Below are 144,179 nucleotides of genomic sequence, written 5' to 3'. Positions count from 1 at the left end.
ATAATTGTCCAGAGCCCTATGGGGCCCTGGTCGAAAGTAGTGTGCACTATGTAGGGAATAAGGTGTCATTTGGAATGCATCCCTACAGATGCACTAATATCACTCTTTTACCTAGTCTAAGATACAGTCCACCCCAGTCCTTTTCTATACCAACTGTAGGAAGGAGAGGTCGCGGCAACACAAGTGGCACAGTTCAGAGATGGGAGACCTTGAATGGAATATAGCAGATAGAAAATGATCATGTTTACATTCATATCTCACTTATGTGAGGTGAGTCATGGATGTATGTTTTCTCTCTCTCGCTCTTTCTCCTCTCCTCTCTTTCTTTCATACCACTTTCTCTCTTTATTTTTTTCTCCTCTCTCTATCCCCCATCCTTCCCCTCTCTCTCTCTCTCTCTCTCTCTCTCTCTCTCTCTCTCTCTCTCTCTCTCTCTCTCTCTCTCTCTCTCTCTCTCTCTCTCTCTCTCTCTCTCTCTCTCTCTCTCTCTCTCTCTCTCTCTCTCTCTGTTTCTCCTCTCTCTCTGTTTCTCCTCTCTCTCTCTCTGTTTCTCCTCTCTCTCTCTGTTTCTCCCCTCTCTCTCTCTCTCTCTCTCTCTCTCTCTCTGTTTCTCCCCTCTCTCACTTTCTGTTTCCCCCTCTCTTTTTCTGTTTCTCCCCTGCCCTCTCTTTCTCACCCTCCTTTCTTCTGTCTCATCCCCTCTCTCTCTCCATCCCCTCTCTCTCTCTTTCTCCCCCCTTCTCTCTCTCTCTCTCTCTCTCCATTCTCCCCCTCTCTCTTTCTCCTCCACACTCTCTCTCTCTCTTTCCTCTCCCTCCCTCCCTCCCTCCTTCTCCCCCCACTCTCGCTCTCACTTTTTCTCTCCGTCAGGTACCCCAGAGAGTTTGGAGGAGAAGGAGCGGCAGCTGTCCACCATGATCGGTCAGCTTATCAGCCTGCGGGAGCAGCTCCTGGCAGCCCACGACGAGCAGAAGAAGATGGCTGCGTCACAGATGGAGAAACAGAGGCAGCAAATGGAGCTGGCCCGCCAGCAGCAGGACCAGGTGTGTGTGTGTGTGTGTGTGTGTGTGTGTGTGTGTGTGTGTGTGTGTATGTGTGTGTGTGTGTGTGTGTGTGTGTGTGTGTGTGTGTGTGTGTGTGTGTGTGTGTGTGTGTGTGTTGAGTCGAGTCTGAACATGTGTGTTGACAAATTATGTTTGGACAAGTTCTTTATTCCCATCACCCTATTATGAGACAACACATTCCATCACATCACAAAAGAAAAGTGAGCATGAGCAGTAGACGGACACATTCCAATATTAGCCTGCTATTTAGCTGTTCAGACATGATGGAATAATGACCTGTATTGACGCCACTGAGAAGGCATGCCTAAATGAATCCTGACACATGTTTGGGTGGGCGACGTACCGCAATGAACAGCCTGTAATTAAATACATCAAAATAAATATCAAAAAGCAGTTTGTATTCTATTTATTTCTCACTGAGTAGCTGGAGTAAACACACCACCTTTTGGAGTTTGACCTTGTGACCCAACCGTGTGGTTGGGCAATTCTAGCTGTCAGTCATTGTCCCTGATGACAGGTAGCCGAGGGGGAGTAAGGCTTGTGCCAGTCAGTCGTAAACATGTCAATCTCACTGTCGATAGCGTCTCTTGAACACTTGCTACTGCCAGTGTTACATAATCCACTATGTTCACTTTCGTCTCCCAATATATACATCTTTGTCTCATTTTTGACTCAGCCCTTTCCTTTCCCCTGATTTTCTCTTGTCCCTCCTGTTGCTGCCCTCTCTGTTCTATCACCTTAAATGTGAAAAATAAATATTTGTTTAAGCTCAAATTCCCTTCTTTCACGTCATCTCTTTGTTCTCCATTCTTTCACGTCATCTTGTCTTTAGTCGTTCTCTTATTTTATAATGTCTTGTTTTTGTCTCATTCTTTTCTCACTCTGTTCTGTCGGTCTTGTATCCTTAGCTTGCTATGTTCAAACTCAAAACTCAAACTTTAAAGAATGTTTGCATGGCATTCCCTTTGTTCTGTGGTTTGTCTTTTTCTCCTCAACATCTCACATCTCCTTTTCTCATTCGTGTCTCATTCTCTTCTCACTCCTGCCCTCTCAGATTGCGAGGCAACAGCAGCAGCTCATGCAGCAGCAGCACAAGATCAACGTTCTCCAGCAGCAGATACAGGTCAGTGCTGACTAACGTTCTCCAGCAGCAGATACAGGTCAGTGCTGACTAACGTTCTCCAGCAGCAGATACAGGTCAGTGCTGACTGCTCACTGTACCTATTCATTCTCTCTTATCTTAGTCATGTGTTCATACACACACGTCCACATGCACACACACGTGTATCAATCAAATCAAATTGTATTTGTCACATGCTTCGTAAACAACCGGTGTAGACGAACAGTGAAATGCTTACTTAAGGGACATCCCAACAATACAGAGAATTTTTTTTTTAAATAATAGAAAAATAATAACACGAAGAATAACTACACAATGAGTAACGATTACTTGGCCAATATACACAGGGTACCAGTACAGAGTCAATGTGCAGGGAGGGGTATGAGGTAATTGAGGTAGATATGTACATGTAGGTAGGGGTAAAGTGACTAGGCAACAGGATAGATAATAAATAGTAGCAGCAGCCTATGTGATGAGTCAAAAGAGTTAGTGCAAAAGGGGACAATGCAGATAGTCCGGGTAGCTATTTGGTTAGCTATTTAGCTGTCCATTTAGCAGTCTTATGTCTTGGGGGAAGAAGCTGTTCAGGGTGTTGTTGGTTCCAGACTTGGTGCATCGGTACCACTTGCCGTGCAGTAGCAGAGAGAACAGTCTATGATTTGGGTGGCTGGAGTCTTTGACAATTTTTAGGGCCTTCCTCTGACACCACCTGGTATAGAAGTCCTGGATGGCAGGGAGCTTGGCCCCAGTGATGTACTGGGCTTTATGCACTACCCTCTGTAGCGCCTTGGGGTCAGATGCCAAGCAGTTGCCATACCAAGCGGTGAAACAGCCGGTCTAGATGCTCTCAATGGTGCAACTATATAACTTTTTAAGGGTCTGAGGGACCATGCCAAATCTTTTCAGCCTCCTGAGGGGAAAGAGGCATTGTCGTGCCTACATCGCGACTGTGTTGGTGTATAAGTAAGTAGCCTTGCCTGGTGTGAGCCCGGAATGGAGGAGGAGCCTATCTCCTGTTTCTGTAGTGTGAGGCAGCTTGAGTATCCCCCTTGGACAGGACGCTAGTCTATCTCCTGTTTCTGTAGCGTGAGGCAGCTTGAGTACCCCCCTTGGACAGGACGCTAGTCTATCTCCTGTTTCTGTAGCGTGAGGCAGCTTGAGTACCCCCCCTTGGACAGGACGCTAGTCTATCTCCTGTTTCTGTAGTGTGAGGCAGCTTGAGTACCCCCCTTGGACAGGACGCTAGTCTATCTCCTGTTTCTGTAGCGTGAGGCAGCTTGAGTACCCCCCTTGGACAGGACGCTAGTCTATCTCCTGTTTCTGTAGTGTGAGGCAGCTTGAGTACCCCCCTTGGACAGGACCCTAGTCTATCTCCTGTTTCTGTAGTGTGAGGCAGCTTGAGTACCCCCCTTGGACAGGACGCTAGTCTATCTCCTGTTTCTGTAGTGTGAGGCAGCTTGAGTACCCCCCTTGGACAGGACGCTAGTCTATCGTAGGGCCTTACCTCCAATCTATCTCCTTAATGCTGAGTGCCTGGTCCCATTTTTATAGTTTTTGGTATGTCTCGGCCAGGGATGGAACTCACAACCTTCCACTCTCATGGCGGACACTCCTTAGTTAATTCCTTAGTGATGTGGACACTGAAGAACTTGAAGCTCTCGACCCGCTCCACTATAGCCCCATCGATGTGGATGGGGGTGTGCTCAGCCCTCAGTTTCCTGTAGTCCATGATCAGCTCCTTTGTCTCAACTGATGTTGAGGGAGAGGTTGTTGTCCTGGCACCACACTGCCAGGCCACGGATCTCTTCCCTATCTCATCATCGTCGGTGTTCAAGAAAGCACTCACAAATATCTACACACACACACACACACACACACACACACACACACACACACACACACACACACACACACACACACACACACACACACACACACACACACACACACACACACACACACACACACACACACACACACACACACACACTAATCGCTGTAATTGACCTGTTTATAGGGGCTTCATTTGCTGGGTCATGTCTTGATTAATACACTATTGTATCCCTACTATGAGCTTCTCTCTATTACCTCTTCTATTTATCAACCCCGTCTCCTTCCTTTCTCCACACGTTTACTCCTCTAGTTCACTCAATCATACTGTTCATCTATTTTCCTCTCGCTACAGTACTTGCTACTTCCCCCCCCGCCACTCCATTTCTCACACTCTTTCACACTCACCTACGAATATCCCCCGCTTGTCTCTTTTATTCTCGTTTCTTCTACCGTAAACTGTTGCAGAGTTTTCTCTCATTCTCCCTCTTCACAAAACTAACTTTTCCAACTGATCCGTCTTCACCACTGGTGCTTACTGGTTGTAAAGACACTGACCCAGAGAGTCAGCTCACTGTGGCTGGGGAAGGCAGTGAGCAAGGGCCCCTTGTTCTCTGGCGCTCTGGAGGTGTTGTGCTTTTAACAGGGCTTTCTTTTACAATGCCCCACTCTGCTTTTAATAAACCACAGATCTGAGTTCATTAGGACCGGGCCTCAGGGGGAGGGAGGGTGTGTGTGTGTGAGACAGTAAAAATACTAGTCTCTATGATCACACTGCTGCTTTACGGTGTGTTTTAATGTTGTTGAGAGAAGTTTGGTGTTGGCACGTCTGCAGCTGTCAAGAAGTGCAAACATAATCGGCATACAGGAGACCTGGGTTCAAATACTATTTGAAATCTTTCAAATACTTTGAGCGTTTCCTTTAGCCTCCCTGGAGTGTCAGGTGGGCGGGGTTCTACACTTTTCAGACTTCAGACTCTATTTTCTCTATTGTTACAGGCAAGCTCAATCGAGCACAGATTAAGTATTTGAAATAGTTTCAAATAGTATTTTCAACCAGGTGTCATACAGTGCCTGTCAATGCATTGTAAATGCTCTTAAACATGCTAAGTCATTTGAAAGAGCTATGTAAACTTTGATTGCATTGAACAATGCCATTGAGCACACATCAACTCCATCATCCCAGGCACGCCCCCATCCACATCGACGGGTCTGTAGTGAGAGCTTCAAGTTCCTCTGTGTACAAATCACGTTGAGGATTATAATAAATACCGTTTTGATGTCATACAAGCAAACAAGAGAAAACTGAAGCCATTTACAGTATGAACTTTTATGATCACTATGTTGATGTTCAGTTACAAGATGGCACATGTTATACTCTGGGTTGTCCTGAACACAATGTTTCTCTTATTTTGAAGAAAATGAGCTGCGTAACACAAACTTGAATGCATTCACACACTTGAATGGACTGTGTTCCAAACAAAACCCCTGCAGTTGTACTTGCTTCTGTTCCTCGATGGCAACGCTAGGAGAGCTCAAAACGGCCCCTTACGGTTGGATCTTTCCTTGACTCATAAAAGTGCATTGAAATAACTTTGACACTAGATGTTGTGCAGAAGAGACACCAGTTAAACCTCTCACTCAAACCGTTGTACAAGTTTCTTTCCTATCTTGCACCTATTCCAAAATGTCAGTGAATTTTCTTATTATGTTACCGAATGTATCCAGAGTATTTTCAGATTTTGTTATCAACCAAAGTGGCGAAAAGTACAGTAAATATAAAATTGGAATCGCTTTAGGCCCATTTCCAGCAGTGTAAAGGGTTAAACACACTGGCAGCGCAGCAGCACGAGAACAGACAGTCTGCTATACTTATCACCTCCAGGCCTACTTATTCTAGGGCCCAATGCTCTAAGGGACTGACCAAGGCCTACTGTTTGGGGTTCATACCCTGGGCTGTGTCACAAATGGCACCCTATTCCCTACATTTTGCACTACTTTGGAAAAAGAAAGAAAACGTAGTGCACTACATAGGGAATAGGGTGCCATTTGGGATTCAGACGTGGCATGTACTGTACCTCGGGGCCATCCAGATGACATCAACATGATCCTGTGTTAAATTCTGTACCCCCGTTCAGATCTTTACTTCCCAGAAGTAAATTGTTAAACAGATTAAAGATGAATTGAGGCATTTACTGTAAGTCCTTCATTCATAGCAATTTGGATGAATGGAAATGACCAAACTTTTCCCTTTTTATGAATCCAAAAGTACAACCGTTTACGTAGAATATGTTGTTTTCTTTCTCTGGGTGTAATGAGTGTTTGTCAGTCTTGTGTTTTATTGTGAGGGAGTGCCCAGTTCAAAGTGTCACCGGTTTCCTGTCATGTGGTTTTAAATGTTCTGTAGAAACAGTAGGGAACTTCCAAGGGTTAAAAGAAAGCTTCCGACAGCCTCCCGGTTACACACACACGCCACACGCCACACACACGCCACACACCACACACACGCACACATTTCCTCAGGGCCACAAAGGCAGGCCCAAACCCCAGAGGCCGGGCCAAGCTACCCGGACTAATTAATGACCGCAAACCCACACTCCTCCTCTTTTCATCGCTTCATTCTGTCCTCTCTCTGTTCTTCACCTACCTCCTCTGGCATTTTCCCTCACTTTTTTTTGTACTCTTCATCCCTCCCTTGTTCTTCACCTCCTCTTGGAAGACATGTATCTGCTCCTCCTCTTCCCTTCGCGTTGCTTTTTCTCATCTCTTTTTGTTCCCCTTCTTGATATTTTTAATTAGCATATTTTTTATTCCTCGCCTCCCTATTCTAACATCCAGCCCCTCTCTTCTCTCTCCCTCTCATCAGTCTTTTCAAATGTTTTCATCTTCACCTTGTATTTTCTATTTTATTTCCTCATGTAGAATAGTTTTATTCTCTTTCCGCCCTTAAACCTGACCTTGTCCATTCTACCCAGTAGGTAATGTTGTCGCTCCTTACCAATCAGGTGTAAAATGAAGTAAGCTCTCTTGTCAATAGCCAGTATAAGAATTGCTGCTGTGAGGTGAAGTCTGTGCTGTTAGTCCACTAAAGCCACATTGAGACCTAATAGTGCACACAAATGACCAATAGATGCCATCTCAGCAACCAGTACTGGACACAATGGCCCGTAAAGCCGTTGGGCCAACTGCAGTGTTGAAACAAATTCAGCAACTATGGAAAATGACAAGAATGGTGTGAACCATTATGGTAATTGGCTTGTAAGGGATTTGTCTAGAGCTAATGCTGCTGTCAATGCACACGGTGACAGAGGATATGTAAATCAGGTGTGTTAGTGCTAGGGCAAAAACTAAAATGTGCGCCCCTTTGGGTCCCCAGGACCAGGATTGGGAAACACTGGCTTAGTGTATTATGATTTAAAAGATGATGATAATCTGTGGGTTGAAAGCATACAAACTGTAGCTCTGCCTACCTAGCCCCAGAAAAAAAATGGGGACGGACAGGAATCTCTCTATTTCTCCCACTATCTCTCTCTCTCTCTCTCTCTCTCTCTCTCTCTCTCTCTCTCTCTCTCTCTCTCTCTCTCTCTCTCTCTCTCTCTCTCTCTCTCTCTCTCTCTCTCTCTCTCTCTCTCTCTCTCTCTCTCTCTCTCTCTCTCTCTCTGTCTCTCTCTGTCTCTCTCTCTGTCTCTCTCTGTCTCTCTGTCTCTGTCTCTCTCTCTCTGTCTGTCCCTCTCTCTCTCTCTGTCCCTCTCTCTCTCTCTCTCTCTCTGTCCCCCTCTCTCTCTGCCCCCCCCCCCTCTCTCTCTCTGTCCCCCTATCTCTGCCCCCCCCCTCTCTCTCTCTCTCTCTCTGTACCCCTCTCTCTCTGCCCCCCCTCTCTCTCTGTCCCCCCCCCTCTCTCTCTCTCATCCACAGCCGTTACTGTGGCCACCACACCACAGTCTTTACACAGTAGGACCATTAATACCGTGTGCACACTTGTGTGTGCCTAAATGCATCTGTGTGTCTGCGTATGTGTGTGTCTGGTGGGTAGTTGGGGAAGGGGGCTCTATGTTTTCTTAGGGCTGGGGGAGAGCAGGCCAGTCCATTCATCCCTCTCCTCTAGGAGAAGGCCTGTGCTTTGTTTTTGGTGGAGGGAAGGTATTCCCAGAGGAACACAATGAATGGAGCATTCTCCCCCCCTCCGCTTGGACACACAGACTTTTTTTCTCTCCCTTCATTCTTGCCCTAGTCTCTCGGTGGTGTCACAAGACGTGTGTGTGTGTGTCTGGGCCTCCCGTGTGTGTGTGTGTGAACCTTATAGAACCTCCAGGATCTCGATTCAAAGTGTTCAGTGGAATCTGATGGTGACTGTGTTCTTAGAAAAACATTATCTCTCTCTCTCTCTCTCTCTCTCTCTCTCTCTCTCTCTCTCTCTCTCTCTCTCTCTCTCTCTCTCTCTCTCTCTCTCTCTCTCACACACATGTAGAAATATGAGAGAACAAGTTTTTCCCTTTCCAGGCGATGGCAATCAAGAAAAAGTATTTGAAAGAAGCATACCGTAAAACTTAAATTAAACGCTGAGTTTCAAATAGCCGCCTGTCCCTTTTAATAGCCGGGCAACAGCACACTGTTTGGGAAATAAACCCCTGTTTCAAATAAATGCTGTGTCTAAATGAATTGTTTACGAGGTTAACATGAATTGTTTGAGGTTTAATGTTTGCTTTGTTACATTAAGTTATTCTGTAATGACAAAAAAAAATGATGGCATTGCCAGTAAGAAACTTTTATTGTCAGTAAGAAACTGCTAACAGCTGAGAACTGCTGCACAACAAGTCAACAACTTTGGGAGAAGAGACCCCCAGAAATTGTCCGATCGCCGAAAATGAACATTCGAAGAAGAGAAGACCTAATCTGTCAAGGAAAAGTTAAAAAAAATGTTTTTATGGAAGCATACGAAGACAAAATAAACGTAACACAGTGTATAAATGATAATGCATTAGTGCAGGAAATTAAGACTGATGGAAGTGAATGCTGGAATTAAACAAATAACTATGCAAATGCATAAAAGCTGTGTGCATTTTAAATAGACGCCTGGCTCAAATAGAAGCTTGTCTCTGATAAGCGCCTGTTGAGTTCAGCAATTGAAGCAAATCAACTCCTGGGTTATTAATTGAAGTTTTACGGTACGGAAGGCTGGGATGTTTGTGTGTCCTCTCTGCGCTCCTCTCTGCGCTCCTCTCTGCGCTCCTCTCTGCGCTCCTCTTTACCCATGCTCTTTCACACTCTAGAGACACGACTCATTTAACTGCGCTCACACATATTCCCCTCGGAGTCTCAACTTCTACTGCTATCTGACCTGACCACCATGTTACCTTCTTTTCCACTGAATATTTAGTTAAATAGTTAAGATCAGATAATCAAAGTACACTTATTATGATGACTAGATGAGGAAGAGTAAACAAGTCAGGATAAGGAGAGATGGGGGCAAAAAGAGAGCGTAAAGAGAGAGGGGAGACAGGGAAAGAAAGAGGGAAATAGGAAGCGACCGAGATGCAGTGGTTCAGCTTTCATTTGAGAGAGAGACTTCATCGCTTTAACTACTCAGCTGTTAACTTTTAGAGCTTCCAGAAATAATAATATAGGCTTTGTTGAAACCATACACATGGTAGGTGTGTGTGTGTGTGTGTGTGTGTGTGTGTGTGTGTGTGTGTGTGTGTGTGTGTGTGTGTGTGTGTGTGTGTGTGTGTGTGTGTGTGTGTGTGTGTGTGTGTGTGTGTGTGTGTGTGTGTGTGTGTGTGTGTGTGTGTGTGTGTGTGTGTGTGCGTGTGTGCATGTGCACGCATGTGTGTCTACTCTCTTACCGCTCTCTCTCATCTCTCTGGAAGACATGTGCATTGTGGGCGATATATAGAGCTGTTTTGATGTGATGATAGTTAGATAGTTCCACAGGATATAAATCTAATTTTGCCTCTGGGGCTGCATTCGGTCTTCAACGAGGTCCAGAGGGCCGCACTGAAAATGTGTTATTTCCTCGCTGTAAACATTTGCAAAAGATAGTCCTCTTTCCATCGTTTTCTTTTTGACATTTTCGATACTCCCTGACTGTCTAGCTTTAATTTCAGTGATTATTAGAAACGATTATTAGAAACGGTATAAATGTACGTCCATTATAATTTCTACACTGTTTCGGTTAGGTTTTAGTCATTTTAAAGTATATTTAGTTTTTTTTAAACTTAAACTGTATGTTTGACACCCCTGATCTAAATTCTCTCTCTCTCTCTCTCTCTCTCTCTCTCTCTCTCTCTCTCTCTCTCTCTCTCTCTCTCTCTCTCTCTCTCTCTCTCTCTCTCTCTCTCTCTCTCTCTCTCTCTCTCTCTCTCTCTCTCTCTCTCTCTCTCTCTCTCTCTCATTTAAATGCTTTATTGGCATAATAAATCATTATTGTATTGACAATACAGACAATGTTGAACAATTCAAGGTCACACTTTATTTGGATAGTCCGGATAGTCCAGCTGTAGATGTTCTACACATGGTCATACTATCAACAAACTATTGATAAGCAACAGCTTGCTAAGGTTACAGTCAGGTTTAGAATAAGGGTTAGGGTAAGGATAAAGGGCTAGGGTTAGTAGACCAGGGATCATCAACTATATTCAGCCGTGGGACGATTTTCTCTTGAGCGGATGGTCAGGTGGCTGGAACATAATTACATATAATTTGTAGACTGCAAATTGACCGCAAGAAGCCCAGACAGATATAACATTTGACTAAAACATGATAATTTCAAACCTTGCTTACATTTTATATGATCGTATACTGTGCCTTCGGAAAGTATTCAGACCCCTTGACTTTTCCACATTTTGTTACGTTACAGCCTTATTCTAAAATGGATTAAATAAATTACAATCCTTGAAAAACTACACACAATACTCCCATAATGACATCACAATACTCCCATAATGACATCACAATACTCCCATAATGACAAAGCGAAAACAGGGTATTATTATTTTGGGAAAATGTATTGAAATAAAAAACAGAAATACCTTATTTACATAAGTATTCAGAGCCTTTCATCATCCTTGAGATGTTTCTACAACTTGATTGGAGTCCACCTGAGGTAAATTCAATTGATTGGACATGATTTGGAAAGGCACACACCTGTCTATATAAGGTCCCACAGTTGACAGTGCATGTCAGAGCAAAAACCAAGCCATGAGGTTGAAGGAATTGTACGTAGAGCTCCGAGACAGGATTGTGTCGAGGCACAGATCTGGGGAAGGGTAGAAAAAAATATCTGCAGCATTGAAGGTCCCCAAGAACACAGTGGCCTCCGTCTTAAATGGAAGAAGTTTGGAACCACCAAGACTCTTCCTAGAGCTGACCGCCTGGCCAAACTGAGCAATCAGGGGGAGAAGGACCTTGGTCGGGGAGGTGACCAAGAACCCTATGGTCACTCTGACAGAGCTCTAGAATTCCTCTGTGGAGATGGGAGAACCTTCCAGGAGGACAACCATCTCTGCAGCACTCCACCAATCAGGCCTTTATGGTAGAGTGGCCAGACGGAAGCATTATTATGTCATTATTGTATGTAGGTTGATGAGGGGAAAAAACTATTAGTTCAATTTTAGAATAAGGCTGTAAAGTAATAATGTGTAAAAAGTCAAGGGGTCTGAATAGTTTCCGAATGCAGCGTATCTCTCTATTGTGCGTGGTGATACACTTGGGAACAGATTTCCTAAATTAAATTCACTCAGATTTCCTAAATCACAGTCTTTTATGTCCAACAATAAAGATTTAATGGAAATAATAATATATATATATATATTTTTTTTTATCACGGGTCGCCAGTTGGGGAACCCTGCCATAGAGCATCTACAGATGGACTATCTAAATGAAGTGTTACATAAATACACTAAGAATCATTAATTAGAAACAGAATGAACAAACTGAAAAGAAGAAAAAAAACATTTAGAAATATTCATCAGAAAATGTACAAGTATAACAACTATTGAACTCTGTCTCTCTCAGGTGCAGGGTCACATGCCTCCTCTGATGATCCCAGTGTTTCCTCACGACCAGCGATCTCTGGCTGCTGCCGCCGCTGCTGCACAGCAGGGCTTCCTCTTCCCACACAACATGTCCTACAAACCAGGTACACACACACACTCTCTGTCTCCCTCTCTGCAGTATTTCACTCTCTCTCTTTCCTTTCTCTGTATCGTGCTTCTCTTGCAGAAGCCTCCATATCTATTGTCACTGTGCTGTGTCAAACAAATTCCTGACAGGATTCCCCACGTTCACTTCATACCCTGAACAGCCCAGGATGTGAACCAAATGGCACCCTAGTCCCTTTATAGTGCACTACTTTTGACCAGGGTCCATACATGCTCAGAAGAAAAGGGTACGGTTAGGGTACAATATTGTTCCCAGGGGTCCAAAAATACACATAATATACCTTCAGAGGTACATACAGTTGAAGTCGGAAGTTTACATACAACATAGCCATATCATTTTAAACTCAGTTTCTCACAATTCCTGACATTTAATCCAAGTAAAAATTCCCTGTTTTAGGTCAGTTAGGATCACCACTTTATTTTAAGAATGTGAAATGTCAGAATAATAGTAGAGCGAATTATTTATTTCAGCTTTTATTTCTTTCATCACATTCCCAGTTGGTCAGAAGTTTACGTACACTCAATTAGTATTTGGTAGCATTGCCTTTAAATTGTTTAACTTGGGTCAAACTTTTCGGGTAGCTTTCCACAAGCTTCCCACAATAAGTTGGGGGAATGTTCACCCATTCCTCCTGACAGAGCTGGTGTAACTGAGTCAGGTTTGTAGGCCTCCTTGCTCGCACACGGTTTTTCAGTTCTGCCCACATATTTTCCATAAGATTGAGGTCAAGGCTTTGTGATGACCACTCCAATACCTTGACTTTGTTGTCCTTAAGCCATTTTGCCACAACTTTGGAAGTATGCTTGGGATCATTGTCCATTTGGAAGACCCATTTGCGACCAGACTGATGTCTTGAGATGTTGCTTCAATATATCCACATAATTTTCCGTCCTCATAATGCCATCTATTTTGTGAAGTGCACCAGTCCCTCCTGCAGCAAAGCACCTCCACAACATGAACAGATGAACGCGGTATATTCAGGCTTTTGGAAATTGCTCCCAATGATGAGCCAGAATTGTGGAGGTCTACCGTTTTTTTTCTTAAGTCTTGGCTGATTTCTTTTGATTTTCCCATGATGTCAAGCAAAGAGGCACTGAGTTTGAAGGTAGGCCTTGAAATACATCCACAGGTACACCTCCAATTGACTCAAATGATGTCAATTAGACTATCAGAAGCTTCTAAAGCCATGACATCATTTTCTGGAATTTTCCAAGCTGTTTAAAGGCACAGTCAACTTAGTGTATGAAAATTTCTGACCCACTGGAATTGTGATACAGTTAATTATAAGTGAAAGTATCTGTCTGTAAACAATTTTGGGAAAAAATGACTTGTGTCATGCACAAAGTAGATGTCCTAACCGACTTGCCAAAACTATAGTTTGTTAACAAGAAATTTGTGGAGTGGTTGAAAAACGAGTTTTAATGACTCCAACCTAAGTGTATGTTATCTTCCGACTTTAATTGTATAACCTCACATGGTACTGTTCGATATCTTTAGGGTATTTGTGCGAATATTCTAGTATAATGGTACATTTCTTTGCCAATTTTTGAATATAAAGGTACAATCATCACACTCTCTAAAACAATCATTATCATATTTCCCAGCATGCTCTATTGCAATTCTTTGAACTGTTTGTTTCAGTGTATGTTTTTGCATGCAAATTGTTTGATTGGTCTTATGGTACACAACGGTAAATAACATATATAAATTTTTCTAAACTTAATCCATTTTGTTAGTAGTTAGAATTATTGCACCCGTTACTGAGCTGGTTGTTCCAGTTTCAATGCTTTCGGTAGTCTCATTTAGCTAGTGTCCCTACCTTGGCAGTCGTTCTAAATGCAGGTTGTTCCAGTTTCAATGCTTTCGGTAGTCTCATTTAGCTAGTGTCCCTACCTTGGCAGTCGTTCTAAATGCTGGTTGTTCCAGTTTCAATGCTTTCGGTAGTCTCATTTAGCTAGTGTCCCTACCTTGGCAGTCGTTCTAAATGCTGGTTGTTCCAGTTTCAATGCTTTCGGTAGTCTCATTTAGCTAGTGTCCCTACCTTGGCAGTCGTTCTAAATGCAGGTTGTTCCAGTTTCAATGCTTTCGGTAGTCTCATTTAGCTAGTGTCCCTACCTTGGCAGTCGTTCTAAATGCTGGTTGTTCCAGTTTCAATGCTTTCGGTAGTCTCATTTAGCTAGTGTCCCTACCTTGGCAGTCGTTCTAAATGCAGGTTGTTCCAGTTTCAATGCTTTCGGTAGTCTCATTTAGCTAGTGTCCCTACCTTTGCAGTCGTTCTAAATGCAGGTTGTTCCAGTTTCAATGCTTTCGGTAGTCTCATTTAGCTAGTGTCCCTACCTTGGCAGTCGTTCTAAATGCAGGTTGTTCCAGTTTCAATGCTTTCGGTAGTCTCATTTAGCTAGTGTCCCTACCTTGGCAGTCGTTCTAAATGCAGGTTGTTCCAGTTTCAATGCTTTCGGTAGTCTCATTTAGCTAGTGTCTCTACCTTGGCAGTCGTTCTAAATGCAGGTTGTTCCAGTTTCAATGCTTTCGGTAGTCTCATTTAGCTAGTGTCCCTACCTTGGCAGTCGTTCTAAATGCAGGTTGTTCCAGTTTCAATGCTTTCGGTAGTCTCATTTAGCTAGTGTCCCTACCTTGGCAGTCGTTCTAAATGCAGGTTGCGGCTGATTAAAATCACATTTTAAATATATCTCAACTCTGACTGGATTCCAATAGGAATTACGTATCACTCTGCAAACCAGCATAATGTGACTTGTCCAATGTGGCCTGCAAACCATGAGTTTTAGACCTCTGTGTTGGGATTTAACTAGGCTGCGAAAGTATGGCCTTATGATATATGTAATGTATGGTCATAAAGAGTTTGTCTATGATAAAATATTCACTTAGGCAATTAGTTGGTGACGGCTACAGGATTGAAACTCATTTAATGCAACAGTCATGGGTGGTACTGGTAACTCTAAAATTCACTTGAAAGGCGCTCTGGGAAATATGCAAATAAGGCTTTACACCCTACAGTGTTAAACAACACACAAAACCTTTTTATAGGTACATTTTTTTGCCACATAAAAAGAACAAACTACTTTGTCACTGTGTTGGTACCCTAAAAGCCAAATGTGAACCTTTTCCAAAGGTATACTTTTGTACCTGTACCATCTTGTCCCCCAAGGTACACTATTGGCTCTTTTAAGGTATGAACTGCAAGGGTACAAATATGTACCTAAATATAACAGTGGAGGCTGCTGAGGGGAGGACTGCTCATAATAATGTCTGGAATGGAGCTAATAGAATGGCATCATGGAAACCATGGAAACCATGTGTTTGATGTTGTTGATACATTTCCACTTATTCCGTTCCAGCCATTACCACGTGCCCATCCTCCCCAAGTATGGTGCCACCAACCTCCTGTGACCTACAGTATAACTAAAGATACAAAGAATAAACCTTCACAGGTTTTAAAAACAATTCTAAAGTGGAGGGCTCTGGTCAAAAGTAGTGCACTACAATAGGGAATAGGGGGTCTTTCATATTTTAGGACACAACAGTGTTGCAGTCATTTTTTTATTTCACCTTTATTTAACCAGGTAGGCTAGTTGAGAACAAGTTCTCATTTACAACTGCGACCTGGCCAAGATAAAGCACAGCAGTTCGACACATACAACAACACTAAGTTACACATGGGATTAACAAACATACAGTCAATAATACAGTAGAAAAAAGAAAAATCTATATACAGTGAGTGCAAATGAGGTATGATAAGGGAGGTAAGGCAATAAATAGGCCATGGTGGCGAAGTAATTACAATATAGTAATTAGACACTGGAATGGTAGATGTGCAGAAGATTAATGTGCAAGTAGAGACACTGGGGTGCAAAGGAGCAAGATAAATAAATAAATACAGTATGGGGATGAGGTAGTTGGATGGGCTGCTTACAGATGGGCTCTGTACAGGTGCAGTGATCTGTGAGCTGCTCAGTCAGCTGGTGCTTAAAGCTAGTGAGGGAGATATGGGTCTCCAGCTTCAGTGATTTTTGCAGTTCGTTCCAGTCATTGGCAGCAGAGAACTAGAAGGAAAGGCGGCCAAAGGAGGAATTGGCTTTTGGGGGTGACCAGTGAGATATACCTGCTGTAGCGCTTGCTACGAGTGGGTGCTGCTATGGTGACCAGTGAGCTGAGATAAGGCGGGGCTTTACCTAGCAGAGACTTGTAGATAACCTGTAGCCAGTGGGTTAGGCGGCGAGTATGAAGCGAGGGCCAGCCAACGAGAGCGTAAAGGTCGCAGTGGTGGGTAATATTTGGGGCTTTGGTGACAAAACGGATGGCACTATGATAGACTGCATCCAATTTGATCATTCTTGTCTACGTTATGAATTGTGTCAAATTGAGAATGTTGGAGGTTTCATATATACTGCGGTCAAAATGATTCACAAACAAATAATGTGTCGTAGAAATGAGTTTGTTTGTGAATCATTATTAGTTAATTTACAACATTGTGACATAGTTTCAACCAAGAAATGTTAACTTCCTGGTTGGTCATTTAAGGAACACTAGATAACTAACGGTGGGATGTTGCTGTTTGTGATGTGCTGAAAGCATTTCAGTTACACATCACATCTGCAACATGGAACTTCACTCTTTCACACATTTGCTCAGACACACACACACGCACTTTTTCATATATGTACATACTTATGCATGTACTGTATGTACACAAACGTTATGCACAGACACACACACAGACACACACACAGACACACACAGACTCCCTTTCTAGGCACTAATTATAATCACCACCTGCTCTATCTTTTCTCCTCTTTTCCCACACTGCACTACTTTTTGACCAGAGCACTATTCCCTACATAGTGCACTACTTTTGACCAGAGCCCTATGTAGGGAATAGGGCTCTGGTCAAAAGGAATGCACAAGTCCTTGTTTTTGAGCAAGAACATAAGATATCTGAATTTTTTTCCCCAAAACAAATTTTACTCTAAAAAAATAAAACGATAAAATAGAGTAATAAAGTTATCCCTCCAAGAAGTATGGCTGTGGTAATGGTTATAACTTTTCTTTTTATTTACAGTATTTTAATTTTAACATTGAGGCGGACATGGAAAGCCTTTTAGTACAAACAGTGGGGTTTCTGCAGAACATTCTGGTGCTAGATTGTTAAAAGCCTGCTGGATTCATGAGTGCATCGCAATCAGGAATCTTACTGTTAGAAGTTAGAAGTCGTACTGCTCGGAGAGAGCAGTGGTGCATCGACTCTACTGGGTTCCATGAGTACAGACAACACATTAGTAACCTTTGACAAACGCTCACGCCACAATTCATTATAGGCCTGGACGGGTTCGTCGAGAGGCTAGTAGGCTCTGGGTTTTTGTGTGGAGGAAATAGACACGAGGAATACATCTACCGTAACTTGTGGGTGAGAAAAACAGAGTTAGAGAGTGTGGGGGACAGAGCGAGAGAACCAGAGAGGGATAAACAGGCAGAGAGAGTGGAATCAGAGAGGGGTAAACAGACAGAGAGACTGGAATCAGAGAGGGGTAAACAGACAGAGAGACTGGAATCAGAGAGGGGTAAACAGACAGAGAGACTGGAATCAGAGAGGGGTAAACAGTCAGAGAGACTGGAATCAGAGAGTGATAAACAGTCAGAGAGACTGGAATCAGAGAGGGGTAAACAGACAGAGAGACTGGAATCAGAGAGGGGTAAACAGACAGAGAGACTGGAATCAGAGAGGGGTAAACAGACAGAGAGACTGGAATCAGAGATGGGTAAACAGACAGAGAGACTGGAATCAGAGAGGGGTAAACAGACAGAGAGACTGGAATCAGAGGGGTAAACAGACAGAGAGACTGGAATCAGAGAGGGGTAAACAGACAGAGAGACTGGAATCAGAGAGGGGTAAACAGACAGAGAGACTGGAATCAGAGAGGGGTAAAAAGACAGAGAGACTGGAATCAGAGAGTGATAAACAGTCAGAGAGACTAGAACCGGGCGAGAGTGAGACAGAAAGAGCAAGAGTGAGCAAACAAGTATCGGGAGGGGAGGGGAGGGGGGCAGGTTTGCTCTTGGCATGGTAAACTCCCTCATCTCAGCCTGGGCTGTATGTTTCTTTTGTCTCTCTCCTCCTGATAGGTGATAACTATACCTCATGTCTCTCTCTCCTCCTGATAGGTGATAACTATACCTCATGTCTCTCTCTCCTCCTGATAGGTGATAACTATACCTCATGTCTCTCTCTCCTCCTGATAGGTGATAACTATACCCCATGTCTCTCTCTCCTCCTGATAGGTGATAACTATACCCCATGTCTCTCTCGCCTCCTGATAGGTGATAACTATACCTCATGTGTCTCTCTCCTGATACCCCATGCAGTTCATTGTATGTTTTGTTGTCTCTCTCCTCCTGATAGGTGATAACTACCCCATGCAGTTCATTCCATCCACAATGGCAGCTGCAGCCGCGTCAGGACTGAGCCCGCTACAACTACAGGTAGGCCCATGTGCTTCTTCAGTGAAACATTTCCCCTAGCGACACATCTAGGATCAGCTTCCCCACCCCAATCCTAACCTAAACCATTAGAATTGGAAATGCAAAACTGACCCAAGATCAGCATCTAGAGGCCACTTCACCCTACATCCCCATGTGCTGCTCCACAAAGGAAAGGCACTGACATGCTAACAAGCATTTACAGTACCAGATTTAGGCCTACTAAGTATCTGCACCAAACTTGGAACCAGTTTAGTTTTTTATTTGTTTTTCCAGAGGGCATTTCGTCTTGAGGGTAGATCCCAATTAGACAAACGTATTTATCAGAAATATCCTGCATAAGAGTTGTTAAACAGCCTAACCACAAAATACTAGCCCGGCATTAGCAACAATGCTAACTAACCAAGCCCCCTATAGACTCCCATGTTTACCAAGCCTATAGACTCCCATGTTTACCAAGCCTATAGACTCTATACCCTAGATATTGAACCCACCACTTCCCTTATCTGAAATATGTTGGCTGAGTCAAACAACGGCCAATATGATAAATCACTTTGGTATTCCAACCCACCAGCATAACACCTGGCCTAGGCAATGTATCATATTTTTATTGGTGCTTGACACCTATGGTTAGCGATTTCACAACATGGTCGTCCACCCCTCCTACAGCATATTGGAAAATAACAGAACGTCTCAAATTGTTATATTCATAGGTAAACAATATCGCTTTCCGGCGTCAATCATTATTTCTGGTATGGTTGCAGTCAGCTGTTAAACATAACAGCTTTGCCTCAGGTTATTCGGGCTGTAATATGGCTTCCCCTAGCAAAGCTCTCATTAAATGTTATTGACCTAACAAAGCACTGTGTGGTGTAGTTGGGAAACGGAACCTGCTGTTCAGTTAGACAGAATATCCCCACGTGTGCCTTTGAAATGATCAAAGCATTTGTACCTCGCAGTGGCGTTGTGTGTGCGTGTTCATTTGTGAGGTAGAATGAAGAGGATGAATGAATCGTGACATGTGTAATCATTTATATTTAAACATCTCAGAGATGGAGAGAAGGAAAACCTGAATGAAAGAGGAAGATGCTCATTATACCGCTTGTTTAGAACAAAAACAAAGTGAAGGGGAGTGGTTGAGATTTATAGACAGATAGGGTAAGCGTCATTGAAGGAAAGAGAAGGCTCCGAATGCTGGAAAAATGATACAAAATCATTTTCTTAGTTTGTAATAGTTTGACATAAGAGTTCAGTAGAATGACATACGTCTAACCTCATGTAAAGATTAAGCGTGTAGTGCCAATGTATGTGGAGGAGAGGTACTGTTTTTAAACCTTGTGGTCTGTGTGTGGCTATATGGGTTATCGTGATACAGTACACAGTCTCCAGTTTGTCTTGACAAAAATAACGTCATCATATAGTAAAGTAGTGGCATGATATATGTCTACGTCTCAATGAGCATCATGGTATCCTGGCCTTATGCAGTATTATTTAACATCTCGTCTGTGTGTGGCCATTGGATGTACGCTGTAGTGCTTTAGAAGTTCTCCCTCTCTCAGGTCAGGCTCTGCTTCATATGTACTGTAGACGAGTCAGAGTGAGACACACGGTGAGACACCCCACAAATGCTTCAGGTGTGAGATGATTTTCACACAAGATGAAGATAAGGTGGAACTGGAAAATGGACAGGCATTTGTCTGCCCTAAATGCACCACCATCAAGCATGTTAGGGAAGAGATCCTCCGTCTGTTAGCTCGAATGCGAGAAAAGGAAAACCTGCTTTCTAAGCACACCGACCTTGCTGTAACACAGGCAAACCCAAACTCAACAGCAAAGCCACCCATCTATCCGAGAAGATCTGATCCAGCTATCAAACAGCTTTTCCCCGCTTGAGACAGACCTACCAGCACCGGTAGTCAGCACGGAACCTGGGTGTGGCCACCCAGTGGCACCCTCCCCCACGGCCACCACAGTTCAGCAGGTCGTTTCCCCATCGGATTCCATCACTACCATCATCATTGTGGGAAGCTCGAGATCATGGCCTGCCTATGGTTTGTGGACCGACCAAGGTCCACTGTCACCCAGGAGCCCATGTCCATGACGTCAACTCTCTCTTGCCCACAGTTCTGGCCAACTACTTCAATATTGACACCATCGTCACTCACGTAGGTTTTAACGACCTTCGTTTTAGGAGATCTGAGGGAGGACTACAGCATGTTTTTAAAGACCCTCGCTAGCACAGGAAATAGAATTATCTCTGGCCCCTCCCATGCTACCGAAGGGGTTCGGAATGTTTCAGCCGACCCTTTGCCCTGAATGAAATACCTGAAGAAACTTTGCAACGACAGAAATGTCTCTTTTTGTGACAACTTTGAAATGCTGTGGGAGCAACCAGCACTTTTTAAAAGAGACGGGATTCATCCTAAATGCAGGGTTTCCAGGATTTTTTCCAGCAACATGGCAAACTGTTTTAGACTGACAGACAGGGTCTGGTAGTGCTCCAGTCCCAGCAACATCAAACTGTTTTAGACTGACAGACAGGGTCTGGTAGTGCTCCAGTCCCAGCAACATCAAACTGTTTTAGACTGACAGACAGGGTCTGGTAGTGCTCCAGTCCCAGCAACATCAAACTGTTTTAGAGACTGACAGACAGGGTCTGGTAGTGCTCCAGTCCCAGCAACATCAAACTGTTTTAGAGACTGACAGGGTCTGGTAGTGCTCCAGTCCCATCAACATCAAACTGTTTTAGAGACTGACAGACAGGGTCTGGTAGTGCTCCAGTCCCAGCAACATCAAACTGTTTTAGAGACTGACAGACAGGGTCTGGTAGTGCTCCAGTCCCAGCAACATCAAACTGTTTTAGAGACTGACGGACAGGGTCTGGTAGTACTCCAGTCCCAGCAACATCAAACTGTTTTAGAGACTGACAGACAGGGTCTGGTAGTGCTCCAGTCCCAGCAACATCAAACTGTTTTAGACTGACAGACAGGGTCTGGTAGTGCTCCAGTCCCAGCAACATCAAACTGTTTTAGAGACTGACAGACAGGGTCTGGTAGTGCTCCAGTCCCAGCAACATCAAACTGTTTTAGAGACTGACAGACAGGGTCTGGTAGTGCTCCAGTCCCAGCAACATCAAACTGTTTTAGAGACTGACGGACAGGGTCTGGTAGTGCTCCAGTCCCAGCAACATCAAACTGTTTTAGACTGACAGACAGGGTCTGGTAGTGCTCCAGTCCCAGCAACATCAAACTGTTTTAGAGACTGACAGACAGGGTCTGGTAGTGCTCCAGTCCCAGCAACATTAAACTGTTTTAGAGACTGACGGACAGGGCCTGGTAGTGCTCCAGGCCCAGCAACATCAAACTGTTTTAGAGACTGACAGACAGGGTCTGGTAGTGCTCCAGTTCTCCCTTGCCATTGGCCTAATACACAATATTATGCCCAGCCTTTGGAACTTTGGTTTTCCTAGATATCGCTACTATATTGTGATCACTACAGCCAATGGATTTGGATACTGCTTTAAAGCACATTTCTGCAGCATTAGTAAAGATGTGATCAATACATGTTGATGATTTCATTGCTGTGCTCTTTGTAACTACCCTGGTAGGTTGACTGAACCAGGTTGCAGGCACTGGTTATAGTTTGAAGCTTTTTCTTGAGTGGGCAGCTTGATGAAAGCCAGTCAATACTTAAATCCCCCAGAAAATATGGCTCTGTTGATATCACATACATTATCAAGCATTTCACACGTGATCCAGATACTGACTGTTAGCACTTGGTGGTCTATAGCAGCTTCCCACCAGAATGGGCTTTCGGTGAGGTAGATGTAGCCATATTACTTCAACAGTATTTAACATGAGATCCTGTCTAAGCTTTACAGGAATGTGGTTCTGAATATAAACAGACACACCTCCACCATTGGCGTTTCTGTCTTTTCTGTAGATGTTATAGCCATGTATTGCTACCACTGTATCATCAAAGGCATTATCTAAGTGAGTTTCAGAGATTTGCCAGAATATGAATGTCATCTGTTACTAGCAAATGATGTATTTCATGAACCTTGTTTCTTAAACCATATATGTTAACTTGGGCTATTTGTAGCACTTTTCTGGGACGCTTGATTATTTTTATTGCTTTACTGTGAAGCTTAGCAGAAGTAGACATGCTCATGTTATTTATGTTAGTGCAAGGTGAGCTACACACCTTGGACCTCCTACTAGGGCACACCGACTCAGTGCTAACAGTATAACTCTGGTTCACAGGCACATGATTACTGCATATAATAGCTGTAGGATCAGCAGAGGCATTCAAGGCAGTTAGAGGGACATAAATTAGGTTACTTACATTGTGTCTTCCAACGCCGCTGGGATAATGTACATTTGCTGAAGCATTATGACAACTCAGTGACACAATGGTAGGGATTAACTGAGTTGGGCTTGGGTCATTGATAAGTCATTGTCTCAACGTAGCCTTATAATGCTGTGAAAGGGTCCAGGAACCCAAATGATTTGGGTGGATCCCATCCTCCTTATAAAATGAGTGTTGTTTCCAGAAGGTACCAAATTGTCAATAAATGTTACACCCGCAGAGCGGTAATAGTCACATAGCCAGTTATGGAAGGCTAAAAGTCTGCTGAAACGTTCAATGTCACGATTTAGGGAGGTCACAGGGCCAGATATTATGGGGCGTTTTGTTGATGTCAAGCAGAGACCCAATCAGTTCTTTAAAATCCATATTCAGCTGTTCTGAGCTGCCCTTCACAATGTAATTGAATCCCTACATGAACTATGATAGACTCAATTTCCTGATGTAGGTTTAAAATGTTTGGGAGCAGCTTATTGATGTCCTGTAATCGTGCTCCTGGATAGCACAACGTTTTTGCTCCAGGGACTGAGACATTTCTCACCATTGAACTACCCAATACAACGGCATGAGAAGGGAATGGACAAATTTGCCCATTCCTAACCCTCACAGAATTTGTGGAACATTTCACGGGCCCACGAAAAGCAGGATAGTGTACGCCTGCAGCTCCCGACGATAGGTCCAGACCTCCCACAGCAGGCAGAGCCCAATCAGAGCCAGAGAGAGAGAAAGGAGCCGAGCTCGACGACAAAGCCTCTGTTGGAGTCAGCGTAGTTGGAGTTAGCACAGCTGTGCTTAGACACAGGCAGTCCCAGCGATGAAGGCGCAGGCAGATCCTGCACCAAGGCGGCGACGCTATTCTTCATGTTGATCTACTCAAGAGAGATATAGTAATTGAGATTAGAGAGATAGAAATGAGGGGAGTGAATAATGGAGAGTAGAGCAATTGAGCGATAGTAATGAGAGGATAGAGAGATAGTAATAGGAGAGCGATAGGAAGGGAGTGGAGAGAGAGTAATAGAGTACAGAGATTGAGAGATATTAATGGAGAGGAGAGACATTGAGAGATAATGGAGAGGAGCGAGATAGTTATGGATAGTAGAGAGAGAGAGACAGTAATGGAGAGCCGATAGATTAAAAGGGAGCGGAGAGAGAGAGTAATGGAGAGAAGTGAGATTGAGAGATAGTAATGGAGAGGAGAGAGGTAGTAATGGAGAGGAGAGAGATTGACAGATACTAATGGAGAGGAGAGAATTGAGAGATAGTAATGGAGAGATAGATAGTAATGGAGAGGAGACTGGGATTGGGACTGCCATTGGGACTGTGTCTCAATGGCACCGGCTCACATCAAAACTAGTGCACTATAAAGAGAATAGAATGCCATTTGGGACTTACCACTGTGGGAACTTCATCAGGCAATTGTTTCCAGTCCTTATGGCCGGTGCCTGGCATCTGCAGTTCAGTTCAATTGAAGAATTACCCCCTTTGTGTCTCGTTCACAGCTGAGTGCAATACAGTTACTTAGCAGACATTCTTGTTGTCATCACAAGACGTTGCTCACTCTTTTCCTCTCCGGCTCAATTAGCTATTTCTGTTTCATAGCTCTAAAGGTGAGGAATTGACGCAACACTGATATGCGGAGAATCAAGGGTTTTCCCTACTTTGCTAAATATAGGGCTTTGCAGATTTGTTTTGCCCTGTGTGATTTCATTCATTGCTGGACATTTGTGTGACTTCCGAGTTTAACAGGAGAATCAAATCAAAATGTTTTGGGGCAGACGTGAAGGAGCATACATCTGACCCTTTGAAGAGATTAGAGCATAGGCACAACTTGAGGACTAGTGATGGACGTGTTCTCAATGAGACTCAGCTGTGAATCTATTAGAGGGCATTCTTATGCTATATACAGTTGAAGTCGGAAGTTAACATACACTTAGGTTGGAGTCATTAAAACTTGTTTTTCAACCACTCCACACATTTTTTGTTAACAAACTATAGTTTTGGCAAGTCGGTTAGGACATCTACTTTGTGCATGACACAAGTAATTTTTGCAACAATTGTTTACATATTATTTCACTTATAATTCATTGTATCACAATTGCAGTGGGTCAGAAGTTTACATACACTAAGTTGACTGTGCCTTTAAACAGCTTGGAAAATTCCAGAAAATGATGTCATGGCTTTAGAAGCTTCTGATAGGCTAAATGGTATCATTTGAGTCAATTGGAGGTGTACTTGTGGATGTATTTCAAGGCCTACCTTCAAACTCAGTGCCTCTTTGTTTGACATCATGGGAAAATCAAAAGAAATCAGCCAAGACTTCAGAAAAAAAAGTGTAGACCTCCACAAGTCTGGTTCATCCTTGGGAGCAATTTCCAAACGATAGTACGCAAGTATAAACACCATGGGACCATGCAGCCGTCATAGCGCTCAGGAAGGAGACGCATTCTGTCTCCTAGAGATGAATGTACTTTGATGCGAAAAGTGCAAATCAATCCCAGAACAACAGCAAAGGACCTTGTGAAGATGCTGGAGGAAACAGGTACAAAAGTATCTATATCCACAGTAAAACGAGTCCTATATCGACATAACCTGAAAGGCCGCTCAGCAAGGAAGAAGCCACTGCTCCAAAATCGACATAAAAATGCCAGACTATGGTTTGCAACTGCACATGGGGACAAAGATCGTACTTTTTGGAGAAATGTCCTCTGGTCTGATGAAACAAAAATAGAACTGTTTGGCCATAATTAACATGTTTGGAAAAGGGGGAGGAAAAAGGGGGAGGCTTGCAAGCAGAAGAACACCATCTCAACCGTGAAGCACAGGGGTGGCAGCATCATGTTGTGGGGGTGCTTTGCAGCTGGAGGGACTGGTGCACTTCACAAAATAGATGCCATCATGAGGACAGAAAATTATGTGGATACATTGAAGCAACATCTCAAGACATCAGTCAGGTAGTTAAAGCTTGGTCGTAAATGGGTCTTAAGCACAACAAAGTCAAGGCATCGGAGTGGCCATCACAAAGCCCTGACCTCAATCTCATAGAAAATGTGTGGGCAGAACTGAAAAAGTGTGTGCGAGCAAGGAGGCCTACAAACCTGACGCAGTTACACCAGCTCTGTCAGGAGCAATGGGTGTAAATTCACCCAAATTATTGTGGGAAGCTTGTGGAAGGCTACACGAAACATTTGACCCAAGTTAAACAATTTAAAGCCAATGCTATCAAATACTAGTTGAGTGTATGTAAACGTCTGACCCACTGGGAATGTGATGAAAGAAATAAAAGCTGAAATAAATCATTCTCTCTACTATTATTCTGAAATTTCACATTCTTAAAATAAAGTGGTGATCCTAACTGACCTAAAACAGGGAATTTTTACTTGGATTAAATGTCAGGAATTGTGAGAAACTGAGTTTAAATGTATTTGGCTAAGGTGTATGTAAACTTCAGACTTCAACTGTATATGTACAGTCATGGCCAAAAGTTTTGAGAATGAGACAAATATGAATTTTCACAAAGCTGCCTCAGTTTGTATGGTGGCAATTTGCATATACAGTAATCCCTCGTTTATCGCGGGGGTTACGTTCCGAAAATGACCCGCGATAAGTGAAATCCGCGAAATAGAAAACTTTTTTTTTTTTTACAATTAGCAACTATTACATGTATACAAATACAGTGACTCACGTGTAGGCCGTTTCGTCGACATTATGGGTTTAGGAGATGTTCGAAATTACAAGATAATTTGGCCAACTTAATGTAAATTTGCCAAGCTGTTTTATGTACGTACACATAACTGCACGAGACGACAAAATGATAGCACAATTCGTAGCATGTTTTGATACAAGAAGCGGGAGTGAGTTTTTAGCGAATCAGAATGCAGAGCACAATGCACCAAAAAAAAAAAAAAAATGCATTATGAAAATCCGCGAAATAGCGAATCCGCGATAAGTGAACCGCGAAGTGGCGAGGGATCACTGTACTCCAGAATCTTATGAAGAGTGATCAGATGAATTGCAATTAATTGCAAAGTCCCTCTTTGCCATGCAAATTAACTGAATCCCAAAATAACATTTCCACTGCATTTCAGCCCTGCCACAAAAGGACCAGCTGACATCATGTCAGTGATTTTCTCGTTAACACAGGTGTGAGTGTTGACGAGGACAAGGCTGGAGATCACTCTGTCATGCTGCTTGAGTTCGAATAACAGACTGGAAGCTTCAAAAGGAGGGTGGTGCTTGGAATCATTGTTCGTCCTCTGTCAACCATGGTTACCTGCAAGGAAACACATGCCGTCATCATTGCTTTGCACAAAAAAAGGCTTCACAGGCAAGGATATTGCTGCCAGTAAGATTGCACCTACATCAACCATTTATCGGATCATCAAGAACTTCAAGGAGAGCGGTTAAAATGTTGTGAAGAAGGCTTCAGGGCTCCCAAGAAAGTCCAGCAAGCGCCAGGACCGTCTCCTAAAGTTGATTCAGCTGCGGGATCGGGGCACCACCAGTACAGAGCTTGCTCAGGAATGGCAACAAGCAGGTGTGAGTGCATCTGCACGCACAGTGAGGCGAAGACTTTTGGAGGATGGCCTGGTGTCGAGAAGGGCAGCAAAGAAACTCTGATGAATCCCCTTTCCGATTGTTTGGGGCATCCGGAAAAAATCTTGTCCGGAGAAGACAAGGTGAGCGCTAGCATCAGTCCTGTGTCATGCCAACAGTAAAGCATCCTGGGACCAATCATGTGTGGGGTTGCTTCTCAGCCAATGGAGTGGCCCAGAAGTTAATTGACAGCATGCCAGGGCGGATTGCAGAGGTCTTGAAAAAGAAGGGTCAACACTGCAAATATTGACTCTTTGCATCAACTTCATGTAATTGTCAATAAAAGCCTTTGACACTTATGAAATGCTTATAATTATACTTCAGTATTCCATAGTAACATCTGACAAAAATATCTAAAGACACTGAGGCAGCAAACTTTGTGAAAATTTATATTTGTGTCATTCAAAACTTTTGGCCACGACTGTATATATAAACTCGGCAAAAAAAGAAACGTCCCTTTTTCAGGACCCTGTCTTTCAAAGATAATTCGTAAAAATCCAAATAGCTTCACAAATCTTCATTGTAAAGTGTTTATACACTGTTTCCCATGCTTGTTCAATGAACCATAAGCAATTAATGAACATGCACCTGTGGAATGGTCGTTAAGACACTAACAGCCGGTAGGCAATTAAGGTCACAGTTATGAAAACTTACTACTGACTCTGAAAAACACCAAAAGAAAGATGCCCATCTGCGTGAACATACCTTAAGTATGCTGCAAGGAGGCATGTGGACTGCAGATGTGGCCAGGGCAATACATTGCAATGTTCGTACTGTGAGATGCCTAAGACAGCACTACAGGGAGACATGACGGACAGCTGATCGTCCTCGCAGTGGCAGACCACGTGTAACAACACCTGCACAGGATCGGTACATCCGAACATCACACCTGCGGGACAGTTACAGGATGGCAACAACAATTGCCCGAGTTACACCAGGAACGCACAATCCCTCCATCAGTGCTCAGACTGTCCGCAATAGGCTGAGAGAGGCTGGACTGAGGGCTTGTAGGCCTGTTGTAAGGCAGGTCACTCACCAGACATCACCGGCAACAACATCGCCTATTGGCACAAACCCACTGTCGCTGGACCAGACAGGACTGGCAAAAAGTGCTCTTCACTGACGAGTCGCGGTATTGTCTCACCAGGGGTGATGGTCGGATTTGCGTTTATCGTCGAAGGAATGAGCGTTACACCGAGGCCTGTAATCTGGAGCGGGATCGATTTGGAGGTGGAGGGTCCATCATGGTTTTTGGCGGTGTGTCACAGCATCATCGGACTGCGCTTGTTGTCATTGCATGCAATCTCAACGCTGTGCGTTACAGGGAAGACATCCTCCTCCCTCATGTGGTACTCTTCCTGCAGGCTCATCCTGACATGACCCTCCAGCATGACAATGCCACCAGCCATACTGCTCGTTCTGTGCGTGATTTCCTGCAAGACAGGAATGTCAGTGTTCTGCCATGTACAGCAAAGAGCTCGGATCTCAATCCCATTGAGCACGTCTGGGACCTGTTGGATCGGAGGGTAAGGGCTAGGGCCATTCCCCCCAGAAATGTCTGGGAACTTGCAGGTGCCTTGGTGGAAGAGTGGGGTAACATCTCACAGCAAGAACTGGCAAATCTGGTGCAGTCCATGAGGAGGAGATGCACTGCAGTACTTAATGCAGCTGGTGGGCACACCAGATACTGACTGTTACTTTTGATTTTGACCCCCCCCTTTGTTCAGGGACACATTATTAAATTTTTGTTAGTCACATGTCTGCAGAACTTATTCAGTTTGTCTCAGTTGTTGAATCTTATGTTCATACTGTCACGTTCATCGTAGGGAGACTAAGGCGCAGCGTGATTTGAATACATTCTTCTTTTATTAACGAAGAACACTTAAACAAACTAACGTGACGCTAATCAAACGAGTGCTGACATGCAACTACACATAGACAATAACCCACAAAACCTGAATGGAAAATGGCAACCTAAATAGGATCCCCAATCAGAGACAACAATAAACAGCTGCCTCTGATTGGGAACCAATTCAGGCCACCATAGACCTACAATAACCTAGACTTACAAAAAACCCATAGATCTACAAAAAACCCTAGACAACACAAAACACGCATACCCACCCTCGTCACACCCTGACCTGACCAAAAGAATACAGAAAACATAGATAACTAAGGTCAGGGCGTGACACATACAAATATTTACACATGTTAAGTTTGCTGAAAATAAACGCTGTTGACAGTGAGAGGACGTTTCTTTTTTTTGCTGAGTTTATATATATAGACACGCTTACTGTGACGTTTACACATATGTACGTTTACACACGCACACGTACTTATGTGAGGACGCATGACGCACGCACACAAACACAAGAATACACACACACACACCAGAAGTTGTTAATTTAGCCTTTTCGTGGTAAGCGTCAGGCAGTCAGTCCCCTTTTCTCCTTTCTCTCCCTGCTAACCTGCTGAAAAATTCCAACCCCCATGTGTTTTCCCTATACTGAGATCAATAGAAAGCCAAAGCTAAAAGAAGCTAGCCAAGGGGATTGTACCAGTCCCGCTAGGGGCAGGTATAGAATCCGTGTTAACTTATTTATTATGATCTTAAATCCCATAATGATCCTAGATCAGCACTCCTACTCAGCCCCCGATAAAGCACATCAAACCTTTCTCTTAGCATATTATTGTGCTAACATGGCTATCAAAACCAGCACTGATGGAGGAAAATTACAGACTAATCATTTAGTTTCAGTCAAATTAGCACTAACAGCCAGAGCCCCCGTCCAATAGCGAGTTACGTTTTTAAAGACTGTTTGTCAATTTGTAATTTAAAAAAATCACTGCATTGTCTTCCCTCAGGGTTTACTGAACAGCGAGAGGTCCGTTTGCTGTTGTTTACGTTGCACATTGGCTTCTAGCCAGCCATCGATCCCTCAGGTTTTTTTGGGGAAAAGGGAGAAAAAGGCCTATCTTTAATGCTTTTGTTTGTTTGACTTTAAACAGCATTATGCCAGTTGGCAAGGACAGGGTCAATGTCAAGTAAACAATAATGAAATTATACATTTACAAGGCTCAATGTGGCTAAAAATGACTGTGGCAATCTTTTACTAGGTTACTAGAAAAGTGCACCGTTTGACTCCCTATTTATGTTCGACTGGTCGCTTTTTGTCAGCTCTCTGTGCAAAGCTCTTGTCTGATGTTGTTTTGGCAGCCATATTGAAAGGGGGGGGGGCTATCTCTGTTTTAGTTTGTGTGGGGGTATGAATGTGAATGTTTGTGTGTTTTAAGTTTGTGTGAGTGTGCTTGGGTATAGGGGCCCATAGCTCAGTCTACCAGTGTCTAACTGTCTAACTCATTCCCATACATAATCCTTGCTCAGTAGAGAGAGACAGTGTGTGTGTTTGTACGTGTGCTTGGGCCTCGGAGACATTCAGGGTGTATACCTCAACCTCAGCTCTCCCCTTCTCCGCAGTTGTATGAACAACAGCCATCTCCACAGCGAGTTACTCTTGTGGTCGTGAATGATAGACGCGCGAGGCCCTAAAAGTCATTCAAAGCACATTCCTGAGCGGATCTCATATCGCCAGAGGTTGGCCCGGGCACTCCTCATACTCGCCAACGAAAATAAGCGACGTGACACCAGGGCTTTGTTTCATCGCGGCGAGGGCCCCTTCTGTTTGTGTTTAATATTGGCTCGAGAGAGGGCTGTCCAACTCGCTGCCTGAACCACAGAATGAGACGGCGCGGCAGTCCTCCCGTCTGCTCTGCTTCTCGTGTGTCTGCCACCCTCCTCCACGGACCTCAGAGTCCTCATGAGGCCTAGCGGTTTAGACTGAGAGGAAATCAGATCTCACAACACTGGGGCAATGATACAATGGGGAGAGAGGGAGAGGGGAAGAGGGGGGAAAGAGAGGAGAGGACAAGGGGAGAGAGAGCGGGAGGTAGGAGGAGAGGAGATGAGGGAGAGGAGAGAAGAGTGGAGAACGGTGAGAGAGGAGACAGAAGAGGAGAAGATAAAAGAAGAGTGTAGAAATAGAGATATTAGAGGAGAGGAGGAGGGAGAGAGGCAGGCCAAGTCTTACTGAACACAAGCCATGTCTGGGTGGTTTTCATGCAGGATTGGGGCTTTGATATGTTGTCAAGTCCTCAAACGGAGGTTGACAGTGGTTTCAGGCAGTGGTCAGAGCTTTGATTCAGACTGCTGGACCTCAGACAGAGACTGTTTCTCTTTTCTAGATTGGGTTGTTTAATATTTACTAAGTGTCTTGGAATGGCTGAAGCTTTGTAGGATTTCTCTGAAATTGAGGTTTATTCTCCATTATTAAGTCTTTGAAAGAGTAAAAAAAAAAGAATCTTTCTCTGAAACTTTACTCTGACATTTAACTTGATGCATTTCTCTGACTTGAAGTGTTGACAGACACTCCAAACCTCAAGCTGGATCCAAGCATTGATATCAATCGATGAGCAAGCCACTCTGAACACCACCATCTGTTGAATGAATCGGCATTGTAGATAGATTGGCGATGGTTTGAGTTGAATATGTTTTCTCTGGATCTGAACCTTGACAAACAAACACATGCCTCCAACAATGTTCATAGTTGTGGGTTTCTTTTTCATTTTAGCTTCAAGTCACAACCAGCTATAGACAGGGCCTCTGTGTTTTTTCTGTGCGTGTGGGCGTGTGACACACCGCGAGGGAGGCGGGAAGCAAGCCAGCTCTAGCGGCTGGCTGCTGATGTTAATAGCTTGTCAGTTTCCCTATTTCCTCTCATTGCAGCAGCTGTACGCCGCCCAGCTGGCCAGCATGCAGATCTCACCTGGAGCCAAAATGGCCTCACTTCCACAGCCTCCCAACTCCTCAGACCCCCTATCGCCCCCCAGCTTGAAGAGTGAGAAGAGAGTGTTGAGTCCTGTCACTCACATTAAGGTGAGCCTTCTCTTTATTCTTGACTTTGTGTGTTTTTGTTTTGGACCTTGCTTTACAGTATATAACTCACTGAATATATACTGAATCAATGATTCAAGTGAAAGGGAATGAACACACATGTGTGTACACACTCACACACACACACGCACACACACACACACACACATTGGCGCTGGCTGCTGTTTGGCATGGGCCCAGACCTCTTTACTGGAGTGAGCTCGAGAGCATACGCCTCATCTTGACTCGACGAGGCAATAATGGGAGCCATGTGTCTATGTAGGGTCGCTGCAACCAGCATCACAATAGACTGAAGTCAGAACTCACCACAGCTCCACAATACTACTCAACCAGCATCACAATAGACTGGAGTCAGAACTCACCACTGCTGCAACCAGCATCACAATAGACTGGAGTCAGAACTCACCACCGCTGCAACCATCATCACAATAGACTGGAGTCAGAACTCACCACCGCTGCAACCAGCATCACAATAGACTGGAGTCAGAACTCACCACCGCTGCAACCAGCATCACAATAGACTGGAATCAGAACTCACCACCGATGCAACCAGCATCACAATAGACTGGAGTCAGAACTCACCACCGCTGCAACCAGCATCACAATAGACTGGAGTCAGAACTCACCACCGCTGCAACCAGCATCACAATAGACTGGAGTCAGAACTCACCACCGCTGCAACCATCATCACAATAGACTGGAGTCAGAACTCACCACCGCTGCAACCAGCATCACAATAGACTGGAGTCAGAACTCACCACCGCTGCAACCATCATCACAATAGACTGGAGTCAGAACTTACCACCGCTGCAACCAGCATCACAATAGACTGGAGTCAGAACTCACCACCGCTGCAACCATCATCACAATAGACTGGAGTCAGAACTCACCACCGCTGCAACCAGCATCACAATAGACTGGAGTCAGAACTCACCACCGCTGCAACCATCATCACAATAGACTGGAGTCAGAACTCACCACCGCTGCAACCAGCATCACAATAGACTGGAGTCAGAACTCACCACCGCTGCAACCATCATCACAATAGACTGGAGTCAGAACTCACCACCGCTGCAACCAGCATCACAATAGACTGGAGTCAGAACTCACCACCGCTGCAACCAGCATCACAATAGACTGGAGTCAGAACTCACCACCGCTGCAACCATCATCACAATAGACTGGAGTCAGAACTCACCACCGCTGCAACCAGCATCACAATAGACTGGAGTCAGAACTCACCACCGCTGCAACCATCATCACAATAGACTGGAGTCAGAACTCACCACCGCTGCAACCATCATCACAATAGACTGGAGTCAGAACTCACCACCGCTGCAACCAGCATCACAATAGACTGGAGTCAGAACTCACCACCGCTGCAACCATCATCACAATAGACTGGAGTCAGAACTCACCACCGCTGCAACCAGCATCACAATAGACTGGAGTCAGAACTCACCACCGCTGCAACCATCATCACAATAGACTGGAGTCAGAACTCACCACCGCTGCAACCAGCATCACAATAGACTGGAGTCAGAACTCACCACCGCTGCAACCATCATCACAATAGACTGGAGTCAGAACTCACCACCGCTGCAACCAGCATCACAATAGACTGGAGTCAGAACTCACCACCGCTGCAACCATCATCACAATAGACTGGAGTCAGAACTCACCACCGCTGCAACCAGCATCACAATAGACTGGAGTCAGAACTCACCACCGCTGCAACCAGCATCACAATAGACTGGAGTCAGAACTCACCACCGCTGCAACCAGCATCACAATAGACTGGAGTCAGAACTCACCACCGCTGCAACCAGCATCACAATAGACTGGAGTCAGAACTCACCACAGCTCCACAATACTTCTCAACCATCATCAGAATAGACTGGAGTCAGAACTCAGTACCCTTCCCTTGAAAGTTCAAACTTCCACCCTGAAACTTACACATTCCCTAACCCCTTTCCACTCTCGCTACCCTCCACACTGGCATCCCAATGTCCTCCCAGCCTCCCAAATCACGTTCTTTCTCCTCTCCTCAAGACTGGTTTCAAATTAAATCCATGTTTGTTAGCGTTCCCTGTCACGACCCAGTCAGGTGGTGTTGACGGATTCTCTTCCAGTTTCTATCCCCTTCCAGGGATTCCTCACAAACTCAATGTGAGGCGATGTGGTCATGAACCTTTGATTAAGAAAGAGAGGAGGAGACGGGACGACAAAAGTTTTTGTTGATCAAATGTATTTATAAATGGCCACAACTTGAGAGCGGGATAATTGAGTGAATACATTTTTTAGGCAGCAATCTGATGGTCAAAGCCTTATTTTTCCCAGCTTCTGAATACCGGTCTCAACACGGTGCCCTGGGGAACACGACCAAAGTATTAAAGCAATATTGCACTCTCAAACACATCATTCACACTGGTCTACACTGAGTATAAACAAACACAACTTTTCTGTCTGCTTCAAATGTTTTTATTCTGTCAATCTGAACTCCCAGACAGACATGCTTCAACATAATTCAGAGGCTCAGTTGAATAGACGAGTCAGGTTGAATCAGGGCGACAGACTCTTCAGTCAGTTGGATAGAGAAATTATCCTCCTCAGCAGAACTTAGACCACGACAGCTACACTGAGTGTACAAAATATTAAGAACAACTGCTCTTTCCATGACATAGACTGACCAGGTGAATCCAGGTCTGAAAGCTGTGATCCCTTATTGATGTCACTTCTTAATCCACCTTAGTGTAGATGAAGGAAGAGGAGATGGGTTAAAGAAGGATTTTTAAGCCTTGAGACAATTGAGATTGTGCTTGTGTGCCATACAGAGGGTGAATGGGCAAGACACACGATTTAAGTGCCTTTGAACAGGGTATGGTAGTACACCGGTTTGTGTCAAGAACTGCAAAGCTGCTGGGTTTTTCATGCTCAACAATTTCCTGTGTGTATCAAGAATGGTCCACCACCAAAAGGACTTCCAGCCAACTTGACACCGCTGTGGGAAACATTGGGGTCAACGTGGGCCAGAATCCCTGCAGAACACATTCGACACCTTGTAGAGTCCATAACCCAATGAATTGAGGCTGTTCTGAGGGCAAAAGGGGGTGCAACTAAATATTAGGAAGATGTTCCGAATGTTTAGTACACTCAGTGTATACACACTTCAACTGACAACTACATTTTCACCAGGTCTTCACTTGAAGCAGTCTGTCATAATGCCATCATAACAACGTCAAAATAATTGTTTGCCCATGTAACAGGTCCATGGTGTGTTTTCAGCCTTTTCTTACCCCTGTGACCGCTCTTTCTCCTCGTCTTCCACAGGAGGAAGGGTCGACGCAGCCCCTGAACCTCTCAGCCCGATCCAAGACTGGCGAGCCCCACCGCTCCCCGTCCTCGCCATCACACACCCTGTTCCCCAGCAACAAGACCAGCCCCATCACCATGGGGAAGGGGCGCATCCCCAGCCCCCTCTCCAACATGGGCAGAGGCTCACTGGGTGGGTGCAATGAACACACACACATGCCTGCGCACACACTCACAGGTACAAATAAACAAAATGCACACAAACACCTTCACATTGCACACAAACATTCCTAGCATCCACCGCCAGTTCAAGTCAACCCCAAAGGAGACCTATTATTTTATTTTTTTTACGAGTGCCCAAAGCCCTGTATTTAGTACCAATGAAAACCCAGGCAGCGGAACCAGTGAAACCCAGCACACGTTATTTGGTTTAAAGAGACTTCCTCACATCATTGCCTGCCCTGGACCATAAACCTTAGTGCTCTACCTCTGCTATCTGTGATTAAGCCCAATCTAAAGCCTTGCATTACACCAAAACAATTTTGTTAGCTCCTCTATAGTGTCTTTGAGGACGCGCCACTTCACTTGTGTTCCTTCCTGTGTGCTATATTATGCCTTTTTTTTAACGGCCACCCAAGCATACAGTACTTCCTCTTCATCTGCTAATTAGACAAGGAAGGTAGCGGAAAGTTTGCAGTCCCGGAGGGGAACGTTGGGTGCTTGTAGAGAAACTGCCGTTGGAAAAATGTAATTTACAGATGAGTCTTTCATTGTCTAACCACAAATAAAGGCGTCACCCCTACCCCCTAGACACTTGTGTAGATCTCAGTGAGCTGGAGATCTACAAGCAATATGGTAACAGCTCCACCTTTTTTCTATGTTGCTTATACCTGACCAATCCTCTCGGCTCTACGTATGTCTAGAGAGGAGGAACCAATCCTCTCGGCTCTACGTATGTCTAGAGAGGAGGAACCAATCCTCTCAGCTCTACGTATGTCTAGAGAGGAGGAACCAATCCTCTCAGCTCTACGTATGTCTAGAGAGGAGGAACCAATCCTCTCAGCTCTACGTATGTCTAGAGAGGAGGAACCAATCCTCTCAGCTCTACGTATGTCTAGAGAGGAGGAACCAATCCTCTCAGCTCTACGTATGTCTAGAGAGGAGGAACCAATCCTCTCGGCTCTACGTATGTCTAGAGAGGAGGAACCAATCCTCTCGGCTCTACGTATGTCTAGAGAGGAGGAACCAATCCTCTCAGCTCTACGTATGTCTAGAGAGGAGGAACCAATCCTCTCAGCTCTACGTATGTCTAGAGAGGAGGAACCAATCCTCTCAGCTCTACGTATGTCTAGAGAGGAGGAACCAATCCTCTCGGCTCTACGTATGTCTAGAGAGGAGGAACCAATCCTCTCGGCTCTACGTATGTCTAGAGAGGAGGAACCAATCCTCTCGGCTTTACCTATGTCTGGAGAGGAGGAACCAATCCTCTCGGCTCTACGTATGTCTAGAGAGGAGGAACCAATCCTCTCGGCTCTACGTATGTCTAGAGAGGAGGAACCAATCCTCTCGGCTCTACGTGTGTCTAGAGAGGAGGAACCAATCCTCTCGGCTCTACGTATGTCTAGAGAGGAGGAACCAATCCTCTCGGCTCTACCTATGTCTAGAGAGGAGGAACCAATCCTCTCGGCTTTACCTATGTCTGGCGAGGAGGAACCAATCCTCTCGGCTCTACGTATGTCTAGAGAGGAGGAACCAATCCTCTCGGCTCTACGTATGTCTAGAGAGGAGGAACCAATCCTCTCGGCTCTACGTATGTCTAGAGAGGAGGAACCAATCCTCTCGGCTCTACGTATGTCTAGAGAGGAGGAACCAATCCTCTCGGCTCTACGTATGTCTAGAGAGGAGGAACCAATCCTCTCGGCTCTACGTATGTCTAGAGAGGAGGAACCAATCCTCTCGGCTCTACGTATGTCTAGAGAGGAGGAACCAATCCTCTCGGCTCTACGTATGTCTAGAGAGGAGGAACCAATCCTCTCGGCTCTACGTATGTCTAGAGAGGAGGAACCAATCCTCTCAGCTCTACGTATGTCTAGAGAGGAGGAACCAATCCTCTCAGCTCTACGTATGTCTAGAGAGGAGGAACCAATCCTCTCAGCTCTACGTATGTCTAGAGAGGAGGAACCAATCCTCTCAGCTCTACGTATGTCTAGAGAGGAGGAACCAATCCTCTCGGCTCTACGTATGTCTAGAGAGGAGGAACCAATCCTCTCAGCTCTACGTATGTCTAGAGAGGAGGAACCAATCCTCTCAGCTCTACGTATGTCTAGAGAGGAGGAACCAATCCTCTCTGCTCTACGTATGTCTAGAGAGGAGGAGCTAGTGGTCCATTTGGAATCAGTCATTTGTCAAGATCTTTTCCTGTGAGGTCACGTACAGCAACAATGCTGATTGGTCTGGTGTTGTGCCCGTCAACAGTCAGACACTGACGGCCGATGCTTTCTACCCACAGACATCCTATCCAGCCTGAACTCCACGGCGTTGTTTGGGGACCAGGACGCGGTAACGAAGGCCATCCAGGAGGCGAGGAAGATGAGGGAGCAGATCCAGAGAGAACAGCTTCATCACCAGCAGCAGCAAAGCCTGGAGGCCAAACTCACAGCCCTGAGCGGCATGAGCCTCAGCAATGGCAGCAAGGTGATAGTCACGGTGCACATAAAGACGCACCCACACACATGAACGCATGCACAAACTCGCACTCAAACACGTAGATGCATACGCACATATACACATGCACATGTGTGTTTACGCATCTAAAACTAAAAGCATTGTATATATATCTCTTCAGACACCCATACATACCCCACAAGACATGTCACCAGGGGTCTCTTCAGACACCCATACATACCCCACAAGACATGCCACCAGGGGTCTCTTCAGACACCCATACATACCCCACAAGACATGCCACCAGGGGTCTCTTCACAGTCCCCAAGTCCAAAATGAGTTCACGGCAACACAGTATTATACAGAGCCATGATCACATGGAACTCCCTTCCATCTACTATTACTCAAATAAACAGCAAACAGACAGACAGACAGACAGACAGACAGACAGACAGACAGACAGACAGACAGACAGACAGACAGACAGACAGACAGACAGACAGACAGACAGGCACGCAGACAGACACTCAGACACACACGCAGACACACACGCAGACAGACAGACACACACAGACAGACACACACAGACATACACACACAGACATATACACACACACACCACACACAGACATACACACACAGACATATACACACACACACCACACACAGACAGACACACACAGACACACACGCAGACATACACAGACAGACACGTGCAGACACGGAACTCCCTTCCATCTACTATTACTCAAATAAACAGCAAAATGACCTTGAAACAACGGATTAGACAAGAACTTGAGAACTGTGAGGACACACACACACAGACAGACACACACAGACAGACAGACACACACAGACAGACACACACAGGCAGACACACAGAGACACACAGACACAGACAGACAGACAGACAGAGACACACAGACAGACAAAGACACACAGACAGACAGACAGACAGACACACACGCACACACAGACACACACAGAGACACACACCTACAGACAGAGACACATACACAGGCAGACAGACACAAACAAACATACACACAAAGACACACACACAGAAAGACACACACACACAGACACACGCACACACAGACAGACACAGACAGACACAGACAGACACAGACAGACATACAGACAGACAGGCACGCAGACAGACACTCAGACACACACCGACATACACACACAGACATATACACACACACACCACACACAGACAGATGCAGACACAGACAGACACATACAGACACGCAGACATACACACACGCAGACATACACACACACACAGACACACACAGACAGACACAAACGCACAGACACACACACAGACACACACACAGACAGACAGACAGACAGACAGACAGACAGACAGACAGACAGACAGACAGACAGACAGACAGACAGACAGACAGACAGACACTCTAACACACACCCACTTCACACTCACACACATACACTTACAGACACACACTCACAGACACAGATACGCACGTACACACACGTACACACACACATACTTTTGTAGTTGTATGTTTTGTGTAATTGTTGTATTGTTTCTATATCGTTGTGTTTTACATTTGTGTGACTGTCCTTGTCTATCAGCGTATCAGTGTTTTGTGTGACTGTCCTTGTCTCTCAGCATATCAGTGTTTTGTGTGACTGTCCTTGTCTATCAGCGTATCAGTGTTTTGTGTGACTGTCCTTGTCTATCAGCGTATCAGTGTTTTGTGTGACTGTCCTTGTCTATCAGTGTATCAGTGTTTTGTGTGACTGTCCTTGTCTATCAGCGTATCAGTGTTTTGTGTGACTGTCCTTGTCTATCAGCGTATCAGTGTTTTGTGTGACTGTCCTTGTCTATCAGTGTATCAGTGTTTTGTGTGACTGTCCTTGTCTATCAGCGTATCAGTGTTTTGTGTGACTGTCCTTGTCTATCAGCGTATCAGTGTTTTGTGTGACTGTCTTTGTCTATCAGCGTATCAGTGTTTTGTGTGACTGTCCTTGTCTATCAGCGTATCAGTGTTTTGTGTGACTGTCCTTGTCTATCAGCGTATCAGTGTTTTGTGTGACTGTCCTTGTCTATCAGCGTATCAGTGTTTTGTGTGACTGTCCTTGTCTATCAGCGTATCAGTGTTTTGTGTGACTGTCCTTGTCTATCAGCGTATCAGTGTTTTGTGTGACTGTCCTTGTCTATCAGCGTATCAGTGTTTTGTGTGACTGTCCTTGTCTATCAGTGCTTTGATACATGTCATGTATTTTGTGGACCCCAGGAAGAGTAGCTGCTGCTTCTGCAAAAGCTACTGGGGATCCAAATAAACAAATAAACACCAATGAGCGCACACACACACGCTACATATTTTCAATGAGCACTATTAGACTCAACAGACAAGGTAGGAAAATGCAGACAGATGCCTGAACAATGTACACTTGCTCTAATTATATTCTCATTCTCAGATTGACACAGGGAAAGCCCAATTCTGTCACTTTCTCAATTCATACATGTACTGTTGAAGGGAAATAGTGGCGTCTGCTTTTTTCTCTGGAACCCTGGCCAGTGCTCTTGAGATCCTCTCTTCTTTCATATCCACGGCCACCCAGAAGTCGACTGCTTTGAACAGACAGCAGCTGGGTCTATGACAGTGATGGTTTTGGTGTATGTGTGTGTGTGTGCGTGTGTGCTTGTACATGTCTGAGTGTGTGTGTGTGTGTGTGTGTGAGAGACTTGGGGGTCTATACCCAATTAGAACCACAGTCTGGGAAGAGGGCCTTCAGACCCCCTGCCCCCCGGGTTGAAGAGAGGAGATGGGCCACTTTGTAGCAGGAGCTCCTATACCCACGGGGTCCCCCATGTTAAAAAAGATCTTCAAAATATAAATCAGATCAGTCAATCATGGATAGACTCAAGGGAAAATACGTTTTGAAAGGGAGGAAGGACGAAGTCAGAGGAATCATTAATATTTTAGTGATGAATACTTGAATGAATCGATGAATCCCCAATGAATCCCCTCTGCCACAGCTTCAACTAGAGGCCACAGCTTCAACTAGAGGCCACAGCTTCAACTAGAGGCCACAGTTCCAACTAGAGGCCACAGCTTCAACTAGAGGCCACGTTTCCTGTACATATTAAACATTACTTTCTGTTTTTGATTGGGAGTTGTTTAGCATAAAGTGGAGAAAAATATTCTGAGATTTATCAGTGTTTTGAATGTGTTTCTTTGTAGATGGTTTGACATGATCCTAATCAAAACGTCTAAATGTGTCAATGATTTTAAATTATCAAACGAAGCCTGGTATATTGTGAACAATAGGTTCTCACATGTACCAACACTATATTTTCCGACTTTATAAGGACAAACCGAGCAATGCAGCAATTTACTTTATGGCTCCTTTCCTCCTAATAAAAAGCTCATTTGGAAACTCTCAACGTTATTGTTTCCGGTTCTAGAACACCACAGACCACTGTTTGTTGTTCAGTGTTATTCGTTACCTAACAACGGTTCCTCAAACACGCTTTTCTTAGCTTTAAATCTATTATTTTTCTGTAGAAGGGAGTTTTTTTTGTTGCCACTCATAGGATTGTCTCTGTCCTAGTCAATTCATAGAGAAAGCTGACATGACTCACCACCTCCATTCTGCAGATAACTAATGTAACTAATCCAATCCAATGGAGATGCTACATTTTGTACTTTGTATTCATTATATTTGAGTCTGAGTGTCATGCTTTCATGAAAATCATTTTTTCTAACAATATTCATTGCTATTTTTGGGACATTCTTTAGAAATGCATTAGATTAGGCAGTATGAAACTACCGAAACACCTGATCCTAATCTGATCTCTGCTACAAGAGGTATCACACAGATGACTGTGTTCTAAGGATAGACCACGGGGTGAAGAGGGTGTGGGGTGTAACTTCATATGGAACTATGCTGATGGTCTGTGTGGGTGTGGTGTGTCTGTATGCATGCATATGTGTGTGTGTGTGTGCCTTAACCTTAGTCATCCTTCAATTTTAGCAAGATTCCCTTTGCTATAAGTTCTACTACTGACGGTGATCCAGGAGTCCTCTTTCTGCTGCCGTGTCCTGGCACTGGGCTGGCCTTGGCCATGTTAATGTCATTATAGCTCGCCTTGCGCACAGACGCTAGCTCTGGCCAGCAAGTGGCATTGTTGAGTATCGCGTTACGCTTACGCTGCTTCCAACAAGGCCCGCAGCTGCCAAGCAAGCACACTAAAATAGCCACAGACTGTGAGTGCGTGGGTGTTTGTCCTGTGTGACTGTGTGTGCCTGTGTGCGTGTGTGTGTTTGTGTGTGTCTACATGTATACTAGTGTGTGTGTGACTGTGTGTGTGTGGAGTAAGTTTATTCCCGTTTTGAGTGAGCTGGCCTTGCGTAGAGCATTCAGTGTGTCCTACTCAGCAGAGCACCGGTACTTTACTAGAACGTCCCTGTCACTAAGCCTACTTAACTCTGTCGGTAGTTGACATCAGCTGTCGGGACTACTCAACTATGTTACACCAGCTCTTTTGTGTGCCACACTGCAGGGAAAGGAGGGACCGTTGAGGAGAACATTAGCAATGTGGGTGACTTGAGTCAGCCAGGCCAGTCACCACACAGCAGTCTCTGTTGTCAGTCCTAACAGGAAATGTGTTGTGGTATTCACTGGCTGTTCTGGTGTGCATTCTCATTGCCAGTATGCACCTTATAGTTTTTGAGCAAAGTCATATACAAGTACTTTTGCGTCCAAATTCAAGGCCTTATAGATATAAATATGTATTATTGCTGCTACAACTGGATGAAACAGGGTGTGAGCTCCTTCACTTCCCATGGACAACAGGACAAGGCATCTGTATTGAGAGATGACAGGCACAGTGAAAGAAGGAAGGGGGTAGAGGAGGAGGAGTGAGGGACTTCATTGCTCCTGGAGGAGGCAGTAAATGTTGTGGGTCGGTTAGAGCAGGGTTTGCCTGTACACGTCGACGCAGTAATGAGCTGAACATGACGCTGATAAAACTGCTCGGTCGGTGCAGTGTTTATAGCGCTGCCATAGCAACCCGTTAAAATGTGTGCCCAGCCAACGGGTTCAGGAGAGCCCATGCAATAGAGGAGCTCTGTGTGTCTCTTTAAGTTCCGAAATATAGATTGAGTTGAATGTTGGACAAGCCCCAGTCCTGTAAAGTAATAATAGTATCTTTTAAGATGGTCTTTTATAGCTTTGAACTATGTAGCTAATGTTGATTAGTCATTGTTGTCATTTACAAGCGACCACATTGGACTGACTCTAGGCCTGCTGTCATACTGAGTCCTGTTACAGATTAAGTCCTAAATTAGTCTTCTGTTGGTCCAGTGTTAGTCATCTCTGTAAGTCCTCTGTTGGTCCAGTGTTAGTCATCTCTGTAAGTCCTCTATTGGTCCAGTGTTAGTCATCTCTGTAAGTCCTCTGTTGGTCCAGTGTTAGTCATCTCTGTAAGTCCTCTATTGGTCCAGTGTTAGTCATCTCTGTAAGTCCTCTGTTGGTCCAGTGTTAGTCCTCTATGTAAGTCCTCTATTGGTCCAGTGTTAGTCATCTCTGTAAGTCCTCTATTGGTCCAGTGTTAGTCATCTCTGTAAGTCCTCTATTGGTCCAGTGTTAGTCATCTCTGTAAGTCCTCTATTGGTCCAGTGTTAGTCATCTCTGTAAGTCCTCTGTTGGTCCAGTGTTAGTCATCTCTGTAAGTCCTCTGTTGGTCCAGTGTTAGTCATCTCTGTAAGTCCTCTGTTGGTCCAGTGTTAGTCATCTCTGTAAGTCCTCTATTGGTCCAGTGTTAGTCATCTCTGTAAGTCCTCTATTGGTCCAGTGTTAGTCATCTCTGTAAGTCCTCTGTTGGTCCAGTGTTAGTCATCTCTGTAAGTCCTCTATTGGTCCAGTGTTAGTCATCTCTGTAAGTCCTCTATTGGTCCAGTGTTAGTCATCTCTGTAAGTCCTTTGTTGGTCCAGTGTTAGTCATCTCTGTAAGTCCTTTGTTGGTCCAGTGTTAGTCATCTCTGTAAGTCCTCTATTGGTCCAGTGTTAGTCCTCTATGTAAGTCCTCTATTGGTCCAGTGTTAGTCATCTCTGTAAGTCCTCTATTGGTCCAGTGTTAGTCCTCTATGTAAGTCCTCTATTGGTCCAGTGTTAGTCATCTCTGTAAGTCCTCTATTGGTCCAGTGTTAGTCATCTCTGTAAGTCCTCTGTTGGTCCAGTGTTAGTCCTCTATGTAAGTCCTCTATTGGTCCAGTGTTAGTCATCTCTGTAAGTCCTCTATTGGTCCAGTGTTAGTCATCTCTGTAAGTCCTTTGTTGGTCCAGTGTTAGTCATCTCTGTAAGTCCTCTATTGGTCCAGTGTTAGTCATCTCTGTAAGTCCTCTGTTGGTCCAGTGTTAGTCCTCTATGTAAGTCCTCTATTGGTCCAGTGTTAGTCATCTCTGTAAGTCCTCTATTGGTCCAGTGTTAGTCCTCTATGTAAGTCCTCTATTGGTCCAGTGTTAGTCATCTCTGTAAGTCCTCTATTGGTCCAGTGTTAGTCATCTCTGTAAGTCCTCTGTTGGTCCAGTGTTAGTCACCTCTGTAAGTCCTCTGTTGGTCCAGTGTTAGTCATCTCTGTAAGTCCTCTATTGGTCCAGTGTTAGTTCTCAGTAGGTCGTCCAGTGTTAGTCCTCTCTCTTAGTTCTCTTTGAGCAGATTCTGTGGTGTGTGCAGCGCTGGCCAAGCACATGTTCTGTGGTGGCCTGATTACAGCCCTTAACGTCGTGCTGACATTGGCCCTCCCTGGCTCCCTACATATATATATATATATATATAAAAACAAAAGGCCCCAAGTTCCATCGGCGCTGCCAGCGTCTACCGCGGCATGACTTCATCCAGCAACCATTCCCTCCGTCAAACAAAATGCCTTTGTCACCAGAAAACGGGGAGAGGAGGAGGAGAGGTGGAGGAATGAGTGGATGTGTGGTGATTGTGGAGGCCCTTGTTTTCCACAGTTCGGGAGCGTGGCAGGGTAATTTTAGCTGGAGGGCTACAGACGGCATGCTGGACTCATTTGAGGGAGAGGGCGGGATGGCGGGCAGGCAGCGCAGAATAATCAGAGACAGTAGGCAGGATGGGTGGGGAGCACTGAGTCAGCTTACATGGAAGCGCTGGATAGATCTGGCGTATTGTCTCTTTTTGTGGCTAAACATACTTTTTGGGGGCCGCTCTCTCTCTTTTCCCTCCTATCTATCTATCTATCTATTGATCTCTCTCCCTTCATTTTTCTCCATTTACTCTCCTGTTCTCTTCTCTTCTACTTTCCTATCCCTTCTATCCCCCCTAAGCTGCAATGGCTGTCCTTCTATCTTTTGGGGGGCCGCTCTCTCTCTTTTCCCTTCTATCTATCTATCTATCTATCTATCTATCTATCTATCTATCTATCTATCTATCTATCTATCTATCTATCTGTCTGTCTGTCTGTCTGTCTGTCTGTCTGTCTGTCTGTCTGTCTGTCTGTCTGTCTGTCTGTCTGTCTGTGTGTCTGTGTCTGTGTCTGTGTCTGTGTCTGTGTCTGTGTCTGTGTCTGTGTCTGTGTCTGTGTCTGTCTATTACTATTAGGCAGACTCAGACTCAAACCGTACTCAACCCTGATTGACCTTTGACCTCTGTATTTTAGGAGCGGATGCACTTTGAGAGTTTGAGTCAGCACCTGGGCAACCTGGGAGAGGATGGAAAGATGGGCCACAGGGTCATTGACCTCACCAGACCTGAGGATCTTCATGGTGGGTTTCGTCTGTCTCTTTCTTTCTTTCTTTCTACATTTCTGATGTTCTTCTTCTAACTAACTCTTTCAGTGCTCAATACTTTTATGTAAGTGCATTCTGTTGATGTTTATGTGTGTATGCTTACAACCCGTATCTATATAGCTTGGTGCATAATAGTAGAACAGAGGAAAAGAGAAGAGAGAGGTCAAATGGATATATATATTACATTAGCATAGCCGCGGGAAGTAGGGGTGCTGAGGGTGTTGCAGCAGTCCCTGAATAATCATAATAATAGAAAAAATATATATATACAGTACTGTGCAAAAGTTTTAGGAATGTGTGAAAAAATGCTGTTAAGTAAGAATGCTTTCAAAAATAGTCATGTTAATAGTTTATATTTATCAACTAACAAAATGCAAAGTGAGTGAACAGAAGAAAAATCTACTTCAAATCAATATTTGTTGTGACCACCCTTTGCCTTCAAAACAGCATCAATTCATCTAGGTACACTTGCACACAGTTTTTGAAGGAACTCGACAGGTAGGTTGGCCCAAACATCTTGTAGAACTAACCACAGTTCCTCTGTGGATTTAGGCAGCCTCATGTGCTTCTCTCTCTTCATGTAATCCCAGACAGACTCGATAATGTTGTGATCAGGGCTCTGTGGGGGCCATACCATCACTTCCAGGACTCCTTGTTCTTCTTTACGCTGAAAATAGTTCTTAATGACGTTCACTGTATGTTTGGGGTTGTTGTCATGCTGCAGAATACATTTGGGGCCAATCAGATGCCTCCCTGATGGTATTGCATGATGGATAAGTATTTGCCTGTACTTCTCAGCATTGAGGAGACCATTCATTCTGACCAAATCCCCAACTCCATTTGCAGAAATGCAGCACCAAACTTGCAAGGAACCTCCATCATGCTTCACCATGCTTCGCCTTCGGCGAACAAACTGCCTTCTGCTACAGCCAAATATTTCAAATTTTGACTTGAGTCCAGAGCACCTGCTGCCATTTTTCTGCACCCCAGGGGCCTGATTCACAAAACTTTACTTACGAAAAAAATAGGAAGTTCATAACATAGTTCATAAATGCAATTCCTCAAAATGTTCTTAGGAACTTCGTAAATATCTTTCTTAAGAACTTTGTAAATATCTTATTTCTGTATTGACATTAGTGACGTGCTTGAAACCAATAAATAAACCTATGTGACAGGGATGATCGGATTTGGTTATTTCGTTATTTTTCATACATTATAACCATCAGACCAGCTATATCAAAATCAAAAATGGATAACCAAGAAAAGACATTGAGGTGATGGTGGAGGAAATAGCAGCCAGGAAAAGGTTGCTGTTGGGGAAACTTGATAACTGCGGGGTCACTGCAGAGACCAAAAAGAAAAGATGGGCGAGAGTGGCCGAGTCTGTCTCTGCTGTCGGGGCGTATGGCAAGGGACAGTGACGCCCTAAAAAAGAAGTGGTCCGACATCAAGTCGGCTGCTAAGATGAAGGGAGCTGAGAGACCATTCATCTGGACCAGCTGGAGGAGAAGGTGTCGTCCACCATAGAGGTGGTGGTAGAGGGACTGCGCGACCGGCAACTTAGTTAGCTACATTAGCTAGCTAATGTGTAAAGACATTATAGCCAAAATAGCTAACAACGTTAACGTTAGCTAAGTTAGCCAAGTTCTTCTCTACAAATTGACGACATAGCGCTAGCTATTTAACACTTCTAGAATATTGAAATATATTGTTAATTACTAGCTTTCTAGATTATGCGTGTTTCATTTGTATTCTTGCTGTATTTAAATGTCCGTTAGCCAACTGTGTCTGTGGCGTAAGAAAACGTGCATGGTTACAAAAGTATTCATTAATCTCAAGACAAGAGTTTAGCTGTCTTAAAGTTAAGTACATTACCAAGAAGAAATCCTAAAGCATTATTTTCAAGATTCCCATTTCTTCTTAACATTTTCTTAGGAAGAAACTTAGGAGAAACCTTAAGAACATTTCTAATAGCTTTATTGAGGAATAGTAATTTTGCTTAACTTTCTTCTTAAGTCTATAGTTAAGGAAAAAATGGCAGTTAAGAAGACATTTCTTCTTAAGGTTTTGTGAATCCGGCCCCAGTTCCTGTGTTTTCATGCATAGTTGAGTCGCTTGGCCTCGTTTCCACGTCGGAGGTAGGACTTTTTGGTCGCAAGTCTTCTGACCAGACTTCTCCGGACAGTAGATGGGTGTACCAGGGTCCCACTGTTTTCTGCCAATTCTGAGCTGATGGCACTGCTGGACATCTTCCGATTGCGAAGGGAAGTAAGCATGATGTGTCTTTCATCTGCTGAAGTAAGTTTCCTTGGCCGACCACTGAGTCTACGGTCCTCAACGTTGTCCGTTTCTTTGTGCTTCTTCAAAAGAGCTTGGACAGAAAATCTGGAAACCCCTGACTGCCTTGAAATTTCTGCGAGAGACCTTGCTGATGCAGTATAACTACCTTGTGCGTTGTTGCTGTGCTCAGTCTTGCCATGGTGTATGACTTTTGACAGTAAACGGTCTTCAGCAACCTCACCTTGTTAGCTGAGTTTGGCTGTTCCTCACCCAGTTTTATTCCTCCTGCACAGCTGTTTCTGTTTCAGTTAATGATTGTGTTTCAACCTACATATTGAATTGATGATCATTAGCACCTGTTTGGTATAAATGTTTAATCAAACACCTGACTATATGCCTACAAAATCCCTGACTCGAAGAATTGATGCTGTTTTGAAGGCAAAGGGTGGTCACACCAAATATTGATTTGATTTAGATTTTTCTTCAGTTCACTCACTTTGTATTTAGTTAGTTGATAAATATAAACTATTAACGTCTATTTTTGAAAGCATTCTTACTTTACAACATTTTTTCACACCTGCCTAAAACTTTTGCATGGTACTGGGTGTATATGTATGTATGTATGTATGTGTGTGTGTGTGTATTTTTCTTTCTTTATTTTATATATTTTTTTTCTTCACAAAACCAGTGGACTGGGCCTTTTAATAGTCCTGTATTAGCGGACCGATATAGCCGTCTGCAGCGCAGGCAAAGACCCCACCCCTTACAAAGAAAAAAATCGCAGCACCCCCACTCCAAAACTACATCCCGCAACTATGGACAGTAGAAGAAGTTAGGTTTGAGGTAAAAGTGGGCACATCCTGCTCAGGCTAAATGGATGCCAGTGACCCTTCACTTGGGGCCCTTGGTTTTTTATTTTATTTATTTTATTTCACCTTTATTTAACCAGGTAGGCTGGTTGAGAACAAGTTCTCATTTGCAACTGCGACCTGGCCAAGATAAAGCATAGCAATTCGACACATACAACAACACAGAGTTACACATGGAATAAACAAAACATACAGTCAATAATACAGTAGAAAAAAAGAAAACAACAAAGTCTATATACAGTAAGTGCAAATGAGGTAAGATAAGGGAGGTAAGGCAATAAATAGGCCATGGTGGCGAAGTAATTACAATATAGCAATTAAACACTGGAATGGTAGATGTGCAGATGATGAATGTGCAAGTAGAGATACTTGGGGTGCAAAGGAGCAAGATAAATAAATAAATACAGTATGGGGATGAGGTAGATAGATGGGCTGTTTACAGATGGGCTATGTACAGGTGCAGTGATCTGTGAGCTGCTCTGACAGCTGGTGCTTAAAGCTAGTGAGGGAGATATGAGTCTCCAGCTTCAGTGATTTTTGCAGTTCGTTCCAGTCATTGGCAGCAGAGAACTGGAAGGAAAGGCGACCAAAGGAGGAATTGGCTTTGGGGGTGACCAGTGAGATATACCTGCTGGAGCGCGTGCTACGAGTGGGTGCTGCTATGGTGACCAGTGAGCTGAGATAAGGCAGGGCTTTAACTAGCAGAGACTTGTAGATAACCTGTAGCCAGTGGGTTAGGCGACGAGTATGAAGCGAGGGCCAGCCAACGAGAGCATACAGGTCGCAGTGGTGGGTAGTGTATAGGGCTTTGGTGACAAAACGGATGGCACTGTGATAGACTGCATCCAATTTGTTGAGTAGAGTGTTGGAGGCTATTTTATAGATGACATCGCCGAAAGTCGAGGATTGGTAGGATGGTCAGTTTTACAAGGGTATGTTTGGCAGCATGAGTGAAGGAGGCTTTGTTGCGATATTCTAGATTTAATTTTGGATTGGAGATGCTTAATGTGAGTCTGGAAGGAGAGTTTACAGTCTAACCAGACACCTAGGTATTTGTAGTTGTCCACGTATTCTAAGTCAGAGCCGTCCAGAGTAATGATGCTGGACGGGCGGGCAGGTGCGGGCAGTGATCGATTGAATAGCATGCATTTAGTTTTACTTGCATTTAAGAGCAGTTGGAGGCCACGGAAGGAGAGTTGTATGGCATTGAAGCTCGTCTGGAGGTTAGTTAACACAGTGTCCAAATGGGGGCCAAAAGTATACAGAATGGTGTCGTCTGCGTAGAGGTGGATCAGAGAATCACCAGCAGCAAGAGCGACATCATTGATGTATACAGAGAAGAGAGTCGGCCCGAGAATTGAACCCTGTGGCACCCCCATAGAGACTGCCATAGGTCCGGACAACAGGCCCTCCGATTTGACACACTGAACTCTATCAGAGAAGTAGTTGGTAAACCAGGCGAGGCAATCATTTGAGAAACCAAGGCTGTCGAGTCTGCCAATAAGAATGTGGTGATTGACAGAGTCGAAAGCCTTGGCCAGGTCGATGAATACGGCTGCACAGTAATGTCTCTTATCGATGGCGGTTATGATGTCGTTTAGGACCTTGAGCGTGGCTGAGGTGCACCCATGACCAGCTCTGAAACCAGATTGCATAGCGGAGAAGGTACGGTGAGATTCGAAATGGTCGGTAATTTGTTTGTTAACAATTTTGAATTTTGATTTTGAAGACCTTAGAAAGACAGGGTAGGATAGATATAGGTCTGTTGCAGTTTGGGTCTAGAGTGTCACCCCCTTTGAAGAGGGGGATGACCGCGGCAGCTTTCCAATCTTTGGGAATCTCAGACGATACGAAAGAGAGGTTGAACAGGCTAGTAATAGGGGTTGCAACAATTTCGGCAGATCATTTTAGAAAGAGAGGGTCCAGATTGTCTAGCCCGGCTGATTTGTAGGGGTCCAGATTTTGCAGCTCTTTCAGAACATCAGCTATCTGGATTTGAGTGAAGGAGAAATGGTGGGGGCTTTGGCGGGTTGCTGTTTAGGGTGCCGGGCAGTTGACCGGGGTAGGGGTAGCCAGGTGGAAAGCATGGCCAGCCGTAGAGAAATGCTTATTGAAATTCTCAATTATAGTGGATTTATCAGTGGTAGCAGTGTTTCCTAGCCTCAGAGCAGTGGGCAGCTGGGAGAAGGTGTTCTTATTCACCATGGACTTTACAGTGTCCCAGAACTTTTTTGAGTTTGTACTACAGGATCCAAGTTTCTGTTTGAAAAAGCTAGCCTTAGCTTTCCTAACTGCCTGTGTATATTTGTTCCTAACTTCCCTGAAAAGTTGCATATCACGGGGGCTATTCGATGCTAATGCAGAATGCCACAGTATGTTTTTGTGCTGGTCAAGAGCAGACAGGTCTGGAGTGAACCAAGGACTATATCTATTCCTAGTTCTAAATTTTCTGAATGGGGCATGCTTATTTAAGATGGTGAGGAAGGCACTTTTAAAGAATAACCAGGCATCCTCTACTGACGGGATGAGGTCAATGTCATTCCAGGATACCCCGGCCAGATCGATTAGAAAGGCCTGCTCGCTGGTGTTTCAGGTAGCGTTTGACAGTGATGAGGGGTGGTTGTATGACCGCAGACCCATTACGGATGCAGGCAATGAGGCAGTGATCGCTGAGATCTTGATTGATAACAGCAGAGGTGTATTTGGAGGGCGAGTTAGTTAGGATGATATCTATGAGGGTGCCCGTGTTTACGGATTTGGGGTTGTACCTGGTAGGTTCCTTGATAATTTGTGTGAGATTGAGGGCATCAAGCTTAGATTGTAGGATGGCCGGGGTGTTAAGCATGTCCCAGTTTAGGTCACCTAGTAGCACGAGCTCAGCAGATAGATGGGGGGCAATCAATTCACATATGGTGTCGAGGGCACAGCTGGGGGCAGAGGGTGGTCTATAGCAAGCGGCAACAGTGAGAGACTTGTTTCTGGAAAGGTGAATTTTTAGAAGTAGAAGCTCGAATTGTTTGGGTACAGACCTGGATAGTATGACAGAACTCTGCGGGCTATCTTTGCAGTAGATTGCAACACCGTCCCCTTTGGCAGTTCTATCTTGGCGAAAAATGTTATAGATGGAGATTTCAGGGTTTTTGGTGGTTTTCCTAAGCCAGGATTCAGACACAGCTAAGACATCCGGGTTGGCAGAGTGTGCTAAAGCAGTGAGTAAAACAAACTTAGGGAGTAGGCTTCTAATGTTAACATGCATGAGGTGGCGCCACATTTTTTGGGCCTCTTTCAACTGTGTTCCCTATAGAATAGACACAGACAGAGAGTTTGCTCTGAACACAGGTATTCACCAGACACAAATATGTATTGTGTTCCTCTCGGAACGTCTCAGAAGTGGACACTTGACAGTCCAAGCAAATTGTTCTCCAAACAGATGCCTTGCACTTAAAGCGGCAATCAGCAGTTGAAACAATAACAAATCATAATCCCCACCACGGTTTCAGTAAAAAGAGAGAGCTATTGACGCAAGGACTGACCATCCATGTTATCAAAAGTATAGTTGTAACCATGTTTTGAGGCTATACAGTGTTTGTTTACATTTACTTTGTTTACAAACATTGGAGTTAAACAAGCTTATATTCTGGGATCTGATGGGGTATGACAGTTGAACTAAGCTCATGAGGCATTTATAAGTTATATTAGTCAAGAAACATTGGGTGCATATCACTCCAAAAAGTGATGCAGAAACTGCAGATTGCCCATTTCAAGGCCCACTCTGTGATATATACAGCTGTTTCTGATAATTTAAGGCCTAATGAGCTTTGTTCAATAACCCCATCACAATCCCTCAGCTAAATACAAATAAAGTGTCAGGGTTTCCGTTTTGTTGTTTTTCAAATGAAGGACTTACGTCTACGGGGACCTAGAAACGGTATTCTATATTCTCCCCCTCTTTCCAACCCACTAGCACTGTTTGTGTCTCAGACAATTCCACCCTGCCGAAGTATGCAAGCAGAAGGAAGGCAGTTAAAACAGATTGGGGACTTTTCTCTTTTCTGGCCCAGAAGCCCACCTGTTTTCCATAAACCCCCAGTGTTTACAGGCTACGGTGGATTGGGAAGCATTCATCACGCTATAGCTTGAAATCAGAGCTGTAAACACGGGAGAATAAATGGAGATCTTATCTGGCTGATAATCGGAGCGTCGTCCCAGCTCTTGGACATGCAGTGCAGTACATGTACTTGTGACATTTTGTGGCTTTTTTTGCACAAACGAGTGTGCAATTGAGTAAGTAATGCAATGTCCCTCCCATCCCACAGGTGGTGCCAGCACTACGGAAGCACGGGTCTTCAGGGAGGCCAGGGGCAGGAACAGTGCCGAGCCCCACATCAAGAGGCCCATGAATGCCTTCATGGTGTGGGCCAAGGACGAGAGGAGGAAGATCCTGCAGACCTTCCCCGACATGCATAACTCCAACATCAGCAAGATCCTGGGTAAGATGACCTATCTTGTGCAGAGCCGTGGTGTAGTGGTAATACTCCCTGGCATGTTTCAAATAAAACTCCCCACTGGAGACCAGGTTTCAATCCATGCGTCCATCCTTCTCACGCTTTCTCCCACTTGCCTGTCTCCCCCTCTAATTTCCTAGCGGTCTTTAAGGGATACTTCAGCATTTTAGCAATGAGGCCCTTTATCTACCTCCCCAGAGTCAGATGAACTCGTGGATATCAATTTTATGTCTCTGTTTCCAGTATGAAGGAATTTAGAGGTACTTTCATGAGCCAATGCTAACTAGCGTTAGCGCAATGACTGGAAGTCTATGGGTATATGCTAGCATGCTAGTTAGCAATTGTGGTAGTGCTAGTTAGCAACTTCCTTCAAACTGCACTCAGAGACATAAAAATGGTATCCACATGTTCATCTGACTCTGGAGAACTACATAAAGGGCCTCATTGCCAAAATAATGAAGTATCCCTTTAATTAAGTGTATAGAACTAACTAACAATATACAAATATATACTTTTAAAGATGGCCCCCATACACTGTGGCCTTGTTATGGTCATACAGGGCCTTTAATTTGCAAAAATTAAGCAGATTGATTTACCACAGACACCAATTTAGCGGTTTTGAGTGTGAAAACATACCAAATCATCCCCGACTGAGACACGGTCCGGTAGGGCTTCCGAGCAAGTGGTGTATAGTTAACAAATAAAAAAGCCTGCGACCCAATAGTCAGGGTTGGGTAGGTAACTTTTTCGTGATATCCAATTGCGATCCAATTACGATCTTGTCTCATCACTGCAACTCCCCAACGGGCTCAGGAGAGGCAAAGGTAGAGTCATGCGTCCTCCAAAACATGACCCGCCAAGCCGCGCTTCTTAACACCCACTCGCTTTACCTGGAAGCCAGCTGCACCAATGTGTCGGAGGAAACACCATTCAACTGACGACCGGAGGTCAGCCTGCAAGCACCCGGCCCGCCACAAGGAGTCACTAGAGTGCGATGAGCCAAGTTAAATCCCCCTCTGCCAAACCCTCCCCTAACCCGGATGATGCTGGTCCAATTGTGCTCCGTCTTATAGGACCCCTGTTCACGGCCCGTTGTTACACATCCTGGGGTAGCTTACATTCTAAATGTAATCCATTACTGTTACTAGTTACCTGACCAAAATTGTAATCAGTAACTTACCAAAACTCAGTAACGTAATCAGGTACTTTTAGATTACTCACCCCTTAAGAGGCGCAAATTAGTGTTTTTCATCATGAATCTTGTTGAGGCAGTTCTGCAGAGTGGTCACTAGCTGGCACAGCCACAAAGTACGATTTTAACCTTACCCCTAACCATAACCACACTGCTAACCCTAATGCCTAACTCTAACCTTAAATTAAGACCAAAAAGCACATTTTTGTTTTTGTTATCATTAATATGTACAACATAGCCAATTTTGCCTTTGCAGCTGGCCCATCTAGTGGAAATTTCTCAGTTCTGCCTCAGACAAGACTCGCCCCAATAAACGTCAACCTGCTTAAGAGGCATTAGAAGAAAACAAATTAATATTACCAATTGAACTACATCTATTGCAGGATAAATCAATGTTAGAGTTTTCATAGCTAAAAATAGATGTTATATACAGTGGGGAGAACAAGTATTTGATACACTGCCGATTTTGCAGGTTTTCCTACTTACAAAGCATGTAGAGGTCTGTAATTTTTATCATAGGTACACTTCAACTGTGAGAGACTGAATTTAAAACAAAAATCCAGAAAATCACATTGTATGATTTTTAAGTAATTAATTCGCATTTTATTGCATGACATAAGTATTTGATACATCAGAAAAGCAGAACTTAATATTTGGTACAGAAACCTTTGTTTGCAATTACAGAGATCATACGTTTCCTGTAGTTCTTGACTAGGTTTGCACACACTGCAGCAGGGATTTTGGCCCACTCCTCCCTACAGATCTTCTCCAGATCCTTCAGGTTTCTGGGCTGTCGCTGGGCAATACGGACTTTCAGCTCCCTCCAAAGATTTTCTATTGGGTTCAGGTCTGGAGACTGGCTAGGCCACTCCAGGACCTTGAGATGCTTCTTACGGAGCCACTCCTTAGTTGCCATGGCTGTGTGCTTCGTGTCGTTGTCATGCTGGAAGATCCAGCCACGACCCATCTTCAATGCTCTTACTGAGGGAAGGAGGTTGTTGGCCAAGATCTCGCGATACATGGCCCCATCCATCCTCCCCTCAATACGGTGCAGTCGTCCTGTCCCCTTTGCAGAAAAGCATCCCCAAAGAATGATGTTTCCACCTCCAAGCTTCACGGTTAGGATGGTGTTCTTGGGGTTGTACTAATCCTTCTTCTTCCTCCAAACACGGCGAGTGGAGTTTAGACCAAAAAGCTCTATTAATGTCTCATCAGACCACATGACCTTCTCCAATTCCTCCTCTGGATCATCCAGATGGTCATTGGCAAACTTCAGACGGGCCTGGACATGCGCTGGCTTGAGCAGGGGGACCTTGCGTGCGCTGCAGGATTTTAATCCATGACGGCGTAGTGTGTTACTAATGGTTTTCTTTGAGACTGTGGTCCCAGCTCTCTTCAGGTCATTAACTAGGTCCTGCCGTGTAGTTCTGGGCTGATCCCTCACCTTCCTCATGATCATTGATGCCCCACGAGGTGAGATCTTGCATGGAGCCCCAGACTGAGGGTGATTGACCGTCATCTTGAACTTCTTCCATTTTCTAATAATTGCGCCAACAGTTGTTTCCTTCTCACCAAGCTGCTTACCTATTGTCCTGTAGCCCATCCCAGCCTTGTGCAGGTCTACAATTTTATCCCTGATGTCCTTACACAGCTCTCTGGTCTTGGCCATTGTGGAGAGGTTGGAGTCTGTTTGATTGAGTGGATGGACAGGTGTCTTTTATACAGGTAACGAGTTCAAACAGGTGCAGTTAATACAGGTAATGAGTGGAGAACAGGAGGGCTTCTTAAAGAAAAACTAACAGGTCTGTGAGACTCGGAATTCTTACTGGTTGGTAGGTGATCAAATACTTATGTCATGCAATAAAATGCGAATTAATTACTTAAAAATCATACAATGTGATTTTCTGGATTTTTGTTTTAAATTCCGTCTCTCACAGTTGAAGTGTACCTATGATAAAAATTACAGACCTCTACATGCTTTGTAAGTAGGAAAACCTGCAAAATCGGCAGTGTATCAAATACTTGTTCTCCCCGCTGTATATATATTTCACCTTTATTTAACCAGGTAGGCTAGTTGAGAACAAGTTCTCATTTATAACTGCGACCTGGCCAAGATAAAGCAAAGCAGTTTGACACATACAACAACACAGAGTTACACATGGAATTAACAAACATACAGTCAATAATACAGTAGAAAAAGTCTATATACAGTGTGTGCAAATGAGGTAGGATAAGGGAGGTAAGGCAATAAATAGGCCATGGTGGCGAAGTAATTACAATATAGCAATAAAACACTGGAATGGTAGATGTGCAGAAGATGAATGTGCAAGTAGAGATACTGGGGTGCAAAGGAGCAAGATAAATAAATAAATACAGTATGGGGATGAGGTAGTTGGATGGGCTATTTACAGATGAGCTATGTATAGGTTCAGTGATCTGTGAGCTGCTCTGACAGCTGGTGCTTAAAGCTAGTGAGGGAGATATGAGTCTCCAGCTTCAGTGATTCTTGCAGTTTGTCCCAGTCATTGGCAGCAGAGAACTGGAAGGAAAGGTGGCCAAAGGAAGAATTGGCTTTGGGGGTGACCAGTGAGATATACCTGCTGGAGCGTGTGCTACGGGTGGGTGCTGCTATGGTGACCAGTGAGCTGAGATAAGGCGGGGCTTTACCTAGCAGAGACTTGTACATGACCTGGAGCCAGTGGGTTTGGCAGCGAGTATGAAGCGAGGTCCAGCCAACGAGAGCGTACTTTGTGTTGGTTCTGTATGTATGTTCTAACCCATTTCTACTACATATAATAATATGATTAAGCCATGATTAGGCTACATCTTTACATTTAAAAAAAACAACAGTCGGTCAGATTTCCAGTCATTCCAATTATTTAGTACCCCTTTATCTTCAAGAATAGGACTTGGAAATATGGAAAAATAGATTAGTCAAATTGTTTGGTATTTAGTATTGGTATTTATTAGGATCCCCATTAGCCGCTACAAAAGCATCAGCTACTCTTCTGGGGTCCACATGAAACATGACATAATACATAGTACAGAACATTATCAGTGAAGGACTGAAATACATACATTTAAAATGTCACACACAGCCTACATATCAGCACATACAATATATAGGTGTAATACATAGTACAGTGCAAATTACAATACTATATATATATATATATATATATATATAAAATGGCTGTGTCTCTTCACAGTCCCCTTTGTGCAGTAAGGTGTTATTTTATCAGTTTAAAAAAAAATCAAATCAAATGTTATTTATCACATGTGCCGAATACAACAGGTATAGACCTTACAGTGAAATGCTTACTTACAAGCCCTTAACCAACAATGCAGTTTTAAGAAAATACCAAAAAAGTAAGAGATAAGAATAACAAAGAATTAAGGTGCCGAAGTAAATAACAATAGCGTGGCTATATACAGGGGGTACCGGTACAGAGTCAATGTGCGGGGGCACAGGTGTCAAGGTAATTGAGATAATTGTGTACATGTAGGTAGAGTTATTAAAGTGGCTATGCATAGATAATAACAGAGTAGCAGCAGCGTGGGGGGGCAATGCAAATAGTCTGGGTAGCCGTTTGATTAGCTGTTCAGGAGTCTTATGGCTTGGGGTAGAAGCTGTTTATTGCTGTTTATTACCTGGGATGGCAGAGAGTTCCATGTAGTCATGGCTCTATTTAATACTGTGTGTTTTCCAGCATCTGTTCTGGACCTGGGGACTGTGAAGAGAGCTCTGGTTGCATGCCTTGTGTTGTACCGATGAGTGTCCGAACTGTGTGCCAACTGCTTGAACAGACAGTTCGGTACCATCAACACCTCTCACAAAGAATAATAGTGATGCAGTCAATCTCTCCTCAACTTTGAGCCAGGAGAGACTGACATGCATGTTACTGACACTTTCCTTCCTAATACATCTAAGTGCAATATGTGCTCCTGGTGTTCTGGACCAACAGCAATTTACCTATGTGCTTCTTTGCCGTACATGACCACACAGCTGTGCAGTAGTCTAACTGTGACAACTAGGGCCTGTAGGACCTGTCTGGTTGGCTGAGATGTCAAGAAGGCAGAACAACGCCCTATCATGGACAGAACTCTTCCCATTTTAGCAACCATCGAGTCTATGTTTTGAATATGGCAGCTTGCAATCTAGGGTTACACCCAGCAGTTTAGTTTGCTCAACTTGCTCAATAGCCACATTATTCAATAATAGATCTAAACGAGGTTTAGCATTGAACGAGTGGTTTGTCCCAAAAACTATGCTTTTTGTTTTTGAGATATTTACCACCAGCCTATTGCTAGTTACCCATTCTAAAACTGCCTGGAGCTCTATGTTAAGGGTGTCCGTTAGTTATTTTATTGTTGCAGCCAACGTGTATACTGTTGAGTCGTCAGCGTACATAGGCACACAGGCTTTATTTAAGGTCAGTGGAAGGTCATTTGTAAAAACAGAAAACAATAATGGCCCTAGTCAGCTGCCCTGCGGTACACCACACTCAACTTAATTTGCATGAGAGAGTCTTTCATTAATGAAAACCCTCAGTGTTCTATTAGATGGGTAACTCTCAATCCATAATAAGGCAGAGGAGGCAAATCCATGACACCTATGTTTTTTCAGCAAAAGGTTATGATCAATGACATCAAAAGCTGCGCTGAATTCTAACAGAACAGCTCCCAATCTTCTTACTATCAATTTCTTTCAGCCTGTAATCTGTCATTTGTGTCAGTGCCGAGCATGTTGAGTGCACTTCCCTATAAGCATGCTGAAAGTCTGTTGTTCATTTATTTTTTTGTAAAATAACTTTATATTTTATCAAACACAATAAAAAAAAAAAAAATTTGCTAAGCACTTCTACAGTTTGCTAAGCACTTGTACAACGGGCTGATTGGTCAGCTGCTTGAACCATTAAAGGGTGCACTGCTATTCTTGTGTAGCGGAATGACGTTTGCCTCCCTCCATGTCTGAGGACACACACCGTCTTCTGGGCTAAGCAGAACCCAAAAACTAAGGACTAATTAGCCTACTATGTTGTTTATTATTTTGTTGTCATGGAGGACTGATTTGGCCTCATTGCTTTGAGTTGAAAAATAAATGATGCTCTTGCTTTGTTTAAGCAGCTGTTTAAGTCAATCAAAAGTTTGCGAGTTTGAGAATATCTGTTTTAATTTTTATAATCAGCATGAATTAGATTGAGCAATAAAAGCCCCACTCATGATCTTCTTAAATTAAACTCATTTTTTGGGGGCTGGCATCTGCACTATGCTGCTGTTGCAAGAGGGCATTTTATACTGGCTGTCCACTGGGGCATATTCATTACGCCAATTCTGTTGCAAAATGTTTCTTAAACAGATGCAAACGGAAAGAAACGGGGAGGGACCTAGCTGAATTTGTCCAATAGGACCTGTTGTCTCGCCTTGATGAAATTGTTGGTGGCCTCTTAAATACAAAACATGGTGGTCCATTAAATAGATAATGTGTAGGCATGCTCTTTTATAGAGGTAACTGTGGACACTGTGTGCTTATGAGACAGAAACAGAGCGTTACTCCTACCCCTCCACCTCCACCTAAACATTCAATGATATATTCAAAATATTGTACATCAGTCAACTACCAATCGATCGATGAATCAATCAATTTGTCTGACCTTATTTAATTCAATCTAATTTAATCATTCAAACACTATATTGGAAAAAATGATATATTTTCCTTACAAAATTCAGTATTCACATAGAACTCTCTTTCTCACACACACGCACACTCCACTGACACCCCAACTGGGGTGATGGATGTATGCAGTGAAAAGTGCTTCTTGTGTTGATACTAGCTAGCTAACTAACACAGATAGCTATTCACAGAGCACTAAACTTTGCTGTACACAGAATGGCTGAAGGGCTCCACTGTCTTGAGACTTAAGTCATATCTACATCCCAAATGGCACCCTATTTCAAACAGTATACAGTGCCCAACTTTTTACCAGGGCCCATATTCCTATATAGGGAATATGGTGCTATTTGGGAGACAGCCCTCATAGTTCATAGACTGCATGAATGAACTTGGAATGTTGCTTGGCAACGTGTAGGAGCTGGTTTTTAGAAGGGGGACTATGTGCCTGGTCTTTAGGTCTTTAGCTACAGCTTTGTAAATACTTAGAGAGAAAATAGTTTTCTGTCGTGAATTGGTGTTCCACTAGGCTAAAATGTTTGGCTTTGAGCAAATGGTATTAAATGACTTTGTTTGCTAAAATATTTTAGATGCGAACTGAACGCTGAATTAAAGAAATACAATGTTTGCACTTTTCTCATCCATAGACCATTGTTCAATATCACTGAAGTTATCTTTCTAAAGAATTTGATAGCTCAAACCTCATCACTCGAAGTTGGGGTCAAGAATTGAGGGTCAGAGTTCACCTATCAGACAGAACATTCCGGATATTTACCTAGCTAGCGGTTTGCTTGTGGTGACACCAGGGAAACGCTAGACCTGAGAGGCGATCAGGAGAGGATGGAGTGTGTGCTGCCCAGACAATAACACAGCTGGAGACGAGGGACATGATGAAAAAAAGGAGTGTCCTCACTGTTTCCTGTTTCCTTAGTAAAAAAATAAGGGAGTTTCGATAAACGTTGGTAAACAGATTCCTAGATGCATCCCAAATGGCACCCCAATCCCTATATAGAGCACTACTTTCGACCAGAACCCTGGTCAAAAGTAGTGCACTAACTAGGAAATAGGGTGCGATTTGGGACGCAAACCTGGATTCCTCTCTGTGTGTGTCCTATCTGCGGTGTGTATAATGGGTTGTCAGAAAGCAGATGTGCTCCATTCCTGCGGTAACGGACCTGTCCACTTGTTCTGTCAGCTGGGTGCTTATAGGAGAGACATGTGGAGAACACAATGTATCAGAGATCCCCTGCCAATCCTAAATACTAGTAGTTTCTCCTATTAGAGGCTCCTACCTGAAGAGATGTCCTGCTATGACTGAAGTAAGACAGTATAGATTTACTGCAGTGGAAGTACTGACACATACAGTTCAATGGCTAATTTAACCACATTATTAGAACATAAACAATCAATTTACAGAACATTGTAATCCACTAAATGGTGAAAAAATACCTATTTACAGGACCATACTGGACAAACTGACTCCAATACACTCTTCGAACACCAATACCCTCATGCTGTCTTTGAGTGTGTGTGTGTGTGTGTGTGTGTGTGTGTGTGTGTGTGTGTGTGTGTGTGTGTGTGTGTGTGTGTGTGTGTGTGTGTGTGTGTGTGTGTGTGTGTGTGTGTGTGTGTGTGTGTGTGTGTGTGTGTGTGTGTGTGAACATGTGAGTGTGTTTGTTTGTGTGTGCGTTCGTCCTTACGCTGTAGTTTGTGTTTCAACCCTGACTCTTGGTGCGTGTGTCCCGTTATCCATGTACAGGCTCTCGCTGGAAGTCCATGAGCAACCAGGAGAAACAGCCATACTATGAGGAACAGGCCCGTCTCAGTAAGAACCATCTGGAAAAGTACCCCAACTACAAGTACAAGCCCCGGCCCAAGAGGACCTGCATCATCGACGGGAAGAAGCTGCGCATCGGGGAGTACAAGCAGATGATGCGCTCGCGGCGTCAGGAGATGAGGCAGTTCTTCAGTGTGGGGTAAGAGAGAGACACTCCAACTCATCTACTGGGATAAACTCTTTAGGCTAACTGGTAGTGTACTTAAAGGGACATTACACTCCAAAATCCAATTGTGTCAGATGTTTTCAAACCTCAAAATGGTCTTCTGTTGACATAAATCCATGTCCCAGGTCATCTGTTGTGTCGATTCAGCTGTACGCCACAATCTAAAATGGAAAAAGATAAGCACCATGTGATTTCCATAACAAAGAGATATTGTTCAATCATTTGAATATAGCTGTGAAAACATAACCGATGGAGTGGTATGTGAATTCATCTTGACATTAGACTTATTTTGAAGTCAGACAACTGTTTGGAGTGTAATTTGCCTTTAAAGCAGCAATCAGCAGTTCAAACTATAACTAAGTGTTCTCCTCGCCCCTGTTTCAGATAAAAAGCTGACGGATGAGCTGGACAAAATTTGTAACCATTCTCAAATTCATAGACAGAGCTAGGACTGACCATCCATGATATCAAAAGTATAGTTTTAACCATATTTTGAGGCTGTATAGTGTTTTGTTTACATTTACTTTGTTTACAAACGTTGGAGTTAAACAAGCTTATATTCTGGGTTCTGATGGGGTATGACAGTTGAACTAAGCTCATGAGGCATTTATAAGTTATATTAGTCAAGAATCATTGGGTACATATAGTTAATTTATAAGTCCAAAAGTGGATGTAGCAACTGCACCTTCCCTTTTAATACTACGTTTAAAGTGATAAGTAAACAGTGATCCTGGGATCAACAATCCCTTTAATATTTTTTCATGGACTGCTCACATTTTCAGATGGTACACTTGAATCAACTGGTCCTAATCGTTTTGTTAAGGGAAGTTGTCCTTTGTTTGGCTAATTCCCACTGTACCAAGTACTGACTCTGACCATGTCCCTCAAGCAATAGTGCTGAGCTGTGAGCTGAATTTGTTATCCAAACTACTAGTTTAACAATAATGAGGTCTCTTATCATTATGCTTTTCTCATCCTCTTCTGTCAAACTGTAGGCAACGCTGAGAACAAGGTAGTGTCACAAATTGCACCCTATTCCCTAAATAGTGCACTAGTTTTGACCGGGACCCTGATTAAAAGTAGTGCGTTATATAGGGAAAAGGGTGCCATTTCGGACTCAGACAAAACTAGTGGCTTGGTCTTAATAGGAAACAGGCGTGGATGTGTTTTAAGTCATCACGGCGGGCCTCGTTTCAATAGATTTACCAGGGGCACAGCTTTGAATTGGAACGATTTTTAATAGTTGTCATTTATTAAATTAGGACAATGGCGGGCGCTTGCGGGCGGTAGAAATTGGACACAGACATTACACTACCAGGATATAAAACGTAAGCAGATGTTTGAGAAAGAGAGGGAGAGAGAGACCCAGCTAGCACACAATGTTCTGAGAACCATATTTCTTAGCGCTTGGTGAGAGCGTGGTCGTCCTATGGTTATTTTGCATACAACTCCCCACATCTTTCTGGGAATGGTGCATGATAGATAAGGAACTTTACAAAAAATAACATCATTTTTGGGGTATTTCATTACTTTAACAGAACGTTTCATAAAAGTTCAAACATGGTTATATTTAATTTCAATTTTTGTAATGTTCTAGGAATGTTCTCCAACTTGTTTGACATTGGGAATGTTTTTAAATAGTTCGAAGAACGTCAAGAAACAACGTTCTTCTGTGGGAATTTCAGTACTTCAGGATAACGTTTCCTTCAGGTTTCCATCTAAAGTCATGTTCTCAAATTGTTTCAAAAACGTTAAGAAACAACGTTCTTTTTTGTGAATTTCAGTACTTCCACAGAACAGTTCCCATGTGGATCTTTTTAATGTCATATTTTTAAGTTCTCAAATGTTGTGACTTAAGCGATGTTCTCAGAACGTTCAGAGAAGGTATGATTCTCTTTTATGTCAGTTCTTGGCAATATTCTGGGAATGTAAAAAAAGAAAAATGGAATTCTACACATTAACATAAGTTCTAAATTCCATTCTCAGAACATGAAGAGAATGTTCTAAGAATATTATTTAAAATATTATTTCTCAGCATCAACAAAACTGTCTCTATCCTCTATCTTGTTAAGTCTGTTCATGTGTGTGGCCCAGTAATTGGCCACACTGATCTTAATGAGTGCTTGTTTCCTTTGAAATTGGTCTTTTTGAATAGACTAAAATGTTAAATAAAAGTTTAAAAAACTAAAATAAATAGAGATAGATAGAGAACAGAAGATCATAGGTTTGAATCTCACTGATGCCATGTCCCAATAAAATAAAATGTGTTGGCATGATTAATGCCCAAGGAAATGAATTTCCATGTTTCCTATCTGTGGTTGGAGTTCCAAATAGTTAACCCAAAATAAGCTAGCAGTGTTACTGAAAGTCTTATTGAAACATTAAAGGAAAGTTACAGCTAGGGTTGCAAAATTCTGGAAACTTTTCCAGAAATCCTGGTTGGAGGGTTGGAGATTTCCTACTTATTCCCTCCTGATTCCGGGATCGTCCAACCAGGATTATGGGAAACCAGGGAATTTATTGAAAGTTAATTTTGCAATCCTAGTTAATGTATTATATTGTTCATTTTTTTCATCAATCCACACACAATACCCCATAATAACAAAACAAAAACCGTTTTTTAAAACATTTTTACACATTTATATAATTTTTTTTAAACCCGGAAGTATCACATTTACATAAGTATTCAGACCCTTTACTCAGAACTTTGTTGAAGTACCTTTGGCAGCGATTACAGCCTCGAGTCTGCTTGGGTATGACGCTACAAGCTTGGCACACCTGTATTTGGGGAGTTTCTCCCATTCTTCTCTGAAGATCCTCTCAAGCTCTGTCAGGTTGGATGGGGAGCGTCACTGCACAGCTATTTTCAGGTCTCCCAGAGATGTTCGATGGGGTTCAAGTCCGGGCTCTGGCTGGGCCACTCAAGGACATTCAGAGACTTGTCCCAAAGCCAATCCTGCGTTGTCTTGGCTGTGTGCTTAGGCTCGTTGTCCTTTTGGAAAGTGAACCTTCGCCCCAGTCTGAGGTCCTGAGCGCTCTGTAGCAGGTTTGCATCAAAGATCTCTCTGTACTTTGCTCCATTCATCTTTCCCTCGATCCTGACTAGTCTCCCAGTCCCTGCCGCTGAAAAACATCCACACAGCATGCCACCACCATGCTTCACCGTAGGGATGTTGCCAGCTTTCCTCCAGGCATGGCACTTGGTATTCAGGCCAAAGAGTTCAGTCTTGGTTTTATCAGACCAGAGAATCTTGTTTCTCATAGTCTGAGAAGCCTTTAGGTGCCTTTTGGCAAACTCCAAGCAGGCTGTCATGTGCGTTTTACTGAGGAGTGGCTTCTGTCTGGCCACTCTACCATAAAGGCCTGATTGGTGGAGTGCTGCAGAGATGGTTGTCCTTCTGGAAGGTTCTCCCATCTCCACAGAGGAACACTGGAGTGCTGTCAGAGTGACCATCGGGTTCTTGGTCACCTCCCTGACCAAGGCCCTTCTCCCCGATTGCTCAGTTTGGCCAGGCAGCCAGCTCTATGAAGAGTTTTGGTGGTTCCAAACTTCTTACATTTAAGAATGATTGAGGCCACTGTGTTCTTGGGCGCCTTCGATGCTGCAGACATTTTTGGTACCCTTCCACCAGATCTGTGCCTCTACACAATCCTGTCTCGGAGCTCTACGGACAATTCCTTCGACCTCATGGCTTGGTTTTTGCTCTGACATGCACTGTCAACTGTGGGCCCTTATATAGACAGGTGTGTGTGCCTTTCCAAATCATGTCTAATAAATTGAATCAAGTTGTAGAAACATCTCAAGGATGCTCAATAGAAACAGGATGCACCTGAGCTCAATTTCGAGTCTCATAGCAAAGGGTCTGAAAACTTATAAATAAGGTATTTCTGTAAAACCTGTTTTCACTTTGTCATTATGGGGTATTGTGTGTAGATTGATGAGGGGAAAAAAGTAATTTAATAGATTTTAGAATAAGTCTGTAAAGTAACAAAATGTGGAAAAAGGGAAGGGGTCTGAATTCTTTCTGAATGCACTGTATACGTGGGTTGAAAATGGTAGATTTTGTCATTGATAAGTGCCTAAATTGGAATGCAGTGGCTGTACAGTAACATGCTATAAATGATGTCAGAGCTCAGGCTCTGCACTTCACAGCGCTGTATGGGTTTTGACTGACAGCCGTTCTGAACTTGAGCACCACGTGCGAGAAGAAGTTACCCCCATCCCTCCCGCTATTTGGGCAACTTTTGCAATGTTTTTGTTGTCTGAGTGAGGGAAATGCTGTGAATTAAGAGGACTCAATGTATTTTGAAAGATGAGACATTGAGGCTTAAAATAAATACTAATTTGATGTCATACAAGGAAACCAAACACCCGTGAGTCCAAATGTGCACTTCACGTTTCCATATCATAAAACTCAAGTCATATACAGTGTCAAAGTTTATGATCACTATGTTTAATGTAAAGTTACAAGATGACATGGTGTCATACCCTGGGTTGTCCTGAACAGAATGAGCCTATGTTTGTCTATTGTGAAGAAAATTCCCCACGGAACACGCACCTGAATGCACTCCTTTCTATGTGCACCGAAATGATGATCTGTTTCTCTGAATTCCCTTGTGAAAGCCTAATACCGTAAGATCGTCTTTTATAACGTAGATGTTGACAATAGAACAAGCTTTCAATTGATGCCCACCTGACCCAGATTGTGATTTAAAATGGTCTGTTTTTGGATTGCGTAAACAACAACAGTAATTGTGTGCTTGCTCTAGTTCCTCAGCGGCACCGCTAGGAGAGCTCAAAAAATCACATTATAGTTGAAGACTCTTCTTTGAGTCATTAAAGTGCATTGAAATTACATAGGAACTGTGCACACTTTGGAGAGGTTTGTGGCCACTTGGACAATTTGTTTTGTCTCATGTTGCACCTACCCCACATTTTCCAGGAATTTTCTTATCATGTTACTGAATGTGTCCAGAGTATTTTCAGATGTCGTTATCAACAAATGCAGTGGAAAGTACAGTAAATGTAAAATACACATAAAATCAACTGTGTAATGTTTGGATTCAGTCTTGTATAAGGTGAACTTTGGTCTAATAATTTTCCCATAATCTCCAAACTGTTCCCTTTCAATTGCTACCATGCTCATACATATGCATTTCATATTTCTTCTGTAAGGAACATTTCAATTTAGCGCAATCCACATAGGCCAATTCCCACGAGTGTAAAGGGTTAAGGATACAAAAAAAGATATATATATATATATATAAACACAGTATATACACAGTATGTATGTTTTCATAACTTACAATTTCCGTTCTCAGAGAGTTAATAAAACCTCACATGAAAACTTGTAAGGAACCAGAGTAAAACATTCTCAGAACCTCGCTGCAACCTAAAAAGAAACAGTCCCAGAACGGGCAAAATGTTCACTTCTGTTCTCCGAACGTTTAAAAACGTTCAATTTTACCGGTCAGGAAACTTATGGCTTCATTCCCATAACCAATGTAAAATGAAAAACATACATTCCCAAATCTTCCAAGGAGCCAAATGTGCTAACTGGGGAGAGTGGCGGTATAGGTAGATGTCACAGGCTTAACTCTGTCATTTACTGTGTGTGGTCAAGCGAAAGCAAAGCCTGATTTGCTGTAGCGGCTGGAGTTTCACTCATGACTAAATCAAATAACTTGGCTATAAGTTGAGGTATAACCAATTTCAACCAGGCTCGCCGTATAATGAAAACCGGGTTGTTTTTAAGTAGTTTAAGTCTGTTCTCTGCTGTAATTGTTTTCTAGGAGGGGGAGGAGGAACTGTTAGGTGAGGAAACTGACAGCAATTTTCTTGGTTTATGTGCTTCATTTGAGGAGCCAGAGGGCTTGCTTGAGTGATATGCGTTTACCTTCATTCCATCCATTTATGGAACGGTTATTTAGCTGACGTTCACAGGATTACTGTGTGCTGGCAGAAGCTCTGTGTTAAGGCTTGTCCAAAAGAAGAGAGTGAGCTACTGTTCAACTTGTTTTAAATAGCTGAAGAATTAATGCACCTTTCAAAATCAGTCTGGCAAAGAATTAATCTGTCTTTCTAATACACCCTCTCTGTCTCTCTCTCTTTTTCTCATTCCCTCGCTACATCTACCTCTCACCCTCTCTTTCTTTCTCTCTGTCTCTCACTCTCCGCTCACTCTCTTCCTATCTCCCCCTCCCTTTCTCTCTCTCCCTCTTTCTTTCACTCAATCTCTTTCTCTATCTCTGTCGCTCCCTCTCTCCTCTCACTCTCTTTCTATCTCCCACTCACTCATTTTCTCTCTCTCTCTTTCCTTCCTTATCCATCCCTTTCTTTCTTTCTTTCTTTCTTTCTTTCTTTCTTTCTTTCTTTCTTTCTTTCTTTCTTTCTTTCTTTCTTTCTTTCTTTCTTTCTTTCTTTCTTTCTTTCTTTCTTTCTTCTTCTCTACCTCAGGCCACAGCCTCAGATCCCCATCAGCAACAGCGCTGGCGGCCTCTACCCGGGCGCCATCACCATGGCGACAGCCACGCCTTCACCGCACCTGACATCGGACTGCTCCAGCGCGTCGGCCAGCCCCGAGCCCGCAATCCCTGTCATCCAGAGCACGTTCGGCGTGGTCAAGCCCGAGCCGGTTGCCATGGTGACCGGTGACCACCCGGTCAATGGGGGGGACGAGATAGACATGTACGAAGACTTTGAGGACAAATCGGACTACAGCAGCGACCACGAGACACGGGAGCCTGTCAGTGCCAACTGAACCTGCTCAGAAGAACTTCTGAACTTTTAGAAAAAAAATTAAGCAGGACAATATGACAGAGACTGAGGTTTTGCTCAGAACAACATTTCAACAGTACAAGGGGGGCGGAACAGTTTGTCCGGGATTTGATGCACCACGGACTGAGCATGCTCAGATTTACTCTGGACAGGACGTGACATACACTGAGAATTCTCTGATTGCCTCTGGACAGGATGTGACATACACTGAGCATTCTCTGATTGACTCTGGACAGGACGTGACATACATTCTCTGATTGACTCTGGACAGGATGTGACATACACTGAGAATTCTCTGATTGCCTCTGGACAGGATGTGACATACACTGAGCATGCTCTAATTAACTCTAGACAGGACATGACATACACTGAGCATTCTCTGATTGAATCTGGACAGGATGTGACATACACTGAGCATTCTCCTGATTGACTCTGGACAGGTCGTGACATACACTGAGCATTCGAAGATCTCACAGACCGCCCATGTTTCTCAAACTACCATTTTGGACAAGAACACTTTTTCTGAACAATCCCGTACCAAGTGATTGGGCTGAGACAACCTCCAGACAGGTAGACAGTGAACAAGACAATCCAACACAGACAAGAGCTAGTAAGAGTTAGGGCAATGAGAAGAGAATGTTCGAACAAAGAGATAACTGACACATTTCTGCGTGTGTTTTTTTAAAGGAGAGTCCATGGACTTGACTGAGACATCAGAAATTGGTCCTCAACAGCTATCGGTGTTAAATGTTTATTTTAAGTGTGATTAAGTTTTTATGATGTTTCCTTTGATTGTGGGTTTCTGGATTTCCATGGACATTTTCCTGACAGGTTACTTACTGCCTGTAAAACCTTGGACTGTCAGGACTTTAACATTTGAAAGTGAATATAAATCCTTAGCTCTCGTCTAACCTTATTATTAATTATGAGTACAATACATCTACACCTTTCTCCACAAATGCTTACAATATGTTACATTACTGTTTATGATGGGGTTTATATCCTTGCTCAGGTATGCTGTGCCAGCTTGTGAATGTGTTTTGATTTCATACAAGTGAGTGGTAGAAATTTTCAGACTGACAATGAAACAGAGGAGAAAATACCTATTATTATAATTATTATTTTCTGAGATATTGTACAGTTTTTCTTCAAATGTGCCAAACCTACATTCACATCACTCAGAAATATTCTAGTCTTAATGCTGATGCTGCAAAAAGTCTTATACAATCAGTTTTTATTGCTGAGGTGTCCCTATTAGGAGAAAGCTGCCGCTTTAGCTGACATCTGCATTGCGGTTGTTTTGGTGGTGTCGGAGGTGGAACTGCGTTAGCGCTGTCAAATCCACAAGAAGGTCTTGGCATTATACCTAAAGCAGACATTGGCCATTGGCTGCACGGAGTCGCATTAAGAGGAATCCCATGCAGCTTTGTTTACAAGTTCGAACACTGGAATGTGAGATGTAATTTACACCTCAATTAGGCTGATAGAAATCCACATTTTTTCACTGAATAATTTTCAGTTTGAGCGCCATTATTTCTACAGTATACAGCCTGCACTTTCTCGTTCTGAACTTCTAACGTGAGTGAGACGGGTGTGACTTCGTGACAATGATCAAGAGCAGCTGCTCACTGATTTGACAGCTCCAACGCAGTTACACCTCCGACACCGCCAAAACATCAGCTATGTGGGTGTCAGCTATCGCCGGTTAACACTTAACCTGATTTGAATCTAGCCTAAGTTTGTATTGGCTGTTTAGAGAAAACTAAAAAACAATGGGTTACAGTTTCTCCTGGCCCATAGAATACTTTCAGGGTGAGGAATAATCTAACATCGAGTTGTACAATCCTGAACTTCCCCTTCAATTAATCCATAATGCAAAGGGGCCAAAAAACGATCAAATTCGTTATTTTGGTAAACTGTTACAGTACACTGACGTTCAGCTGGAGTGGCTTTTAGGTTTGAAATCTCTTTTGTTTGAGTATAGAGGTTGTGAATAAAACATGTTATATAGACTCTGCAAATGTTGATAAAGACACAGGACATCATAATAGGCACAATAAGTCTTAAAGTTGAACTCTTATAGTTCTATTTGTCACACAGGAAAATGCAGAGGAGCGGTCCCGACAGTCATCTATATGGTAGGGCCACCATATATATATATATATTTTTTAATGTAGGTTTTATTTACTCTATTGTACCTAGATACAGAAGATCAGATTTGTTTCTGTGAATTTATCAGTTTACAATTATGTAGCCAGAGATGGTTTTCAAAATACAAGCCAATGTTTTGTTTTTGTAAAATTGGTACATTGGCAAAAAAAAATAAACATCAATATTGGTCAATATTAGCTCTAGCATTTCAAAAATGTAGTGCAAGAATATTTTGAAACAGATATTTCAGGTAAATTAAAATATACCTGTAAGTCCTATTTTCATATGCCCATCTCTACTTTGAAAATATGTATACTTTTACAATCTCTATTTTAGGCGGGTTTAGGTTACTCTGTTTTCTGGTTGATTTGTATGTGATTTGTATCTCTTTACGACCATGTCGAATTATATTTTTGCAGGTTGGTAGAAAATAACATTTTTGTTATGACTGAAGTTTGATTTAGCTTGCATTACAGAAAAAAGGAGAGCTGTACTGTTCACCTCATGCAAAGACATTGTTTCAAGTTTTATAAGCATCACAGGCACTGGATATGAGTGGTATTATTTCAGTACTGTCTAATGTGAAGTTGTCGTTAGAAAACAACAGTGACAAAATTCTGACAAACAAAACATCACCTGTTTGGACACCAGATTTGAGTACATTTCCAGTTTAGTAACATTTGTATTATTTATGCAGAAATAGTTGTTTTAGCTTCAGTGCTGCCTGAAGTGCTCTGACCTTTGACACAAATTCAAAGGTCTTTCAGACCACCGGTCAGTTTCAACCTACAGAAGCCGACGTCATTTTTCTTGGCCCCACACATTTTGTGTTAAGTATTGTATTTGAAATTCAATTGTGCATTTTAACATTTCATTGTATTTATTAGCCGGTGTTGGCTCTAAAAGTGTCAGTACAACTTGGTGAGAAAGACAATCAGAAAAAAATAAAGACTGAGATTTCCTTACAAATTCAGAATCTAATCATTGACTTGTATTAGGTGTTTATCAGTGGACAGAAGACAACATGTACTTTTTGCTGTACGTTTTTACTTGTTTATTAGTGATTATAACACTAAAGCAGTATCTTCAACAAGAGACTAATACCAAGCTGATCTAAACACACACACACACACACACACACACACACACACACACACACACACACACACACACACACACACACACACACACACACACACACACACACACACACACACACACACACACACACTAGGAAGGTAGTTGCAGCAACTCCATGCATACATTTAATACATTTAGAAGGAACATGCCATATGAAGGATATTCACTTTTCAATATGGTGTGATGATAAAGAATAGAGTGCAGTGTTTATAAATTGAGATCAGAGGAAATGTTCGACATTTGTTGATTAAAAGGTGGCTTCTCAGAAATAGTATTGACTCAAACACAAGCTATTATTATCAATGGTTAAATTGGGGTTTTCATGGAGGAACTGCTTTCAAAACTGGCTGTTTTTCCATGGTAATCCTACAGAAGTATATAATACATTCCAATTGTATACCATCTCCCATCCATGTCACCGCCGTCCAATAATATTTGGTAATTACCCTTTCTATTCGTATAATTTTGGGAACCGATTTCAACATGGCTTATTGTTCTTTTCCTTCATAATGAGTTATCCTTTGTGTGAGTGCGTGCGTGTGTGTGTGTGTGTGTGTGTGTGTGTGTGTGTGTGTGTGTGTGTGTGTGTGTGTGTGTGTGTGTGTGCGTGTGCGTGTGCGTGTGCGTGTGCGTGTGCGTGTGCGTGTGCGCGTGCATGTGCATGTGCGCGTGCGCGTGCGCGTTTCAGGGTTGGGCTCAGTTCGGAATTGAATTGGGAATGTCTCATAAATTCCAATTCAATGCTTTAATTTGAATTGAAGTACTAAACAGGAAACAGAATTACAATTCGGATTATATATTTTTTTATTTAACCACCTGGCCTCAGGTTCTCGTCACGGTATCTCTGTGCATCCAAATGGCCATCTATGAAATGCAATTGTGTTCGTTGTTCATAGCTTATGCCTGCCCATACCGTAACCCCACCGCCACCATGGAGCACTCTGTTCACAACATTGACATCAGCAAACTGTTCGCCCTCAAGATGCCTTACATGCTGTCTGCCATCTGCCCAGTACAGTTGAAACCAGGATGTATGCGTGAAGAGCACACTTCCCCAGCGTGCCAGTGGCCATCAAAGGTGAGCATTTGCCTACTGAAGTCGGTCACGACACCGAACTGCAGTCAAATCAAGACCCTGGTGAGGATGACGAGCACGCAGATGCGCTTCCCTGAGACGGTTTCTGATAGTTTGTGCAGAATTCTTTGGTTGGGCAAACCCATAGTTGCATCAGCTGTCCACGCTCCCTCAAAACTTGAGACATCTGTGGCATTGTGTTGTGTGACAAAACTGCACATTTTAGAGTGGCCTTTAATTGTCCCCAGCACAAGGTGCACCTCTGTATTGATCATGCTGTTTAATCAGCTTCTTGATATGCCACACCTGTCAGGTGGATGGGTTATCTTGGCAAAGGAGAAATGGTCACTAACATGGATGTAAACAAATTTGTGCACAAAATATAACAAAAATAAGCTTTTTGTGCATATGGAACATTTTATTTCCACTCATTAAACATGGGACCAATATTTTACATGTTGCGTTTATATTTTAGTTCAGGATATATTAGGTGTAGTGTAAACGAATGTACATCTTGTGCAGTTGAGGAACAATGGGAAAGTAATTCTGCTTTGAAAGTTGATAAACTTTTGAGAAAAAGGTGCTTGAATCTTTTGGTACACCTACTGGAGAGTTATTTTTTGTCTACACCTATTCCGCATCATTCACACCCTCTTAAACCTTAACCCCACCCATCTCTTTAAGGATTCACATGTGAGGCCATAGTTTAGTAAACAACCAAAGATTTCAAGACTAAAAGTGGCGAAATTAGTAGACTAAATAAGGAAAAACTCCAGGTAAAAATAAAAATGTTCTAGTCATGTTTCCTAATCTGACTTTGGTGCAGGTCATGTTGTTGTTCACATTACCGTCTCTGGTAAACACGCACTATATCAAATCTAAGTGTATTTGTCACATGCACAGGATACAGAAGTTGTAAACGGTACAGTGAAATGGTTACTTGCATAGTAGCAATATCCTATAACCACCCCCTAGCCACATCCGGCTAAATGGATGAGTCACTATTGTCTAGAGATGTACACATGTTCATTAAATACAATAGATGGTCGTAATCACCCCCCAGACAAATCTGGCTAACTTGATGGGTCATGTAATCATCTGGTGAAGTGGAGTCTTTTCTTTAGACATGTAGCTAGCTAGCTAAACAATAAATCCACATAATCCCAACTCATACTACTACCAATAGAAAACATTGTCATAGCTGTAGTATGAATCTGCAGGTGGCTAAAGCTAACAACTAGGTACAATATTAGCTACATGTAGCTAACAGTATGCTATAATTAGCAATGCAAATGGAGTTCTGATTTGAATAATATTACTACACAGATTAAACAAAGTAACGTTAGCTAGTGAGCCACGAACATGTACCGAGACTCTTTCCTGTATACATGACTGAACACTTCACGGCAGACTATAACCTTTAACTCCGTTTTGTTTGGAACAACAACAAAATTGGCCAGCGTTGTGTCAAGTCACTCCGGGTCACACTGACCGTGGTGTGTGCAGAAAGTAGCCCATCACTTTTCCCAACGGATCTTTCGATGGCGTCTGGTAAACAGCATATCAATGTTGTTGAAAAAGTAGCGAAACATTTGTAGTTCTCAATGGCTAACATTATATCTTTCAAAAACAGCGCGGTAGAAAGGACTATCAACACATACTGAGCAGCTCAAGTTATAAACAGAAGCGGAGCTACATGGCAGACCAATCCAAACTCATCTCCCTGCATGTCCAGCCCATCCATTATCTCAGCCAGTCATGGCTAGCGGGAAGGTTCCTGTCTTTTTCCATGGTTAAACCAACTAAGCTCGTAATTTAACAATTGTATTATGTTATTAAGGCACATGGAAGTTCACATGTTTCAGAAGGCATTTCTGCCAAAAAAATGCATTTTGATAAAAATATAAAAAAGTTACATTTAAATGCCTCCTTTGAAGCAGTGATGTGCGACACACCAAATTTCCTGAAACGAGTCACATATGGGGAAAATACTACTTCTCCCATAATGCATTAGTTTAACCTTCATTGACCCTGAGGCCTTCAAAAAGAAGCCAAACAGATTCAATGTTTGGTGGAAATATAATTGGCTATTTTAGCACTAAGGTTAAAAGAGTATCATGAACATTGTTCCCAGAGAAAAGTGATATATTCTTTGGTATCTGGAAGTGTGACCTGTCAGATTCAATTCACATCTCATGTTCTGAGTGGAATTTCTTTGAATTGCACTGAATTCAATTCTACTTCCTGTCACTCAAATGCAAATTCTACATCCTGTGGGGTGTGGCCAATTCAATTTTAATTTCAACCCAACAGTCAATTCCAAAATTCGGAATTGAGCCCAACCCTGGTGTGTGTGTGTGTGTGTGTGTGTGTGTGTGTGTGTGTGTGTGTGTGTGTGTGTGTGTGTGTGTGTGTGTGTGTGTGTGTGTGTGTGTGTGTGTGTGTGTGTGTGTGTGCGTGTGCGTGCGTGCGCGCGCATGGGACCGCCACATATTCTCACTACGCTGTGGTGTGTACGCGTGGCGCCGGTGCTTGCTACATAAGAGTCCCAGACATCCAGCGGGAGACGGAAGAATTTGCCATATGCAGCCACACAATAAATCTTATTGCAATTCCCAAATTGACTGTAGCGTCACACTGAGAGGGGCGCTGGGAAGTTTGTCACACTGCTCTGTGCGTGAGTGTGTCTGTGTGTGTGGCTCCCAGGAGACGAGCCTGCTTGAAATCATACTTGTGCCGTCGCCATCTTTATCTCATTAAATAAGTCATAATAATTGACATTTCCCCTTCCTTTTTTATGTTGTAATAGGATATACAGTTTGTAATAGGATAAACAGTTTGTTGTATGCCAGATCAATAGAAAAGGATCATTTGTGTGTATATTTATACAATACCATTCAAAAGTTTGGGGTCACTTAGAAATATCCTTGTTTTTGAAAGAAAAGCTATTTTTTTGTCCATTAAAATAACATCAAATTGATCAGAAATGCAGTCTAGACATTGTTAATGTTGTAAATGACTATTGTAGCTGGAAACAGCAATTTTTTTATGGAATATCTACATAGGCGTACAGAGGCCCATTATCAGCAACCATCACTCCTGTGTTCCAATGGCACGTTGTGTTAGCTAATCCAAGTTTATTATTTTAAAAGGCTAATTGATCATTAGAAAACACTTTTGCAATTTTGTTAGCAGGCTCAAAATGGCCAGAAAGAAATGACCTTTCTTCTGAAACTCATCCGTCTATTCTTGTTCTGAGAAATGAAGGCTATTCCATGCGAGAAATTGCCAAGAAACTGAAGATCTCGTACAACGCTGTGTACTACTCCCTTCACAGAACAGCGCAAACTGGCTCTAAACAGAATAGAAAGAGGAGTGGGAGGCCTCGGTGCACAACTGAGCAAGAGGACAAGTACATTAGAGTGTCTAGTTTGAGAAACAGATGCCTCACAAGTCCTCAACTGGCAGCTTCATTAAATAGTACCCGCAAAACACCAGTCTTTTTAAAAACGTTTCTAAGTGATCCCAAACTTTTTAACAGTAGTGTATGTGTGTGTATGTGTGTGTCTGTGTGTGCTTTGCCGGTGTGTTCCAAATACTAGGAATGATTACTTAGATCTTAAGTGTAGTCTTTGGATTGCCTAGTAAAGTTAATGTTAGCACATAGTCCTGGATGTCTGGGCTGCAGATCATTAACATGACTGCATTGCTCTGCCTCTACAATTGAATCCCATGTACTGACTACACAGTTAGGGGAGAGTTCTAGATAAATTTGAGTGGGACAGAGCTGGGTTGTGTTCATTAGGCACCAAACGGAAGAAAATAGACTGAAAGGGGGGGACTACTGGGACTTTCCAATTCATAGGTTGCACCCCTGTCACTCGGTCGCATCATGTCATTGTTATGAACGTTGTCAATCCACCCCCTCTATAGTGGTGGCCAAAAGTCGTGATAAGCCCAGTCATTCTGAACTGAGGCTACCGACTGGCACAGATGTCAATTCTACGTCTATTCCAAGTTGGTTCAACGTAATTTCATTGAAATGAGGTGGAAACAACTCAAATCAAATCAAATTTTATTTGTCACATACACATGGTTAGCAGATGTTAATGCGAGTGTAGCGAAATGCTTGTGCTTCTAGTTCCGACAATGCAGTAATAACCAACAAGTAATCTAACCTAACAATTCCACAACTACTACCTTATACACACAAGTGTAAAGGGATAAAGAATATGTACATAAAGATATATGAATGAGTGATGGTACAGAACGGCATAGGCAAGATGCAGTAGATGGTATAGTGTACAGTCTATACATATGAGATGAGTAATGTAGGGTATGTAAACATAAAGTGGCATAGTTTAAAGTGGCTAGTGATACATGTATTACATAAAGATGGCAAGATGCAGTGGATGATATACAGTACAGTATATACATATACATATGAGATGAGTAATGTAGGGTATGTAAACATTATATTAAGTGGCATTGTTTAAAGTGGCTAGTGATACATTTTTACATAATTCCCATCAATTCCCATTATTAAAGTAGCTGGAGTCAGTATGTTGGCAGCGGCCACTAAATGTTAGTGGTGGCTGTTTAACAGTCTGATGGCCTTGAGATAGAAGCTGTTTTTCAGTCTCTCGGTCCCTGCTTTGATGCACCTGTACTGACCTCGCCTTCTGGATGATAGCGGGGTGAACAGGCAGTGGCTCGGGTGGTTGTTGTCCTTGATGATCTTTATGGCCTTCCTGTGACATCGGGTGGTGTAGGTGTCCTGGAGGGCAGGTAGTTTGCCCCCGGTGATGCGTTGTGCAGACCTCACTACCCTCTGGAGAGCCTTACGGTTGTGAGCAGTTGCCGTACCAGGCGGTGATACAGCCCGACAGGATGCTCTCGATTGTGCATCTGTAGAAGTTTGTGAGTGCTTTTGGTGACAAGCCGAATTTCTTCAGCCTCCTGAGGTTGAAGAGGCGCTGCTGCGCCTTCTTCACAACGCTGTCTGTGTGGGTGGACCAATTCAGTTTGTCCGTGATGTGTACACCGAGGAACTTAAAACCTTCCACCTTCTCCACTACTGTCCCGTCGATGTGGATAGGGGGGTGCTCCCTCTGCTGTTTCCTGAAGTCCACAATCATCTCCTTTGTTTTGTTGACGTTGAGTGTGAGGTTATTTTCCTGACACCACACTCCGAGGGCCCTCACCTCCTCCCTGTAGGCCGTCTCGTCGTTGTTGGTAATCAAGCCTACCACTGTAGTGTCGTCCGCAAACTTGATGATTGAGTTGGAGGCGTGCATGGCCACGCAGTCGTGGGTGAACAGGGAGTACAGGAGAGGGCTCAGAACGCACCCTTGTGGGGCCCCAGTGTTGAGGATCAGCGGGGTGGAGATGTTGTTACCTACCCTCACCACCTGGGGCGGCCCGTCAGGAAGTCCAGGACCCAGTTGCACAGGGCGGGGTCGAGACCCGGGGTCTCGAGCTTGATGACGAGTTTGGAGGGTACTATGGTGTTAAATGCTGAGCTGTAGTCGATGAACAGCATTCTCACATAGGTATTCCTCTTGTCCAGATGGGTTAGGGCAGTGTGCAGTGTGGTTGCGATTGCGTCGTCTGTGGACCTATTGGGTCGGTAAGCAAATTGGAGTGGGTCTAGGGTGTCAGGTAGGGTGGAGGTGATATGGTCCTTGACTAGTCTCTCAAAGCACTTCATGATGACGGAATTTGACTTTGATTCAACCACTGTGTGCCCAGTGGGTAATTACTGTTTCATCTCAATTACAATATAGTGGCATGGAAATACGATGACATTGCTAAATTAGGCAAACATTTAGCAGGAAACAACTTTGCTATCATTATCATTGGCACAATTTGTAAAAAATCCCTGCTAATGCTAATGTTAGCTAGCTAAAATCTGTTGGTCTCACCTGAATCTTAGCTAGCTACCTAATATTATACTGCATCTAAAGTCAATCTAGCGACATGATGACAAATGTTGACAAATGATGACAAATGTTTTTCTACTAATTATTTTCCTCCTTTTGACGTGACATTATTTTTCCAAGCCACTGTAATGTACTTTTTATCAAATCTTCAATTTTTTAAAGTGTTTTCCTTTGTTTGCCCTAATGAACACGACCGAGAATGACATTTCCAGATTCTTATCTGCCCCCACTTGAGAATAAATCCTGCATGTCTGACTTTCTTTCGTATGTCTCACTTTACTGTATGGCAATAGTCATAAAGTGTTAAGCAAAAAGGTAGGATAATTTGACACAAGGGCCCAAGGAGTTGTAATTTTCTGATATTGTTGATGCACCTTTATACGGTATGTAATGGCTATGTTTAGACAGGCAGCCCAATTCTGATGTTTTTTGAGACCAATTGATTGATTTATATAATTGCATTTGTTTAACAGAGACAGGAAACTGTAAATACAAACATAACCAAGTTTGGCAAAGAGCAGGTGTCAAAAATAAAGCTACCAATAATGTTTAGTGCTAGAACTCCAGAAAAATGTACTTGGACATTTTTTGTTGTTGACTACAGGTTTGACACAGGTCATCCAGAGGCATGTTTAACCCACCAAGTGGAGAAATAATGTTTGGGCATTTACCTGGTGCCTCACTTGGAAATATGCTGAGAGATTTCTAATACACCACTTGAGTACTAATCCACTATCTTCAAATGAATCAAACATCTGAAAAGGCAGACGAGTTCTACTCTTGTCTAACACTGGTTCTTACGCCAAAGAGAAAGACTGATATACTAATAAACTGACGTTAATTACACAGACTTTGAATTGACCTTTCTTCTTCTATGGTTACAGAGGAACTGTGACATAATCACATGCTCTGCTCTTGGGTGATCTTCTTATGAAAGACTCTCCTTAAGATAGACCCTCAAGGCACAACTTCAGTACAAAATAATATATGTTTTTCTCTGAAATGTTTGCTTCAGATCAAAAGAAATATAGATCATTATTACAAAGGCAGGCTGTCCAAGCATCTCGGGGAGGCTCTCTCTTCCCGAAGAAGCATCAAAGGTAGTGGTATCTGATGAGGGAGGTCATTATAGTAGGCGTTTTGGTCATGCTAACACGCTTCTATCAGCCAATGTTGTCTCATTAGATGTCTTTGCTACAGCTAGAAGGTGAAGTACAATAAACAACTATCAGTTCATCAATTCAGTCCAAGTAGGTCCAAGTACTGATGCAGTCTGTTTTACCACAGCACAGCATGCCCCACTCACCGGCAGGGATCCAGATTTTACTCCATTCAATTACAAATGCCACAGATATGAGATTATTTTGTGTCTGCCTTCCTCTCCTGGATCTTGACCCAGGTGAGTGTGGCATGCTGTGCTGTGTGCCAAAACAAACTGCCTCGGTAGATCTAGTGTCCCCATGGCGTAACACTAGCAATCATCATCAGCTTTGATAGAAAGGCCTACAGTAAGGCGATTCCATGCCAGCGGAAACTATTTTTGGTAGGCCTGTCTCAGATTGTTCTGGCAATTCTCACATAGAAACTTCAGTGGGAGGAAGAATGTTTGAAAATGCCTTTTATACGCTGAGTGTACAAAACATTAGGAACACCTGCTCTTTCCATGACATAGACTGACCAGGTGAAGCCAGGTGAAAGCTATGATCCGTTATTGATGTCACCTGTTAAATCCACTTCAATCTGTGTAATGAAGGGGAGAAGACAGGTTAAAGAAGGATTTTTAAGTCTGGAGACATGGATTGTGTGTGTGCCATGCAGAGGGTGAATGAGCAAGACAAAATATGCATGTGCCTTTGAACAGGATATGGTATTAGGTGCCAGGCGCACCGGTTTGAGCATATCAAGAACTGCAACGCTGCTAGGTTTTTCACGCTCAACAGTTTCCCGTGTGTATCAAGAATGGTCCACTACCCAAAGGACATCCAGCCAACTTGACACAACTGTGCAAAGTATTGGAGTTAACATGGGCCAGAATCCCTGTGGAATGCTTTCGACACCTTGTAGAGATCATGCCTTGATGAATTGAGGCTGTACTGAGGGCAAAAGGGGATGCAACTCAATATTAGGAAGATGTTCCTAATGTTTTGTACATGTTTTTCGGGCCGGTTAATTAAACACATGAAAAAATACAAGTATTTTATTTTGATACATTAATCTTTATGATATTTTGCATCTTTATTTTGTAATTGTTTTGTAATTTTTGCCCATCTCTGATCACGGTGCATCCAGATGGTTACTAGTACCAAATACCAATATTACAAGTTATTTCTTGTGTAGGCTATTATCCTACTCCAAGTAAAATCAAGTGGGATGGAACAAATTGTCCACTTTAGCTACCACTGGCGACTTGATACCGCTCCCCGATGAGAAGCGACCGCGCTCCCCGATGAGAAGCAACTGCGCTCCCCGGTGGGAAGCACGAGCCTCTTCGCCCAACCATATTGGGTGGCACTGGGAGACATGTTGCCCGAGCGAAGAAGCTAGCAAGCACCTCGATACAACACCGTTGCACTGCTTATCCGCAGCATCTTGTTGTTATGCTAGCTAATTGACATGGCGTGGTGACATCCAGAATGCCTACTACAAGTTACTTCTCCCTCGCCCATCGAAATAAACATCCCTTTCTTTTACAAGTTTTAACTAGCACCATGCTGCTGTTGTTGCCAGCTAGCCAGCATAAACTAGCAAGCTGGGAAGAGCTGGTCAGGACGACTGACTGAACCAAATCCATTCATCTCCACTCAACTCTCCGGTGCGCGTCATCAATTTTAGCACCAGGCTTGTCCTTATATCCTCTCCCCGTTGGTGATGTTCCTAAAATTGATTAGTACTTCAGAATTTGAATTAACAGAGCCCACTCTGGAAATGTTATGTACTTGTAGTAGAGTATATAGTTTCAAACAATATGTCTTAAAATGAACACAATCAAAAATAGTAGTTTTAATATTATTAATGTTGAATAAATGTATGTGAAAAAGTGTGTTTCAGAATGTAGACATACTCCATATGTTAGAGCACACTATAAGGAGTATGGTCCGTGCACATTTTTGCCAATTGTTTTCCAGAGTTAAAACGGAAAAATCTGCAATGTGAAGAACCCAAAACTGAAAAATTGCTTCTTTTTTTTATATTGTTTTTGCATATAAACCCAAAAAGGCTTGATATTTACATTTTCACAAGTGGGTGGGGTTAAATGTGGACTACCTTTCATTGGCCAAATGCACAACCAACACTTCCTGTGTTGGTTAACAATGAAGTTAAAAGGAGATCACCCTTCATTGTATTTATCTACAATCTATTAACTTATCCAACAATGTCAAGATGAAGTGATATTTCTCCATTTCTATTTTATCAGAGCATCATTTTTGAAGAGGTGTCATTTCAGATTGAGGGGTGCTGTAGCTCTGCCGGTGTTGCTATTCTCTCTGTCGAGGGCATGAGCTCAGGTAAGGAGGAGAGTCGAAGGGTCAGAGAATGACATCAGGCCTGAGGCTACAGAGACAACTCACAAATGACTGTCCAGGCCACCACACACACTCCTGCAGTGCACTCCTCTCCCCGCCTCCTTCCCCTGCCTGCTAAGTACTCAAATGTAGGGAAGATCCATGCCTGTATTCACAAGGTGTCTCATAGTAGCATTGCTGATCTAGGATTACTGATCAGGTCCCCCTTGTCCACGTAATTAGCAGATTCAGCACTGTTCAGAAGTAAGAATGGGTCCCCTAATTGAGTCCCCTAATTGAGCCGATATCATTATAGGAAAAGGCCCATTTAATAAATACATTTGTATCACTATGGTTTCTTTATGGTTGTATTGCATTTTGTCCACCCACCCACTAGCTGTCAAATCCTTGCTTCATACGTCTTTGTTTCCTCCATTCCTCGCCTCGCTTTAAAGCACATCGGAGGAGGATGTCTAAGGGGAGGACCCTTCAATCCTCTCCCCTAATATGCTTTGAGAGGGAGGTGAGGAATGAAGGAAACAAGGACAGAGGAAGCAAGGATTTGACAGCTAGTAACATTTTTAGACAGTGCCTGAGTGAGTGCCTGAGTGAGTGAGACTCCCACCCTGCTCACTTCCTCTTCATTGTTCTCTGACACCTCCACTCTCCTCCTTTCCTGAGCTCATGCCCTCGACAGACAGAATAGCAATTCAAGCAGAGTTACAGCACCCCTCAATCTGAAATGACACCTCTTCAGCAATGATATAGTCTACGATGCTCAGATTGCCAATGGTTAATTAGGGAGCTAGGATATATCAGTTACCTAACCATTTACAGTAACATCAGTTCATTAATAGGTCAATAAACACTATAATTTTTGTGACTATCTTATAATCTTAAGTATAAAATAGAAATGAGAAATATCACTTTATCTTGACATTAATAGATCAATTCCTAGCTATTAATAGATGACTTAATAGATAGTAGATTAATACAATGAAGTGAAAAGGGTGAACTTCTATTTTGTAGGGACAGTAAGTGTTTGGCCAATCACAGGCATTACACATTTAAACCCACCCACTTGTAAAAATCTAAATATCAAGTAAGTTGTTTTTTGGTTTATATGCAAAAGTGAGATAACATTTTCATTTTTTTTCCATTGCTGCAAAAAACGAAAACATTTACAAAATAAGGCGTTTTCACGTTGCAGATAATGTTTTTGTTTTAACTCGATTATTTGGAGGGCACAAATGTATACGAACTGACTATAATGACACCAAAAAGTTGTCTATCATGTACAGTTCATGGATCATAAGGTCTTAAAGGGTGCATGTACATGTCAAAAAATTGCAAAACATTGTTTGTGAAACAAAATGAAAAAGCATGTCAAACATCCTTACTCCCAATTGCGTTTCTAAAAGATACCAAACATATTTTCCACTCACGCTGGCATGGAATCGCCCTGTAAAGTTTTAAAGTAGCAATGTACATTTAAAAAAAGTTCAGTTCAGGAAAACTAGTAATTAAAATACCAAGTGTCAACCTTGGACATCCTAAAACACTAAATGCAAGTTACACAAATAAAAGAAAATGTTAAAACATTGCCTTTGTAAGACAGGCTTTGGTGATGCCCATATTTCAATGTCTCCAAAACACTGTATAGAATTCTGTACTTACATTCATTCAATTGAAAAATGAAACATTCAAAGGAAAATGGTCAATTGACAAAAGGCCAATTTTTATTTTCTTGAATCAAAGTCCTTGGTTGCTTTCACATGCTTAGTCCATTAATTAAATATCCTATATTCAACAATGTTCCTTTGAAAGCTTGTCAGATTGTGTGACTCAAACACATTATCGTAGCCTTGATCAATGGAATTGTGTGTAGCTGTATTTCTAAAGTTGCAAAAGAATGCATTGTCATATGTCCAAAGAATAACAGCCCATACATCAATAACCATTTTACAATAGCTTTTGTATTTGCATCTCTTTTAATAAAAGATAAAGACACAGAAATTAACCAAAACATTTTTGCATGAGAATGCATGAGCAGAAAAGAACCCCATACAAACTGTAAAATATGATGGTGGATCTTTGATGTTGTGGGGCTATTTTTCATCCACTGGTTCTGGGGTCCTTGTTAAGGTCAACGGCATCATGAACTTTACCAAGTACCGGGACATTTAAGCCAAAAACCTGGTTGCCTCTGTTAGGAGGCTGAAACTGGGCTGCAAGTAGATCTTCCAGCAAGACAATAACCCCAAGCACATGTCAAAATCAACAAAGAAATGGTTAATTTTAGGAATGGTCTAAGATCCCTTTACGATTCCTCCCTTCTACAACTCATAAAACATTTGAGAAAAAGGCTCAGTGTCATTATCCTTGCAAGTTGAGGTATTAAAAGGTATTGAAAACAGGAGGGGGGAAAAGTAAATGATTACTTGTTATTAAACAATATCTCTTTCACTAAGCAATTATATTTTTGGGAGTATACAATATACAGTAGTTCATTTTATTTTGTGAGCCCAATGCGCCATTTCTCTAGAGAGAAGTCAAATAATTCTCGAGAGAAATCAAGTCATTAAGTATGTTGGACGATGGGCTCAAGGGAGTTGTAGTTTTCATTAAAGGGAAATTTAAAAAATGTTCAACTTCATATGCATCATCTCCATCACCACTCCAACATCAACATTATGTGAAAATGGTGCATTTCTAAGTGTTGTAGTAAAAAAGATAGAGGAAGACAAGTCTTTCCAATGACATCAACCAATGAGTAGATAATTATTAGGCAATATTATTAGGCAATATTAATTTATTTTCCATATTTTTTTAAGTATTACTTTGGTGCCTATTTTTATTTTTATTTTTTTTATTTCACCTTTATTTCACCAGGTAGGCAAGTTGAGAACAAGTTCTCATTTACAACTGCGACCTGGCCAAGATAAAGCAAAGCAGTGCGACAAAAACAACACAAATGTACAGTCAATAACACAATAGAAAAATCTGTGTACAGTGTGTGCAAATTTAGAAGAGTAGGTAGGTATGGAAATAAATAGGCCATAGAGGCGAAATAATTACAATTTAGCATTAACACTGGAGTGATAGATGCGCAGATGATGATGTGTAAGTAGAGATACTGGGGTGCAAAAGAGCAAGAGGGTAAGTAATAATATAGGGATGAGGGAGTTGAGTGTGCTATTTACAGATTGGCTGTGAACAGGTACAGTGATTGGTAAGCTGCTCTGACAGCTGATGCTTAAAGTTAGAGAGGGAGATATAAGACTCCAGCTTCAGTGATTTTTGTAGTTCGTTCCAGTCATTGGCAGCAGAGAACTGGAAGGAAATGCAGCCAAAGGAAGAGTTGGCTTTAGGGATGACCAGTGAAATATACTTGCTGGATCGCGTGCTACGGGTGGGTGCTGCTATGGTGACCAGTGAGCTGAGATAAGACGGGGCTTTACTTAGCAAAGATTTATAGATGACCTGGAGCCAGTGGGTTTGGCAACGAAAATATGTAGTGAGGGCCAGCCAACGAGAGCATACAGATCGCAGTGGTGGGTAGTATATGGGGCTTTGGTGATAAAACGGATGGCACTGTGATAGACTACATCCAGTTTGCTGAGTAGAGTGTTGGAGGCTATTTTGTAAATTACATCGTTGATGTCGGGGATCGGTAGGATAGTCAGTTTTACGAGGGTATGTTTGGCAGCATGAGTGAAGGAGGCTTTGTTGCGAAATAGGATGCCGATTCTAGATTTAATTTTGGATTGGAGATTGGAGATGCTTAATGTGAGTCTGGAAGGAGAGTTTACAGTCTAACCAGACACTTAGGTGTTTGTAGTTGCCCACATATTCTACGTCAGAACTGTCCAGAGTAGTGATGCTAGTCAATCGGTTGAAGAGCATGCATTTAGTTTTACTAGCATTTAAAAGCAGCTCGAGGCCATGGAAGGAGTGTTGTATGGCGTTGAAGCTCGTTTGGCGGTTTGTTAGCACAGTGTCCAAAGAAGGGCCAGATGTATACATAATGGTGTCGTCTGCGTAGAGGTAGATCAGAGAATCACCAGCAGCAAGAGCGACATCATTGATATCTACAGAGAAAAGAGTCGGCCTGAGAATTGAACCCTGTGGCACCCCCATAGAGACTTACAGAGGTCCGGACAACAGGACCTTTGATTTGACACACTAAACTCTATCTGAGAAGTAGTTGGTGAACCAGGCGAGGCAGTCATTTGAGAATCCAAGGCTATTGAGTCTGCCGCTAAGAATGCGATGATTGACAGAGTCGAAAGCCTTGGCCAGGTCGATGAAGACGGCTGCACAGTACTGTCTTTTATCGATGGCAGTTATGATATCGTTTAGTACCTTGAGGGTGGCTGAGGTGCACCCATGACCAGCTCGGAAACCAGATTGCATAGTGGAGAAGGTACGGTGGGATTCGAAATGGTCGGTGATCTGTTTGTTAACTTGTTATGGCTGCAGGGGGCGTATTGAAAACTGGAAAATATGTGCCAATTTTCAAACGGCCTCTTAATCAATTTTTGCTCTTACAATATGCATATTATTATTACTATTGGATAGAAAACAGTCTCTAGTTTCTAAAACCGTTTTAATTATTTCTCTAAGTGGAACAGAACTATTTTTACAGCCCATTTCCTATCCGGAAGTGAGATTTCCAAAATCGATGTCGCTCTTCAAGACCTTGTCTATAAAAGGGCATGTCACTTAGGACTGTAGAAACACGTCATACGCCTTCCTCTGGGTGTCATGCGGAAGTGAGAGCAGAAATGACTTGATTATCTCGTCCTGGGATTGAACACAACCTCTTGGAGTGAGACTTGCGCACTTAATTTTTTTTTCTGGGCGCGAAGTAGGACCTGGACTCGGCTCCTGGAAAACACTCGTTAAAGGTGAATATGATCTCTGGCTTCGATTTTATTTGATACATGTCACAATATCATCCTAAAGTATGTTTTTTCAATATAGTTTCATTATATTATTGAAATTTATTCTGGACTTTAGACGTGATGCGACGCAAGAATTGGTTCAAGAACGAGAGGTTAGCAACGCACGGCCAGTGTGCTTGCTAATTCAAGAGGGAAATCGTTCGTTCTGGATCGAAATAAAGACGTTTCTGAACAAAGGACCCCTTGGAGAACATTCTGATGGAAGATCAACAAAGATAAGGACCCAATTTGGGATGCTTTTTCATATATCTGTCGAACTGTGCTATGCTACCGTTTGACTAGAATCAATGCTGCTGTGTGCTAGCTATTGTAGTAAGCTAATATAACGATATATTGTGTTTTCGCTGTAAAACACTTCAAAAATCGGAAATATTGGCTCTATTCACAAGATCTTTGTCTTTCTTTAGCTATCCACCATATATTGTTCTGAAATGTTTTATGATGTGTAATTAGTAGTTGACGTTGGTGTCTGTATTTTCTCTGGCTACTCCCGTGCGATTTCTGACTGTAGCTATGATGGTAGCAGTAATGTAAAACTGATTTATAGCTAAAATATGCACATTTTTTGAACAAAACATAGATTTATTGTGTAACATGTTATAGGACTGTCATCTGAGGTAGTTTTTTCTAGGTTATTTAGGTTGGTTCTAGGTTAGTTAGGTTGGCTTGTGCATGCTACTTGCATCCTACTTGTGCTGTGAAAAATGTCTGTCCTCCTTTTTTATTTGGTGGTGAGCTAACATAAATATATGTGGTGTTTTCTCTGTAAAACATTTAAAAAATCGGACATGTTGGCTGGATTGACAAGATGTTTATCTTTCAAATGCTGTATTGGACTTGTTAATGTGTGAAAGTTAAATATAAAAAAAAAATAGATTTTGAATTTCGCGCCCTGCACTTGAGCTGGATGTTGTCATAGGTGTACCGGCGTCGGGCTGCAGCCATAATTAACTTGGCTTTCAAAGATTTTAGAAAGGCAGGGCAGGATGGACATAGGTCTATAACAGTTTGGGTCTAGAGTGTCTCCCTTTTGGAAAAGGGGGATGACCGCAGCAGCTTTCCAATCTATGGGGATCTCAGACGATACGAAAGAAAGGTTGAATAGGCTAGTAATGGGGGTTGCAACAATTTCGGGCGGATAATTTTAGAAAGAGAGGGTCCAGATTGTCTAGCCCAGCTGATTTGTAGGGATGCAGCTCTTTCAGAACATCAGCTGTCTGGATTGGGGCGAAGGAGGGGGGGGGGGGGGGGCTTGGGCAAGTTGCTGCCGGGGGTGCTGAGATGTTGGCTGGGGTTGGGGTAGCCAGGTGGAAAGCATGGCCAGCTGTAGAAATAGGCTTTTTGAAACTATCGATTATCATAGATTTATCGGTGGTGACAGTGTATCCTATCCTCAGTGCAGTGGGCAGCTGGGAGGAGGTGCTCTTATTCTCCATGGACTTTAGTGTCCCAAAACTTTTTGGAATTAGTGCTCCAGGATGCAAATTTCAATTTGAAAAAGCTAGCCTTAGCTTTCCTAACTGACTGAGTATATTGGTTCCTGACTTCCCTGAAAAGTTGCATATCGCAGGGACTATTCAATGCTAATGCAGAATGCCACAGGATGTTTTTGTGTTGGTCAAGGGCAGTCAAGTCTGGGGTGAACCAAGGGCTATATCAGTTCTTAGTTCAACATTTTTTGAATGGGGTATGCTTATTTAAGATGGTGAGGAAAGCACCTTTGAAGAGCAACCAGGCATCCTCTACTGACGGGATGAGGTCAATATCCTCCCAGGATACCCAGGCCAGGTCGATTAGAAAGGCCTGCTCGCTGAAATGTTTTAGGGAGCGTTTGACAGTGGTGAGGGGTGGTTGTTTGACCGCGGACCCATTACACACGTAGGCAATGAGGCAGTGATCGCTGAGATCCTGGTTGAAGACAGCAGAGGTGTATTTAGAGGGCAAGTTGGTCAGGATGATATCTAAGAGGGTGCCCATGGTTACGGATTTAGGGTTGTATCTGGTAGGTTCCTTGATAATTTGTGTGAGATTGAGGGCATCTAGCTTAGATTGTAGGACGGCCGGGGTGTAAAGCATATCCCAGTTATGTCACCTAGCGGTGCGAACTCTGAAGATAGATGAGGGGCAATCAATTCACATATGGTGTCCAGGGCACAGCTGGTGGCTGAGGGGGGTCTATAACAAGCGGCAACAGTGAGAAACTTATTTCTGGAAAGGTGGATTTTTAAAAGTAGAAGCTTGAATGTTTTGGGCACAGACCTGGATAGTATGACAGAACTCTGCAGGCTACCTCTGCAGTAGATTCCAACTCCGCCCCCTTTGGCAGTTCTATCTTGTCGGAAAATGTTATAGTTAGGGATGGCAATTTCTGGATTTTTGGTGGCCTTCCTAAGCCAGGATTCAGACACGGCTAGGACATCTGGATTGGCAGAGTGTGCTAAAGCAGTGAATAAAACAAATTTAGGGGGGAGGCTTCTAATGTTAACATGCATGAAACCAAGGCTTTTACGGTTACAGAAGTCAACAAATGAGAGCGACTGGGGAATGGGAGTGATGCTGGGGGTTGCAGGGCCTCGGTTAACCTCTACATCACCAGAGGAACAGAGGAGGAGTAGGATAAGGGTACGGCTAAAGGCTATAAGAACTGGTCGTCTAGTGCGTTTGGAACAGAGAGTAAAAGGAGCAAATTTCTGGGTGCGGAAGAATAGATTCAAGGCATAATGTACAGACAAGGGTATGGTAGGATGTGAGTACAGTGGAGGTAAGCCTAGGCATTGAGCGATGATGAGGCTAAGGCATATTGAGCAGTGCTGGAGGCTCTACAGTGAAATAAGACAATAATCACTAACCAAAACAGCAATAGCCAAGGAATATTAAAATTAGGGAGAGGCATGTGTAGCTGAGTGATCATAGGGTCCAGTGAGTAGCTAGGCGAGCTGGAGACATGGCGATTCAGACAGATAGCAGGCCGGGGCTAGCAGGCTCGCAGATGAGCCTCTGGGGGACGTCGCAATGGAATAGCATGTTGAAACCCCCTCGGACAGTAACGTCGGCAGACCAGTCGTGATGGATTGGTGGGGCTCCGTGTCGGCAGTAAAGGGTCCAGGCCAATTGGCAAAAGAGGTATTGTAGCCATGGAATTTTCTGATGGATCTCTTCTGCTAGCTGGGAGATGGGCCTAGCTCGAGGCTAGCTCCAGGCTAACTGGTGCTTGCTTTGGGACAGAGACGTTAGCCAGGAGTAGACACTCTGATAGCAGCTAGCTATCTGTGATGATCCGGTGAAAAGGTTCAGAGCTTGCGGTAGGAATCCGGAGATGTGGTAGAGAAAAAGCAGTCCATTATGCTCTGGGTTGATATCGCACTGTGCAGACTGGCAGGAATTGACCGGGCTGAGGCTGGCTGATATCCGAGTTAATGGTGATGATCGCTAGCAGTGGCTAACAGACTACTAGCTAGTAGCTAGTTTGCTGGGGGTTCTGGATCTAAAGTATAAAAAATAGCAGATCGTACCACATTGGGTGAGGCGGGTTGCAGGAGAGTATGTTCAGTCCGTAGATGGAAATTGAGATAAAAAATAATAATTTAAAAGCAAAATATATACAAAGAAAACTATGTATAGACGGGACAAGACAAGACAAAACAGACGTCCGATTGCTACGCCATCTTGGAACGAAGCCTATTACAGGATGCATGTTTTGGAATACTGTATTATGTACAGGCTTCCTTCTTTTCACTCCATCATTTAGGTTAGTATTGTGGAATAACTACAATGTTGTTGTGACAAATGTGCAAAAAAATAAGAAATCAGGAAGGGGCAAATGCTTTTTCACAGCACTGTAAGTATTCAGACCCTTTACTCAGTATTTTGTTGAAGCACCTTTGGCAGCGATTACAGCCTCGAGTCTTCTTTGGTATAACGCTAGTTTCTCCCATTCTTCTCTACAGATCCTCTCAAGCTCTGTCAATTGGATGCGGAGCGTCGATGCACAGATATTTTCAGGTCTCTCCAGAGATGTTCGATCGGGTTCAAGTCCGGGCTCTGGCTGGGCCACTCAAGGACATTCAGAGACTTGTCCTGAAACCACTCCTGCGTTGTCTTGGTTGTGTGCTTAGGGTCGTTGTCCTGTTGGAAGGTGAACCTTCGCCCCAGTCTGAGAACCTGCTCCAGAGCACTCAGGACTTCATCAAGGATCTCTCTGCACTTTGCTCCGTCTATCTTTCCCTCGATCCTGACTAGTCTCCCGGTCCCTGCTGCTGAAAAACATCCCCACAGCATGATGCTGCCACCACCATGCTTCACCGTAGGGATGGTGCAAGGTTTCCTCCAGACGTGACATTTGGCTTTCAGGCCAAAGAGTTCAATCTTGGTTTCATCAGTCCTTTAGGTGCCTTTTGGCAAACTCCTAGCGAGCTGTTGTGCCTTTTACTGAGGAGAGGCTTCTGTCTGGCCACTCTACCATAAAGGCCTGATTGGTGGAGTGCTGCAGAGATGGTTGCCCTTCTGGAAGGTTCTCCTACCTCCAAAGAGGAACTCGGGAGCTCTGTCAGAGTGACCTTTGGGCTCTTGGTCACCTCCCTGACCAAGGCCCTTCTCCCCCGATTGCTCAGTTTAGCCGGGCAGCCAGCTCTAGGAAGAATCTTGATGGTTCCAAACTTCTTCCATTTAAGAATGATGGAGGCCATTGTGTTCTTGGGGACCTTCAATGCTGCGGAAATGATCCCCAGATCTGTGCTTTGACACAATCCTGTCTCGGACAAGCTCTACGGACAATTCCTTCGACCTCATGGCTTGGTTTTTGCTCTGACATGCTCTGTCAACTGTGGGACCTTATATAGACAGGTTTGTGCCTTTCCAAATCATGTCCAATAAATTTAATTTACCGCATTTTGCACACAGAGTTACACCAAGCAAGTTATTATCTGACTTGTTAAGCACAGTTTTACTCCTAAAGTTTAGGTTTGCCATAACAAAGGGGTTGAATACTTATTGAGTCAAAACATTTGAGCGTTTCATTTTGTATTTATTTGTAAAATTTGCTGAAACATAATTCCACTTTGACATTATGGGGTATTGTGTGTAGATCGGTGACACAACATCTAAATGTAATCAATTTCAATTTCAGGCTGTAACACAATAAATGTGGAAAAAGTAAAGGGCTGTGAATACTTTCTGAAGGCACTGTATATGTACAGTACAGACCAAAATACTATTTCAAATCCAAATAAAGATGCAGCAGACTGTAACTATTTACATTTTTTGTGTCTCAGTGTCCTAGCTGATAGTCAATCCAAAGTATTCTTCCTTTTTCTCAAAGTAGTAGCTGAATTGGACCATGGCATACCTGCAGACAGAGTATAGGTGATGAAAGACCATGAGGTATGCTGTGTGAATCATTATGCTGGGATTCAATCCAAGGCACATTATTGCACAGCGCACTAGACATCCAACAATGCATGTTTTTAAATGCATTTACCTCGATGTTCGTCGTTATCACATTCAAATCAAAGTTTATTGGTCACATACACAGATTTGCAGCGAAACACTTATATTTCTAGCTGCAACAGTGCAGAAGAATGTCTCCCAAATACAATACAAATGCAGAAATAAATAAACAAATCTAAACAAGAAATCAGGAAATGACACAACGGATCCAATCGACAATCAAGAGTAGATAATCCAGAACATAAATATGTGGTGTGTTTAGACAGCATACAATTTGGAACGAAAATTGTATGTACTGTATGTTAGAATGAGCTATGTGGAGAACACAGTATATACATACACAGTGAGTAAACAACAGTATATAAACAGGATATGAGGTGATCAGCATTCAATGACTCTGGGCATTTGTCTCAAAGTACAGGGCAGAGTACAGGGAAAGAAGCCAGCTAGTGATGACTGTTCAACCGTCTGATGGCCTATTTTTCAGTCTCTCTGTCACGGGTTTGAAGTTCCTGTGCCTCCTCTGTCTGCTAGAAGGTAGCAGAGTGAACAGACCGTGGCTCAGGTGACTGAGGTCCTTGATGATGTTCTTTGCCTTCCTTTGACACTGAGTGCTGTAAACGTCCTCTAAGGTAGGCAGCGTTCCCCCAGTGATGCGATGGGCTGACTGCACCACCCTCTGCCAGGTGGTGATGCGGCCCGTCAGAATGCTCTCAATGGTGCATCTGTAGAAGTTTGTGAGAGTCTGAGGGGCCATGACAAATTTCTTCAGACGCCTAAAGTTGTAGAGTCACTGTTGCGCCTTCTTCACCATGGTGTCGGTGTAGTGGGACCATTTCAGGTCCTCAGTGTTGTGGAACTTGAAGCTGTTGACCCTCTCCACCTCAGCCCCGTCAATAATAAATTGACCGTCATCTGCCTCTTGTTGTCCACGATCAGCTCCTTTCTTTTTTTTACAATGAGTAAGAGGTTATTTTCCAGTCACCACTATGCCAGGACTCTAACCTCCTCCATGTAGGCTGTCTCGTCCTTATTGGTAATCAAGCCTATCAATGTTGTCAGTAAACTCATTAAATGAGCAATATGGTGTTGAAAGCAGAGCTGTAGTCGATGAACAGCATTCTCACATAGGTATTCCTCCACCTGACCAGGTGGGATAGGGCAGTGAGCAGTGCGACGGTGATTGCGTGGTCCATGGATCTGTTGGGGTAGTATGCAAATTGTAGTGGGTCTAGGGCAAGGGTCTTCAACCTTTTATAGCATTAGAGACACGTTTAAACCTGGTTTTAGAATTTTTTCATTTTTTTTACTCTCAATATTACAATTATTCATTAGAGAAACAATGGTAATTTATTCTGAGCCATTGCCAATGCTTAAATCACATCAGAAGACCAATTTTGCGGTATTAAAAAAATGAACACATTTCGATTTTTAATTGTGTATTAAGAAAGAGAGGAATGTGTTGGTCTATGTTTGTGCTGTTAGGCCTACTGCTGCAGCACATGTCATGGAAGAGTTTGCTAAACAATGGCCACCCAATTGATATATTTCTGTCAGGTAAGCCTACTTTGCAGTTGACAATAATCAAGAAGGTTTTTGGGGAAATCTTTGTCTACCCACAAGATGGTTATCATTACTAGCATGCTAACTGGCTGAATGTGGAGAGATAGACAAATGCGCGAACCAAACAGATAGACGGGGGCAATATTGCTTGAAATGAATTGGCAGATATTGGGGTTAAGTTTGGCTTTTTATCCAATAGTGGCTAACCAGGGGTGGGATAATGTCAAGGAAGCTTTGATTGGATAGTAGCTGGGAGCTTTATGTTACCGACAGTTTGTGATGGAACACAAAAAAATGCATGTACTTTCCAGAATTGCTTGTGGAGATTCTCCTAGATGGGCTGCTAGCTCCTGATGGAGACCCCTGCTCTAGGCTGTTGGGAAAGGTGGAAGTGACATGGTCCTTGACTAGCCTCTCAAAGCACTTCATGATGACATAGGTGAGTGTGTAGTTGTGTAGAAATTATGTTGAATAATAATAAACTACATTTATCAATCTGACTCCATTATTATGTGAATAAATGCAACAGGCCCTGTGCGTCTCTGGAGGATCTAGCAAGATAGTGAATCATTGCATCACCGTCTCAGTATGTCTATAATGAACATGTGTCTGGCTTGCTATGTTATGCAATTATTAAGAGGCTAGATAAATATAGCTAATCCTGGCAACCAATGTTCTAGCATTAATTTATTGAGGCAAGCAGATCAGAGATGTCAAGTTGGTACCCACATATATAGTGCAGTGAACAACTGTCAATAGAACTACTAAATTATAGGCATATAGTCAATCAAAAAATTACTCTGTAAAACGAGGAATACATTTACACAATTCAACTAATAGAATGTATTAGTCACTAATTGACACAAACAATTACATTGTACATGAAATACATGACACATTACAGAATAGCACAGAGTAAATGACTATTACCAACAGGCTACGACTTAACGTGGTTACACATGTGTTCAATTCAGAATAATCTCTAAGAGAAAAAACTATGTGTGTCTGATACACACAGGAGCTTGGTAGCAAGTTCTCAAAGTATGAGCGAATTCACTGCCCTTTAAACCAAATACAAGCAGGAACGCACCCCCAACCTGAAATAATATTTCTTAACACTTTGTTAGTGAAAACCAAAGGTATGAACAACACACCCAGATTCTAATCTAATAAACTCAATGTGGATGTTATGACCAGACAACAAGAATGTGCCTGATAACCAGTAAACCCAACATACAATCGAGTCACTTTAAAAATACATCAACCAGAAAACATAAAATGCAATAAGACATATCAAAATGTGCAGCTCTTTATTAGATTTTGAAACAAACGAAACACGACAATTTAATTCACACAGTACCACCAAATTCATCATGTCAAGTTTTTATCAGTTGTCACACCTTTCCTGGCATCAGTGACCCCAGGACTTCAGTGAGAGCATCTCTTCATCGAAATTGACACAGATAAGATGTGTTTTATCCCATCCAAACAATGTCATAAATTGTGATTGAGTCATTACGCTGTACTCCCACGCCAACCAATCGCTAGTCGCGAGTATCACCTTATCCCATTATTCCACTACAAGTGCTACGGGGTGATGGTCATTTAGTTCAGTTACCTTAGCTTGCTTGGGTACAGGATCAATTGAAGCAAGTGGGGACAACAGACTGGGATAGGGAGAGTTTGAATATGTGACCTGTTTCAGGAAGCTAGGCATATGTCGCACGTCACTACTTCACAGGAGACGCAATTGAACGTCATTTAGTTTTTTTTCATCAGATTCGTTTTTTGGCAGAAACATGTGAACTTTCATGTGCCTTAATAACAAACGTGTGTGCCATCTGTAAATCTGAATAAAATTGTTAAATTACAAAAAAATATGAAAAAAGGCAAGAACCTTCCCACTAGCCATGATTGGCTGAGTTAATGAATGGGCTGCACATGCCGAGAGATGAGTTGTAGGCTACTACTTTTACCACTTTTAGTCTTGAAATCTTTAGTTGTTTACTACACTACCTTACTCATTCTGTTTAGCACATGTCCTCACATGTGAATCCTTAAAGAGATGGGTGGGGCTAAGGCTTAAGAGGGTGTGAACGATGCTGAATAGGTGAAGACAAAGAAGAGGTCTCCGGTAGATGTACTTTTTCTCAAAAGTGGGGTTTCAAGTTTATCAACTTTCAAAGCAGAATTACTTTCCCATTGTTCCTCAACTGCAGTGTATGATATACCATTTTGTAGCTCTGAGTCTCTACTTTTATCCAATGTAAATTTGAAATGTTGCTACATAAGACCGAATCGAGGTGGTTGGTCACATGTCCAGCCAGCTGGTCTGCACATGCACTGAGAACTCTGCTTGGTATGCCATCTGGGCCAGCAGCCTTGCGAGGGTTTACACGTTTGAAAGCCCAACTCAAGTCGGCTGCAGAGATCGGGAGCTTGCAGTCCTCGTGAGCAGCGTGTTGTTTTCCTCGAAGCGGGTGAAGAATGTGTTAAGTTTGTCTGGGACTGAGGTGTCAGTGTACACTACCTGGCTCGTTTTCCCCTTACAATCTGTGATTATCTGAAGTCCCTGCCACATGCGTTTCATGTCTGAGACATTGAATTGCGACACCACTTTATCCATGTAATATATTTTTGCCTCTTTGATTGACTTACGGAAGTCATAGCTGGTCTGTTTGTCCTCGTCCATGTCCAGTCACTTTACTGTGGTTAAATGCGGTGATTTGCACTTTCCAACAGGCTGTATGGCAGGAGAAGGTGTAGCCGGGGAGAGCCATGTTTCTGTAAAATAAAGGATGTTACAATCTCTCGTGTGCTCTAGAAGGAGAATAGATCCTTGCCATGAGCTTGTCTACCTGTCCCGTGTGGCTCAGTTGGTATAGCATGGCGCTTGCAACGCCAGGGTTGTGGGTTCAATTCCCACGGGGGGACCAGGATGAATATGTATGAACTTTCCAATTTGTAAGTCGCTCTGGATAAGAGCGTCTGCTAAATGACTTAAATGTAAATGTAAATGTACCTTATTGTCTAGAAACTGTACATTGGCTTGCCCTCCCACGGAGTCTGACTAGAACGCCAGCTCTCCTACCTCTCCGGGTGGTGCCAGGACATCAACCTCTCCCTCAACGTGATCAAGACAAAGGACATGTTTGTGGACTACAGGAAAAGAGGACCGAGCACGCCCCCATTCTCAACGACGGGGCTGTAGTGGAGCAGGTTGAGAGCTTCAAGTTCCTTGGTGTCCACATCACCAACAAACTAACATGGTCCAAGCACACCAAGACAGTCGTGAAGAGGGCACGACAAAACCTATTCCCCCTCGGGAGACTGAAAAGATTTTGGCATGGGTCCTCAGATCCTCAAAAGGTTCTACAGCTGCACCATCGAGAGCATCCTGACTGGTTGCATCACTGCCTGGTATGCCAGCTGCTCGGCCTCCGACCGCAAGGCACTACAGAGGGTAGTGCGTTCGGCCCAGTACATCGCTGGGGCTAAGCTTCCTGCCATCCAGGACCTCTATACCAGGCGGTGTCAGAGGAAGGCCCTAAAAATTGTCAAAGACTCCAGCCACCCTAGTCATAGACTGTTCTCTCTACTATCGCACGGCAAGTGGTACCGGAGCACCAGAAGCCAAGAGGCTTCTAAACAGCTTCTACCCCAAGCCATAAGACTCCTGAACATCTAATCAAATGGCCACCCAGACTATTTGCATTGCCCCCCACCCCCCTCTTTTACACCGCTGCTACTCTCTGTTGTTGTTATCTATGCATAGTCACTTTAATAACTCTACCTACAGGTACATATTACCTCAACTAACCGGTGCCCCAGCACATTGACTCTGTATCGGTACCCTCCTGTATATAGTCTCACTATTGTTATTTTACTGCTGCTCTTGAATTACTTGTTACTTTTATTTCTTATTCTTATTCATATTTTTTTTACACTGCACTGTTGGTTAGGGGCTCGTAAGTAAGCATTTCACTGTAAGGTCTACACCTGTTTTATGTGGAGTATGTGACTAATACAATTTGATTTGATTTGATTTTCAACATGTCTTTTTAGCAGAGCATCCGGGATGAATGGGGCTACTTCGTGTAATCCAAACCAAGGGTCCAGGTCAGCGAAGTAGAATTTGTGGTCAATAATTGCTGATCTAATGACCAGAAGTTCTTGTCAGTCACATTAAATGTTGTAAATGTCGGTTTAAGTGTAAATGACCTTAAAAAGTCTGTTATAGTGGGCTGCTTTATAACGCACCTTTAATCCCTGCCTAAGTCTCCTCATGAACACACCTGCATGAACACTGGTGGTTTGACATTGTAACGATTGTTGTTTGAAGGATTGGACCAAGGTGCAGCGTTGAAGGCGTTCATCATTTTTATTAATGTGAACCAGCAACAAAACAATAAAGAGTAACAAAACGAAATGTAAGCTTTGTAGGACTAACAAGCAACAATACAAAATCAAGATCCCACACACAACAGGTGGGAAAAGGCTGCCTAAATGTGATCCCCAATCAGAGACAAGGATAGACAGCTGCCTCTGATTGGGAACCATACCAGGCCAACATAGAAATATACAAACTAGAGTACCCACCCTAGTCACACCCTGACCTAACCTAACCAAAATAGAGAATTAAAAGGCTCTCTAAGGTCAGGGTGTGACAGACATTGATGGAAACATACATTTCTTTTTTTATTGTAAACAGTTTACTATAGTAAAGTACAGTTAAATCCACATTCAAATTAAATTAAGGGCTACAATCTGTCTGCCATAAAACACCATTCAAACCAAACCTTTTCACCTACACTGCTATGAATGTTTCAATCATGGATTTACATGCAGATGAGTAAAAAGATGAATAAAAATTATACTTTTTTAAACTGTTACATTGCCACGATATCTGTTCTGTCAAAAGCATTTGGAACTGAGATGATTCCGGATCAGTCGGAGTCTTGTATTGCTGGCCCCGGATTGCATTTTCTGGCTTTTATACACTCATGAACTGCGTAGAGACCTATTCATCAACACAAATGTGTTGTGTTGTCATAACGCTTGCTTTCAGGGGAGGAAAGGCATTATTCATTTCATAACCATTATGACAAAGTTCTTTCAGCGACGCCGGACAAAAGTAGCTCATTTCAGGAATGGAAATGAAGATGTTCAGTGAAAGCACTTCAAATGTTCCTCATTCTACAATGCTTTTCCTATCAAGGGGAAGAGGGTCAGCTGAGAAAAATCATTTTAATAGGGAGGGATTAATAACAAAAAGGAGAAGTGATAGGTTAGGTAGGATCCGGTTGAATACCATTAATGAAAGAGGAGAGAGAAAGAGATGAACCAAGTGAAACAGATGGCTTGACATTAAACAGTAAAAAAATGTTTCATTGATTTTAAGAAATTAGAATGGTGAAATACAAATACAGTAACAAAAGATTGGAATTCATGTGAATTGATAATTCATCAACATCTCAACCTGTGGTTTGATTTCCTGTAAATAAACTGATGATAATGGGATTTGACAATCAAATAATCAATAGGAAATAGGAAATAGGAAAACTAATTGAGATAAGATTTTCTAATCAAAAGATTACACATTTTCTTTATTCCACGGGACCTGTTTCCCTCTTACTTTGGACGAACTGATTTACTTTGTTACAGTATGTTGTATCTTCACAGAAGTTGTCCCAAAATGGCATTGATTTAGGTAGTTGCCTGCCATGACATTATTAAGTCGGCTTTGACTTTCATCATCTCAACAAAGTACTTTCTTTCAAAGTAGCACAGAAGCCTCGACATGTTTGAAAAGTTAACCGCGAGAAAAGTGGTTTTGTATTTGTTTGAACCAAGTTGTTCAACACTTCAATAAATCTGATGCTCTTGCCCTTGGCTCATCTTTGAAACAGTGAAGTTTAAAAAAAGAACAGAAAATGGAGACATAAAGGAGATGATCGTTAACTCTTCGGTGCCAGCTCAGTACATCGAGTGAATCTCACTGAACCTCACAGTTGCCCTAACTGGCCGTCTTACCGTGGCGAAAATACACATTTTGTATACAACAGGTGTATTACATAAAGTTATTTTCCAGTTCAACGACTTAGCATTCCACACTCAGCCCATCTATATGTGTGGTTATTTTGTTGTATTTGTTTGGATTAATTTGTCATTCTGTTAAAATTGTTAGTTTGTGCCTCAAATTGGCAATGACATCATGGAGAGGATGATTAAAATTGTTCACTGTTCAATTTTAGAAAATGTTATTTATCTGAAAAACCTGTTTTAGAGTCATCATCAGTCTTCTGAGAGTAACTTGGTTAAACAGAAAATAGTTCTTGTTGAGAATGATTGATAAAAAATATTTAATTACGTCCATCGAACCAGCTGTCGTAATTTGCAGTTTTTCCCTCTTGCTTAAAGATGACATAAGTCTATGGTTATATCATGTTGGCCTAATGTAGGACATGACCACATGAAGTGCAGTTAAAAAAAACTACATTTAACTTCTCCAACAGGATGCCATGAAAATGTATGTTTTACGATCAAATGTAGTAATAAACATTTTCCTATTTACTATTTACTGTAGAAAAAGGGGGGCAAATACACACATTCAAAAGCAGGTATACCATTTCACAATGTGCTTTTCTTCACTTGACCCATTCCAAACAGGGGGCCTCCTACTCAAACAGTGGGCCTCCTACTCAAACAGTGGGCCTCCTACTCAAACAGTGGGCCTCCTACTCAAACAGTGGGCCTCCTACTCAAACTGTGGGCTTCCTACTGAAACAGTGGGCCTTCTACTCAAACAGTGGGCCTCCTACTGAAACAGTGGGCCTCCTACTGAAACAGTGGGCCTCCTACTGAAACAGTGGGCCTCCTACTGAAACAGTGGGCCTCCTACTGAAACAGTGGGCCTTCTACTCAAACAGTGGGCCTCCTACTCACTTAAAAAGTGCTATATAGAACCTAAAAGGGTTCTACACCTGTCCCCACAGAATAACCCTTTGAAATACTTTTTTTGGTTCTAGGTAGAACTCTATTGCGTTCCTGTCACGACTTCAACCGAGGCAGGCTCTCCTTCCCGTTCGGGTGGCGCTCGGCGGTTGTCGTCACCGGCCTACTAGCTGCCACTGACTCTTTTTCCTCCCCCTCCTTATGTGTTTATTTGTTACACCTGTGTTTAGGTGATTGTTAATTAGTGTGGCTTTATTAGTCAGCCAGCCCGTACGCTTCCTTGTGCGGGATTGTTCATTTGTACTTTTGGATTCGGGAGTGGATGTATGTATTGTGGACTGGGTTTTGTCTTCTGTGTTTGGACGTTTGTTTAGGACACCCAGTAAGTCCGTATTGGACATTTGTTTGCCCGTTGTGCATTAAAAAGAAAGCACCGTATTGAAGCTCTGTTGTTCCTGCGTCTGACTTCACACCCCCCCCCCGACACCCAGAGCGTTACAGTTCCATGTAGAACCATTTCCACAGAGGGTTCTCCATGGAACCGAAAAGAGTTCTATCTGGAACCAAAATGGGTTCTACCTGGAACAAAATAGGCTTTTCCAATGGGAACAGCCAACAAATCCTTTCAAAACCCTTTTTTCTAAGAGTGTAGGGTGGGAGGCAGGGAGGTTGGGGTGCATGCATTCCCCTTGCGGCTCTCTATTGTCACATGCACATCTGTCTTTGGTTAAGCGGGAAGCCTAGCAGTCGCCTGTCATTCGTTGAGTAGTCAGCAGAGATTTGGCTCAAAGAGATAATGCAGAGAGGAAACAGGCATAGAGAGAAACACCCCAACAAACCTTAATCGCGAGGACTCTCCTCCCAGTCTAGGACATATGCTCTCTACTGGAAGCTCTAGAGGGAGACTTTACCCACACAAGCAGCTGGTGCAAACTCGCCGTTCTCCACCTCATTATGGTTCAACTTAGATTTGGGGTATAGGGATGTAACCTGACCCTCGCAATGCACTTTGGGGCAACTTGTGCATGGAGCTTGGTAGGGCTAGACAGGCTAACAGCCACATGTGGCCCAACCGGGGATGAGAGACAGACAGGGAGGACCAATGAGACTGGAACAATACTGTTCCATCTGCTCCTGATGTATCACATTTCTTCCAAGGTTCTGATAGAGAAGAGGTGGGACACCTGTCACTGGTCCACAGAGCGGGCAGAGAAGAAGCCACACAGAGGGTGCTGTGTGTCAATAGTGATTAACATCAGCACAGTGGAGACTGCTGCTGCTGCTGCTGTGGGGCACAATGGGGCATGGTAGCAGAGAGGAGGAAGAACGAGAGGAGGAGGAAAGGAACACTTTCTGCTCAGAGGACTATGCTGTTCATAATATATTTTTTTCATAATTTTTGTCCCCCTGAAAATACTAAATGTTTGTTACTGGTTCTAATGTGTTACTAGGTGATTCCATTGAAGTTCATCCATTGTGCTAGGTGTTTTCTCATTCCTCATAAAAGTTGTGTGAGTATGGGGAGGCGGGGAGGTTGTGTGAGTATGAGGAGGCGAGGAGGTTGTGTGAGTATGGAGCGGGGGGAGGTTGTGTGAATATGGGGCGACGGGGAAGTTGTGTGAGTATGAAGCGGGGGGAGGTTGTGTGAGTATGGGGAGGCGGGGAGGTTGTGTGAGTATGGGGAGGCGGGGAGGTTGTGTGAGTATGGAGCGGGGGGAGGTTGTGTGAGTATGGGGAGGCGGAGAGGTTGTGTGAGTATGGGGAGAGGTTGTGTGAGTATGGGGAGGCGGAGAGGTTGTGTGAGTATGGGGCGGGGGGAGGTTGTGTGAGTATGGGGCGGCGGGGAGGTTGTGTGAGTATGGGGCGGGGGGAGGTTGTGTGAGTATGGGGCGGCGGGGAGGTTGTGTGAGTATGGGGAGGCGGAGAGGTTGTGTGAGTATGGAGCGGGGTGAGGTTGTGTGAGTATGGGGCGGCGGGGAGGTTGTGTGAGTATGGGGAGGCGGAGAGGTTGTGTGAGTATGGGGAGGCGGAGAGGTTGTGTGAGTATGAGGAGGCGAGGAGGTTGTGTGAGTATGGGGAGGCGGGGAGGTTGTGTGAGTATGGGGAGGCGAGGAGGTTGTGTGAGTATGAGGAGGCGGGGAGGTTGTGTGAGTATGGGGAGGCGGGGAGGTTGTGTGAGTATGGGGAGGCGGGGAGGTTGTTTGAGTATGGGGAGGCGGAGAGGTTGTGTGAGTGTGGGGAGGCGGGGAGGTTGTGTGAGTATGGGGAGGCGGGGAGGTTGTGTGAGTATGGGGAGGCGGGGAGGTTGTGTGAGTATGGAGCGGGGGGAGGTTGTGTGAGTATGGAGCGGGGGGAGGTTGTGTGAGTATGAGGAGGCGGGGAGGTTGTGTGAGTATGGAGCGGGGGGAGGTTGTGTGAGTATGGGGCGACGGGGAGGTTGTGTGAGTATGGGGAGGCGGAGAGGTTGTGTGAGTATGGAGCGGGGGGAGGTTGTGTGAGTATGGGGCGGCGGGGAGATTGTGTGAGTATGGGGAGGCGGAGAGGTTGTGTGAGTTGGGGAGGCGGGGAGGTTGTGTGAGTATGGGGAGGCGGAGAGGTTGTGTGAGTATGAGGAGGCGAGGAGGTTGTGTGAGTATGGGGAGGCGGGGAGGTTGTGTGAGTATGGGGAGGCGAGGAGGTTGTGTGAGTATGGGGAGGCGGGGAGGTTGTGTGAGTATGGGGAGGCGGGGAGGTTGTGTGAGTATGGGGAGGCGGGGAGGTTGTGTGAGTATGGGGAGGCGGGGAGGTTGTGTGAGTACGGGGCGACGGGGAAGTTGTGTGAGTATGAAGCGGGGGGAGGTTGTGTGAGTTTGGGGCGGCGGGGAGGTTGTGTGAGTATGGAGCGGCGGGGAGGTTGTGTGAGTATGGGGAGGCGGGGAGCAGCAGAGTTCTGAGGTGAGGAAAGGCTATTCATAGTAAAGCTAAGTAAACAATTGTAGGTTTTACTTTGTATCAGCATTTAGAAGTAATACTATTGCTGTAAGACCGAAGTCCCACAGTCTAGACTCAAGAGATACCTGGTCACTCACCTTTCAAAGTTGAAGTCAATGGACGAGTATCTGGCCTGCAGGATTGCCCAGAGACTCCAGAAGAAATTGGAGACCTGCGAATAGGTTTGTGAGAAGGGGAAGGGTCACGCCTTATTCAGGGTTGTTCTCATCTTGACATGTACTTGATTTCCTCTTCTGTATAAATCTAATGCTTAACCCTGTCACTACATTTAAAAAGTATTTCTTATTGTTAAATATAATTTAGAATCCTGTCTTTCTTATAGGGATACTTCGGGATTTTGACAAAGGAGCCCTTAATCTCTTTCCCCAACGCAGATCAACTCGTGGGTGTCTCTGCGTGCAATTTGAAAGAAGAAGCTAACTAGACATTTATATTTTTGTCATTTAGCAGACACTCCTATCCAGAGGGACTTATAGGAGCAGTTAGGGTTAAGTGCCTTGCTTAAGGGCACATCGACTGATTTTTACTTAGTCAGCTCGGGGATTTGAACCAGCAACCTTTCAGTTACTGGTCCAACGCTCTTAATTGCTAGGCTACCTGCCACAACTACGCTAGCGTTAGCGTAATTTATAACTAGCTTTAGCACAATGACTGGAAGTTTACGGTATCAGCTAGCATGTTAGTAGATACCATAACTTCCAGTCATTGCGCTAACAGTAGTTAGCATTGGCTCGCAAAGTACCTCTATCTTCCTTCATATTGGATGCAGAGACATACAAATGGTATCCATGAGTTCATCTGAGTCTGGGGGAGTATCTCTTTAAAGTTCAGTGAGATTGAAGTACCCACTAAGTGGTCGTATCGAGACACTGTAGCCTGCAAAGAGCTGGTGTTTCAGACCCCAGAAAACTATTACAATTCCTCTCTGGTTATATTGTCCTGTCCTGTATGTTCCCAGAAGCCTTTGTTCCACACTGCTGTGGTTTTAAGGATATACCTTTCATGGTGCAATATTGTGTGCTACATGACTGAAATAGACTGATGTTGGATCTTAACTTTACGAATATTGTCATAGCAAAATTATCCTACAGCAACAGGATTTAAACATTTAGTCCATAATGTTGCTTGATCGGTGGTTGGACAAAAGTAGGCTTCATGAAAAGTGCAATACTGTTAATGTTTATTTATTTTAATTTAACCTTTATTTAACTAGGCAAGTCAGTTATGAACACATTCTTATTTACAATGACAGCCCACCGAAAGGAAAAAGATCTCATGCGTGGACAGTGGCTTGGATTAAAAATAAAAATACATTTAATAAAAATATAGGACAAAACACACATCACGACAAGCGAGACAACACAACACTACATAATGAGAGACCTAAGACAATGACATAGCATGGCAGCAACACATGACAACACAGCATGGTAGCAACACAACATGACAACAACATGGTAGCAACACAACATGGCAGCAGCACAACATGGTAGCAGCACAAAACAGGGTACAAACATTATTGGGCACAGACAACAGCATAAAGGGCAAGAAGGTAGAGACAACAATACATCACGCAAAGCAGCCACAACTGTCAGTGAGAGCGTCCATGATTGAGTCTTTGAATTAAGAAATTGAGATAAAACTGTCCAGTTTGAGTGTTTGTTGCAGCTCGTTCCAGTCGCTTGCTGCAGCGAACTGAAAAGATGAGCGACCCAGGGATGTGTGTGCTTTGGGGACCTTTAACAGAATGTGACTGGCAGAACGGGTGTTGTATGTGGAGGATGAGGGCTGCAGTAGATATCTCAGATGGGGGGAGTGAGGCCTAAGAGGCTTTATAAATGGTAAAGTGCATCTAGCCACTCGAGAGCACCCTTACCTGCCGATCTATAAATTACGTCTCCGTAATCTAGTATGGGTAGGATGGTCATCTGAATCAGGGTTAGTTTGGCAGCTGGGGAGAAAGAGGAGCGATTACGATAGAGGAAACCAAGTCTAGATTTAACTTTAGCCTGCAGCTTTGATATGTGCTGAGAGAAGGACAGTGTACCGTCTAGCCATACTCCCAAGTACTTGTATGAGGTGACTACCTCAAGCTCTAAACCCTCAGAGGAAGTAATCACACCTGTGGGGAGAGGGACATTCTTCTTACCAAACCACATGACCTTTGTTTTAGAACTGTGATATAACTGTGTTAGAGTGGGTTTTCAGTGAATTTATGTAAATCACAAAGCTCATCTGCAGTTACTGCAGCGCAGGAAAATTCTCAGCAAATGAAAGCGTTCTCAAATGAAGATCCTACTTCTGTAATGACCTTTCTTATGCAGCGTCTCGAGCGACTCATGAAGGCAGGACAAAAACTTATACCATTGTTTTCAATGTGACATCAACGGCAAATGCCGTCAAGGCTGACAGAAAATACTGTCCATTGCGGTGCCGGGAAGAATTTGAAGCAAGAGTTGAAATGGAGCATTAACTAAAACAATAACTGTGTAACTAATTAAAAATATATATTCTCACGATATGTTTAGTAACATTACCTAGAGTCTTGGTAAGAAAGTGCTATACGTTTTGTAAATGTTTCGTAAATGTTTACGTCTTTAAACTAGAAAATGAACTTACATGTATGTGAGAGCTGTATTGTGTTAGGATGTTATTCATGGCAAATTTTTTATGACAAGATTTTTTGTACCCATAAACCACAAGTAAATTGTTTAGATTTCCCTGTGTTTTGCTTCTTAAGAAAAAGGGGAAAAGTGTAATGCTCATATTGAATTGTTCCCGTACTAATGGAATTGCTCCCTTAGGTCCATAACACTCCACGCATCCATACATTTCTGTCGTCATCCACCCTAATAGTAATTATCCACGGTGGGACCACTAATCATTTCCTAACGAGTTCCAGGCGGACCTCTGTGTTGTGGCCGAGTGATATAATCACATTTTTATTTGATAATCAACTAAAGGGCGGAATGAAATACTGGAGCAGTGTGTGGTTTCTCCTCTCCATTTTTTCCTGGCACATTTTCAACTGTAATATCTCTCCCCGGTTGTAGATGGAGATTGAGTGCAGTTCTTCTACTATGTTTAATAACTCCCCTCCATTAAGATACCATTAGCCTAACGCTAAGCAGAGATGGCCAGTGACAGGGAGCCATTCAGAAAAGCCCAGAGAGGAAGCATACTACAACAAGATAGGGGGGTGACATCACGGAGTCACAGTCTTTGGCCCTTCAGTACTTGGGGGGGTGGGGGGGGGGGTCCCAGAGGGGGCCAAGAAGAGGCGTAAAGAGCCCAGTGTGCCTTGGCTTACTCTGTCTCGGCTTAAGATAGGGAGAGGATCAGTGGAGAAGCTCCCCGCCCCAGAACATTGGCAGAGAACTACTTGTTAGTGATGCCACAGCGAAGACGATTTGTCTATTTAAGGACCCTGGGAAATATCACAACAGACCCTGCAGTTCAATAGGGCATTGATATCAGTTGGACAAAGTACGTTTCCTTTCAGTAGACCTAGGTCCTCCCATTAACTGAAATGGTAGTCTAAAAACACTGGCAAACCAGAACGATCCGGTCACATGACTAAAAACCAGAGTCTGGGAGGGATGTTCAGAAAGTTCTAGTCATATCTCTAAATCAGATTTAAATGAAAACCAGCTACGCCAAACGTTTCTGTCGTGATTGTTTTGATAAACAACCATATCCACCATCTCTATGCCAGACTTAACTTGGACAGGAAACTTGACTCACCCATTCATTGTCAATGAGGGACTTCTCCCACTTCACCAAGCCAGAGTTCTTGGTTTGTCACAGAAATCTGATTTCAATCAACAATATGTTATCGCTGCTCTTATTCATTTCTAGGCATGTTTTTTTTTTCTTCCCTTCCACGTTTTGGCTGAGGAAGAGTTATTTTAAAAAGAAAAGGCTTACTCATCATTTCTGGACTATTTTGAGAGACATCGACACTACCCCCCCAAATTACTAAAACAATCCTGCGTATTGTGTCCACTTATGAAAGCACCATTAGTTAAGTCCAGCAGCACTTGAGCCACCAAAGACTGAAAATTGTGGTTGTTAAAAAAACACATCTTGGCTGCTGTCTGTCATTTTTCTTGCAGTGGTTTCAAATCAGCTCCAATAGAGAATGTCAAATTGCAGCGGTAAGTGGATCATACAGAGTGGATGGGACTTCGGTTTTTGGAAATATGGACCAGTAAAACGACATTGTTTGATGTGAATTGAAATATTGAATCTTGCCAGTGCTCATTACTATAGTGAAACTACTTTTGGTCTCTGCATTGACAAACACCCACATTAAAATGGAGATCAGCCAATGAATTTATATCCTGTAAATTTCACACAGAGAAATAAAAGTGAATCAGAAAGTAGACATACAGTATTTACTTAGACTGTGGTGAAATATCAACGTCGTAGGCCAGGTTAATGGGTGCTGTGGTGAAATATCAACGTCGTAGGCCAGGTTAATGGGTGCTGTGGTTAAATATTAATGCCGTAGAACAGGTTAATGGGTGCTGTGATGAAATATCAACGTCGTAGGCCAGGTTAATGGGTGCTGTGGTGAAATATCAACGCCGTAGGCCAGGTTAATAGGTGCTGTGGTGAAATATCAACGTCGTAGGCCAGGTTAATGGGTGCTGTGGTGAAATATTAATGTTGTAGGCCAGGTTCATAGGTGCTGTGGTGAAATATCAACGTCGTAGGCCAGGTTAATGGGTGCTGTGGTGAAATATCAACGTCGTAGGCCAGGTTAATGGGTGCTGTGGTGAAATATTAATGTTGTAGGCCAGGTTAATAGGTGCTGTGGTGAAATATTAATGTTGTAGGCCAGGTTAATAGGTGCTGTGGTGAAATATTAATGTTGTAGGCCAGGTTAATAGGTGCTGTGGTGAAATATCAATGCCGTAGGCCAGGTTAATGGGTGCTGTGGTGAAATATTAATGTTGTAGGCCAGGTTAATAGGTGCTGTGGTGAAATATCAACGTCGTAGGCCAGGTTAATGGGTGCTGTGGTGAAATATCAACGTCGTAGGCCAGGTTAATGGGTCCTGTGGTGAAATATCAATGTTGTAGGCCAGGTTAATGGGTGCTGTGTTGAAATATTAATGTTGTAGGCCAGGTTAATGGGTGCTGTGGTGAAATATCAACGTCGTAGGCCAGGTTAATGGGTGCTGTGTTGAAATATTAATGTTGTAGGCCAGGTTAATGGGTGCTGTGGTGAAATATCAACGTCGTAGGCCAGGTTAATTGGGTGCTGTGCCAGTGTCTCTCACCAGTGAGAACTTGAAGACTTGAACATATAGCTCCTGAACCTCTCGTCCTGTAACTGTGGCTCCCAGCCCCACACTGTGCTTGTAGCTCTCCAGGTAAGCAGTCAACCAGTCCCTCTGCAGTTCAGGGCTGGGATACAGGCTGTAGTCAATGCCTTTCACACCTTGGGGACGTATCAAACACACAGACAAATTTAATGAGAACCTGTCAAACCAATCAGGCTGGATGATACTGCAACAACATGGGTTAGAAACCCTTGTACCACTCTGGAGATCTGTAACGTATCATGAGGTCCCTGGAAATTCCCAGACTTCATGTGCCCGTGTGTGTGTGTTTTAGAGAGTGTGTGTGTGTGAGAGAGAGAGTGTGCGTGCATTTGAGATAAAAAGAGAGAGATGGAGAAGGGGAGGGGGACTGGTGGACCTGACTGTTTAAAAGATCACACTGTAAATCTTTACGTAAACTGTGTATAGGGAAACTTTAAAGGAAAGTTTGTCAGCGTATCTTTTACATTCATTTGAAATATTGTGGAGGCAAATAGCTGGATCTACACGACCAATGTTGTGGGAAATGGTTTCATCTTGACATTAGACTACTTTACATCTGACAAACTTTTATTCGAAGGTGTAATGTCCCTTTAATGCGCTTGCTTAGTTCAACGTTGAAGGCAAAATTAAATATTTGAAATACATTGAAATAAAAAAAAACGTTTTGCTCTGATTCCCCGTCTGTGAGATACACCTCAGAAATGAACTGTCAACTGAAGGAAGGCACCTGCAAACTCATTGAAGGGGTTGCCTATGTCGAAGGCCTGTTAGTTATCATCAGCATACTCATAGTCAATGAATCTCACCTAAAGGAGACGAGAGCAATGCACGGTTCATACAGCTTATTGCAATGACACATACACATTATACACACTGTTCTGTAGCACCTCAGCAAAATAATTATTACTCTATCAGACCTAGGTTGAAATTACTTGACAAATATATTCAAATACTCGGCCTGTTTGAGCATGCCTGGCTTAATAAACAAATAGAAAAGTCCCAAAACTGCAAACACCACCCACTAGGCAGACAAGCAAAGCCTCAAAGTATTTTAATGATTTTTTCAAATATTTGAAACCCAGTACTGTACCCTATGTAGAGGTAACTGCCAAAATAAAGGAAACACTTGAGTAAATGAGGGATACAAAGTATATTGAAAGCAAATGCCTGAGTTAATTAAGCAATTAACATCCCATCATGCTTAGGGTCATGTACAAAAATGCCCAGTTGCCCAATATTTTGGCTACCATGGCTAGAAGAAGAGATCTTGAAGCTCCCGAGTGGTGCAGCGGACGAAGGCACTGCATCTCAGTGCCAGAGGTGTCACTACAGACACCCTGGTTCTGTTCCAGGCTGTATCACAACCGGCCGTGATTGGGAGTCCTGTAGGGCAGCGCACAATTGGTCCAGCGTCGTCCGGGTTTGGCCGGTGTAGGCCGTCATTGTGAATTTGTTCTTAACTGATTTGCCTAGTTAAATAAATGGTAAATAAACAATAATTATAATAATCCCAGTGACTTCGAAAGAGGGGTTTCAAAAGGAGAATAGTGTGAGTGTGTGTGTCACAGGAGGTTGGTGGCACCTTAATTGGGCACATGGTAATGACTGGAGTGGAATAAGGGCTCAACTGCCTATTAAGACACTTTATGTTGGTGTTTCCTTTATTTTGGCAGTTATCTGTATGCCGCTATAATTGATAGTGTGCTCTGAAAGCTTTAATAGTCAATGCTACAATTCCTCAATAGGATACAATAAAAAAATAAAAAAAATAAAGATACAATGAAACAATTTTCCACTTTACTCCATATTATGTTCTGATATGTATGATTAGTTCAGATATCATATTCTTTTAGTTTGTGCTTTACTGTTACAACAACAACGTCCCTGAAAATCTTCAGAGAAACATTAATAATGTTTTCATTATAATCGTGTTCCATACATTAATCATAACGATGACCAAGGCCGTACGTCTGCACATAAGGGCATAATGAAATGACATTATGACATAATGAAATGACAAGAGCATTAAGAGAATAGGGTATAGATTTATTATCCATAGCAAAAGAAAGGAAAGATGTGACCGTTTTGTGAACCACATTTTGTCAAAGTGTTAAAATGGAACATGTCTTGCAATTGGACCATTTCATGGAAATAAGTTAAATCAAAAAGACATCCAAGTTATTGAGTCTAAAACATGGCAATCTTCTATTCTTACTGACACTGATGGTATATTGCATCAGAATGGCAGAACAAACGCTATAACCAATCAGTTCAGTAGTAATGAATCCACTTATTCTTCATACTGCGTCGCTTTTTTAAATGATCACATGAACTCGCTTGGAACCCTTTTTATGTCAGCCTTGCAACTCATATTCCAGGCACTACGACCCATCATCCACCCTCTTTGTAGTCATAGATGATGTTTTTAGTCAGGAGGTCGTTGTGACAAAGCACGGTCGGCGAGCCGATCAGAGAGAGGTGTCTTTTCAACGTTTCCATTTAATCTGACAGGGTTTTGATGCTAGGGAACTCTTTCAGCAGTTTGGAACTATGTGGACAAAAAAAATACAAAAATAACTGTTACGTATTGCAGGCACTGAAAGTATCAGTATCACATTCAAATAGTATCATCACATTCAAATTGATCTCATGCTATTATGCATGCAGTGTTTAATTAGCTGTTTAGTAGGTATTTATCGTCTTTATGGTCTTTTTCATATTTGAATTACTTTCAAATACACTTTCAAAAACAAATAGACTATGTCTCCATTGGAGAAAATGCAGAGAACCCCTAGATGAAGGGAGGTATAATATACTGTATGTTATAAAGTACTACAGATGGTCTGCAGTAAATATACACGTTTATAAGGAATAGGGTAGAATCATATTACTCAGGCTCCGACGCCTGCCGCATGTGATAGGGGCTACAGTCCATTACGGATTATAATGGGACACCCAGCCGTGATCTGCCCAGCGAGGCCTCTCTACCAGACCAACTCAATGCATTTTATGCACGTTTTGACAACAACAACAATGAGCAGGGTGTGAGGGCCGTCACCTGCCCAGAGGACTGGTTGATCTCGCTCTCCGAGGCCCATGTGAGAAGGGTCTTTAATTAGGTCAACACCGTATTCCAGGGTGCGTTCTCAGAGCTTGCACAGAACAGCTGGCAGGCATATTAAATAGGTAAATAAGAATTTGTTCTTAACTGACTTGCCTTGTTAAATAAAGGCTAAATAAAGAAATATTCACAGTAATTTTCAACTTCTCCTTGTCCCAGTCTGTAATCCCTACATGTTTTATGATAACCACAATCATTCCTGATCCTAATAACTCTAAGGCTTCATGCCACAATGACTACCACACCGTAGCACTCACTTCTGTATTATATGAAATGCATTGAGAACCTGGTTATGGCACACATTAACTCTTCCATCCCAGCCAACCTAGACCAACTCCAGTTTGCATACCGCCCCAACAGATCCATAGACAACGCAATCTCAATTGCTCTCTACACTGCCCTCACCCACCTAGATAAGAGAAATACCTATGTGAGAATGCTGTTCATTGACAACAGCTCAGCGCTCAACACCGTTGTCCCCTCCAAGCTCGTCACCAAGCGTAGGACTATGGGCCTGAACACCTCCTTCTGCAACTGGATCCTACAGAGGGCTGTGCGGACAGCCCAGTACTTCACTGGGGCTGAGCTCCCTATTCAGGACCTCTATATCAGGCGATGTGAAAAGAAGGCATCGAAAATCTTCAAAGACTCCAACCACCCAAGCCATAGACTATTTTCTCTGCTGCCGCATGGCAAGACATACCGATGCATCAAGTCTTACACCAACAGGCTCTAGAACAGCTTCTATCCCAAAGCAATACGACTGATAAATAGCTAACACAATATCTACACGGACTATCTGAATTAATCTTGTTACTTTATTGACCTTTTATTTCAATCTTTGCACTGTCTCTATGCACACACACACACACACACACACACACACACACACACACACACACACACACACACACACACACACACACACACACACACACACACACTGTCTCTATGCACACTCACAGGGCTCTACACACACACACACACTGTCTCTATGCACACACACACACACACACACACACACACACACACACTGTCTCTATGCACACTCACAGGGCTCTACACACACACACACACTGTCTCTATGCACACACACACACACACACACACACACACACACACACACACACACACACACACACACACACACACACACACACACACACACACACACACACACACACACACACACACACACACGCACACACACACACAGACACACCACACACACACACACACACACACACTGTCACTACAAAACACACACTCACTCCAACATGTTCTCACTCACACATAATATGCCCATACATTTATACTGACTGCACACCCACTCACATACAAGCTGCTGCTACTCTGTTTATCTTATATCCTGTTCCCTAGTCACCTTACCCCTATACATATCTACCTCCATCACCCCAGTATCCCTGTCACCTTACCCCTATACATATCGACCTCCATCACTCCAGTATTCCTGTCACCTTACCCCTATACATATCTACCTCCATCACTCCAGTATTCCTGTCACCTTACCCCTATACATATCTACCTCCATCACTCCAGTATTCCTGTCACCTTACCCCTATACATATCTACCTCCATCACTCCAGTATTCCTGTCTCCTTACCCCTATACATATCTACCTCCATCACTCCAGTATCCCTGTCACCTTACCCCAATACATATCTACCTCCATCACTCCAGTATTCCTGTCACCTTACCCCAATACATATCTACCTCCATCACTCCAGTATTCCTGTCTCCTTACCCCTATACATATCTACCTCCATCACTCCAGTATCCCTGTCACCTTACCCCTATACATATCTACCTCCATCACTCCAGTATTCCTGTCACCTTACCCCTATACATATCTACCTCCATCACTCCAGTATTCCTGTCTCCTTACCCCTATACATATCTACCTCCATCACTCCAGTATTCCTGTCACCTTACCCCTATACATATCTACCTCCATCACTCCAGTATTCCTGTCACCTTACCCCAATACATATCTACCTCCATCACTCCAGTATTCCTGTCACCTTACCCCAATACATATCTACCTCCATCACCCCAGTATCCCTGTCACATTACCCCAATACATATCTACCTCCATCACTTCAGTATTCCTGCACATGTAAATATGGTATTGGAACTGACTTTTAAAATATTTCCTGTATATAGTATGCTTACTTACTTAGAATTTCCACCTCTGACTGGATACTGACATTTTCAAAAAACAAATTATACAGGTATACTGGAAATATTTCCATGTTTCAAGTTACTTGTATAACACCCAGGCCATGTGCGCCATTAATCAACCAGTAGTCTCACAGTGAAAATGACTTAAATAAATAAATAAAGTCCATGATTTCCTGTGCCTACAAAGACTAGAAGAGGAAAACGTCTGGCCCGGTATTATATTCTATCAGGGGGAGAACTACTTGTTAATGCAGTAGTTCACCAACCTGTAGATGCATTCTCCAGGCCTGCATGCGTTTACAGCAACACAAGTTGTTTATGACACCAGACAGCACACCATATCATCTGGAGAGGTTACATGCTATTTACAATGTCTTGTTTTTCCTTCTTGGGACAGCTCTATCAATCAACAAAGGTCGTATTTTCACGGACGCTACTTGAAAAAAATGCACCTGCGAAATGCTGTGTAAGCATTGTACCGTTCTGATGAATTTTTATGTCTCCTTTCAATCGGCCCCCACAAAATATATAATTTAAACACTGTTATACCTATTTATGCAAGGAGACATACAGTTGCGGTGTTATTATACACAGTTGTCGACATAATTTAGTGAGGTCTGTTAGGAACGTACAATAAATGCAGTGAAGTAGGCCGTTGTTTACAGTCATGATAGAGGTCTCTTCTCCCCTCCTACAGCCTCCTTCACTACTTCCTCAGCCGCACACGCTCATTTGGATGGAAGAGTTTCTCCTTCTGCTCTGTTCCATCGTTTTTTAGTTGTGGTTGCAAAATGGACACTTTGCTCATCACTCATAAAGGCTTTTGGCCCTATTCACTGACAACTGGTATCTGGATTTCTGGGATATATTGTGACATAGTTTTGTTGTAGCATGCATTCTTGCATTTTCAGAATAACCTTGTTTTTTTGTTAGTTTTGCTTAGAAAAATAGCATAGTACAGAATAAATAGTTGTATTATATTAGTATTTCGTTCATATATTAGCTCTGGATAGGCAATTTATTTATATCATGAATATTCATGAAAATATGTAATATTAAATGTGGTTTACAAATTCCATATCTCTTTAAAAATGCATACTCATTTTTAATTCTCTTTGCAGAATAACTGTTCATATGAAAACTAATGTTTGTTCAAAGGCTCCATCTTCGGTGAAACTTACATGATTCATTCCTATCAACTATTCTATATATATATATAAACAAGCTCCCAAGCATTTCACATCGTAACACCACTCTGCTATCTGGACTTTCTCCCCCTTCTCTTGCCCAATGCCTTTCAGATGCAGGCGGTCGTGGAGGACGATGCTCGCCTCCCGGCTCCCACTCCTCTCATGTCTCTCAGTGAAGTCTGTTTCTGGAGAGCTAGCTACTACAGCAATTAGAGGAATTTCCTCCTCTGGCGGCTCGTTATCAATGTGCCTTATTTACATCTGATTACCAGCTCCAGTGGAGCAGCAGTGATTATGGCAGTATTGTGTGGTTTGTGTTGAGTGTCAAATGGGAGAATTAGCGGGAGGGCTTTGAGCAGAGCAGGAGGCTGCTCTCCCGGTTTCTACGCTTTCCTTCGAAAGTGCAGCTGTACTGTGTCTCTCTTTTCCTGCGTTCCTCCCCTCTCATGTTCTCTCCTGTCCGGCTCTGTCCTGTTAGGTCCTCTCCTTCCTCTCCTGTTAGCTCCTCTCCTCTCCTCTCCTGTTCAGTCCTCTTCCCCCCCTCTCCTCAACACCACAGATGTATCTCCTCTCCTTTCTCTCCTCTGCCTCCCACCCCAGTGGGTGACTATCTGATTCAGACAGAGCTCTTCTGCAGGTGCACCCACTCTCCTGCTCCCCCTCTCCCCACGTTTCCTCGGAAGACACACTCTCTCACAAGCACTCATACATTGCCCAAGTATAAAAGTCTCTCTGATGCTTTTGTGTGTCGACTGGTTCTCACCCTGTCCTTCTGTTGCTCCATTTAGATACACAGCAAATTGGACAGTGTTGATTTTTCAGTGTAACATTTGTTAGGTTGACTCAGGTTTTAAATGAACTCTGTAAGTGAAAATTAATTAATATTTCATATATATTTAATATTAATATTAAATAAATATTAAATTAACACAGTGGTGTAAAATAACCCCAGTCTTGGTGCTACTAACCAGTGGTACTAACCAGTGTTTCCCAGCATGCTCTATTGCTTGTTGATTTTTAGAATTGTTTGTTTCAATATCTCTGATTTTGCATGATTGATTAATTAATCGTATGCTACTCAAATATAAATAACATAAATTTGTCTAAACTAATCCAATCTGTTATTTGGACTTATTGCACGCGGGTACTGAAATGGTTGTTCCAGTTTAAATGGTTTAGGTATTCTCCTGTCTTACTCTTCAAAACCTAGCATTCATTCTGAATGCATGTTGTGGGTGAATAAGAATTCAAAACGTTGGATTTCCTCACTCTGGCTGGATTCCAATAAGAATCACACATCACTTTTCAAGCCAGCATAATGTGACTTGCAGGCCTGATGTGGCCTGTAAACCATGAGTTTCATGCCACTATATTAGGGTAAAACTAGGGCCTTAAAATAAGGGCTTATGGAATACTGGTGGTATTGTGTGGAATAATTACATTTTTATGATAAGATATTTGCTTAGGATCTCACTTGGTGATTGAAAACGGATGAATGCAACAACCATGTCTCTGTCACTAACACCCCTTTCAGACATATGGAATGTGGCGCCTTGAAGCACCTCGGCTACAGCATGTTTGTTTGTCTGAAAGGGTACAGCTTTTAAAAAGCCGCCATGAAACCTTCTCTGGAGATAGTTTTGAAGCGCCACTGAACAGGCATTTCACTTGTCTGTAGTGGCGGCAACTTCTGGTTGAACTGTCAATGAAATGATCTCATGATGCCTGTGTGCAGCCTGCCTGCATGCAGACCACTCGCCTCTAAGAAAAGTACTTTGAAGTCTGTTAAATACAATAACTTACCAATACATTTAGTAGAGAGAAAACATCTACCCTACCATTAAAAAATAGCAGAAAAACAACACAGGGAAACAATACCTAATATTCTATACAGAATTCTTCTGTCTCTAAAGGTACAGAAGCCACACTTAAATTTTAAAGGTTATCAATTATTGCTTTTGAAAGGGTATAACAAATACAATCATGTGTGGTAACGCTACAATTCACTCGAAAAGCAAGGCATTCTGGGAAATATACAAGTAGAATTAGCTGTGTACGAAACAACATTCATACACACATTCAAAGCAATCAAATGTATGTTTTATTGATTATTGACCTGTAAAAGCCAATACATTTCAATAATTTCTTGTATAAGTGGAACACCTTACAATGAGAGATGTAAAAATATATATATTTTTTTTTTTACAGAAATCACCTTATATTGAGTATGATATATAATATTTATTCTCTCTTTGATGCTTTCTTGTCATATGAATTTCATTTTGAGACTTTTAAATGTGGATCGAGTGATCCAGCTTAAAATATATCACAATATAGCTCCATCTATTGGACTTCTGAATGCGGTGCAATTGTGATAAAGGCTGGTGTACGCTCTGTAAAATGAAATGTCCTTTATGTAATGAAATTGCTTACAAGTTAGCAATTTCGTATACATACTTGGCTGTTAACATAATCTTAGGGCTCTATTCAATCAGTGTCACGGAAGTTCAGTACTACATTGTGATTGAAATTTAAAGGTAACATTTCCACGTTAGCGGAGACTGCATTCACTGTAAACGCTGCCTATGTCAGCTCAATCGGATATTTCCTGTAAATGTCTATCGCGCAACCTGTAACGGTTCAGCGATACCGATTGAACGGAGCCCTTAGTTACTTCAAAGATTAATGAAAATGGTTTGCTTATACTTCCATTATCATATAATAATAATAATCCCCCCCCTGTGTAATGTCACATCATGACAACACTTCAGAATAGAGCCATATGGGCTGTTACTCACAGAAAGTTAGTTGCCTGTGTCCTGTCATAGCAATGTTTAAAAAAAGACTACTAGAGACATGTTGGCTCCATCTCAGACGTATGCAGGAAGCTGCTTCTCTCTTATCATAAAGGTCCCAATCTCCCCATAGCAGTTGTCTATTAAATGGATGACCCAATCCATAGCTAATTGCCTTGACCTCTTGACCTCTCTCCACAAAACACAAAGAACATACTGGAACAGTCTGGTGATATTATTTCAATCTAAAGAGCTAAAGCAGACCCAGTACTTTAGGACTCTAGCTTGACTCTAGTTTGCATGGACTTCCGACCCCTCAACCCTCACAGCAATCGTAAACAACACAGAACATTTGATTGATAATGGAGAGAGACCGTTCGAGGAAGGAGAGCTAATGTCTTATTTTCTTTGTTCCCCCACCTCCTCAATGGGCCAATCACTGCTTGGTGCCACATGGCAAGAGAGTGGACTGATAGCGACAGAAAAGACAGGCTAAACGAGTCAGACTTCACCGTCAACACATCTCATGGAAGAAGAGGAAAGTGCAAATCTTTGCTTTACAAAAAAATATTTTGCAAAATAGAAAATGTCTAAGTAGATCTTGTAGTGTTAACTCACCTCTGCGATGCTGGTGTTCTGCTCTGAGCGTGCTGGACAAGTTTGAGAAATTGTGCCATCTTTTTCCACAGAATATTCTCTGCAGGGTTGTCAGATTCGAACTCGTTCGAGAGGATTTTTCCAATTTCTGTCGCAATCAATCTTCAGGGGGAAAAAACTAGGATAATTTATACCATAACTACAGATGAGACTGAGCCAAGATATTGCAGAAAAAAACTCTGGACCAGAAATAGATAGCTGCTATCTTTCCATTCAGCAATCTATTCAAACTAAAAGTTGTTTCATTTAGGATCCTATTGATTGCTAGAGTGCATGTTTTGCAGAGTGTTTGTGGTGTCATGGAGCCAGTGGGCTTTTGCTACAGGCTATGAAACTGAGCAGGCTGATAGATGGAGACTGGCCCTGAGGTTTGCCCACGGTTGTCTGGATACTATCCACTAGCATAGCTGGAGGAGTCAAACTTGCTGTCTGAATACTATCCACTAGCATAGCTGGAGGAGTCAAACCTGCTGTCTGAATACTATCCACTAGCATAGCTGGAGGAGTCAAACGACCTGTCTGAATACTATCCACTAGCATAGCTGGAGGAGTCAAACGACCTGTCTGAATACTATCCACTAGCATAGCTGGAGGAGTCAAACCTGCTGTCTGGATACTATCCACTGGCATAGCTGGAGGAGTCAAACCTGCTGTCTGGATACTATCCACTAGCATAGCTGGAGGAGTCAAACCTGCTGTCTGAATACTATCCACTAGCATAGCTGGAGGAGTCAAACCTGCTGTCTGAATACTATCCACTAGCATAGCTGCAGGAGTCAAACCTGCTGTCTGAATACTATCCACTAGCATAGCTGGAGGAGTCAAACCTGCTGTCTGGATACTATCCACTAGCATAGCTGGAGGAGTCAAACCTGCTGTCTGAATACTATCCACTAGCATAGCTGGAGGAGTCAAACCTGCTGTCTGAATACTATCCACTAGCATAGCTGGAGGAGTCAAACCTGCTGTCTGAATACTATCCACTAGCATAGCTGGAGGAGTCAAACGTGCTGTCTGGATACTATCCACTAGCATAGCTGGAGGAGTCAAACGACCTGTCTGAATACTATCCACTAGCATAGCTGGAGGAGTCAAACGACTTGTCTGAATACTATCCACTAGCATAGCTGGAGGAGTCAAACGACCTGTCTGAATACTATCCACTAGCATAGCTGGAGGAGTCAAACCTGCTGTCTGAAAACTATCCACTAGCATAGCTGGAGGAGTCAAACCTGCTGTCTGAATACTATCCACTGGCATAGCTGGAGGAGTCAAACCTGCTGTCTGAATACTATCCACTAGCATAGCTGGAGGAGTCAAACCTGCTGTCTGAATACTATCCACTAGCATAGCTGGAGGAGTCAAACCTGCTGTTTGAATACTATCCACTAGCATAGCTGGAGGAGTCAAACCTGCTGTCTGAATACTATCCACTAGCATAGCTGGAGGAGTCAAACCTGCTGTCTGAATACTATCCACTAGCATAGCTGGAGGAGTCAAACCTGCTGTCTGAATACTATCCACTAGCATAGCTGGAGGAGTCAAACCTGCTGTCTGAATACTATCCACTAGCATAGCTGGAGGAGTCAAACGACCTGTCTGAATACTATCCACTAGCATAGCTGGAGGAGTCAAACCTGCTGTCTGAATACTATCCACTAGCATAGCTGGAGGAGTCAAACGACCTGTCTGAATACTATCCACTAGCATAGCTGGAGGAGTCAAACGACCTGTCTGAATACTATCCACTGGCATTGCTGGAGGAGTCAAACCTGCTGTCTGGATACTATCCAATAGCATAGCTGGAGGAGTCAAACCTGCTGTCTGAATACTATCCACTAGCATAGCTGGAGGAGTCAAACCTGCTGTCTGAATACTATCCACTAGCATAGCTGGAGGAGTCAAACCTGCTGTCTGAATACTATCCACTAGCATAGCTGGAAGAGTCAAACGACCTGTCTGAATACTATCCACTAGCATAGCTGGAGGAGTCAAACCTGCTGTCTGAATACTATCCACTAGCATAGCTGGAGGAGTCAAACCTGCTGTCTGAATACTATCCACTGGCATAGCTGGAGGAGTCAAACCTGCTGTCTGAATACTATCCACTAGCATAGCTGGAAAAGTCAAACCTGTTGTCTGAATACTATCCACTAGCATAGCTGGAGGAGTCAAACCTGCTGTCTGAATACTATCCACTAGCATAGCTGCAGGAGTCAAACCTGCTGTCTGAATACTATCCACTAGCATAGCTGGAGGAGTCAAACCTGCTGTCTGGATACTATCCACTAGCATAGCTGGAGGAGTCAAACCTGCTGTCTGAATACTATCCACTAGCATAGCTGGAGGAGTCAAACCTGCTGTCTGAATACTATCCACTAGCATAGCTGGAGGAGTCAAACCTGCTGTCTGAATACTATCCACTAGCATAGCTGGAGGAGTCAAACCTGCTGTCTGAATACTATCCACTAGCATAGCTGGAGGAGTCAAACGTGCTGTCTGAATACTATCCACTAGCTTAGCTGGAGGAGTCAAACGACCTGTCTGAATACTATCCACTAGCATAGCTGGAGGTGTCAAACGACTTGTCTGAATACTATCCACTAGCATAGCTGGAGGAGTCAAACGACCTGTCTGAATACTATCCACTAGCATAGCTGGAGTCAAACCTGCTGTCTGAAAACTATCCACTAGCATAGCTGGAGGAGTCAAACCTGCTGTCTGAAAACTATCCACTAGCATAGCTGGAGGAGTCAAACCTGCAGTCTGAATACTATCCACTGGCATAGCTGGAGGAGTCAAACCTGCTGTCTGAATACTATCCACTAGCAGAGCTGGAGGAGTCAAACCTGCTGTCTGAATACGATCCACTAGCATAGCTGGAGGAGTCAAACCTGCTGTTTGAATACTATCCACTAGCATAGCTGGAGGAGTCAAACCTGCTGTCTGAATACTATCCACTAGCATAGCTGGAGGAGTCAAACCTGCTGTCTGAATACTATCCACTAGCATAGCTGGAGGAGTCAAACCTGCTGTCTGAATACTATCCACTAACATAGCTGGAGGTGTCACACCTGCTGTCTGAATACTATCCACTAGCATAGCTGGAGGAGTCAAACCTGCTGTCTGAATACTATCCACTGGCATAGCTGGAGGAGTCAAACCTGCTGTCTGAATACTATCCACTAGCATAGCTGGAGGAGTCAAACCTGCTGTCTGAATACTATCCACTAGCATAGCTGGAGGAGTCAAACCTGCTGTCTGAATACTATCCACTAGCATAGCTGGAGGAGTCAAACGACCTGTCTGAATACTATCCACTAGCATAGCTGGAGGAGTCAAACCTGCTGTCTGAATACTATCCACTGGCATAGCTGGAGGAGTCAAACCTGCTGTCTGAATACTATCCACTGGCATAGCTGGAGGAGTCAAACCTGCTGTCTGAATACTATCCACTGGCATAGCTGGAGGAGTCAAACCTGGTGTCTGAATACTATCCACTAGCATAGCTGGAGGAGTCAAACCTGCTGTCTGAATACTATCCACTAGCATAGCTGGAGGAGTCAAACCTGCTGTCTGGATACTATCCACTAGCATAGCTGGAGGAGTCAAACCTGCTGTCTGAATACTATCCACTAGCATAGCTGGAGGAGTCAAACCTGCTGTCTGAATACTATCCACTAGCATAGCTGGAGGAGTCAAACCTGCTGTCTGAATACTATCCACTAGCATAGCTGGAGGAGTCAAACCTGCTGTCTGAATACTATCCACTAGCATAGCTGGAGGAGTCAAACGACCTGTCTGAATACTATCCACTAGCATAGCTGGAGGTGTCAAACGACTTGTCTGAATACTATCCACTAGCATAGCTGGAGGAGTCAAACGACCTGTCTGAATACTATCCACTAGCATAGCTGGAGTCAAACCTGCTGTCTGAAAACTATCCACTAGCATAGCTGGAGGAGTCAAACCTGCTGTCTGAAAACTATCCACTAGCATAGCTGGAGGAGTCAAACCTGCTGTCTGAATACTATCCACTGGCATAGCTGGAGGAGTCAAACCTGCTGTCTGAATACTATCCACTAGCAGAGCTGGAGGAGTCAAACCTGCTGTCTGAATACTATCCACTGGCATAGCTGGAGGAGTCAAACCTGCTGTCTGAATACTATCCACTGGCATAGCTGGAGGAGTCAAACCTGCTGTCTGAATACTATCCACTGGCATAGCTGGAGGAGTCAAACCTGGTGTCTGAATACTATCCACTAGCATAGCTGGAGGAGTCAAACCTGCTGTCTGAATACTATCCACTAGCAGAGCTGGAGGAGTCAAACCTGCTGTCTGAATAAAATCCACTAGCATAGCTGGAGGAGTCAAACCTGCTGTTTGAATACTATCCACTAGCATAGCTGGAGGAGTCAAACCTGCTGTCTGAATACTATCCACTAGCATAGCTGGAGGAGTCAAACCTGCTGTCTGAATACTATCCACTAGCATAGCTGGAGGAGTCAAACCTGCTGTCTGAATACTATCCACTAACATAGCTGGAGGTGTCACACCTGCTGTCTGAATACTATCCACTAGCATAGCTGGAGGAGTCAAACCTGCTGTCTGAATACTATCCACTGGCATAGCTGGAGGAGTCAAACCTGCTGTCTGAATACTATCCACTAGCATAGCTGGAGGAGTCAAACCTGCTGTCTGAAAACTATCCACTAGCATAGCTGGAGGAGTCAAACCTGCTGTCTGAATACTATCCACTAGCATAGCTGGAGGAGTCAAACGACCTGTCTGAATACTATCCACTAGCATAGCTGGAGGAGTCAAACCTGCTGTCTGAATACTATCCACTAGCATAGCTGGAGGAGTCAAACCTGCTGTCTGAATACTATCCACTAGCATAGCTGGAGGAGTCAAAAGACCTGTCTGAATACTATCCACTAGCATAGCTGGAGGAGTCAAACCTGCTGTCTGAATAATATCCACTGGCATAGCTGGAGGAGTCAAACCTGCTGTCTGAATACTATCCACTGGCATAGCTGGAGGAGTCAAACCTGCTGTCTGAATACTATCCACTGGCATAGCTGGAGGAGTCAAACCTGGTGTCTGAATACTATCCACTAGCATAGCTGGAGGAGTCAAACCTGCTGTCTGAATAATATCCACTAGCATAGCTGGAGGAGTCAAACCTGCTGTCTGGATACTATCCACTAGCATAGCTGGAGGAGTCAAACCTGCTGTCTGAATACTATCCACTAGCATAGCTGGAGGAGTCAAACCTGCTGTCTGAATACTATCCACTAGCATAGCTGGAGGAGTCAAACCTGCTGTCTGAATACTATCCACTAGCATAGCTGGAGGAGTCAAACCTGCTGTCTGAATACTATCCACTAGCATAGCTGGAGGAGTCAAACGACCTGTCTGAATACTATCCACTAGCATAGCTGGAGGAGTCAAACCTGCTGTCTGAATACTATCCACTAGCATAGCTGGAGGAGTCAAACCTGCTGTCTGAATACTATCCACTAGCATAGCTGGAGGAGTCAAACGACCTGTCTGAATACTATCCACTAGCATAGCTGGAGGAGTCAAACCTGCTGTCTGAATACTATCCACTAGCATAGCTGGAGGAGTCAAACCTGCTGTCTGAATACTATCCACTAGCATAGCTGGAGGAGTCAAACCTGCTGTCTGAATACTATCCACTAGCAAAGCTGGAGGAGTCAAACCTGCTGTCTGAATACTATCCACTAGCATAGCTGGAGGAGTCAAACCTGCCGTCTGGATACTATCCACTAGCATAGCTGGAGGAGTCAAACCTGCTGTCTGAATACTATCCACTAGCATAGCTGGAGGAGTCAAACCTGCTGTCTGAATACTATCCACTAGCATAGCTGGAGGAGTCAAACCTGCTGTCTGAATACTATCCACTAGCATAGCTGGAGGAGTCAAACCTGCTGTCTGGATACTATCCACTAGCATAGCTGGAGGAGTCAAACGACCTATCTGAATACTATCCACCTGCATAGCTGGAGGAGTCAAACGACTTGTCTGAATACTATCCTCTAGCATAGCTGGAGGAGTCAAACGACCTGTCTGAATACAATCCACTAGCATAGCTGGAGGAGTCAAACCTGCTGTCTGAATACTATCCACTAGCATAGCTGGAGGAGTCAAACCTGCTGTCTGAATACTATCCACTGGCATAGCTGGAGTAGTCAAACCTGCTGTCTGAATACTATCCACTAGCATAGCTGGAGGAGTCAAACCTGCTGTCTGAAAACTATCCACTAGCATAGCTGGAGGAGTCAAACCTGCTGTCTGAATACTATCCACTAGCATAGCTGGAGGAGTCAAACCTGCTGTCTGAATACTATCCACTAGCATAGCTGGAGGAGTCAAACCTGCTGTCTGAATACTATCCACTAGCATAGCTGGAGGAGTCAAATCTGCTGTCTGAATACTATCCACTAGCATAGCTGGAGGAGTCAAACCTGTTGTCTGAATACTATCCACTAGCATAAATGGAGGAGTCAAACCTGCTGTCTGAATACTATCCACTAGCATAGCTGGAGGAGTCAAACCTGCTGTCTGGATACTATCCACTAGCATAGCTGGAGGAGTCAAACGACCTGTCTGAATACTATCCACTAGCATAGCTGGAGGAGTCAAACGACCTGTCTGAATACTATCCACTACATAGCTGGAGGAGTCAAACCTGCTGTCTGAATACTATCCACTGGCATAGCTGGAGGAGTCAAACCTGCTGTCTGAATACTATCCACTAGCATAGCTGGAGGAGTCAAACCTGCTGTCTGAATACTATCCACTAGCATAGCTGGAGGAGTCAAACCTGCTGTCTGAATACTATCCACTAGCATAGCTGGAGGAGTCAAACCTGCTGTCTGAATACTATCCACTGGCATAGCTGGAGGAGTCAAACCTGCTGTCTGAATACTATCCACTAGCATAGCTGGAGGAGTCAAACCTGCTGTCTGAATACTATCCACTAGCATAGCTGGAGGAGTCAAACCTGCTGTCTGAATACTATCCACTAGCATAGCTGGAGGAGTCAAACCTGCTGTCTGAATACTATCCACTAGCATAGCTGGAGGAGTCAAACCTGCTGTCTGAATACTATCCACTAGCATAGCTGGAGGAGTCAAACCTGCTGTCTGAATACTATCCACTAGCATAGCTGGAGGAGTCAAATCTGCTGTCTGAATACTATCCACTAGCATAGCTGGAGGAGTCAAACCTGTTGTCTGAATACTATCCACTAGCATAAATGGAGGAGTCAAACCTGCTGTCTGAATACTATCCACTAGCATAGCTGGAGGAGTCAAACCTGCTGTCTGGATACTATCCACTAGCATAGCTGGAGGAGTCAAACGACCTGTCTGAATACTATCCACTAGCATAGCTGGAGGAGTCAAACGACCTGTCTGAATACTATCCACTACATAGCTGGAGGAGTCAAACCTGCTGTCTGAATACTATCCACTGGCATAGCTGGAGGAGTCAAACCTGCTGTCTGAATACTATCCACTAGCATAGCTGGAGGAGTCAAACCTGCTGTCTGAATACTATCCACTAGCATAGCTGGAGGAGTCAAACCTGCTGTCTGAATACTATCCACTAGCATAGCTGGAGGAGTCAAACCTGCTGTCTGAATACTATCCACTGGCATAGCTGGAGGAGTCAAACCTGCTGTCTGAATACTATCCACTAGCATAGCTGGAGGAGTCAAACCTGCTGTCTGAATACTATCCACTAGCATAGCTGGAGGAGTCAAACCTGCTGTCTGAATACTATCCACTAGCATAGCTGGAGGAGTCAAACCTGCTGTCTGAATACTATCCACTAGCATAGCTGGAGGAGTCAAACCTGCTGTCTGAATACTATCCACTAGCATAGCTGGAGGAGTCAAACCTGCTGTCTGAATACTATCCACTAGCATAGCTGGAGGAGTCAAACCTGCTGTCTGAATACTATCCACTGGCATAGCTGGAGTAGTCAAACCTGCTGTCTGAATACTATCCACTAGCATAGCTGGAGGAGTCAAACCTGCTGTCTGAATACTATCCACTAGCATAGCTGGAGGAGTCAAACCTACTGTCTGAATACTATCCACTAGCATAGCTGGAGGAGTCAAACCTGCTGTCTGAATACTATCCACTAGCATAGCTGGAGGAGTCAAACCTGCTGTCTGAATACTATCCACTAGCATAGCTGGAGGAGTCAAACCTGCTGTCTGGATACTATCCACTAGCATAGCTGGAGGAGTCAAATGACCTGTCTGAATACTATCCACTTGCATAGCTGGAGGAGTCAAACGACTTGTCTGAATACTATCCACTAGCATAGCTGGAGGAGTCAAACGACCTGTCTGAATACTATCCACTAGCATAGCTGGAGGAGTCAAACCTGCTGTCTGAATACTATCCACTAGCATAGCTGGAGGAGTCAAACCTGCTGTCTGAATACTATCCACTGGCATAGCTGGAGGAGTCAAACCTGCTGTCTGAATACTATCCACTAGCATAGCTGGAGGAGTCAAACCTGCTGTCTGAATACTATCCGCTAGCATAGCTGGAGGAGTCAAACCTGCTGTCTGAATACTATCCACTAGCATAGCTGGAGGAGTCAAACCTGCTGTCTGAATACTATCCACTAGCATAGCTGGAGGAGTCAAACCTGCTGTCTGAATACTATCCACTAGCATAGCTGGAGGAGTCAAACCTGCTGTCTGAATACTATCCACTAGCATAGCTGGAGGAGTCAAACGACCTGTCTGAATACTATCCACTAGCATAGCTGGAGGTGTCAAACGACTTGTCTGAATACTATCCACTAGCATAGCTGGAGGAGTCAAACGACCTGTCTGAATACTATCCACTAGCATAGCTGGAGTCAAACCTGCTGTCTGAAAACTATCCACTAGCATAGCTGGAGGAGTCAAACCTGCTGTCTGAATACTATCCACTAGCATAGCTGGAGGAGTCAAACCTGCTGTCTGAATACTATCCACTAGCATAGCTGGAGGAGTCAAACCTGCTGTCTGAATACTATCCACTAGCATAGCTGGAGGAGTCAAACCTGCTGTCTGAATACTATCCACTAGCATAGCTGGAGGAGTCAAACCTGCTGTCTGAATACTATCCACTGGCATAGCTGGAGTAGTCAAACCTGCTGTCTGAATACTATCCACTAGCATAGCTGGAGGAGTCAAACCTGCTGTCTGAATACTATCCACTAGCATAGCTGGAGGAGTCAAACCTACTGTCTGAATACTATCCACTAGCATAGCTGGAGGAGTCAAACCTGCTGTCTGAATACTATCCACTAGCATAGCTGGAGGAGTCAAACCTGCTGTCTGAATACTATCCACTAGCATAGCTGGAGGAGTCAAACCTGCTGTCTGGATACTATCCACTAGCATAGCTGGAGGAGTCAAATGACCTGTCTGAATACTATCCACTTGCATAGCTGGAGGAGTCAAACGACTTGTCTGAATACTATCCACTAGCATAGCTGGAGGAGTCAAACGACCTGTCTGAATACTATCCACTAGCATAGCTGGAGGAGTCAAACCTGCTGTCTGAATACTATCCACTAGCATAGCTGGAGGAGTCAAACCTGCTGTCTGAATACTATCCACTGGCATAGCTGGAGGAGTCAAACCTGCTGTCTGAATACTATCCACTAGCATAGCTGGAGGAGTCAAACCTGCTGTCTGAATACTATCCGCTAGCATAGCTGGAGGAGTCAAACCTGCTGTCTGAATACTATCCACTAGCATAGCTGGAGGAGTCAAACCTGCTGTCTGAATACTATCCACTAGCATAGCTGGAGGAGTCAAACCTGCTGTCTGAATACTATCCACTAGCATAGCTGGAGGAGTCAAACCTGCTGTCTGAATACTATCCACTAGCATAGCTGGAGGAGTCAAACGACCTGTCTGAATACTATCCACTAGCATAGCTGGAGGTGTCAAACGACTTGTCTGAATACTATCCACTAGCATAGCTGGAGGAGTCAAACGACCTGTCTGAATACTATCCACTAGCATAGCTGGAGTCAAACCTGCTGTCTGAAAACTATCCACTAGCATAGCTGGAGGAGTCAAACCTGCTGTCTGAAAACTATCCACTAGCATAGCTGGAGGAGTCAAACCTGCTGTCTGAATACTATCCACTGGCATAGCTGGAGGAGTCAAACCTGCTGTCTGAATACTATCCACTAGCAGAGCTGGAGGAGTCAAACCTGCTGTCTGAATACGATCCACTAGCATAGCTGGAGGAGTCAAACCTGCTGTTTGAATACTATCCACTAGCATAGCTGGAGGAGTCAAACCTGCTGTCTGAATACTATCCACTAGCATAGCTGGAGGAGTCAAACCTGCTGTCTGAATACTATCCACTAGCATAGCTGGAGGAGTCAAACCTGCTGTCTGAATACTATCCACTAACATAGCTGGAGGTGTCACACCTGCTGTCTGAATACTATCCACTAGCATAGCTGGAGGAGTCAAACCTGCTGTCTGAATACTATCCACTAGCATAGCTGGAGGAGTCAAACCTGCTGTCTGAATACTATCCACTAGCATAGCTGGAGGAGTCAAACCTGCTGTCTGAATACTATCCACTAGCATAGCTGGAGGAGTCAAACGACCTGTCTGAATACTATCCACTAGCATAGCTGGAGGAGTCAAACCTGCTGTCTGAATACTATCCACTGGCATAGCTGGAGGAGTCAAACCTGCTGTCTGAATACTATCCACTGGCATAGCTGGAGGAGTCAAACCTGCTGTCTGAATACTATCCACTGGCATAGCTGGAGGAGTCAAACCTGGTGTCTGAATACTATCCACTAGCATAGCTGGAGGAGTCAAACCTGCTGTCTGAATACTATCCACTAGCAGAGCTGGAGGAGTCAAACCTGCTGTCTGAATACAATCCACTAGCATAGCTGGAGGAGTCAAACCTGCTGTTTGAATACTATCCACTAGCATAGCTGGAGGAGTCAAACCTGCTGTCTGAATACTATCCACTAGCATAGCTGGAGGAGTCAAACCTGCTGTCTGAATACTATCCACTAGCATAGCTGGAGGAGTCAAACCTGCTGTCTGAATACTATCCACTAACATAGCTGGAGGTGTCACACCTGCTGTCTGAATACTATCCACTAGCATAGCTGGAGGAGTCAAACCTGCTGTCTGAATACTATCCACTGGCATAGCTGGAGGAGTCAAACCTGCTGTCTGAATACTATCCACTAGCATAGCTGGAGGAGTCAAACCTGCTGTCTGAATACTATCCACTAGCATAGCTGGAGGAGTCAAACCTGCTGTCTGAATACTATCCACTAGCATAGCTGGAGGAGTCAAACGACCTGTCTGAATACTATCCACTAGCATAGCTGGAGGAGTCAAACCTGCTGTCTGAATACTATCCACTAGCATAGCTGGAGGAGTCAAACCTGCTGTCTGAATACTATCCACTAGCATAGCTGGAGGAGTCAAAAGACCTGTCTGAATACTATCCACTAGCATAGCTGGAGGAGTCAAACCTGCTGTCTGAATAATATCCACTGGCATAGCTGGAGGAGTCAAACCTGCTGTCTGAATACTATCCACTGGCATAGCTGGAGGAGTCAAACCTGCTGTCTGAATACTATCCACTGGCATAGCTGGAGGAGTCAAACCTGTTGTCTGAATACTATCCACTAGCATAGCTGGAGGAGTCAAACCTGCTGTCTGAATACTATCCACTAGCATAGCTGGAGGAGTCAAACCTGCTGTCTGGATACTATCCACTAGCATAGCTGGAGGAGTCAAACCTGCTGTCTGAATACTATCCACTAGCATAGCTGGAGGAGTCAAACCTGCTGTCTGAATACTATCCACTAGCATAGCTGGAGGAGTCAAACCTGCTGTCTGAATACTATCCACTAGCATAGCTGGAGGAGTCAAACCTGCTGTCTGAATACTATCCACTAGCATAGCTGGAGGAGTCAAACGACCTGTCTGAATACTATCCACTAGCATAGCTGGAGGAGTCAAACCTGCTGTCTGAATACTATCCACTAGCATAGCTGGAGGAGTCAAACCTACTGTCTGAATACTATCCACTAGCATAGCTGGAGGAGTCAAACGACCTGTCTGAATACTATCCACTAGCATAGCTGGAGGAGTCAAACCTGCTGTCTGAATACTATCCACTAGCATAGCTGGAGGAGTCAAACCTGCTGTCTGAATACTATCCACTAGCATAGCTGGAGGAGTCAAACCTGCTGTCTGAATACTATCCACTAGCATAGCTGGAGGAGTCAAACCTGCTGTCTGAATACTATCCACTAGCATAGCTGGAGGAGTCAAACCTGCTGTCTGAATACTATCCACTAGCATAGCTGGAGGAGTCAAACCTGCTGTCTGGATACTATCCACTAGCATAGCTGGAGGAGTCAAACGACCTATCTGAATACTATCCACCTGCATAGCTGGAGGAGTCAAACGACTTGTCTGAATACTATCCTCTAGCATAGCTGGAGGAGTCAAACGACCTGTCTGAATACAATCCACTAGCATAGCTGGAGGAGTCAAACCTGCTGTCTGAATACTATCCACTAGCATAGCTGGAGGAGTCAAACCTGCTGTATACTATCCACTGGCATAGCTGGAGTAGTCAAACCTGCTGTCTGAATACTATCCACTAGCATAGCTGGAGGAGTCAAACCTGCTGTCTGAAAACTATCCACTAGCATAGCTGGAGGAGTCAAACCTGCTGTCTGAATACTATCCACTAGCATAGCTGGAGGAGTCAAACCTGCTGTCTGAATACTATCCACTAGCATAGCTGGAGGAGTCAAACCTGCTGTCTGAATACTATCCACTAGCATAGCTGGAGGAGTCAAATCTGCTGTCTGAATACTATCCACTAGCATAGCTGGAGGAGTCAAACCTGCTGTCTGAATACTATCCACTAGCATAGCTGGAGGAGTCAAACCTGCTGTCTGAATACTATCCACTAGCATAGCTGGAGGAGTCAAACCTGCTGTCTGGATACTATCCACTAGCATAGCTGGAGGAGTCAAACGACCTGTCTGAATACTATCCACTAGCATAGCTGGAGGAGTCAAACGACCTGTCTGAATACTATCCACTAGCATAGCTGGAGGAGTCAAACCTGCTGTCTGAATACTATCCACTGGCATAGCTGGAGGAGTCAAACCTGCTGTCTGAATACTATCCACTAGCATAGCTGGAGGAGTCAAACCTGCTGTCTGAATACTATCCACTAGCATAGCTGGAGGAGTCAAACCTGCTGTCTGAATACTATCCACTAGCATAGCTGGAGGAGTCAAACCTGCTGTCTGAATACTATCCACTGGCATAGCTGGAGGAGTCAAACCTGGTGTCTGAATACTATCCACTAGCATAGCTGGAGGAGTCAAACCTGCTGTCTGAATACTATCCACTAGCATAGCTGGAGGAGTCAAACCTGCTGTCTGAATACTATCCACTAGCATAGCTGGAGGAGTCAAACCTGCTGTCTGAATACTATCCACTAGCATAGCTGGAGGAGTCAAACCTGCTGTCTGAATACTATCCACTAGCATAGCTGGAGGAGTCAAACCTGCTGTCTGAATACTATCCACTAGCATAGCTGGAGGAGTCAAACCTGCTGTCTGAATACTATCCACTGGCATAGCTGGAGTAGTCAAACCTGCTGTCTGAATACTATCCACTAGCATAGCTGGAGGAGTCAAACCTGCTGTCTGAATACTATCCACTAGCATAGCTGGAGGAGTCAAACCTACTGTCTGAATACTATCCACTAGCATAGCTGGAGGAGTCAAACCTGCTGTCTGAATACTATCCACTAGCATAGCTGGAGGAGTCAAACCTGCTGTCTGAATACTATCCACTAGCATAGCTGGAGGAGTCAAACCTGCTGTCTGGATACTATCCACTAGCATAGCTGGAGGAGTCAAATGACCTGTCTGAATACTATCCACTAGCATAGCTGGAGGAGTCAAACGACTTGTCTGAATACTATCCACTAGCATAGCTGGAGGAGTCAAACGACCTGTCTGAATACTATCCACTAGCATAGCTGGAGGAGTCAAACCTGCTGTCTGAATACTATCCACTAGCATAGCTGGAGGAGTCAAACCTGCTGTCTGAATACTATCCACTGGCATAGCTGGAGGAGTCAAACCTGCTGTCTGAATACTATCCACTAGCATAGCTGGAGGAGTCAAACCTGCTGTCTGAATACTATCCGCTAGCATAGCTGGAGGAGTCAAACCTGCTGTCTGAATACTATCCACTAGCATAGCTGGAGGAGTCAAACCTGCTGTCTGAATACTATCCACTAGCATAGCTGGAGGAGTCAAACCTGCTGTCTGAATACTATCCACTAGCATAGCTGGAGGAGTCAAACCTGCTGTCTGAATACTATCCACTAGCATAGCTGGAGGAGTCAAACCTGCTGTCTGAATACTATCCACTGGCATAGCTGGAGGAGTCAAACCTGCTGTCTGAATACTATCCACTAGCAGAGCTGGAGGAGTCAATCCTGCTGTCTGAATACTATCCACTAGCATAGCTGGAGGAGTCAAACCTGCTGTCTGAATACTATCCACTAGCATAGCTGGAGGAGTCACACCTGCTGTCTGAATACTAACCACTAGCATAGCTGGAGGAGTCAAACCTGCTGTCTGAATACTATCCACTAGCATAGCTGGAGGAGTCAAACCTGCTGTCTGAATACTATCCACTAGCATAGCTGGAGGAGTCAAACCTGCTGTCTGAATACTATCCACTTGCATAGCTGGAGGAGTCAAACCTGCTGTCTGAATACTAACCACTAGCATAGCTGGAGGAGTCAAACCTGCTGTCTGAATACTATCCACTAGCATAGCTGGAGGAGTCAAACCTGCTGTCTGAATACTATCCACTAGCATAGCTGGAGGAGTCAAACCTGCTGTCTGCACTGTAAAACATTTCCTGTAAAAACGACATAAACTGACTGGCAGAAATTGGCGAGTAAATTAAGGTAATTTATTTTACAGTGCAACTACTGTAATCAATTTTACGGGGAACAATTTACTGTAATCTAATTTACAGTATATTACTGGAATTACCCATGCAGCGACATTTTACCCAGTGTTCTTTGCATACATTTTTTACATTTACGTTTACCTTTTGGCCAATTAGCGGGTGCTCTTCTCCTTACATTTTTTTTTTTTTTAATGTAACTAGTTAAGTCAGTCTTATTTACAACGACAGCCTATCCTGACCAAACCCTAACGACGCTGGGCCAATTGTGCGAGATGCAGTGAGATGCAGTGAGATGCAGTGAGATGCAGTGAGATGCAGTGAGATGCAGTGCCTTAGACTACTGCGCCACTCAGGAGCCCTTAGCATCTTAGCATCTTACAGTCAGTGCATTCAACCAAGATTGATAAAAAAAACACATCCCAGCCATGGAAAGTAAAACATTTCTGTAACCATTACTGAAAATATTGATGCAGTTAAGGTCTTCAAAATAATTGTAATTAAAACAAGATATCTTATGATATATCTCTGGATAGTGCCAATACAATACTGAGATATTCATGGTAACAAATATAGCCTTTTGCATGGCATGCCCTAAAATATGTTAATGAGCCAGAGACTTTTTCCCCGCCCACAACATTTTCTCACGATGCACCATAATTAATACTGTAAAACACGTTTACGGTATTTTACTGTGCATTCTACAGTGTTTTACTGTTGCAATTCCAGAAGGTTCTGATAGTGTACTGTAAAACTAATGTACAATATTTTACTGTGCATTCTACAGTTATCTACTGTATTCAGTTTATAAAGTATCGTACTGTTAATTAATAGGGTAAGTTACTGATAAAATTACAAAAACGGCTAACAGTGTGGGTTCTGTCCACTAGCATAGCTGGAGGAGCCAAATCTGTTGTCTGGGTTCTGTCCACTAGCATAACTGGAGGAGCCAAATCTGTTGTCTGGGTTCTGTCCACTAGCATAACTGGAGGAGCCATCAAACTGTTATAGACATAACGGCCATATATCACTGTGTCTTGAAAAACAGACATACCCTTTACTCTGGTACCCACTGAGAAACCATCCTCCAGACCCAAATCTGAATTAGCGCCCCAACTTTACTTTGCGCGCGCGCGAACGCACGCACGCACGCACACGCACGCACGCACACAGGCACGCACGCACACACACACACACACACACACAATCCCTCCATTCCTTCATCCCTCCATTCCCTCATCCCTCCATTCCTTCATCCCTCCATTCCTTCATCCCTCCATTCCCTCATCCCGCCATTCCTTCATCCCGCCATTCCCGCATCCCTCCATTCCCTCATCCCTCCATTTCCATGCTCCACTGTTATAATTAACTTTCCGATCCAGTGTGAGACCCAGTGGATTGACACTGTTCAAATGGTCCTTGGGAAAAACCTAATATGGGTCAATTGTAGTTTTTTGTGAATTGTGGGTCATGTTTGCAGATCTGTACAGTATGTATGTGTGTAAATATACAGTACCAGTCAAAGTATGGACACACCTACTCATTCAAGGGTTTTTCTTTATTTTGACAATTTTTTCTACATTGTAGAATAATAGTGAAGACATCAAAACCATGCAATAACACACATGGAATTATGTAGTAACCAAAAAAAGTTTTAAACAAATCAAAATATATTTTATATTTGAGATTCTTCACAGTAGCCACCCTTTGATGACAGCTTTGCACACTTTTGGCATTCTCTCAACCAGCTTCACCTGGAATGCTTTTCCAACAGTCTTTAAGGAGTTCCCACATATGCTGAGCACTTGTTGGCTGCTTTTCCTTCACTCTGCGGTCCTACTCATCCCAAAACATCTCAATTGGGTTGAGGTCGGGTGATTGTGGAGGCCAGGTCATCTGATGCGGCACTCCATTACTCTCCGTCTTGGTCAAATAGCCCTTACACATCCTGGAGGTGTGTTGTGTCATTGTCCTGTTGAAAAACAAATGATAGTCCCACTAATTGCAAACCAGATGGGATGTCGTACCGCTGCAGAATGCTGTGGTAGCCATGCTGGTGTGCCTTGAATTCTAAATAAATCATGACAGTGTCACCAGTAAAGCACCACACACCATCACACCGCCTCCTCCATGCTTCACGGTGGGAACAATACATGCAGAGATCATCCGTTCACCTACTCTGCTTCTCACATAGACAGTGGTTGGAACCAAAAAATAGCAAATTTGGACTTATTAGATAAAAGGACAGATTCAATCGGTCTAATGTCCATTGCTTGTGTTTCTTGGCCCAAGCAAGTCTCTTCTTTTTATTGGTGTCCTTTAGTAGTGGTTTCTTTGCAGCAATTCGACCATGAAGGCCTGATTCACGCAGTCTCCTCTGAACAGTTGATGTTGAGATGTGTCTGAGGCTGATAGCTCTAATGAACTTACCCTCTGCAGCAGAGGTAACTCTGGGTCTTCCTTTCCTGTGGCGGTACTCATGAGAGCCAGTTTCATCATAGCGCTTGATTGTTTTTGTGACTGCACTTGAAGAAACTTTCAAAGTTCTTGACATTTTCCGGATTGACTGACCTTCATGTTTTAATGGACTGTTGTTTCTCTTTGCTTATTTGAGCTGTTTTTACCATAATATGGACTTGGTCTTTTACAAAATAGGGCTATATTCTGTATACCACCCCTACCATGTCACAACAAAACTGATTGGCTCAAACGCATTAAAGAGGAAAGAAATTCCACAAATTAACTTTTAACAAGGCACACCTGTTAATTGAAATGTATTCCAGGTGACTACCTTGTGAAGCTGGTCGAGAGAATGCAAAGAGTGTGCAAAGCTGTCATCAAGGCTAAGTGTGGCTACTTTGAAGAATCTCAAATATAAAATATATTTGTTTAACACTTTTTTGATGACTATGTGTTATTTCATAGTTTTGATGTCTTCACTATTATTATACAATGTAGAAAATAGTAAAAATAAAGAAAAACCCTTGAATGAGTAGGTGTGTCCAAAGTTTTGACTAGTATTGTATAACTTTTCACAGATATCTATTCATGGCAGGCTGTATGAGCTGTGCGTCATCTAACACAGTCTCCCTCACAGACTCGTAGCAGATGCCATTCTGGAAGCTGCAATAGATCTGCAGGGCGCAGTCGTGTCTGGAACATCTCCTTTACTCTCTCCCGGTACACGTAGAGCTCTTTCAACCTCCCGTACACAAGCACCTGCATGGTCCCCCAATTCTTGGAGTGAGCTCACGAAGCAGCCCATCAGCTGGTTGGTGATGCACTAGGTCAGGGGTGGGCAACTCCGGTCCTCGAGGGCCTTATTGGTGTCACACTTTTTCTCCATCCCTAGCAAACACAGCTGATTAATCAAATGTCATTCTAAACTGAAGATGATGATTAGGTGATTATTGGAGTCAGGTGTGTTAGATGGGGCTGGGGCAAAACTGTGACACCAACCAGGCACTCGAGGACTGGAATTGCCCAACCCTGCCCAACGGGAACACCTGAACACAAGGCAACCATGTCAAGATAGTGTCGATAGTCTGGTGGTGGTAATGTCAGGATAGGGTCGATAGTCTATTGGAGTGGTAATGTCAGGATACTGTTGATAGTCTGGTGGAGTGGTAATGTCAGGATAGTGTGGATAGTCTGGTGGAGTGGTAATGTCAGGATAGTGTGGATAGTCTGGTGGAGTGGTAATGTCAGGATAGTGTGGATAGTCTGGTGGAGTGGTAATGTCAGGATAGTGTGGATAGTCTGGTGGAGTGGTAATGTCAGGATAGTGTGGATAGTCTGGTGGAGTGGTAATGTCAGGATAGTGTGGATAGTCTGGTGGAGTGGTAATGTCAGGATAGTGTGGATAGTCTGGTGGAGTGGTAATGTCAGGATAGTGTGGATAGTCTGGTGGTGGTAATGTCAGGATAGTGTGGATAGTCTGGTGGTAGTGATGTCAGGATAGTGTGGATAGTCTGGTGGTAGTGATGTCAGGATAGGGTCAATACTACATGAGATTAAAATGGGAAAATAGTAGTGATGCTGTGCTATGGAGTGTTCTGCATGGGCTTGCCCCTTGTGTGTAAACAACAACATTCAATATGAAACTAACATGTTCCTGTTAGTTCCTGTTTAAAGTAATTGCATAACACTTTAATTGGGAGGTATTTCTATTGCCTTTAAAGTTATGGTATTATGACAGGTCACAGGAGTTTATGACTTCCAACTTTATACCTTAAAGATAACAATTCTATGATGATTGAACCCAATAAACACTAAGAGAACAAACCCATGTGTTATTCAAAGCCAGCAGAGACTCGCTTAGGGAGGGAGCAGGCAGCAGGGTTTGGTTCTACTCATTAAAGAGAGAGTTCACCCAAATTACAAAATGACATACCATTACCTTCCCTGGAGACAGTAGCTAGGTAAACCAAACCAAAACATGGATTGCTGTCTTACCTTGTTCCTTAAACTGCTTAAACCAATATGGAATTTTGTAATTTGGGTGAACTATCCCTTTAATCTGAGGGAATATTAAAAGGACACATTTAAACATTGTTCTTGTAAGCGTTTATAGTCACTCCAGTGTATAAAGTAACTGATTGTAAAAATTTGAGGGACAAACCCTACAGGCAACTTGCATTATTGAGCACCGACAGGACACTTTTCAGTGGTTATGATATTGCCTTTGTCAGCAATATCAGACCCTCCACATGCAGTCTGTGTTGGCCTGTGTTTGCTAGCAAGGCCTCATCATTGCACGTTTGTTTCCATTCATTGCCTGCTGAGCGTTCTCTCACTTCCACTATTGCCCAAAGCGTCCTCAAACTCCGAAGGGACCGCATGAAACACCGGCAGAGAACAAACATTGTCGCCTTGACATTTGATGAAGTATTCATAGCACTGGAATGAGAGACACTTCAACAAACACGCCACATCTAACACAAAATATTGTGATCAAATACGACCGGCTTTTGTCATCAGACCGACGTGGTATGTCGGAGCAAGAAATCAACGCCATAACCTTTTCTTGAATATGAAGCAAGGACCATGCATTTACAAACCGTTTGTGTGAGGGGTGTATACTATCTAGAATCTGCATTTCGTTGGCTAGCAATCAGAAATGTTGTAGCGAACTTGAGGGAGTTTACACTGTCTCTCGTGACAGACTCTTAGAACAATTTTTATCTGGCCGGTGTACAGAAGATTTGGTTCTGGGTTTGCACAATGTGGTGAGCATCTCTATTCCCAAGTTGGTTCAACTTAATTTTCAACTTAATCATTGAAATGATGTGGAAACAACGTTGATTCAACCAGTGTGTACCCATAGGCTTTTTCACCAATAACAATATATGCTGATGTGCAGTCACCTTACACGGAACGAACCTCTGCTAACAGAGAATAGCTTGCTTTGTTGATCCATCTTAAAGGTGATTGATTTACTGACTGTGGTAACCAGAGGATCAGTATTCTAAGATTCAGAGGAAGGTTTTTTTCATACAAATTAGAGGATGCATGCTCTTCAATTACCTGGCAAGAACAATTAGCTGTATTCCTGACGCCAAAACACAGTGCTTGGTTCAAGGAGAGGTGTTTGCCTCGTTTTATTAGAAAAATATTTGATGGGGTTTATTAAAAGATGATTAGACCACTTGTTTCGTACTTCAATAGAGGTATGAGAACCACTACATTCATTGAATGAATATGTGATCTCACATTGCCTTGGTAATGAATAGATGTGAAATCTCAACATCTATGAAGTTTTGCAGTAGGAAATCTTTTCATCTTTGCCACGGAAACGTAAAGTCCATGTAGTACCTCCCTGTTTCAGTCCGTTTTGTTCGGTTTCATGTCTAATGAACACAACCCAGTCAGTGAAACTACACTGAGTGTACAAAACATTAGGAAAACCTTCCTAATATTGAGTTGCACCCCCTTTTGCCCTCAGAACAGCCTCAATTCATTGGGACATGGTTTCTACAAGGTGTCGAAAGCATTCCACAGGGATGTTGGCCCATGTTGACTCCAATGCTTCCCACAGTTGTGTCAAGTTGGCTGGATATTCTTAGGGTGGTGGACCATTCTTGATACACACAGGAAACTGTTGATTGTGAAAAACTCAGCAGCATTGCAGTTCTTGACACACTCAAACCGGTGCGCCTGGCACCTACTACCATACTTCATTCAATGGCACTTAAATCTTTTGCTTATTCACCCTCTGAATGTCTCAAGGCTTAAACATCCTTCTTTAACCTGTCTCCTTCCCTTTATCTACACTGAAGTGGATTTAAAAGGTGACATCAATAAGAGATCATAGCTTTCACCTGGATTCACTTGGTGAGTCTATGTCATGGAAAGAGCAGGTGTTCTTAATATTTTGTACACTCAGTGTAGCTGTCGTGGTCTAAGCTCTGCTGAGGAGGATAATTTCTCTATCCAACTAACTGAAGAGTCTGTCGCCCTGATTCAACCTGACTCGTCTATTCAACTGAGCCTCTGAATTATGTTGAAGCATGTCTGTCTGGGAGTCGAGATTGACAGAGCAAAAACATTTGAAGCAGACAGAAAAGCTTCAACTTAATCCGTAGACAGTTTGAGAGGCTATGCTTCCTTTAATATGATAGATTTTCTCTGAGATGTCTATATATCCCCTTTTCTTTCCTTTTTGAATCGCTTGCTCGTAGTCCCACAAACCTACTGACACAATGTGCATTTGAGGGGGAACTCTGGAAGTTAGCATCCACCTCTCTGTGTGCTTAAACTAGACCTACTCTAGATTGAGAGGTCACTGTCTCGCTTCAGTGTGACCCTGACAAACATGGATCCCATTTCTCTGGGAGATTGCCCCACTGTTTGCACACACAAATTAAGTGTGATATCCTTCAGAGAAGCTATGTTAGCTGAGGACAGATGTTCTACTAATGTAATACGGTGTCCAACCTTATTGCAGAAGTTGTTACGTCTGAGTGTCCGGTTGAAGGTTGAGAGGAATGTCTTTCAATGAAACATTTTCAAGGTCTGATGCACACCAGAAGAAAACCAGGGGAACATACTACACTCTTAGAAAAAAGAGTTCCAAAAGGATTCTTCGGCTGTCCCCATAGGATAACTATTTTTGGTTCCAGGTATAGCTCTTTTTGGTTCCAGGTCAAACCCTTTTGGGTTCCATGTAAAACCCTCTTTGGAAAAGGTTGTGCATTGAAACCCAAAGGGGTTCCACCTGGAACTGAAAGGTTCTTCAAAGGGTTCTTCTAAGGGCACAGCCAAAGAACCCTTTTATGTTCTAGGTAGCACCTTTTTTTCGAAGAGTGTACTAATTTCTCAGAATACTAATACTTCTTACTTACATTCCAGTGGTCAAAACTGGCTGAAATTACATTATTAGAACCAAAACCATGCTTGAAATTAGGTCATTTTCTGCCAATTTCTGCCCACTGACATACTGATGCGCCAACTTAGATTTGTCATGATACCTCTCATCCATTCACATACCTTCCTCTGGATAGCCTGTGGCTTCCACTGGGGCCTCAGTCTGCTGAGAATCTCTAGGACACCACTGTGAGGCTCCTTCTCATCCACACACACATCCAGGTGCAGTAGCTGATCTCTGGGGCCTTAAGATCCACAATCCATGACCCCCTGAAGAAGGGTCACCGCTCAAGACGGTTCAGGGTCTGAAACCTGATCAGAAGTAGTCAGCCCAATCTGGTTAATTAGTATTTAGACCAAGTTGAACGGTAGCCAGAAAAAGTTGAGCGGTGTTCAGGCAAACTAGTAGTAAGTGGAATGTTGTTCAACCAAGTGATGTAATGCAAATCCAAAAGGTGCTCAGACCCACATAGTGTTCAGTACAGCATTCAGACACAGCAATGTGCTGCGGTGGTGTGGGCTCAAACTGTCATTACGGGTGCTACCTTGTCACCTATTCGTCCAGTCATTATGTCCAGTGACTCAGCACGCCATGCCAGTTGGGTTATCAAAGTTCCTTTTGGGCATCCTGTCTGAGCATAGCCATCTCTGTGGTGTTCTTGAAAATGTATTAAACATCGCATTATTTAGCATCAATTCAGTATTACTAATCGCGCTAGTTCATTGCCATGGAATATATTAAAGGGGAAGTTCCAGATTTTACAACTTTAAGATAGATGGCTGGGTTTCCTCTGTTTAAAAAAAGCGGAACCATGTATTAGGGTTGGCCGGTATCCACATTTTAATACCTTCATACAGTTCCTGTACCATACCAAGGTATACAGCATTACTGGCAGTGCACACAAGGGGCACTATTTCTATCCAAATGCATTTCTTTGAAGCACGAAACAAATACAGGCAAGGATCTTGATCCAGGAGGAGATTGATTTTCTCTGCTGTAACCAAATAGCTTGATCTTGCAAGCTAGCCACTTAGCTAGCAAGTTAGCAAAACCAAATGCATAGCTGGAGCCCTGAGCGGGAG

The 144,179-nt window shown here is 43.3% G+C and overlaps 1 protein-coding gene and 1 pseudogene across 3 annotated transcripts in view; one reads left to right on the top strand and one right to left on the bottom strand.

Annotated features, from left to right (window-relative positions):
- LOC139578163 (transcription factor SOX-6-like) overlaps nt 1-72,762 on the top strand; it is a 173,163-nt gene extending 100,401 nt beyond the window's left edge. For all 3 annotated transcript variants that reach the window (XM_071405428.1, XM_071405430.1, XM_071405427.1), the window contains 11 exons: nt 871-1,043; nt 2,119-2,187; nt 12,028-12,151; nt 18,590-18,669; nt 32,408-32,557; nt 35,906-36,080; nt 38,397-38,581; nt 46,215-46,320; nt 53,810-53,983; nt 62,621-62,837; nt 69,322-72,762. In XM_071405428.1, the coding sequence (XP_071261529.1) occupies nt 871-1,043; nt 2,119-2,187; nt 12,028-12,151; nt 18,590-18,669; nt 32,408-32,557; nt 35,906-36,080; nt 38,397-38,581; nt 46,215-46,320; nt 53,810-53,983; nt 62,621-62,837; nt 69,322-69,625 (1,757 nt within the window). In that variant the 3' untranslated portion in view covers nt 69,626-72,762. The remainder of the gene's footprint in view (nt 1-870; nt 1,044-2,118; nt 2,188-12,027; nt 12,152-18,589; nt 18,670-32,407; nt 32,558-35,905; nt 36,081-38,396; nt 38,582-46,214; nt 46,321-53,809; nt 53,984-62,620; nt 62,838-69,321) is intronic.
- A 30,584-nt stretch (nt 72,763-103,346) lies between these two features.
- Nucleotides 103,347-143,360, bottom strand: LOC139577907 (ethanolamine kinase 1-like; annotated as a pseudogene).
- Between the last annotated feature and the right edge of the window lie 819 nt (nt 143,361-144,179).

The sequence above is a fragment of the Salvelinus alpinus genome, chromosome 6 (genome assembly GCF_045679555.1).
Source record: "Salvelinus alpinus chromosome 6, SLU_Salpinus.1, whole genome shotgun sequence".
NCBI classification, from domain to species: domain Eukaryota; kingdom Metazoa; phylum Chordata; class Actinopteri; order Salmoniformes; family Salmonidae; genus Salvelinus; species Salvelinus alpinus.
The sequence above is the reverse complement of the archived record's forward strand: the minus strand, read 5'-3'. Positions and strand labels throughout refer to the sequence as shown.